Source organism: Oncorhynchus gorbuscha, linkage group LG06 (assembly GCF_021184085.1).
Source record: "Oncorhynchus gorbuscha isolate QuinsamMale2020 ecotype Even-year linkage group LG06, OgorEven_v1.0, whole genome shotgun sequence".
Classification (NCBI taxonomy): Eukaryota; Metazoa; Chordata; class Actinopteri; order Salmoniformes; family Salmonidae; genus Oncorhynchus; species Oncorhynchus gorbuscha.
This window is the reverse complement of record NC_060178.1, coordinates 99,886,057-100,030,235: the sequence shown is the minus strand read 5'-3', so window position 1 is coordinate 100,030,235 and position 144,179 is coordinate 99,886,057. Positions and strand designations below refer to the sequence as shown.

At 43.3% G+C, this 144,179-nt stretch overlaps 2 protein-coding genes, 1 long non-coding RNA gene and 1 pseudogene across 5 annotated transcripts; 2 read left to right on the top strand and 2 right to left on the bottom strand.

Moving 5' to 3' along the window:
• Positions 1-45,795: 45,795 nt before the first annotated feature.
• si:ch73-52p7.1 (uncharacterized protein LOC100321084 homolog) lies at positions 45,796-46,197 on the bottom strand (the record flags this gene model as incomplete). Its single annotated transcript, XM_046352108.1, has 1 exon — positions 45,796-46,197. A coding segment is annotated over one exon (402 nt), but the record flags the coding sequence as incomplete, so codon positions are not given.
• Positions 46,198-64,529: 18,332 nt separating this feature from the next.
• Positions 64,530-96,162, bottom strand: LOC124038621 (mitogen-activated protein kinase kinase kinase 21-like). Of its 3 annotated transcripts, none has more exons than XM_046354690.1 (10): positions 94,403-96,162; positions 81,595-81,775; positions 77,645-77,793; positions 77,156-77,331; positions 74,896-75,136; positions 73,580-73,690; positions 66,845-66,995; positions 66,665-66,762; positions 65,813-66,592; positions 64,530-65,668 (listed from the first exon to the last, which is right to left on the bottom strand). In XM_046354690.1, exons 1-10 carry the CDS (start codon positions 95,178-95,180, stop codon positions 65,271-65,273), a joined length of 3,063 nt encoding a protein of 1,020 aa, XP_046210646.1. In that variant the 5' UTR covers positions 95,181-96,162; the 3' UTR covers positions 64,530-65,270. The 3 variants fall into 3 exon arrangements, with proteins under 3 accessions (XP_046210646.1, XP_046210647.1, XP_046210648.1); XM_046354691.1 differs by having other exon boundaries at positions 65,813-66,562; positions 94,403-96,160; XM_046354692.1 differs by having other exon boundaries at positions 65,525-66,592.
• LOC124038623 lies at positions 94,409-106,032 on the top strand. Its single transcript, XR_006839383.1, has 3 exons — positions 94,409-94,536; positions 104,927-105,062; positions 105,904-106,032. It is a non-coding gene; the product is annotated as an uncharacterized LOC124038623 (long non-coding RNA).
• Positions 106,033-109,157: 3,125 nt separating this feature from the next.
• LOC124038622 lies at positions 109,158-123,465 on the top strand (annotated as a pseudogene).
• The last annotated feature ends 20,714 nt before the right edge of the window (positions 123,466-144,179 follow it).

Sequence of the window (144,179 nt, the reverse complement as noted above, 5' to 3'; positions counted from 1 at the left end):
GTTTAAGAGCAGTTGGAGGCCACGGAAGGAGTGTTGTATGGCATTGAAGCTCGATTGGAGGTTAGATAGCACAGTGTCCAATGACGGGCAGAAAGTGTATACAATGGTGTCGTCTGCATAGAGGTGGATCAGGGAATCGCCCGCAGCAAGAGCAACATCATTGATATATACAGAGAAAAGAGTCGGCCCGAGAATTGAACCCTGTGGCACCCCCATAGAGACTGCCAGAGGACCGGACAACATGCCCTCCGATTTGACACACTGAACTCTGTCTGCAAAGTAATTGGTGAACCAGGCAAGGCAGTCATCCGAAAAACCGAGGCTACTGAGTCTGCCGATAAGAATATGGTGATTGACAGAGTCGAAAGCCTTGGCAAGGTTGATGAAGACGGCTGCACAGTACTGTCTTTTATCGATGGCGGTTATGATGTCGTTTAGTACCTTGAGTGTGGCTGAGGTGCACCCGTGACCGGCTCGGAAACCGGATTGCATAGCGGAGAAGGTACGGTGGGATTCGAGATGGTCAGTCACCTGTTTGTTGACTTGGCTTTCGAAGACCTTAGATAGGCAGGGCAGGATGGATATAGGTCTGTAACAGTTTGGGTCCAGGGTGTCACCCCCTTTGAAGAGGGGGATGACTGCGGCAGCTTTCCAGTCCTTGGGGATCTCAGACGATATGAAAGAGAGGTTGAACAGGCTGGTAATAGGGGTTGCGACAATGGCGGCAGATAGTTTCAGAAATAGAGGGTCCAGATTGTCAAGCCCAGCTGATTTATACGGGTCCAGGTTTTGCAGCTCTTTCAGAACATCTGTTATCTGGATTTGGGCAAAGGAGAACCTGGAGAGGCTTGGGCGAGGAGCTGCGGGGGGGCCGGGGCTGTTGGCCGAGGTAGGAGTAGCCAGGCGGAAGGCATGGCCAGCCGTTGAGAAATGCTTGTTGAAGTTTTCGATAATCATGGATTTGTCGGTGGTGACCGTGTTCCCTAGCCTCAGTGCAGTGGGCAGCTGGGAGGAGGTGCTCTTGTTCTCCATGGACTTCACAGTGTCCCAGAACTTTTTGGAGTTGGAGCTACGGGATGCAAACTTCTGCCTGAAGAAGCTGGCCTTAGCTTTCCTGACTGACTGCGTGTATTGGTTCCTGACTTCCCTGAACAGTTGCATATCGCGGGGACTGTTCGATGCTATTGCAGTCCGCCACAGGATGTTTTTGTGCTGGTCGAGGGCAGTCAGGTCTGGAGTGAACCAAGGGCTGTATCTGTTCTTAGTTCTGCATTTTTTGAACGGAGCATGCTTATCTAAAATGTTGAGGAAGTTCCTCTTAAAGAATGACCAGGCATCCTCAACTGACGGGATGAGGTCAATGTCCTTCCAGGATACCCGGGCCAGGTCGATTAGAAAGGCCTGCTCACAGAAGTGTTTTAGGGAGCGTTTGACAGTGATGAGGGGTGGTCGTTTGACTGCGGCACCATAGCGGATACAGGCAATGAGGCAGTGGTCGCTGAGATCCTGGTTGAAGACAGCGGAGGTGTATTTGGAGGGCCAGTTGGTCAGGATGACGTCTATGAGGGTGCCCTTGCTTACAGAGTTAGGGTTGTACCTGGTGGGTTCTTTGATGATTTGTGTGAGATTGAGGGCATCTAGCTTAGATTGTAGGACTGCCGGGGTGTTAAGCATATCCCAGTTTAGGTCACCTAGCAGAACAAACTCTGAAGCTAGATGGGGGGCAATCAATTCACAAATGGTGTCCAGGGCACAGCTGGGAGCTGAGGGGGGTCGGTAGCAGGCGGCAACAGTGAGAGACTTATTTCTGGAGAGAGTGATTTTCAGAATTAGTAGTTCGAACTGTTTGGGTATGGACCTGGAAAGTATGACATTACTTTGCAGGCTATCTCTGCAGTAGACTGCAACTCCTTCCCCTTTAGCAGTTCTATCTTGACGGAAGATGTTATAGTTGGGTATGGAAATCTCTGAATTTTTGGTGGCCTTCCTGAGCCAGGATTCAGACACGGCAAGGACATCAGGGTTAGCAGAGTGTGCTAAAGCAGTGAGTAAAACAAACTTAGGGAGGAGGCTTCTGATGTTGACATGCATGAAACCAAGGCTTTTTCGATCACAGAAGTCAACAAATGAGGGTGCCTGGGGACATGCAGGGCCAGGGTTTATCTCCACATCACCCGCGGAACAGAGAAGGAGTAGTATGAGGGTGCGGCTAAGGGCTATCAAAACTGGTCGCCTAGAGCGTTGGGGACAGAGAATTAGAGGAGCAGGTTTCTGGGCATGGTAGAATATATTCAGGGCATAATGCGCAGACAGGGGTATGGTGGGGTGCGGGTATGGCGGAGGTAAGCCCAGACACTGGGTGATGATGAGAGAGGTTTTATCTCTGGACATGCTGGTGGTAATGGGTGAGGTCACCGCATATGTTGGAGGAGGGACAAAGGAGGTATCAGGGGTATGAGGAGTGGGGCTAGGGGCTCCATAGTGAACTAAAACAATGATAACTAACCTGAGCAACAGTATACAAGGCATATTGATATTTGGGAGAGACATACAGCGAGGCATACAGTAATCACATGCCACTTAACTATGCCACTTTGTTTACTTTGTCTACACACTCATCTCATATGTATATACTGTACTCGATACCATCTACTGTATGCTGCTCTGTACCATCACTCATTCATATATCCTTATGTACATGTTCCTTATCCCCTTACACTGTGTATAAGACAGTAGTTTTGGAATTGTTAGTTAGATTACTTGTTGGTTATCACTGCATTGTCAGAACTAGAAGCACAAGCATTTCGCTACACTCGCATTAACATCTGCTAACCATGTGTATGTGACAAATAAAATTTTATTTGATTTGATTTGATTTGAATTGGGAAAGCTAGCTAAAACAGTGGGTGAGACAACAGCTAATCGGCTAGCATAACAACAGCAGGTAAAATGGCATTGACTAGGCAACGGGGCCAACAGATAAAACAAACAAGCAGAATCGAGTACCGTGATTAATGGACAGTCCAGCGTGCATCAGCTATGTAGCCAAGTGATCAAAGTCCAGGGGCAGGGGGGCTGGCGAGTGTTATCCAGGTTAAGAAAACTAACAATGACTAAGTAGCTTGTAGCTAGCTAGCTGGTAGCTAAATAGCTTGTAGCTAGCTAGCTGGTAGCTAAACAGCTTGTAGCTAGCTGGTTAGCTTCTGGAGGTTCTTGGGTGTGTTCTGGGCTAAACAAGCTAGCAGTTAGCATGCCGAGTTAGCAAGCAAGGAGATAGCGAGGGCTAGAGAGTTAGCCTTTGGAGGACGTTGCAATGGGGTGAGTCTGTTTATTCCTCTTCATGTCACATCTTAGTATGTCACTATGTAAAACCACATCTTAGTATGTCATTATGTAAAACCACATCTTAGTATGTCACTATGTAAAACCACATCTTAGTATGTAACTATGTAAAACCACATCTTAGTATGTCACTATGTAAAACCCCATCTTAGTATGTCACCGTGTAAAACCCCATCTTCGTATGTCACTATGTAAAACCCCATCTTAGTATGTCACTATGTAAAACCCCATCTTAGTATGTAACTATGTAAACCACATCTTAGTATGTAACTATGTAAAACCACATCTTAGTATGTCACTATGTAAAACCACATCTTGGCATGAGACCATGTAAAACGTAAAACCACATCTTAGTTTGCCACTGTGTAAAACCACATCTTAGTTTGCCACTATGTCAAACCACATCTTAGTATGTAACTATGTAAAATCCCATCTTAGTATGTCACTATGTAAAACCACATCTTAGTATGCCACCATGTAAAACCACATCTTAGTATGTCACTATGTAAAACCCCATCTTAGTATGTCACTATGTAAAACCACATCTTAGTATGTAACTATGTAAAATCCCATCTTAGTATGTCACTATGTAAAACCACATCTTAGCATGCCACCATGTAAAACCACATCTTAGTATGTCACCATGTAAAACCACATCTTAGTATGACACCATGTAAAACCCCATCTTAGTATGTAACTATGTAAAACCACATCTTAGTATGTCACTATGTAAAACCAGATCTTAGTATGTCACCATGTAAAACCCCATCTTAGTATGTAACTATGTAAAACCCCATCTTAGTATGTCACTATGTAAAACTCCATCTTAGTATGTCACTATGTAAAACTCCATCTTAGTATGACACCATGTAAAACCACATCTTATTATGTAACTATGTAAAACCCCATCTTAGTATGTCACTATGTAAAACTCCATCTTAGTATGTCACCATGTAAAACTCCATCTTAGTATGTCACCATGTAAAACCCCATCTTCGTATGTCACCATGTAAAACCCCATCTTAGTATGACACCATGTAAAACCACATCTTAGTATGTCACTATGTAAAACCACATCTTAGTATGTCACTATGTAAAACCACATCTTAGTATGTCACTATGTAAAACCACATCTTAGTATGTAACTATGTAAAACCACATCTTAGTATGTCACTATGTAAAACCACATCTTAGTATGTAACTATGTAAAACCACATCTTAGTATGTAACTATGTAAAACCACATCTTAGTATGTCACTTTGTAAAACCACATCTTACTATGTCACTATGTAAAACCACATCTTACTATGTCACTATGTAAAACAATCATAGCTACATTTTATTAAGGGCTTTATTGCATCAGTAAGTTGGATAATTGCTTGCTGCCTGTTGGACTGTGAAAGTGTTCTGTTATTCTGTAATTGGGCTTCAGAACCTTGTCTATTATTATTTTTACCTTGTGCAAAACATTTCTAAGACAACTGAAATAGATTTCTCATAACATTCTTTGTGGGAACTTTTCTCTCCCTATTATCTGTATCTTTTAGACCATTCTTTAAAACTTCTTCTCTCAGCATCTGTAACATTCATAGAGGAATGTTCACTGCTTGAAAATGAACTGCTTAAATCTGCTATCTCTGTTAGCTTTGCCCCGGCAGACCCAGCCGGACCCCCTACGAGGTGGGAAAATCCACTTGTCCATCCGTCCATGACAGGCCCATGTTGAGCCAGACTGCCTCGGACCCCTTAGCAGCCAGAATGATTGGCACCCTTTCACTTCAAGCCTTACTCAAGGGGTGGAGCCTGCTGACTGTCACACTTGATGGGTGTTGAGCAGGACACGTTCATCCAGAGCTGAGTGTGGCCCCTCTGAACTATAGGGGACCCTCTTCCCTTAAGCCGCTGTCCTAAGCCAGAGAGACCCATACTTGTTAGCATGTTGGTATGTCCTGTCCTGACTGGAGGTACTGCTACAGTAGGTGCTGTGTGAGCCTCTGCTAGATCTCCAGATTTTGGCAGAGGGTGAAGGTGCCCACATATCCAGATGTTGGCAGAGGGTGAAGGTGCCCACAGCTCTAGATGTTGGCAGAGGGTGAAGGGGCCCACAGCTCTAGATGTTGGCAGAGGGTGAAGGTTCCCACATCTCCAGATGTTTGCAGAGGGTGAAGGTGCCCACAGCTCTAGATGTTGGCAGAGGGTGAAGGTTCCCACATCTCCAGATGTTGGCAGAGGGTGAAGGTTCCCACATCTCCAGATGTTGGCAGAGGGTGAAGGTGCCCACAGCTCCAGATGTTGGCAGACGGTGAAGGTGCCCACAGCTCTAGATGTTGGCAGAGGGTGAAGGTGCAGATCCACCATGCATGCTCGGAGAAGCACAGAGAAAAGTTATATTTTTAACATAGCTACTGGGATGGTGTAAATTAAACTGGGCTGCATTACACACACCACATCTGTCCAGGCAGAAACAGGCCATATTGTATCCCATCTGCCTAGTGTGGGCACAACTCTAACCAAGAACAGGGCCATTTAAAAAAAAAAGGTAATTCATAGGCATGAAACAGCAGGTTTTTAATGCTGCTTTGAGAATGGTGAGCGTCTCAACCTTTGGCAGCTGAGAACCAGCTTCTGTCGCTCTGGTGTCCACGCTCAACATTTGAATTTGATTTGTCTGGCAACATAGCAGTACCGAAAAATCCATGTCTCTCTTGTGTGTCGTTCCAAGTAAAATAGAGCACAGGACCAAGGGGATAGTATTAATATGAATGTCACCCCTCTCCCAATGTGACATCGGGGAAATTGACTATGTAGCCCTGCGCTGTTCTCAGCCATATGCCCATTTCATATTCCAGAAAAATGAGTTGAGGGACTCATAAAGTTTCTTAAACTCAGAGTTACACCCCGATGCAGCAAGATGAAAGGAGCCTTCTGTTGCGATGCAAGTACTTTGAAGTTGACGACATTTGTCCTTTGGAAGGGATCTAGATGTGGTGTTGTCCCATCTCATCTATTTCTCATGCCTTTATCTGCACTTGTACTGTAATTACTGTCCTTATAAACCCCAGGGAAGGAGAGACAACTTTATTTATGCTAACATTATGCTGGTATAAACTTATTAGATGTTGGGGACTATATACTGACTATATATTGACTACAGGGTCTTCCCCTCACAGTTTACTTCAGGGCAGGGTTAGAGCTATTCAATTCACCTGCTTTCCCAGGCCTGAATCCACGTTTAAAAGGCAAGAATGAAAACCAGTGTTTTGGTCCTCCAGAACCAGAGTTGAATTGTCCTGCTTTATTGTATTGATAAACATGCCATAGTATAGCCTTCTATATACAATGTACCATGGTCCACTGGAAAAGCCTTGATAATGTAACTCTCTCTCAGAATGGGTGTGACCAACCCAAGTAGAACTAAACCCTGTCTTTCCAGTCAGCCACCCAGTCCATTGTAGGGTTTGCTTTGTGAAACCAGATCCAGCGTGCAACGGTAAGACTTGGCTTGGCCACAGTTAGCGTCCAGAGAGGAATGGAACAAGCAGACACCCGACACAGCGGCCGCGGTGGCCATAACTTGGTGACATTAAGCTGTGTCATTGCTCAAACCGTTCCCTGGGCTCTCAATCAGCACGGTTACGTAAGTCGTCAGGTTTTTTAAACACGGCTCTTCAATATCATTTGTAGCAGATTATCTCTCCTCGTGCGTGTTGACAGATGCTTGGTCCAGCTGGTGGAGAAAAGGTTTATAGCCCAGTTGAAACAAGGGTCCTTACACCCTCTACAATGTTGGCCACTGTTGCCTTTTTTAATGAGTCACCAATTGCCTGTTTATCTTCTGCTTCCTGCTGTTTGGCCATTTCCCCTTCCAGAACAATCCCAGAAACACATGCTGGTACAGCAATGTGTGGACACTTTTAGAGCCAAACTATTACAAGGAACAATATTTTTTATCTTGGAAATTGAACTAAGAGAGAGATCACAAGTTCTATAATAAAACAATATTTCAGATAGCTTTCTATTTTGTGACCCCAGCAAAATAGAAAGCAGGACCCATTTGAAGCCTCAACATACACATAAATGACTCTACAATTGGTGTGCTTTGTTGTGCTGGCTCTGCCGAAATGACACTAAACACTTTGTTGTTCATGTGCTGGCTCTGCTGATACGACACTAAACACTTTGTTGTTCCTGTGCTGGCTCTGCTGATACGACACTAAACACTTTGTTGTTCCTGTGCTGGCCTCTGCTGATACGACACTAAACACTTTGTTGTTCATGTGCTGGCTCTGCTGATACGACACTAAACACTTTGTTGTTCCTGTGCTGGCTCTGCTGATACGACACTAAACACTTTGTTGTTCCTGTGCTGGCTCTGCTGATACGACACTAAACACTTTGTTGTTCCTGTGCTGGCTCTGCTGATACGACACTAAACACTTTGTTGTTCATGTGCTGGATCTACTGATACGACACTAAACAATTTGTTGTTCATGTGCTGGCTCTGCTGAAACTACACAAAACACTTTGTTGTTCATGTGCTGGCTCTGCTGAAACGACACTAAACACTGTGTTGTTCATGTGCTGGCTCTGCTGATACGACACTAAACACTTTGTTGTTCCTGAGCTGTCTCTGCTGAACCCACACTAAACACTTTGTTGTTCATGTGCTGGTTGTGCTGATACGACACTAAACACATTGTTGTTCCTGTGCTGTCTCTGCTGAAACGACACTAAACACTGTTGTTCCTGTGCTGGCTCTGCTGAAACGACACGAAACACTTTGTTGTTCCTGTGCTGTCTCTGCTGAAACTACACTAAACACTGTTGTTCCTGTGCTGGCTCTGCTGAAACGACACTAAACACTTTGTTGTTCCTGTGCTGTCTCTGCTGAAATGACACTAAACACTTTGTTGTTCCTGTGCTGGCTCTGCTGAAACTACACTAAACACTTTGTTGTTCATGTGCTGGCTCTGCTGATACGACACTAAACACTTTGTTGTTCATGTGCTGGCTCTGCTGATACGACACAAAACATGTTATTGTTCATGTGCTGGCTCTGCTGATACGACACTAAACAGTTTGTTGTTCATGTGCTGGCTCTGCTGAACCGACACTAAACACTTTGTTGTTCATGTGCTGTCTCTGCTGAAACTACACAAAACACTTTGTTGTTCATGTGCTGGCTCTGCTGAAACGACACTAAACACTTTGTTGTTCCTGTGCTGTCTCTGCTGAAACGACACTAAACACTGTTGTTCCTGTGCTGGCTCTGCTGAAACGACACTAAACACTTTGTTGTTCCTGTGCTGTCTCTGCTGAAACTACACTAAACACTGTTGTTCCTGTGCTGGCTCTGCTGAAACGACACTAAACACTTTGTTGTTCATGTGCTGGCTCTGCTGATACGACACTAAACACTTTGTTGTTCCTGTGCTGGCTCTGCTGATATGACACTAAACACTTTGTTGTTCATGTGCTGGTTGTGCTGATACGACACTAAACACTTTGTTGTTCCTGTGCTGGCTCTGCTGATACGACACTAAACAATTTGTTGTTCATGTGCTGGCTCTGTTGAAACGACACTAAGCAATTTTTTGTTCCTGTGCTGGCTCTGCTGAAACTACACTAAACACTGTTGTTCCTGTGCTGGCTCTGCCGAAACGACACTAAACACTTTGTTGTTCATGTGCTGGCTCTGCTGATAAGAGACTAAACACTTTGTTGTTCATGTGCTGGCTCTGCTGATACGACACAAAACACGTTATTGTTCATGTGCTGGCTCTGCTGATACGACACTAAACACTTTGTTGTTCATGTGCTGGCTCTGCTGATACTACACTAAACATTGTTGTTCATGTGCTGGCTCTGCTGAATCTACACGAAACACTGTTGTTCATGTGCTGTCTCTGCTGAAACTACACTAAACATTGTTGTTCATGTGCTGTCTCTGCTGAAACTACACGAAACACTTTGTTGTTCATGTGCTGGCTCTGCTGAAACGACACTAAACACTTTGTTGTTCCTGTGCTGTCTCTGCTGAAACGACACTAAACACTGTTGTTCCTGTGCTGGCTCTGCTGAAACGACACTAAACACTTTGTTGTTCCTGTGCTGTCTCTGCTGAAACTACACTAAACACTGTTGTTCCTGTGCTGTCTCTGCTGAAACGACACTAAACACTTTGTTGTTCCTGTGCTGGCTCTGCTGAAACTACACTAAACACTTTGTTGTTCATGTGCTGGCTCTGCTGATACGACACTAAACACTTTGTTGTTCATGTGCTGGCTCTGCTGAAACGACACTTAACACTTTGTTGTTCTTGTGCTGTCTCTGCTGAAACGACACAAAACACGTTATTGTTCATGTGCTGGCTCTGCTGATACGACACTAAACACTTTGTTGTTCATGTGCTGGCTCTGCTGATACTACACTAAACATTGTTGTTCATGTGCTGGCTCTGCTGAATCTACACGAAACACTGTTGTTCATGTGCTGTCTCTGCTGAAACTACACTAAACATTGTTGTTCATGTGCTGTCTCTGCTGAAACTACACGAAACACTTTGTTGTTCATGTGCTGGCTCTGCTGAAACGACACTAAACACTTTGTTGTTCCTGTGCTGTCTCTGCTGAAACGACACTAAACACTTTGTTGTTCATGTGCTGGCTCTGCTGATACGACACTAAACACTTTGTTGTTCATGTGCTGGCTCTGCTGATACGACACTAAACACTTTGTTGTTCCTGTGCTGACTCTGCTGAAACGACACTAAACACTGTTGTTCCTGTGCTGGCTCTGCTGAAACGACACGAAACACTTTGTTGTTCCTGTGCTGTCTCTGCTGAAACTACACGAAACACTGTTGTTCCTGTGCTGGCTCTGCTGAAACGACACTAAACACTTTGTTGTTCCTGTGCTGTCTCTGCTGAAACGACACTAAACACTTTGTTGTTCATGTGCTGTCTCTGCTGAAACTACACGAAACACTTTGTTCTTCCTGTGCTGTCTCTGCTGAACCGACACTAAGCACTTTGTTGTTCATGTGCTGGCTCTGCTGAAACTACACGAAACACTGTTGTTCATGTGCTGGCTCTGCTGAACCGACTCTAAACACTTTGTTGTTCATGTGCTGGCTCTGCTGAAACGACACTAAACACTTTGTTGTTCCTGTGCTGTCTCTGCTGAAACGACACTAAACACTGTTGTTCCTGTGCTGGCTCTGCTGAAACGACACGAAACACTTTGTTGTTCCTGTGCTGTCTCTGCTGAAACTACACGAAACACTGTTGTTCCTGTGCTGTCTCTGCTGAAACGACACTAAACACTTTGTTGTTCCTGTGCTGTCTCTGCTGAAACGACACTAAACACTTTGTTGTTCCTGTGCTGGCTCTGCTGAAACTACACTAAACACTTTGTTGTTCCTGTGCTGGCTCTGCTGATATGACAATAAACACTTTGTTGTTCATGTGCTGGCTCTGCTGATACGACACTAAACACTTTGTTGTTCATGTGCTGGCTCTGCTGATACGACACAAAACACGTTTTGTTCATGTGCTGGCTCTGCTGAAACTACACTAAACACTTTGTTGTTCCTGTGCTGTCTCTGCTGAAACGACACTAAACACTGTTGTTCCTGTGCTGTCTCTGCTGAAACTACACTAAACACTGTTGTTCCTGTGCTGGCTCTGCTGAAACGACACTAAACACTTTGTTGTTCCTGTGCTGTCTCTGCTGAAACGACACTAAACACTTTGTTGTTCATGTGCTGTCTCTGCTGAAACGACACTAAACACTTTGTTGTTCCTGTGCTGGCTCTGCTGAAACTACACTAAACACTGTTGTTCATGTGCTGGCTCTGCTGAAACGACACTAAACACTTTGTTGTTCCTGTGCTGTCTCTGCTGAAACTACACTAAACACTTTGTTGTTCATGTGCTGGCTCTGCTGAAACTACACTAAACACTGTTGTTCATGTGCTGGCTCTGCTGAACCGACTCTAAACACTTTGTTGTTCATGTGCTGGCTCTGCTGAAACGACACTAAACACTTTGTTGTTCCTGTGCTGTCTCTGCTGAAACGACACTAAACACTTGTTCCTGTGCTGGCTCTGCTGAAACGACACTAAACATTTTGTTGTTCCTGTGCTGTCTCTGCTGAAACTACACTAAACACTGTTGTTCATGTGCTGGCTCTGCTGAAACTACACTAAACACTTTGTTGTTCCTGTGCTGTCTCTGCTGAACCGACACTAAACACTTTGTTGTTCATGTGCTGGCTCTGCTGATAACACTAAACACTTTGTTGTTCCTGTGCTGTCTCTGCTGAAACGACACTAAACACTGTTGTTCCTGTGCTGGCTCTGCTGAAACGACACGAAACACTTTGTTGTTCCTGTGCTGTCTCTGCTGAAACTACACGAAACACTGTTGTTCCTGTGCTGTCTCTGCTGAAACGACACTAAACACTTTGTTGTTCCTGTGCTGTCTCTGCTGAAACGACACTAAACACTTTGTTGTTCCTGTGCTGGCTCTGCTGATACGACACTAAACAGTTTGTTGTTCATGTGCTGGCTCTGCTGAACCGACACTAAACACTTTGTTGTTCATGTGCTGTCTCTGCTGAAACTACACAAAACACTTTGTTGTTCATGTGCTGGCTCTGCTGAAACGACACTAAACACTTTGTTGTTCCTGTGCTGTCTCTGCTGAAACGACACTAAACACTGTTGTTCCTGTGCTGGCTCTGCTGAAACGACACTAAACACTTTGTTGTTCCTGTGCTGTCTCTGCTGAAACTACACTAAACACTGTTGTTCCTGTGCTGGCTCTGCTGAAACGACACTAAACACTTTGTTGTTCATGTGCTGGCTCTGCTGATACGACACTAAACACTTTGTTGTTCCTGTGCTGGCTCTGCTGATATGACACTAAACACTTTGTTGTTCATGTGCTGGTTGTGCTGATACGACACTAAACACTTTGTTGTTCCTGTGCTGGCTCTGCTGATACGACACTAAACAATTTGTTGTTCATGTGCTGGCTCTGTTGAAACGACACTAAGCAATTTTTTGTTCCTGTGCTGGCTCTGCTGAAACTACACTAAACACTGTTGTTCCTGTGCTGGCTCTGCCGAAACGACACTAAACACTTTGTTGTTCATGTGCTGGCTCTGCTGATAAGAGACTAAACACTTTGTTGTTCATGTGCTGGCTCTGCTGATACGACACAAAACACGTTATTGTTCATGTGCTGGCTCTGCTGATACGACACTAAACACTTTGTTGTTCATGTGCTGGCTCTGCTGATACTACACTAAACATTGTTGTTCATGTGCTGGCTCTGCTGAATCTACACGAAACACTGTTGTTCATGTGCTGTCTCTGCTGAAACTACACTAAACATTGTTGTTCATGTGCTGTCTCTGCTGAAACTACACGAAACACTTTGTTGTTCATGTGCTGGCTCTGCTGAAACGACACTAAACACTTTGTTGTTCCTGTGCTGTCTCTGCTGAAACGACACTAAACACTGTTGTTCCTGTGCTGGCTCTGCTGAAACGACACTAAACACTTTGTTGTTCCTGTGCTGTCTCTGCTGAAACTACACTAAACACTGTTGTTCCTGTGCTGTCTCTGCTGAAACGACACTAAACACTTTGTTGTTCCTGTGCTGGCTCTGCTGAAACTACACTAAACACTTTGTTGTTCATGTGCTGGCTCTGCTGATACGACACTAAACACTTTGTTGTTCATGTGCTGGCTCTGCTGAAACGACACTTAACACTTTGTTGTTCTTGTGCTGTCTCTGCTGAAACGACACTAAACACTTTGTTGTTCATGTGGTGGCTCTGCTGAAATGACACTAAACACTGTTGTTCCTGTGCTGGCTCTGCTGAAACGACACTTAAAACTTTGTTGTTCATGTGCTGGCTCTGCTGATACGACACTAAACACGTTATTGTTCATGTGCTGGCTCTGCTGATACGACACTAAACACTTTGTTGTTCATGTGCTGGCTCTGCTGATACTACACTAAACATTGTTGTTCATGTGCTGGCTCTGCTGAAACTACACGAAACACTTTGTTGTTCCTGTGCTGTCTCTGCTGAACCGACACTAAACACTTTGTTGTTCATGTGCTGGCTCTGCTGATACGACACTAAACACTTTGTTGTTCCTGTGCTGACTCTGCTGAAACGACACTAAACACTGTTGTTCCTGTGCTGGCTCTGCTGAAACGACACGAAACACTTTGTTGTTCCTGTGCTGTCTCTGCTGAAACTACACGAAACACTGTTGTTCCTGTGCTGGCTCTGCTGAAACGACACTAAACACTTTGTTGTTCCTGTGCTGTCTCTGCTGAAACGACACTAAACACTTTGTTGTTCATGTGCTGTCTCTGCTGAAACTACACGAAACACTTTGTTCTTCCTGTGCTGTCTCTGCTGAACCGACACTAAACACTTTGTTGTTCATGTGCTGGCTCTGCTGAAACTACACAAAACACTGTTGTTCATGTGCTGGCTCTGCTGAAACGACACTAAACACTTTGTTGTTCCTGTGCTGTCTCTGCTGAAACGACACTAAACACTGTTGTTCCTGTGCTGGCTCTGCTGAAACGACACGAAACACTTTGTTGTTCCTGTGCTGTCTCTGCTGAAACTACACGAAACACTGTTGTTCCTGTGCTGTCTCTGCTGAAACGACACTAAACACTGTTGTTCCTGTGCTGGCTCTGCTGAAACGACACGAAACACTTTGTTGTTCCTGTGCTGTCTCTGCTGAAACTACACGAAACACTGTTGTTCCTGTGCTGTCTCTGCTGAAACGACACTAAACACTTTGTTGTTCCTGTGCTGTCTCTGCTGAAACGACACTAAACACTTTGTTGTTCCTGTGCTGGCTCTGCTGAAACTACACTAAACACTTTGTTGTTCCTGTGCTGGCTCTGCTGATATGACAATAAACACTTTGTTGTTCATGTGCTGGCTCTGCTGATACGACACTAAACACTTTGTTGTTCATGTGCTGGCTCTGCTGATACGACACAAAACACGTTATTGTTCATGTGCTGGCTCTGCTGAAACGACACTAAACACTTTGTTGTTCCTGTGCTGTCTCTGCTGAAACGACACTAAACACTGTTGTTCCTGTGCTGTCTCTGCTGAAACTACACTAAACACTGTTGTTCCTGTGCTGGCTCTGCTGAAACGACACTAAACACTTTGTTGTTCCTGTGCTGTCTCTGCTGAAACGACACTTAACACTTTGTTGTTCATGTGCTGTCTCTGCTGAAACGACACTAAACACTTTGTTGTTCCTGTGCTGGCTCTGCTGAAACTACACTAAACACTGTTGTTCATGTGCTGGCTCTGCTGATACGACACTAAACACTTTGTTGTTCCTGTGCTGTCTCTGCTGAACCGACACTAAACACTTTGTTGTTCATGTGCTGGCTCTGCTGAAACTACACGAAACACTGTTGTTCATGTGCTGGCTCTGCTGAACCGACTCTAAACACTTTGTTGTTCATGTGCTGGCTCTGCTGAAACGACACTAAACACTTTGTTGTTCCTGTGCTGTCTCTGCTGAAACGACACTAAACACTTGTTCCTGTGCTGGCTCTGCTGAAACGACACTAAACATTTTGTTGTTCCTGTGCTGTCTCTGCTGAAACTACACTAAACACTGTTGTTCATGTGCTGGCTCTGCTGAAACTACACGAAACACTTTGTTGTTCCTGTGCTGTCTCTGCTGAACCGACACTAAACACTTTGTTGTTCATGTGCTGGCTCTGCTGATACGACACTAAACACTTTGTTGTTCCTGTGCTGTCTCTGCTGAAACGACACTAAACACTGTTGTTCCTGTGCTGGCTCTGCTGAAACGACACGAAACACTTTGTTGTTCCTGTGCTGTCTCTGCTGAAACTACACGAAACACTGTTGTTCCTGTGCTGTCTCTGCTGAAACGACACTAAACACTTTGTTGTTCCTGTGCTGTCTCTGCTGAAACGACACTAAACACTTTGTTGTTCCTGTGCTGGCTCTGCTGAAACTACACTAAACACTTTGTTGTTCCTGTGCTGGCTCTGCTGATATGACAATAAACACTTTGTTGTTCATGTGCTGGCTCTGCTGATACGACACTAAACACTTTGTTGTTCATGTGCTGGCTCTGCTGATACGACACAAAACACGTTATTGTTCATGTGCTGGCTCTGCTGAAACGACACTAAACACTTTGTTGTTCCTGTGCTGTCTCTGCTGAAACGACACTAAACACTGTTGTTCCTGTGCTGTCTCTGCTGAAACTACACTAAACACTGTTGTTCCTGTGCTGGCTCTGCTGAAACGACACTAAACACTTTGTTGTTCCTGTGCTGTCTCTGCTGAAACGACACTTAACACTTTGTTGTTCATGTGCTGTCTCTGCTGAAACGACACTAAACACTTTGTTGTTCCTGTGCTGGCTCTGCTGAAACTACACTAAACACTGTTGTTCATGTGCTGGCTCTGCTGATACGACACTAAACACTTTGTTGTTCCTGTGCTGTCTCTGCTGAAACGACACTAAACACTTTGTTGTTCATGTGCTGGCTCTGCTGAAACGACACTAAACACTTTGTTGTTCATGTGCTGGCTCTGCTGAAACTACACTAAACACTGTTGTTCCTGTGCTGGCTCTGCTGAAACGACACTAAACACTTTGTGTAACATCGTTACATTATGACAACACATGGCAAAAGAGACCAAAACTGGCAAAGTGATGAAAAGTAACAGTTGGTGTTGATGATTTTGTTTTCAATCTTAAAATTATGATTGAAAGAGTTACGGCCACTAGAGATGAAAGAAGTCTTGAGCCCAACATCAGTATTGCCGTCTGACCGAGGGAAGGGTCCGCATTGCTATTAAAGACAAGCCTGGGTTGGTATAACAAAACAAGTATCAACTAGAGCTAGCTGATACAGAAGGGGGCCTTGTAGCCGCTGCAGATTAACCAGTAGATATTCTCAAAGCCGTCCATTCCTTCACATTCATCAAACCTTTTTAATCTAAGAGGTTGAGAAACGCTCATTTAAGGAGGAACAGGTGGCAGAAACAACTGTTTTCCATTCTTGAAGACTTTTACTAAAACATTTGCAAAATAATTTACTAAAACATTTACTAAATCATTTACTAAATCATTTACTAAAACATTTACTGAAAAATTTGCAAAATCATTTACTAAATCATTTACTACAACATTTACTAAATCGTTTACTTTTTAAATGTATTTATCCATTATTTTACCAGGTAAGTTGACTGAGAACACGTTCTCATTTGCAGCAACGATCTGGGGAATAAAAGCCTTTACTAAACATTTACTAAAACATTTACTAATGTCACAAACGTGTGGAACCATTTGGCTACCCAGTCAGTTGAATGATCAGGTCCTCTTCTTTTATTGGGACAGTTTTATTTTATACATTTTGAATGGATAGTGGCTTCCATAAACACTTACATGCAATATATAGACCAGACTCCATTTATTCTTAACCGTTATGTCATTCAGCTGGTAAAAGAGGGGCAGACTTCTTCTTACAGAACCCCGCAAGTTTAAGTTCAAAACGGCAATGGTTACATCCTCTAGATTTGTAACAACTGGAGAAGCGGGAGCCGACAGACTGCAGGTCAGGCGTGGGCCGTGTGGAGACACCTGCTCAGCACGCAGGGCCGGAGAAGAAGGCACTCTGATTACGAAGGCACAAAACACGACAGAACAGGGTGATACACAATCACGGCAAATCATTTAATAAGAATAAATGGCAGACAGGAAACACTTCACAAAGGAAACGTTTCCAGGATTTTAACAATAAATGATTATGATTAGCCAGGGATGACCCAAAACATTGTTACTGGGAAGATAAGACCATCTAAGGCAAACATAGTGTTTAATAAATGACAAACATGAAACAACCCTCAGCCCCATTGTGGCACCCGAGGTCAGGAACACTGGCAAACGGAGGAAAGATCTAGATCAAACGGTCCAGCACGTCACCAGTAGCCCCCGCTCCTACTGATCATGTAGCGCCTCCGACATAGTAGTACAAAGATCTAGGACCGATGGGCTCTGGCCTCTTACTGGACATGAATTAAAAAATGTCCAGCAACTCCGCAATGGGCACAGGCTAGGGTACTCCTTCATTATGGCAGGGAAACACTTTTGGAGCAGAAGCAGAAAATCTACACTTCTTCTGCGCGGATGTGAGTCCACATCTGAAGGAACCTCCCGAGAGAGAATCTCAAAGCGCTGGCGTGGAGTCCCTCCAGAACACCGGGATGACCAGCAACTAGAGTGAGCCCACTCACTAGAACAGCAAGAGTGGAAACTCAATGGAATAATCCGGTTATGGACCGGTGTGCCAGGGCCCTAGAAGCCTGTCTTTCAAAACCCAGACGGTCAAAAACCGAATCACTCCTCTTTAAAGTTCTGAAGAATCTGTTAGAGATCAGCCCTAGCCTCCCAGATAGCTGTGCCCCATTCTCGAGCCCGGCCAGTGACTAAACAGAGGGATGAAATGGCATCAGGCTTGGTGTTCTTGCTACCCGGGTTGGAGAGAGAACACAATCTCACTGCGTGAGAAAGGAGCGGCACTCAATGCCCGGAGTAGCAAGGTGGGTTATTAACCCTGGTTCTGGATGGCTCGGCAGGCCAGGGAGTAATAGGTGGCACGAGACGTAGATCTGTCCAGAGATTCGGAAACCTAGGCTTGGCGAGCAGTTTTATCGTGTTGCCGAGCATGGCTCCATTTGAACGGCGTCTGGAAGTCGCTGGGTCCATTCCTTGTGGCTCCTTCTGTCATGCTGGTAAAGAGGACCCAAAGCGACTTAACAGAAGCACAATACTGACATGATTTGTAGAGGGAAAACAAGAACTGACAAAACACGACAGAACAGGGTGATACACAATCACGGCAAAAAACACGACAGGACAGGAATCTTGAAACGCAATCACAGCATGGTGAATACAATATAAGGAACCGACGCCAGGAACGGAACACAAAGGAATAAATAGGGACTCTAATCAGGGGAAATTGATCGGGAACAGGTGTGGGAAGACTAAATGATGATTAGGGAATAGGAACAGCTGGGAGCAGGAACGGAACGATAGAGAGAAGAGAGAGCGAGAGAGTGAGAGAGGGAGGGGGAGAGAGAGGGATAGGAGGGAAAGAACCAAATAAGACCAGCAGAGGGAAACGAATAGCATGGGGAGCACAGGGACAAGACATGATAATAAATGACAAACATGACAGGTGGTTAGATAACAGTATTCATGTGGCCAGCAGGCTGGCTATGAAGTAGATATTTATCCTATGCTCTCTCCAGTGATTTTATTAACACTGCATTGTGAAGAGGAAGTGTTTTTGTTGTAACAATCACCTTTTAAATGTCTTGAAATGCACAAAGGTTTATGATAATATTTGAATACAACAATACATATGTAGCCCAAGGGAAAAAGCAGGCCTAACCCATGATGTCCAGTATGGCCCATCTGTGTTGCAGAATGCCCCAGAGTTTTGCTATACGGTGTTGCTCTAAAGAGAGTGAATTACAATCCCTGAAGAACTGACAAAATATCCCTGGAATCTTGGCAGAGGAGAGCAGCAGCACAGCGCCGTGAAATTCTTATTCTGCAATTGTCCCTTTTGTGGGGAACGACGAGGTTAGGCTTTGCATTCTTCTCCATGTACAGGTCACTGCAGCAGAGGCAGTCAAGTAGAAAAGATCCTTGTGGGGAAACAATGGCTAAAGCCACCCCATAAATGTCTCTCCTTCAGTTTCGCCCCATTGACTCCCATGATTCCCTGCCAAGATGTCAGTGTTAGACCAGCTCTCTTTAAAACAGCTTAATTAGCTGAAAACCGAACAATGTCTGAGCATGTTTGTGCCGAAATCAAAAAGAAAGAGCCAAAAGTATCCCTCTCCCCCTTCCATTGTCCCTGTGCTCTCTGTTGACAGACATATTGGTTTCTGAGGAAAGGAAAGAAATAAAACAACATTCCTTCCTGTCATAATGATCTGCCTGACTACAGACTGCTTTATTCACTCCTCTCTCATTAGGAACTCCAACAATCCTTTATTTAATGAGAAATTGTTGGTGTTTAAAAAGTAATTTACACTGTATGATGAAATCATAAAAATATGTATTTAAAACCTTTCTTGTGTAGGGGACAGTATTTTGAAGTTTGGATGACAAACGTGCCCAAAGTAAACTCAGGCCCAGAGTAAACTCAGGCCCAGAGTAAACTCAGGCCCAGAGTAAACTCAGGCCCAGAAGCTAGGATATCTATATGCACGGTAGTATTGGACAGAAAACACTCTCAAGTTTCCAAAACTGTTAAAATAATGTCTGTGAGTATAACAGAACTGATATGGCAGGTGAAAACCAGAGGAATGTCCATCCAGGAAGTGGGATATTTTTGATGTGAGTTGTTTTCCATTGAATGCCTACTGATTATGCTATGGGTTAGGGCCTAGATTGCAGTTCCTATAGCTTCCACTAGATGTCATCAGTCTTTAGACATGCTTTCAGGCTTGTATTTTGAAAAATGACGAGTAAAAAGACCTTTTGGTCAGAGGACAGGGGAAGAATGCAGAGCTGCTTGCGCGCATGATAGTGCGCCGTTCATTCTTTTTCCTTTCTATTGAAAACGCTATTGTCTGGTTGAAATATTATTGATTATTTAGACAATAGACAACCTGAGGATGAATTATAAACACCATTTGACATTTATATATATATATAAAATAAAGAAAATCAGTCAATTTAATTGGTTAGTTAGTTCATACAGTTGATATGCCATTGAACATTAAGGGCCTGTTACACAATACCTAAATTCAGCATTAAGGGCCTGTTACACAAAACCTATAGTGAGCATTAAGGGCCTGCTACACAGTAAAATATATTGAGCATTAAAGGCCTGTTACACAGTACCTACATTGAGCATCAGGGGCCTGCTACACAGTATCTACACCGAGCACGTTGTTTTTATTGCGTACATTAGGTCTGATTATTTTTGCAATCACAACATGATTTTGATCATCTGAAATCCTGGTGTGAGTTAGACATGTAGATACTTGTTGGTGAGGCCCTGATCGACTGATACAGTGTTTTGCACTTCGTTCCTCTTCTCCTTTTAAAATCTGTCCTTGTCATTTTTTTATTCCACTTTCACTACAAAGACTCAAAACATGATTCTCATGTGATCACAACTGAAGCGAGGACCCTGGCCTCTCCGCCGGCTCTGAACCTCCAGCCGCCATGTTTACTGATGTTTGATTTCCTCCTTGCAAAGATGAACAGTGGAAATCAGAAAACAAACTCCCATTCAGCGGGTCATGTCAAAGGTGAGCCTCAGCTCAGTGTAGCCGTAGAACTAACACCACCCCTCGGTTTTTCCGGGCCCATTACCAACTGGCCCGGGTCTCTATGCTGATGTACTTGGCAGTGGTGGCTTTAAGTGTATTTTATGTATGTGGGAATGGTCCAAAGGACACTTTGTCACTATTATGAATGGGGATTGTGCCCTCTGTGGCAGCAGAGCAGAGGAAGGAAAGGTTTGAGTGACATGTCTCCTATGTCTCCAGTCTCAGCTCTCACTCAGCTCTAGAGATGAAGCACAGTCCACAACAGATATCATAGTGAATATGTGTGATTACATGTTTATAATTGGATTGTATTCTTGGACAGTACCTACTGCCAAGGTATTTTTTATGTGGAACTATTTTCAGTTAATGTTTTTTACTTCCTGAAACTGTAGAAACTGTTGCCCAAGCACAGACTCACAACAGCTTGTGGCATACTATCAGTTCAGTAGGCAGTTACTTTACAAATCCACAGACAGTTTCCACTATCATGTAATACTGCATTCTGTTGATATTGGCCTGTCTCATTCTTGATCAGGGGCTAAACCGAAGATTCAGACCGTCTGCTCCCTTCTCTTAAAATGGTAGTCATTTCAAGAATGTGAATTGATTGGATGTTTGAGGGTTATTCAAAGCCCTTAAATGGAATGTTAGTTATACCGACCAGTTAAATTATGAATCTCAACACACAAATACCGCTCTTGGCCTTTTCAGTGACGTTTAGAAAACTTTTTATGTTTATTTCCCCAACTCTTAGATGAAAAGGAATGCAGGAAATGTCAACATCATATTGATGATTACCCCTCACTTTTAGCGCTTTCTTTGATGACCAGTTTATACATTTCTTGGAAACAAGGACTTTAAGGACTTTAAGTGTTTTTTAAATTCAATGTTCAAGCAGGAAGTTCAGCCGTAGGACATGTGTTACCGCGCTAGTATTGTCAATTGTCTGTCTGATTTCTGCAGGGCATAAATCTCAGAGATCAATTGGTAAACTCTGATTTACCACCCCAAAATATCTATTTGGATGGAAACTACACGGGTAATGGCTTCACTCAATGCAATGGCACTTCCTTCAAACACCCCCAAACAGGGAAACAGATCCCAGTCAAAGGTGTTATTACGTGTTCCACTAAGGCAGTTATTTATCTTATAACTTGTCCTTGTGGTAAAAATGATGTAGGTAAAACAAAGGGCAAATTAAAAGTACGTATCTCAGAGCATTGTAGCACCATTAGGTGCGAAAACCCGACTTATCCAGTTGCGGCCCACTGTTTGGAAGCGAACCACTCGATTTAATCCCTACGTAATATTGGCATTGAACATGTCACCCTCCCTAGGAGAGGGGGTGACCTCGACAATTTATTGTTAAAACAAGAGGCTGCCTGGATCTTTAATTGAAAGACCCTTGCTCCTTTCGGTCTCAACGTAGACTTTGATCTGACACCATTCTTGTGATTATTGTGATTTTGCTATTGTAAATTGTCAGCGATTAGGTGCAGAGTTATAGCGGAGTCAGGCGCAGGACACAGGTATTGAGTAACATAACTGAGTTTACTCAAAATATCAAGTTAAATTCCAAATAGGAACATACAAAAAACACTTGCACAAAACACAACCACTAACGACATAAACAATCACGGACAGAACAGGAATGTATGCCAGAGGGTTAAATAAGGAATGTGATATGTAATAGAAACCAGGTGTGTGTGTAATGCAGACAAAACAAAACGAAACTGAAACATGGATCGATGGTGATTAGAAAGCCGGTGACGTCGACCGCCGAACACAACCCGGACAAGGAGAAGGGCCGACTTCGGCGGAAGTCGTGACAGTACCCCCCCCTTGACGCGCGGCTCCAGCAGCGCGCAGACACCGGCCTCAGGGACGACCCGGAGGACGGGATGCAGGGCAATCCGGGTGGAGACGGTGAAACTCCTGTAGCATTGAAGAATCTAGAATGTCCTGCACTGGTACCCAGCATCTCTCCTCCAGGCCGTACCCCTCCCACTCCACTAGGTACTGAAGGACCCTTGCCCGACGCCTTGAGTCCATGATGGCTCATACGGTATACGATGTCCAGAGGGGTTCCCGCACCTCAGACTGCTGGAGTGGACCAGCCACCACCGGCCTGAGGAGAGACACATGTAATGTGATAATCAGGGGGGAGTTGTAACCTATAACAAACCTCATTCAGTCTCCTCAGGACTTTAAATGGTCCCACAAATTACGGACCCAGCTTCCGGCAGGGCAGGTGAAGGGGCAGGTGAAGGGTTGAGAGCCAGAACCGATCCCCCGGTGCATACACTGGGGCCTCACTGCGGTGGCGGTCGGCACTCACCTTTTGCCTCCTGACGGCCCTTTGTAGCCGCACATGGGCAGCGTTCCATGTCTCCTCTGAGTGCCTAAACCGTTCATCCACCGCAGGAGTCTCGATCTGGCTCTGATGCCATGGTGCCAGGACCGGCTGATAACCCAGCACACACTGAAATGGTGATAGGTTGGTAGAGGAGTGGCGGAGGGAGTTTTGGGCCATCTCCGCCCAGGGGATGTAAACCGCCCACTCCCCCAGCCGGTCCTGGCGATAGGACCGCAGAAACCTACCCACATCCTGGTTGACTCTTTCCACCTGCCCGTTACTCTCGGGGTGGAAACCTGAGGAAAGGCTGACCGAGACCCCCAGACGTTCCATAAACACCCTCCAGACTCTAGACGTGAATTGGGGACCCTGATCAAAAACAATATCCTCAGGCACCCCGTAGTGCCGGAATACGTGGGTGAACAGTTTGTAGAGCCGTAGAGAGACCGGGCAAAGGAAGAAGGTGGCAGGACTTAGAAAACCAATCCACAATGACCAGGATCGTGGTGTTACCCCGCGACAGGGGAAGATCCGGCTGTCAGCTCTCTGCAGACTGGCAGATCCTGGCTGACTGGCACTTCTGGCGGATCCTGGCAGACTGGCGACGCTGGGCAGACTGGCGACGCTGGGCAGACTGGCGACGCTGGCGGCGCTGGGCAGACTGGGAGCACTGGCGGCGCTGGGCAGACTGGGAGCACTGGCGGCGCTGGGCAGACTGGGAGTGCTGGGCAGACTGGCGACGCTGGGCAGACTGGGGACTCCGGCAGCGCAGGAGAGGAGACAGGCTCTGGCTGCCCTGAACAGGCGTGGTGCTGGAACTGGTGCTACAGGATCGAGGACACGCACAGGAAGCCTGGTGCGGGGAGCTGCCACCGGAGGACTGGAGTGTGGAGGTGGGACAGGATGGGCTTGACCGTGAAGGTGTACTGGAGATCTTGAGAGCAGTGTAGGCATAGGACGTGCAAGGCTAGGGATGTGCACAGGAGGCCTGGTGCGTGAGGCTGGCACCAACTTCACCAGCCGACTAACACGCACCTCAGGTTGAGTATAGAGCGCTAACTCAGGTGCTATCAAATCCCTGACACGATCCGTCGGACGAATATCGTATCTATAGCACCAAGCTAGCAACTCCCTCATTACTCTCCACTCCACTTTCCCCATTAACTCCTTCACAGTCTCTGCTTCGCTCACCTCTAACACCGGCTCTGGTTCTGGTCTCCTCCTTGGCTCCTCACGATAAACAAGGAGAGTTGGCTCAGGTCTATCTCCTGACTCAGCCATACTCTCCCTGAGACCCCCCCCCAATACATTTTTTTGGGGTGACTTTCGGGTTTCGCTCTGCGCCGCCGTGTTCTCCTTTTCAACTCCATTCGCCTATAGCCCTCTTCGCATTGCTGCAACGAATCCCAGGCGAGCACCTGCACTCTCTCTGGGTCGGCCGCCCACCTGTCGATTTCTTCCCACGTCGTATACTCCATGCCTCTACCGTACATAACGTCCTCCTTTCGCTGCTGAAGCTGTCGCTGTCGCTGCCAGTTTACACACTGCTCGGTCCGTGAGTGGTGGGTGATTCTGTAACGGCGTTCGTCTGTTGAAGGAAGAGAGTCGGACCGAAATGCAGCGTGTTGGTTACTCATGACTTTAATGAATGAATTGCGGTACATGAAATAACGTAATAAATACAAAAACAACAAACGGTACGTGAAACCTATTACAGCCTATCTGGTGAACACTACACAGAGATAGGAACAATCACCCACAAAATACAAAGCGAAACTAAGGCTGCCTAAATACCGTTCCCAATCAGAGACAACGAGAATCACCTGACTCTGATTGAGAATCGCCTCAGGCAGCCAAGCCTATACAACACCCCTAAAAAGCCGCGATCCCAAATACTAGAAACCCCAATACGAAAAACAACATATAAACCCATGTCACACCCTGGCCAACCCAAACATATAACAAAAACACAAAATACAATGACCAAGGCGTGACAAGACCACTGATAATCTCCCTCGATCTGGGGCTCCACGCAAGATCTCACCCCGTGGGGTCAAAATGATCACAAGAACGGTGAGTAAAAATCCCAGAACCACACGGGGGGACCTAGTGAATGACCTGCAGAGAGCTGGGACCAAAGTAACAAAGCCTACCATCAGTAACACACTACACCGCCAGGGACTCAAATCCTGCAGTGCCAGACGTGTCCCCCTGCTTAAGCCAGTACATGTCCAGGCCCGTCTGAAGTTTGCTCGAGAGCATTTGGATGATCCAGAAGAAGATTGGGAGAATGTCATATGGTCAGATGAAACCAAAATATAACTTTTGGTAAAAACTCAACTCGTCATATTTGGAGGACAAAGAATGCTGAGTTGCATCCAAAGAACACCATACCTACTGTGAAGCATGGGGGTGGAAACATCATGCTTTGTGGCTGTTTTTCTGCAAAGGGACCAGGACGACTGATCTGTGTAAAGAAAATAATGAATTGGGCCATGTATCGTGAGATTTTGAGTGAAAACATCCTTCCATCAGCAAGGGCATTGAAGATGAAACGTGGCTGGGTCTTTCAGCATGACAATGATCCCAAACACACTGCCCGGGCAACGAAGGAGTGGCTTTGTATAAGAATCATTTCAAGGTCCTGGAGTGGCCTAGCCAGTCTCCAGATCTCAACCCCATAGAAAATCTTTGGAGGGAGTTGAAAGTCTGTGTTGCCCAGCAACAGCCCCAAAACATCACTGCTCTAGAGGAGATCTGCATGGAGGAATGGGCCAAAATACCAGCAACAGTGTGTGAAAACCTTGTGAAGACTTACAGGAAACGTTTGACCTCTGTCATTGCCAACAAAGGGTATATAACAAAGTATTGAGATAAACTTTTGTTATTGACCAAATACTTGTTTTCCACCATAATTTGCAAATAAATTCATTAAAAATCCTACAATGTGATTTTCTGGATTTGTTTTTCTAATTTTGTCTGTCATAGTTGAAGTGAACCTATGATGAAAATGTCAGGCCTCTCTCATCCTTTTAAATGGGAGAACTTGCACAATTGGTGGCTGACTAAATACTTTTTTGCCCCACTGTATATACTAGACGGTGTCAGAGAAAGGCCCAAAAATATTTTCTGTATTGTACTGCACTGTCCTGTACTGTGCTCTACTATACTGTATTGTACTGCATTGTCCTCTACCATACTCTGCTGTGCTGTATTGTACTGCACTGTCCTCTACCATAATCTTCTGTGCTGTATTGTACTGCACTGTCCCCTACCATACTCTTCTGTGCTGTATTGTATTGCTCTGTCCTCTACTGTGCTATTTTGTACTGCATTGTACTCTGCTGTGCTGTATTGTACTGCAATGTCCTCTACTGTGCTCTGCTGTGCTGTATTGTACTGCACTGTCCTCTACTATACTCTTCTGTGCTGTATTGTACTACACTGTCCTCTACTATACTCTGCTGTGCTGTATTGTACTACACTGTCCTCTACCATACTCTGCTGTGCTGTATTGTACTGCATTGTCCTCTACCATACTCTGCTGTGCTGTATTGTACTGCACTGTCCCCTACCATACTCTGCTGTGCTGTATTGTACTACATTGTACTCTGCTGTGCTATATTGCACTGCATCGTCCTCTACCATACTCTGATGTGCTGTATTGTACTGCACTGTCCCCTACCATACTCTGCTGTGCTGTATTGTACTACATTGTACTCTGCTGTGCTATATTGCACTGCATCGTCCTCTACCATACTCTGATGTGCTGTATTGTACTGCACTGTCCCCTACCATACTCTTCTGTGCTGTATTGTACTGCTCTGTCCTCTACCATACTCTGCTTTACTGTATTGTACTGCACTGTCCTCTACTGGGCTGTATTGTACTACACTGTCCCCTACTGTGCTCTGCTGTGCTGTATTGTACTGCAATGTCCTCTACTGTGCTCTGCTGTACTGCACTGTCCTCTACTGTGCTCTGCTGTGCTATATTGTACTGCATTGTACTCTACCATACTCTGCTGTGCTGTATTGTACTGCATAGTACTCTACCATACTCTGCTGTGCTCTATTGTACTGCATTGTACTCTACCATACTCTGATGTGCTGTGTTGTACTCTGCTGTGCTATATTGTACTGCATTGTACTCTACCATACTCTGCTGTGCTGTATTGTACTGCATAGTACTCTACCATACTCTGCTGTGCTCTATTGTACTGCATTGTACTCTACCATACTCTGATGTGCTGTATTGTACTGCATTGTACTCTGCTGTGCTATATTGTACTGCACTGTACTCTACCATACTCTGCTGTGCTGTATTGTACTGCATTGTACTCTACCATACTCTGCTGTGCTGTATTGTACTGCATTGTACTCTACCATAATCTGATGTGCTGTGTTGTACTGCATTGTACTCTACCATACTCTGCTGTGCTGTATTGTACTGCATTGTACTCTACCATACTCTGCTGTGCTGTATTGTACTGCATTGTACTCTACCATAATCTGCTGTGCTGTGTTGTACTGCATTGTACTCTACCATACTCTGCTGTGCTGTATTGTACTGCATTGTACTCTACCATACACTGCTGTGCTGTATTGTACTGCATTGTACTCTACCATACTCTGCTGTGCTGTATTGTACTGCATTGTACTCTGCTGTATTGTGCTGCACTGTTCTCTTCTGTGCTGTGCTGTGCTGCACTGTGATGTAAAACATAAGGTAAAACATAAGGAGCATGACTTTGTCGTGGAAGGATCAGAATTTATTGGTAACATTTGTAAGATGTTTAATATTCATCAAATGTGTGTAAGTTACTTCTCATAAGAATGTATTTTGTTGTACTATAGTGGTGGCCATTGGCAGTTATTTGTTCTATGTCAGGACTAAGTTGCATGGGCCACAGAGAGGGGAGAGGTCAAAGTGTCATCATGTGTAAACATATCTTTTACTCCCTACCTTTCCCATTCTGGGGAAAGAAGGGTTGCAGTGTCTGGAATCATTCTATGCTCCCTCTAATCTTGTTTCTATCTTAACCTATAGCCTAACCTTTTTCTCTCTGTGAGTTTGTCCAGGAGTTTGTATTTTGAGTGGGTTGTATCTAAATGACAATTTGATATATGCCTGTTGATATGGAGGATTTGGTTTATGGTTCTGGGGTTTGGGAAAGGAGACAAAGCTGAATGATGAATTATGTCTATGCTGTCTGACTATGTGTGTCTTTGCTATTAAAAGGAACTCAGTTGCATTGTAAGGGGACTCTCAGAGAATTCACTGGGAAATACTGGATTTATCTGAGAGTCACAGGACTGTGATAGAGCTCGTATAATTAAAGATGGACTTTTATAACTAACTCTGACGTGTGTGTGTGGTTTGCTCCCATGATTTGGTAAATAGAGGAAATTTCCACGACAACTTTCATAGGCATAATTATGCATTTCTGTGTAGTACAGATCAGGGAGCCATGATGGAATTGCGTTACCATAATTCTGTTCCCGGGTGTAATTCCACGTCACTTACTGTAGTTCAATAACCAGGTGTCATGTCATTGCTGACACCCCATTCTTTCTGCAGACATCTATGAATCTTCATTAGGATAAAATATTTAACAGAATTTGGAAAACGTGGTTGCATAAAAACCTGAGATTTTACCGTAATTCCGTTACCTAAATTTGCAACTGTACAGTTCTTCCACTAAATTTGTTTTTGTGAAATGTTCGCAAAGTAGTCCTTGTGTGTAAGTAGACTTGTATGGTTTGTTACATTTTGAAATCAATGGGATTTTTTTGGCATACATTTCAAAGTTTTAAAAAAGTCCAAGTTTAACATGTAATTGCCCATGTGCAACCTGATCAAAACCCATATCTACTCTGACATAGTAATCCACATCACTTTCATCATCCTTTGCGTTTCTCTGCCAATTAGCATTCTGTTAGCCCATTCTGTCAGTCCATTCTGTCAGCCCATTCTGTTCTGCTCTTTAATAAAGACAGGTTAAATTGAGGCCCAGTCCGCCTTTATCTTAAAAATAAAGCTGAACAATTAAAACCCATGTCTCTTTACACAGCTTTTGATCCTTCACAAAGCTTTCACTTGCTGCTTCTGGGGATGTAATGTGAAGCGCCCTGGTGGAACTCAAGTGAGGCAGTAAGAGGCATGGGACGGCTCCCTTGTTTTTGTTCAATCAGGGGCATTGTTTAAACTATCAGTATGATTTATTTGTCTACATTGACCAGCAGACACTGCTTAATTATCCTGGGATAATCTCAGGGAGCGCCTCCTGACACCCGCAGGAAGGCCAGCCACTTGGGCTCTGTGGACCAACTGTTGACCTGATGGTCAGCCTAACAGGCAGGGGTTATAGGTCCGCACTGACCACTCCACCACTGTTTCTCTGTGTTGGCCAGACCCAAAGCCCATGTAGTCAGGCCCTTATGGCTTCTGGGTAAATTATTCTCATTCCCCCTAATGAGGTGTTAAAATTGGACTATGGACAGGACAACTCCCATTAACATCAATTGATGGCACTTAACCAGTTAGTCCGGCCATCAGTGATAAATCATTGAGCAAATGTATCACTTTCTTTAGAAAACAGGGATGTTGGAGTTTCTCTTTCTTTAGAAAACCGTGACGTTGGAGTTTCACTTTCTTTAGAAAACAGTGATGTTGGAGTTTCACTTTCTTTAGAAAACAGTGATGTTGGAGTTTCTCTTTCTTTAGAAGTTCAGGTTTCATTATACGTGAGGGAAAGGAAAAGTTATTTTGCACTTTCAAATGTGAAATGTGAAAAAGGATATAGAATTGCTTGATGTGAATTAAGGCAAAGTTAATTACAAGGCGAAGTGATGAAAACAAACATTTAAAAAACACAGCTTTGTTTATTCAATTGTGTTTTCTATATGCTGTGAAACCAGGGGATAAGATTTTTACATTCATTTGACCAGTCAATGAAATTAAATGAGAAGGTATGAGAAAATCATGAGACAAAAAGTAATTTTACCAAACAAAGTGCTGCCTTGTCATTGCAGAAAACTGAAAAGCAACTTGTACCCTGTCATCACGGAGCAGCAGGTCGCCTGGTGGTTAGGAGCGTTGGGACGAAAAGGTCAAATCTGTCATTCTGCCCTTAAAGCAAGGCAATTAACCCTTATTGCTCCAAGGTCGCCGTCAGTAATGGTTGATCCCCTGGCTGTGACCCCACCCTCCGAGGGTGTGTCAGGGGGAGTGAGATAAGCAAAAAAAAGCATTTCAATTTCACACCTCACACCTGTACAGGTTTTACCCAGAGTGAAACAGAACTATATAAGCACTTCCTAATTATTATTAGATGTTTTTTATTTTCTTGATAGAATCAAAACAACATGAAATGTCTTTGATTAAATAAAAATATTAAACATTATCAGTACATTGTCTTCAAGGGTTTGACATTGCAGCTAGAGTATAACTTTGATCCCTCCTTGACAGTTCTCAACTACAGTAGTTTTCTTTCTCATTATCTATTATCAAATTTACTTTTCATATCATAACTAATCAAAGTTTTTCTGTAGATTGGTACATTTGAAAATTGGCATTTCACAAATTAAAAGTGTTAAACTTTTCCATCAAAACATCAATAAGGCAACATATGATCAAGGGAAATCAATAAGACAGCATATGATCAAGGGAAATCAATAAGACGGCATATGATCAAGGGAAATCAATAAGACAGCATATGATCAAGGGAAATCAATAAGACGGCATATGATCAAGGGAAATCAATAAGACAGCATATGATCAAGGGAAATCAATAAGACAGCATATGATCAAGGGAAATCAATAAGACGGTATATGATCAAGGGAAATTAATAAGACAGCATATGATCAAGGGAAATCAATAAGACGGCATATGATCAAGGGAAATCAATAAGACGGTATATGATCAAGGGAAATCAATAAGACGGCATATGATCAAGGGAAATCAATAAGACAGCATATGATCAAGGGAAATCAATAAGACGGCATATGATCAAGGGAAATCAATAAGACAGCATATGATCAAGGGAAATCAATAAGACAGCATATGATCAAGGGAAATCAATAAGACGGTATATGATCAAGGGAAATTAATAAGACAGCATATGATCAAGGGAAATTAATAAAACAGCATATGATCAAGGGAAATCAATAAGACAGCATATGATCAAGGGAAATCAATAAGACAGCATATGATCAAGGGAAATCAATAAGACGGCATATGATCAAGGGAAATCAATAAGACGGCATATGATCAAGGGAAATCAATAAGACGGCATATGATCAAGGGAAATCAATAAGACGGTATATGATCAAGGGAAATCAATAAGACGGCATATGATCAAGGGAAATCAATAAGACAGCATATGATCAAGGGAAATCAATAAGACGGCATATGATCAAGGGAAATCAATAAGACAGCATATGATCAAGGGAAATCAATAAGACAGCATATGATCAAGGGAAATCAATAAGACGGTATATGATCAAGGGAAATTAATAAGACAGCATATGATCAAGGGAAATTAATAAAACAGCATATGATCAAGGGAAATCAATAAGACAGCATATGATCAAGGGAAATCAATAAGACAGCATATGATCAAGGGAAATCAATAAGACGGCATATGATCAAGGGAAATCAATAAGACGGCATATGATCAAGGGAAATCAATAAGACAGCATATGATCAAGGGAAATCAATAAGACAGCATATGATCAAGGGAAATCAATAAGGCCCCTTATGTGCAAAGACAAACAAAGTTCCCTTAAAGTCGTTGCCTCGTATGTTTGACTGATGTTGGGGGTGCCTGATAAAAGTGAGGTAGCCTGATTCTTCTGGAGTGAACAAAAGCCAGTCTCAGCGGGCCCCAGCCACGCTCCCCACTGACTCCAGTTACCTGGGAGCCTGCAGCCTGGGGTCTGAGTTATGCTCCCCACACAAAGAGCATGACAGCAGAAGTGTGGAGAGAGTGAAGAGGTGCCCCACTGGCTCTGCCTCTATGCCTCTTCTCTGGCTTTCTCTTTCAGCCCCGTCCGCGCCGAAGAGCCCGGCTCCTTTCTCGTGCCGCCAATGGGGCCTGCCAGCAGCATGGCCTGAGGGGCTAATGAAAGCCTAGCTCTACTGCAAATACAACATCATCTATGATTAAAATTGAAAGGGAGTTCTTTTAAAACAAACTGTTAAACAAATCCTAAAATATTCATAGTGCTGATAGTGATGAAGTAATGCATGTTGAATTGCACATTGATTTGTAACCAAAACATAAGGAATCAACAATAATATACTGAAAGTAAAATGACTCAATGCTTATACCAAATCAAATCAGATTTGTTTGGTTCCATACGCATATTTAGCAGGTGCGGGTGTAGTGAAATGCTTGTGTTCCTAGATCGAACAGTGAAGTAATATCTAACAATACAAAACAATACACACAAATCTAAAAGTAAGAAATATAGAAATATTAGGATGAGCAATGTTGGTATCTACATACACTTCCGGTCAAAAGTTTGGACACATCTACTCATTCAAGGGTTTTTCTTTATTTTACTATTATCTACATTGAGGAATAATAGTAAAGACGTCAAAACTATGAAATAACACATAAGGAATCATGTAGTAACCAAAAAAGTGTAAAACAAATCAAAATATATTTAATATTTGAGATTTTTCAAAGGAGCCACCCTTTTGCCTTGATGACAGCTTTGCACACTCTTTGCATTCGCTCAAACAGCTTCATGAGGTAGTCACCTAGAATGCATTTCAATTAACAGGTGTGCCTTGCCAAATGTTCATTTGTGGAATTTCTTTCCTTCTTAACTAGGGTAGGGGGCAGCATTCGGAATTCTGGATGAAAAGCATGCCCAAATTAAACTGCCTGCTACTCTGGCCCAGAAGATAGGATATGCATATAATTGGTAGATTTGGATAGAAAAAAAATGAAAGTTTCCAGAACTGTTGATAAATTAGTGTCTGAGTATAACAGAACTGATTTGGCGGGCAAAACTCTGAGAAAAAACCATCCAGGAAGAAGGATTTATTTTATTGTTGTAGTTTTCTATTCAATGCCATTACAGTATCCATTGACTTAGGACTCAAATTGCAGTTCCTATGCCTTCCACTAGATGTCAACAGTCTTTAGAAATTGTTTCAGACTTGTATTCTGAAAAATGAGGGAGTAGGAGCAGTCTGAATGAGTGGACTCTGCAGTGTCACAGAACTTATTCATGCACGCGACCGAGAGAGTGCCTTTTTTGTTTACCTTTTATATTGAAGACGTTATTGTCCGGTTGAAATATTATCGATTATTTAGGCTAAAAACCTGAGGATTGAATATAAACATTGTGTGACATGTTTCTATGAACTTTACGGATACAATTTGGATTTTTTTGTCTGCCTATTGTGACTGCGTTTGAACCTGTGGATTACTGAAGAAAACGAGCAAATAAAACAGAGGTTTTTGGATATAAAGAGAGACTTTATCGAACAAAACAAACATTTATTGAGTAAATGAATGTCTTCTGAGTGCAACCATATGAAGATCATCAAAGGTAAGCGATTAATTTTCTCTATTTCTGACTTGTGTAACTCTTCTACTTGGCTGGTTACAGTATGTAATGATTTGTCTGCTGGGCGATGTTCTCAAGTAATTGTAGGGTATGCTTTTACCGTAAAGCCTTGTGGAAATCTGAGACCGTGGTTGGATTCACAAGAAGTTCATCTTTAACTTCTTGGATATAGGGGGTGCTATTTTAATTTTTGGATGAAAAACGTTCCCGTTTTAAACAAGATATTTTGTCACGAAAAGATGCTCGACGATGCATATAATTGACAGCTTTGGAAAGAATAAAACACTCTGACGTTTCCAAAACTGCAAAGATATTGTCTGTGAGTGCCACAGAACTGATGTTACAGAAAAACCCCAGATAAAAATCCAATCAGGAAGTGCCGCATTTTTTGAAACCGCCTCATGCCAATGACTCCTTATATGGCTGTGAATGGGCCATGAATGAGCTTAGGCTTTCTGTCACTTCCCCAAGGTGTTAACAGCATTGTGACGTATTTGTAGGCATATCATTGGAAGATTGACCATAAGAGACTACATCTACCAGGTGGTCGCTTGGTGTCCTCCGTCGCAATTATTGCGTAATCTCCAGCTGCAGTATTTTTCCGTTTGCTTCTGATGAGAAGCGAACTGCCACCACTGATAGATTATCGAATAGATATGTAAAAAAACACCTTGAGGATTGATTCTAAACAACGTTTTCCATGTTTCTGTCGATATTATGGAGCTAATTTGGAAAAAAGTTTGGTGTTGTAAGTGACTGCATTTTCCGATCTTTTTCTTAGCCAAACGTGATGAACAAAACAGAGCTATTTCGTCAACACAAATAATATTTTTGGAAAAAATTGAACATTTGCTATCTAACTAAGAGTCTCGTCATTGAAAACATCCGAAGTTCTTCAAAGGTAAATTATTTTATTTGAATGCTTTTCTTGTTTTTGTGAAAATGTTGCCTGCTGAATGCTAGGCTTAATGCTATGCTATCAAAACTCTTACACAAATGCTTGTGTAGCTTTGGTTAAAGCATATTTTGAACATCTGAGATGACAGTGTTGTTAACAAAAGGCTAAGCTTGTGTTTGAATATATTTATTTCATTTCATTTGCGATTTTCATGAATAGGAAACTTTGCGTTATGGTAATGAGCTTGAGGCAATGATTACGCTCCTGGATACGGGATTGCTCGTCGCTAGAGGTTAAACCTATGTAAAAAGTATGTTTTCTGAATTTTTATAATGAGTATTTCTGTATTTGAATTTGTCCCTCTGCAATTTCACTGGATGTTGGCCAGGTGGGACACCCACATACCCTAGTGAGGTTAATGTGTTTGAGCCAGTCAGTTGTGTTGTGACAAGGTAGTGGTGGTATACAGAAGATGTCCCTATTTGGTAAAAGACCAAGTCCATATTATGGAAAAAACAGCTCAAATAAGCAAAGAGAAATTACAGTCTATCATTACTTTAAGACATGAAGGTCAGTCAACACAGAAAATGTCAAGATTTTCAAAAGTTTCTTCAAGTGCAATTGTAAAAACCATCAAGCGCTATGATGAAACTGGCTCTCATGAGGACCGCCACAGAGTTAACTGCACCTCAGATTACAGCCCAAATAAATGCTTCACAAAGTTCAAGTAACAGACACATCTCAATATCAACTGTTCAAAGGAGACTGCATGAATCAGTGCTTCATGGTCAAATTGCTGCAAAGAAAGCACTACTAAAAGGACACCAATAAGAAGAAGAGACTTGCTTGGGCCAAGAAACACGAGCAAGGGACATTAGACCAATGGAGATCTGAGGAGTCCAAATTTTAGATTTTTGGATCCAACAACATTGTCATTTTGAGACGTAGAGTATGTGAACGGATGATCTCCGCATTTGTGGTTCCCTCCGAGAAGCATGGAGGAGGAGGTGTGATGGTGTGGGGGTGCTTTGCTGGTGAGAGCGTCTGTGATTTATTTAGAATTCAAGGCACTCTTAACCAGCATGCTACCACAGCAATCTGCAGTGATACGCCATCCTATCTGGTTTGCGCTTAGTGGGACTATCATTTGTTTTTCAGGACGACAATGACCCAAAACACACCTCTAGGCTGTGTAAGGGCTATTTGACCAAGAAGAGTGACGGAGTGCTGCATCAGATGACCTGGCCTCCACAATCACCCGACCTGAACCGAATTGAGATGGTTTGGGATGAGTTGGACCGCAGAGTGAAGGGAAGTAGCCAACAAGACTGTTGAAAAATCATTCCTTATGAAGTGTGAGTGTGCAAAGCTGTCATCAAGGCAAAGGGTGGCTACTTTGAAGAATGTCAAATATACAGTATTTTGATTTGTTTAAAACTTTTGGGATTACTAAATGATTTCATATGTGTTATTTCTTTGTTTAGATGTCTTCACTATTATTCTACATTGTAGAAACCCTGGAATGAGTAGTTGTGTCCAAACTTTTGACTGGTACTGTATATAAACTCAGCAAAAAAAGAACTGTCAACTACGTTTATTTTCAGCAAACTTAACATGCATAAATATTTGTATGAACATAAGATTCAACAACTCAGACATAAACTGAACAAGTTCCACAGACATGTGACTAACAGAAATGGAATAATGTGTCCCTGAACAAAGGGGGGTAAAAATTAAAAATAACAGTATCTGGTGTGGCCACCAGCTGCATTAAGTACTACAGAGCATCTCCTCCTCATGGACTGCACCAGATTTCCCGTTCTTCCTGTGAGATGTTACCCAACTCTTCCACCAAGGCACCTGCAAGTTCCCGGACAATTCTGGGGGGAATTGCCCTAGCCCTCACCCTCCGATCCAACAGGTCCCAGGCGTGCTCAATGGGATTGAAATCCGGGCTCGTCGCTGGCCATGGCAGAACAGTGACATTCCTGTCTTGCAGGAAATCACGCACAGATTGAGCAGTCTGGCTAGTGGCATTGTCCTGCTGGAGGGTCATGTCAGGATGAGCCTGCAGGAAGGGTACCACATGAGGGAGGAGGATGTCTTCCCTGTACACACAGTGTTGATTGATTGCAATGACAACATGCTCAGTCTGATGATACTGTGACACACCGCCACAGACCATAACAGACCCTCCACCTCCAAGTCGATCCCGCTCCAGAGTACAGGCCTCGGTGTAACGCTCACTCCTTCGATGATAAACGTGAATACGACCATCACCCATGGTGAGACAAAACTGTGACTTGTCTGTGAAGAGCACTTTTTGCCAGTCCTGTCTGGTCCAGCAATGGTGGGTTTGTGCCCATAGGCAACGTTGTTGCCGGTAATGTCTGGTGAGGACCGGCCTTACAACAGGCCTACAAGCCCTAAGTCCAGCCTCACTCAGCCTATTGCAGACCGTCTGAGCACTGATGGAGGGATTGTGCGTTCCTGGTGTAACTCGGGCAGTTGTTGTTGCCATCCTGTACCTGTCCCGCAGGTGTGATGTTCGGATGTACCGATCCTGTGCAGGTGTTGTAACATGTGGTCTGCCACTGCGAGGACGATCAGCTGTCCGTCCTGTCTCCCTGTAGCTCTGTTTTAGGCGTCTCACAATACAGACTTTGCAATTTATTGCCTGGCCACATCTGCAGTCCTCATGCGTCCTTACAATATGCCTAAGGCACATTCACGCAGATGAGCAGGGACACTGGGCATCTTTCTTTTGATGTTTTTCAGAGTCAGTAGAATGGCCTCCTTAGTGTCCTAAGTTTTCATAACTGTGACCTTAATTGCCTACCGTCTGTAAGCTGTTAGTGTCTTAATGACCGTTCCACAGGTGCATGTTCATTAATTGTTTATGGTTACACATATATATATACACATGTGTGATGGGATGTATAGACATTATGGACAGTATGTGAATAGAATATGTAGTATATCTGAACAATACGTAGGATACATAGAATAGTATATGTACAGCAATAATTAAATAGGATGGACTTGACTAGAATACAGTATAGACATATGAAGTGGTTAAAATAGTATGAAACATTATTTTTAAAGCCTGCAAAATCGCTGCCTAATGACTCTACTCTTTCTAATAAAATCTTATCAACCTCCCCCTCCATCTCCCTCCCTCCATCCTCCTCCCTCCATACCCCTCCCTCCCTCCCACAGCCACAATTGTCCCGCTTGTCAGAAGCTCCACAGGGCTGAAGCGTCTCTCCGGGGTGAGGCAGCCCTCTACTTGGAGCCCTATTGTCACCTGGCCCACATCCCCTGGCTTTGGGAACAAAATCACCACAGTTTGCAAGTCTGTGTGTTTCACTCAGAGCCTGCAGGTACCTTTGTCTCCAGCAGGCAGGGGAGCTGATAGGGAAGTTGGATTGTGTCATCCTAGTCTGCAGAGCAGCGACAGGGCTCCTGGTTCTCCCAGCTACCATGTCCAACAGGACATTAAGAGCACTGGCCATTGGTTAAACAGAGACTGGGAGCCAGTCCCTTTCCTGGTTTCATTGCTGTAGCAACAAACAGTAGAGAGTATGGATTTGTAAAGGCTAGAAGTACCGTTTCTAAAGGGATGTTCTTAAGCCCTTAAGTTCACGCTGAACAAGTTTTTGGTTGGTTGCGGGATATTGTACCATGGCATTAATAATGCAATAATGAGACTTCCGGCGCCGACAGAGAAGGCAGCCTCGCTTCGCATTCCTAGGAAACTATGCAGTTTTTTAATGTGTTATTTCTTACATTGGTACCCCAGGTCATCTTGGGTTTCATTACATACAGTAGAGAAGAACTACTGAACATAAGAGCAGCGTCAACTCACCATCAGTACGACCAAGAATATGACTTTCGCGAAGCGGATCCTGTGTTCTGCCTTTCATCCAGGACAACGGAATGGATCCCAGCCGGCAACCTAAAAAAACAACTTCGTAAAAGAGGGAAACGAAGCGGTCTTCTGGTCAGACTCCGGAGACGGGCACATCGTGCACCACTCCCTAGCATACTTCTCGCCAATGTCCAGTCTCTTGACAAAAAGGTTGATGAAATCCGAGCAAGGGTAGCATTCCAGAGGGACATCAGAGACTGTAACGTTCTTTGCTTCACGGAATTTGATTTTTTTATTTCACCTTTATTTAACCAGGTAGGCTAGTTGAGAACAAGTTCTCATTTGCAACTGCGACCTGGCCAAGATAAAGCATAGCAGTGTGAACAGACAACACAGCGTTACACATGGAGTAAACAATTAACAAGTCAATAACACAGTAGAAAAAAAGGGGAGTCTATATACATTGTGTGCAAAAGGCATGAGGAGGTAGGGGAATAATTACAATTTTGCAGATTTTAACACTGGAGTGATACATGATCAGATGGTCATGTACAGGTAGAGATATTGGTGTGCAAAAGAGCAGAAAAGTAAATAAATAAAAACAGTATGGGGATGAGGTAGGTAAAAATGGGTGGGCTATTTACCGATAGACTATGTACAGCTGCAGCGATCGGTTAGCTGCTCAGATAGCAGATGTTTGAAGTTGGTGAGGGAGATAAAAGTCTCCAACTTCAGCGATTTTTGCAATTCGTTCCAGTCATAGGCAGCAGAGAACTGGAACGAAAGGCGGCCAAATGAGGTGTTGGTTTTAGGGATGATCAGTGAGATACACCTGCTGGAGCGTGTGCTACGGATGGGTGTTGCCATTGTGACCAGTGAACTGGGAAACATGGCTCACTGGAGAGACGCTATCGGAGTCGGTGCAGCCAGCTGGTTTCTCCACGCATCGCGCCGACAGAAACAAACATGTTTCTGGTAAGAAGAGGGGCGGGGGCGTATGCTTCATGGTTAACGAGCTGTGGTGTGGTCACAACAACATAGAGGAACTCAAGTCCTTCTGTTCACCTGATTAAGAATTCCACACAATCAAATGTCGACCGCATTATCTACCAAGGGAATTCTCTTCGATTATAATCACAGCCGTATATATTCCCCCCCAAGCAGACACATCGATGGCTCTGAACGAACTTTATTTGACTCTTTGCAAACTGGAATCCATATATACTGAGGCTGCATTCATTGTAGCTGGGGATTTTAACAAGGCTAATCTGAAAACAAGACTCCCTAAATTGTATCAGCATATCAATTGCGCAACCAGGGCTGGAAAAACCTTGGATCATTGCTATTCTAACTTCCGCGACGCATATAAGGCCCTGCCTCACTCTCCTTTCGGAAAAGCTGACCACGACTCCATTTTGTTGCTCCCGGCGTACAGACAGAAACTAAAACAAGAAGCTCCCGCGCTGAGGTCTGTTCAACGCTGGTCCGACCAATCTGATTCCACACTCCAGACTGCTTCCATCACCTGGACTGGGATATGTTTCGAATTGCGTCAAACAACAACATTGACGAATACGCTGATTCGGTGTGCGAGTTCATTAGAACGTGTGTTGAAGATGTCGTTCCCATAGCAATGATTAAAATATTCCCAAACCAGAAACCGTGGATTGATGGCAGCATTCGCGTGAAACTGAAAGCACAAACCACTGCTTTTAATCAGGGCAAGGTGACCGGAAACATGACCGAATACAAACAGTGTAGCTATTGCCTCCGCAAGGCAATCAAACAAGCTAAGCGTCAGTATAAAGACAAAGTAGAATCTCATTTCAACGGCTCAGACACAAGAGGTATGTGGCAGGGTCTACAGTCAATCACGGATTACAAAAAGAAAACCAGCCCCGTCACGGACCAGGATGTCTTGCTCCCAGGCAGACTAAATAACTTTTTTGGCTGCTTTGAGGACAATACAGTGCCACTGACACGCTCTCCTTCACTGCAGCCGACGTGAGTAAAACATTTAAACGTGTTAACCCTCGCAAGGCTGCAGGCCCAGACGGCATCCCCAGCCACGCCCTCAGAGCATGCGCAGACAAGCTGGCTGGTGTGTTTACGGACATATTAAATCAATCCCTATCCCAGTCTGCTGTTCCCACATGATTCAAGAGGGCCACCATTGTTCCTGTTCCCAAGAAAGCTAAGGTAACTGAGCTAAACGACTACCGCCCTGTAGCACTCACTTCCGTCATCATGAAGTGCTTTGAGAGACTAGTCAAGGACCATATCACCTCCACCCTACCTAACACCCTAGATCTACTCCAATTTGCTTACCGCCCAAGTAGGTCCACAGACGATGCAATCTCAACCACACTGCACACTGCCCTAACACATCTAGACAAGAGGAATACCTATGTGAGAATGCTGTTCATCGACTACAGCTCGGCATTTAACACCATAGTACCCTTCAAGCTCGTCATCAAGTTCAAGACCCTGGGTCTCGACCCCGCCCTGTGCAACTGGGTACTGGACTTCCTGACGGGCCGCCCCCAGGTGGTGAGGGTAGGCAATAACATCTCCACCCCGCTGATCCTCAACACTGGGGCCCCACAAGGGTGTGTTCTGAGCCCTCTCCTGTACTCCCTGTTCACCCACGACTGCGTGGCCACGCACGCCTCCAACTCAATCATCAAGTTTGCGGATGACACAACAGTGGTAGGCTTGATTACCAACAACGACGAAATGGCCTACAGGAAGGAGGTGAGGGCCCTCGGAGTGTGGTGTCAGGAAAATAACCTCACACTCAACATCAACAAAACGAAGGAGATGATTGTGGACTTCTGGAAACAGCAGAGGGAACACCCCCCTATCCACATCGATGGAACAGTAGTGGAGAGGGTAGTAAGTTTTACGTTCCTCGGCGTACACATCACAGACAAACTGAATTGGTCCACCCACACAGACAGCATTGTGGTGAAGAAGGCGCAGTAGTGCCTCTTCAACCTCAGGAGGCTGAAGAAATTTGGCTTGTCACCAAAAGCACACACAAACTTCTACAGATGCACAATCGAGAGCATCCTGGCGGGCTGTAATCACCGCCTGGTACGGCAACTGCTCCGCCCACAACTGTAAGGCTCTCCAGAGGGTAGTGAGGTCTGCACAACGCATCACCGGGGACAAACTACCTGCCCTCCAGGACACCTACACCACCCGATGTCACAGGAAGGCCATTAAGATCATCAAGGACAACAACCACCCGAGCCACTGCCTGTTCACCCCGCTATCATCCAGAAGGCGAGGTCAGTACAGGTGCATCAAAGCTGGGACCGAGAGACTGAAAAACAGCTTCTATCTCAAGGCCATCAGACTGTTAAACAGCCACCACTAATATTGAGTGGCTGCTGCCAACACACTGACATTGACACTGACCCAACTCCAGCCACTTTAATAATGGGAATTGATGGGAAATGATGTAAATATATCACTAGCCACTTTAAACAATGCTACCTTATATAATGTTACTTACCCTACATTATTCATCTCATATGCATATGTATATACTGTACTCTATATCATCTACTGCATCTTTATGTAATACATGTATCACTAGCCACTTTAACTATGCCACGAGTGTTTACATACTCATCTCATATGTATATACTGTACTCGATACCATCTACTGTATCTTGCCTATGCCGCTCTGTACCATCACTCATTCATATATCTTTATGTACATATTCTTTATCCCCTTATACTTGTGTCTATAAGGTAGTCGTTTTGGAATTGTTAGCTAGATTACTTGTTGGTTATTACTGCATTGTCGGAACTAGAAGCACAAGCATTTCGCTACACTCGCATTAACATCTGCTAACCATGTGTATGTGACAAATAAATTTGATTTGATGTCCACATCTAGATCCACAACATACACTTGCTCATATTTCAGAGCAGGTGAGGGTGTGACATCTATATTTTTTATTTATTAATTGTGGATAAGTAATTGCATACTGGAAAATAATAACATTTGACAGTACAGGTTTGTACTGTTAGTAAATGGGGAGACACCATTATCAACAATTGTTGTTATTGATCTACAATGGCAATGACATCAAATATTTGGTCACATTTGCCACAATTTCTGATATGTTCACATATAATTTGTTGATATGTCAATAACATCATGGGAATACATATGAAAAGAAACTTAAGGTCACCATACAGCTAGGTCCTTTAAAAGAGGGCTGTCTCAATGACACCAGAATACTTCTAAAAGAGCAAGGCGACAGCCAGGGCAGGAGACGTAGTCAGGCAGTTAAAGCCTGACAGGAATAATTGTTTCTGCCTCGGTCTATTTCCCAGCCCCTGGTTGCCACGGTAAATGTCACAGTGACCATGGAATCAGTTCACAGCCCAGCAGGGAGGGTCAATGTAATGTTATGTGTGACATGATATTCAACAATTCCCGTCCATACCAACAACACAAGAATGCTGCTGTGCATAGCGCTCAACAAACATCTATGAAATGGCATTAATATCACAACATGTCCATGTCTTTGTGGAAGAAACCTCTTAATGAAGACGTGTCAGGATCAAAGGACTGCTGTTGGAGATGTTGGTGGGTTGTAGATACTATATGAAAGGCCTGCTGTTGGAGATGTTGGTGGGTTGTAGATGCTATATGAAAGGACTGCTGTTGGAGATGTTGGTGGGTTGTAGATGCAATATGAAAGGCCTGCTGTTGGAGATGTTGGTGGGTTGTAGATGCAATATGAAAGGCCTGCTGTTGGAGATGTTGGTGGGTTGTAGATGCTATATGAAAGGACTGCTGTTGGAGATGTTGGTGGGTTGTAGATGCAATATGAAAGGCCTGCTGTTGGAGATGTTGGTGGGTTGTAGATATTATATGAAAGGCCTGCTGTTGGAGATGTTGGTGGGTTGTAGATGCTATATGAAAGGACTGCTGTTGGAGATGTTGGTGGGTTGTAGATACTATATGAAAGGCCTGCTGTTGGAGATGTTGGTGGGTTGTAGCTGCTATATGAAAGGCTTGCTGTTGGAGATGTTGGTGGGTTGTAGATGCTATATGAAAGGCCTGCTGTTGGAGATTTTGGTGGGTTGTAGATACTATATGATAGGCCTGCTGTTGGAGATGTTGGTGGGTTGTAGATACTATATGAAAGGCCTGCTGTTGGAGATGTTGGTGGGTTGTAGATGCTATATGAAAGGACTGCTGTTGGAGATGTTGGTGGGTTGTAGATGCTATATGAAAGGATTGCTGTTGGAGATGTTGGTGGGTTGTAGATGCTATATGAAAGGCCTGCTGTTGGAGATGTTGGTGGGTTGTAGATGCTATATGCTGTTGGAGATGTTGGTGGGTTGTAGATGCTATATGAAAGGCTTGCTGTTGGAGATGTTGATGGGTTGTAGATGCTATATGAAAGGCCTGCTGTTGAAATGTTGGTGGGTTGTAGATGCTATATGAAAGGACACAATACACTGACAATAACTTGACAATAACTTGATTGGAATAAAAAAAATAGCCTAAATAGATTTTAAACCTATAATTTTACATAAATTATTGATATACCATGATATACTGTAGCATGATATAGCATGATTAAACCATGATATATCTACAGGTGTAATCGACACCGTAACACAGTAAGACCCTATTATATATTAATAAGTGATTTGCAGGTCACCAGTAATAAAAGTTTAGTAACTGTGCAAATACAAGCCATTACTAATATCCACCCCCCAAAAAGGAAATCCAATTTAACCATGTGGTGTTTGTGCAACTAAACTTAATATAAAGTGTCACATGAAATTGAAAACGTGGAAAAAACACAACCCTTATTTGAATGGTTACTCTCCAGTAGAATAACTTACAGAGGACCACAAGGAGAAACATCAAGTGGTCACTGAACCCAGTTGAGCGAACTAAAATGGATGAGACTAGAGTGGCATGCAGAGGAGTACTGGGACTTCTGCTCTCCCTGGTGGAACAGATTGCCTGTGTTCCTGACACTAAGACAGTGTCTGCCATCAGGTATTGACTGGCCACGTAGTTCAGATAAGTCTACACTGCCACCAAGTGGTGATTCTTTGCAACACCTTACTCTCTTTCAGACATTGATGGAGCACAATACTATTGAAGTTTAGGAAGTGTATCATCATTTGTATTATTTAAGCAGGGAGTCCTATTGAGACCAAGGTCTATTTTACATGGGAGCCCTGCATGTACTGTTCATATTCATTGTACACAATCAGGATGTGTTCCCTGTCATAAAGCCATATACAATCAGGATGTGTTCCCTGTCATAAAGCCGTATACAATCAGGATGTGTTCCCTGTCATAAAGCAGTACACAATCAGGATGTGTTCCCTGTCATAAAGCCGTATACAATCAGGATGTGTTCCCTGTCATAAAGCCGTATACAATCAGGATGTGTTCCCTGTCATAAAGCCGTATACAATCAGGATGTGTTCCCTGTCATAAAGCCGTATACAATCAGGATGTGTTCCCTGTCATAAAGCAGTACACAATCAGGATGTGTTCCCTGTCATAAAGCCGTACACAATCAGGATGTGTTCCCTGTCATAAAGCCGTACACAATCAGGATGTGTTCCCTGTCATAATGGCATGATTTCTATTGCTTAATTTATAGGTATTGTCATCAAACCATGTTCATATTACCCTCATATGTGCTTGCACTGTGCACTCAGCAGGCACACGTTTTTGACTGGTAGAAAAACTTAACTCGCCGAACAGAGATGCTGGCAGAAAGATGAAGTGTCAAGCAGAAAGAGACAGGAGCAGGAGCAGGCTGCATACATGTCTCCCTTTGGGGGAACAGGACCTTTGGCACCAGTGGAAAGCAGGGTCCATGTATGGCAGTGAGCCAGTGTTGGACAACTTAGTTCTCCCATCTTCAAGTCTGTTGATGTGTAGAGGAATAACGGCAGAACATACTGTCTTTAAAGTAATGGGACTATCTGTGCAGAGCAGTGGTGTAGTGGTAACAACAGGGTTCAATCCCTGTGTCCAGCCTTCCCACTGTTTCTTCCACTTGGCTGTTTTCCTGTCTGATTTCCTTATGGAGTGGGTTTGATTTGCACGGCACAATGTCTCACATGGTGCTATTACTTCTTGTTATGGAAATTGTGAAAATACACTATATGCAATGATTGAATCGTGACCTTATCATATTGAAATGACCAAAAGGAGAAACATTCTATTTGGTCAACAGTGATTATGAAGATTGCCACTACCTATGTCTGCAACTGTGTGAAATGTTAGGTACATTGGCAATGTTAGCAAAGAAAAAGTAATCTGCATTAGTATATAAAAGTTACAAATATACAGGAAGTCTCTGGTAGCTTGACTTTAGAGATCTGGGGAAGGGAGGACTCATTGCTGTCTATATTGGTTTGAATGGTATAGGCCTTCACATTGGATTCTCCCAGCAGCACTGAGCTGTGGATGATCCCAAGCCTGGCCTCTTTGTAGTAAGGTGCACCCACGTCCCTCCCCATTATGATGTCATGTGTCTGGCCAGACAGCCACAAGGTGTATGACACAGACAGCATCTGCAGATGCTGTACTCTGAAATAGTCCAAGAAGGCTGGCTTGTCTCCTACAGATTTGCACTTGATCCGTGTGAGATGCCACACCTCTGCGTTGTTCAGCAGGAGGGCCACGTTGAGCGGGCACGTGTACCAGACGGTCAAGAGTCTTATTTGCACAATCAAATCAAATGTTATTAGTCACATGCACATGGTCAGCAAATGGTATTGCGAGTGTAGCGAAATGCTTGTAATAACACTTAAGATTAATACATAATATATAATACATAAAAAACAAAATACTGCAAAGTTTCCTAAGGACTAGAAGCGAGACAGCCCTCTCTGTCAGCGCCATCTTGAGTCTGCGCCAATGGCCATTAGTGCCATCTAAACTGGAGCTGACTGCCCGGTGCAGCACAGAGAACAGGTGGTTCCTACAGGTACACTCTCTGGGTTTGATAACACCACAGGCCACCGGCTCATGGACACAAGCACAGTATAACAGGCTGTGGTCAGTCACATATGTCAGTTAAACTCTGGCCCGAGGAGGCCGGACACCACCATCCATATCAAGCAGGACAACAGAGCTTCACTAAGGTGCCTGAGGTTTGACATCTCCATCTCCAACGGATGAAGGCACACCTCATTGAAGTCAGGCCAAGATTGTGCCTCTGATCCCTTTAGGAAATGGATCCTGTTCCCCAGCCAGAGACTGAGGGAATCTTAGGACCTAACTAAGCAGTTTTTGGCTGATGAAGAGAGAATGTCCAATCACAGACTGTCTTTGTTATGTTCATAGCTCCGTCCAGACTGAGCTGCTCAATTGGCTGTTTGAGGCTGTCCTGACCAGATGGAAGGGAGGATATTGGCTCCGGAGCCTTGTTAGCACAGGGTCACATCTGTCAACAACAGAATGAGCACTAAATACAAACAGTTCATCCTGGAACTCAAAGATGACTCCCACAGTACATCTATCAAGTAATTTATCTATATATTTGTAGCATTCCTGTGTTTCTCCACATAGGCTTGTTTTTTCAGGCCACCTGGTGACATATTGGCAGATATTAGCCTCATACCTGCTGTAATTACCTGATTTTCTGGAGGTGTTGCTTTGAGGGATGACAGAATATTCATTCTGCAAAATAACTGAAAACCACAAGAGGGCCTCGGATTGAAAGACAGACTAAGCCGAGAATTTATGGAGTTAGAGTTAGGAGTTTATGGAGGTAGAGTTAGAAATTTGGCTGTCAGGAGTATTACAATGTAAATTCACTTTTAATCCATCTGTCTGCATATTCGAAGACGTCATATGAGGGTGCAGTGAGATACCCGATAGGTTGGACGATACTATTCTCGGCAATTATCTTGAAAAAAACGTATACTTAAAAACTGTAAATCGACCAATCCTCCATCGTTAAGACAATGGAAAGATCATATACTTCATTATCTAAATATGGAAAAAGCATAGGTGACAGAGAGGAATAAAATGGTGCAATTTGAAGACATAGTGGAGAGTGGTGCAGACATGGAGATAAGGGTGAGAGTAGGTGGGTCTGAGCAGGAGTGATGCTGTTGATGTTTCTTTGTATGTTGTCTTTTGTATGTGTATGTTTTGTATTGTTCACTGAACAAAAATATAAACGCAACATGTTGGTCCCATTTTTATTTTATTTATTTTTATTTCACCATTATTTAACCAGGTAGGCTAGTTGAGAACAAGTTTTCATTTACAACTGCGACCTGGCCAAGATAAAGCATATGTCACGCCTTGGTCTTAGTATTTTGTGTGTTAGAGGTGAGCGAAGAAGAGACTGTGAAGGAGCTAATGGGAAAAGTGGAGGAGAGAGTAATGAGGGAGTTGCTCGTATGGTGCTATAGGTACGATATTCGTCCGACGGAGCGTGTCTGGGATTTAATGGCACCTGGGTCAGCGCTCCATACTCGTCCTGAGGTGCGTGTTAGTCGGCTGGTGAAAATTGTGCCAGCCTCACGCAATAGGCCTCCTGTGTACCTACCTAGCCTTGCACGTCCTGTGCCAGTCCTGCTCTCAGGCTCTCCAGTACACCTTCACGGTCCAGTCCCTCCTGTGCCACCTTCACATACCAGTCCTCCGGTAGCAGCTCCCCGCACCAGGCTTCCTGTGCGTGTCCTCGGCCCAGTACCACCAGTGCCAGCACCACGTATCAGGCCTACAGTGCGCCTCGCCTCTCCTGCGCTGTCGGAGTCTCCGGCCTGTTCAGCGCTTTCAGAGCCTTCCTCCTCTACAGCGCTGCTGGAGTCTCCTGTCTGTTCAGCGCTATCAGAGCCTTCCTTCCCTCCTGCGATGTCGGAGTCTCCCGCCTGTTCAGCGCTTCTAGAACCTTCCTCCTCCACAGCGCTGCCGGAGCCTCCTGCCTGTTCGGAGCAGCCTGAGCTGTCAGTCTGCATGAACCAGCCAGAGCTGTCAGTCTGCATGAAGCAGCCAGAGCTGTCAGTCTGCATGAAGCAGCCAGAGCTGTCAGTCTGCATGAAGCAGCCAGAGCTGTCAGTCTGCAGGGTGCTGTCAGTCTGCATGAAGCAGCCAGAGCTGTCAGTCTGCATGAAGCAGCCAGAGCTGTCAGTCTGTATGAAGCAGCCAGAGATGTCAGTCTGCATGAAGCAGCCAGAGCTGTCAGTCTGCAAGGAGCTGCCAGTCTGCAAGGAGCTGTCAGTCTGCAAGGAGCTGTCAGTCTGCATGGAGCAGCCAGAGCTGTCAGTCTGCAAGGAGCTGCCAGTCTGCAAGGAGCTGCCAGTCTGCAAGGAGCTGTCAGTCTGCAAGGAACTGCCAGTCTGCAAGGAGCTGCCAGTCTGCAAGGTGCTGCCAGCCTGCATGGAGCAGCCAGAGCAGATTCTTCCAGATCTGCCAGTCAACCAGTCTCTTCCAGATCTGCTAGTGAACCAGAATCTTCCAGATCCGCCAGCCAGCCAGGATCTACCGGAGCCTACTACCTGCCTGAGTTTCATCTCAGTACTGGGCTTCCTCTCAGTACTGGGCTTCCTCTCAGTGCTGGGCTTTCTCTCAGTACTGGGCTTCCCCTCAGTCCCGGGCTGCCCCTCAGTTCCGGGCTGCCACTCAGTCCCGAGCTGCCCCTCAGTCCCGAGCTGCCCCTCAGTCCCGAGCTGCCCCTCAGTCCTAAGCTGTCCGGTGTCAGGTGATTCTTGTTGTCTCTGATGGGCTACCGTATTTAGGTAGCCGGGGTTTCACTGTGTATTTCGTGGGTGATTGTTCCTGTCTCTGTGTAGTGTTCACCAGATAGGCTGTAATTAGTTTTCTCATTCCGTTTGTTGTTTTGTATTTGTATAAGTTATTTCATGTATCGCGATCCATTCATTAAAGAACATGAGTAACAACCACGCTGCATTTCGGTCCGACTCTCTTTCGACAAACGAAGAACGCCGTTACAGCATAGCAGTGTGGACAGACAACAACACTGAGTTATACATGGAGTAAACAATAACACAGTATTAAAAAAAAGAAAGAGAAAAAAATTGTCTATATACATTGTGTGCAAAAGGCATGAGGAGGTAGGCGAATAATTACAATTTAGCAGATTAACGAGTGATAAATGATCAGATGGTCATGTGCAAGTAGAGATACTGGTGTGCAAAAGAGCAGAAAAGTTAATAAATTTACATTTACATTTACATTTAAGTCATTTAGCAGACGCTCTTATCCAGAGCGACTTACAAATTGGTGCATTCACCTTATGACATCCAGTGGAACAGTCACTTTACAATAGTGCATCTAAATCTTAAAGGGGGGGGGGGTGAGAGGGATTACTTATCCTATCCTAGGTATTCCTTAAAGAGGTGGGGTTTCAGGTGTCAAATAAAAGCAGTATAGGGGTGAGGTAGGTAAATTGGGTGGGCTATTTACCGATGGACTATGTACAGCTGCAGCTGTTAGCTGCTCAGATAGCAAATGTTTAAAGTTGGTGAGGGAGATAAAAGTCTCCAACTTCAACAATTTTTGCAATTCGTTCCAGTCACAGGCAGCAGAGAACTGGATGGAAAGGCAGCCAAATGAGGTGTTGGCTTTAGAGATGATCAGTGAGATACACCTGCTGGAGCGCGTGCTACGGGTGGGTGTTGCCATCGTGACCAGTGAACTGAGATAAGGCGGAGATTTACCTAGCATGGACTTGTAGATGACCTGGAGCCAGTGGGTCTGGCGACGAATATGTAGCAAGGGCCAGTCGACTAGAGCATATGGGTCGCAGTGGTATAATGTGCTTTAGTCAGGTCTGGAATGAACCAGGGGCTATATCTGTTCTTAGTTCTGTATTTTTTTGTACGGAGCATGCTTATCTAAGATGGTGAGGAAGTTACTTTTAAAGAAAGACCAGGCATCCTCAACTGACGGGATGAGGTCAATATCCTTCCAGGACACCCGGGCCAGGTTGATTTGAAAGGCCTGCTCGCAGAAGTGTTTTAGGGAGCGTTTGACAGTGATGAGGGGTGGTCGTTTGACTGCGGACCCGTAGCGGATACAGGCAATGAGGCAGTGATCGCTGAGATCCTGATTGAAGACAGCGGAGGTGTATTTGGAGGGCCAGTTAGTCAGGATAATGTCTATGAGGGTGCCCATGTTGACAGATTTAGGGTTATACCTGGTGGGTTCCTTGATGATTTGTGTGAGATTGAGAGCATCTATCTTAGATTGTAGGACTGCCGGGGTGTTAAGCATATCCCAGTTTAGGTCACCTAACAGAACAAACTCTGAAGCTAGATGGGGGGGCGATCAATTCACAAATGGTGTCCAGGGCACAGCTGGGAGCTGAGGGGGGGGGGGGGGGGACGGTAGCAGGCGGCAAAAGTGAGAGACTTATTTCTGAGATTCATTTTTAAAATTAGAAGTTCGAACTGTTTGGGTACGGACCTGGGAAGTAAGCCTGCAAAGTAATGTCAAACTCTGCAGTAGACTGCAACTCCCCCCCCCCCCCCCCTTTGGCAGTTCTATCTTGATGGAAAATGTTATAGTTGGGTATGGAAATCTCAGAATTTTTGGTGGCCTTCCTAAGCCAGAATTCACACACAGCAAGGACATCAGGTTTGGCAGAGTGTACTAAAGCAGTCAGTAAAACAAACTTAGGGAAGAAGCTTCTGATGTTGACATGCATGAAACCAAGGCTTTTTCGATCACAGAAGTCAACAAATGAGGGTGCCTGGGGACACGCAGGGCCTGGGTTTACCTCCACATCACCCGCGGAACAGAGGAGGAGTAGGATGAGGGTGCGGCTAAAGGCTATCAAAACTAGTCGCCTAGAGCGTTGGGGACAAAGAATAAAAGGAGCAGATTTCTGGGCGTGGTAAGCTCAGGCACTGGGTGATGATAAGAGAGGTTGTATCTCTGGACATGCTGGTTGTAATGGGTGAGGTCACCGCATGTGTGGGAGGTGGGACAAAGGAGGTATCAGAGGTATGAAGAGTGGAACTAGGGGCTCCATTGTAAACTAAAACAATAATAACTAACCTGAACAACAGTATACAAGGAATATTGGCAGCTGGGGCCGACAGATAAAATAAATAAACAGAATGGAGTACCGTGATTAATGGACAGTCCAGCAGGCATCAGCTATGTAGCCAAGTGATCATAGTGTCCAGGGGGCAGCAGTAGATGGAACAGGTAAGCCGCCACTATGCTAGCACGCGGGCGACACAGCGTTTAAAGTTAGTAGCCCTGGGCTAGTAGGAGCGTCTGCTCCGATGGAGGCCGGATGAAGGCACAGCGGATGGAGTATTCGTCGGCAGACCAGTCATGGTGGTGAGGCGGGGCGCCATGTCAACAGAGAATCAAAGACAGATGGCGAAAGAGGTATTGTGGAATTTAGTTTGCTAGCCGGGAGATGTGCCTGGCTCATGGCTAACTGGTGCTAGCTTCGTGGCGTGGCGTTAGCCACTATATCCAATCGGTAGCAGCGGTGATCCGGTGCCAAGGTCCAGAGTTTACAGCAAGGATCTGGTGGAGCTCTAGCCTTGTATGGGTGGGGTTCGGGTGAACAGCTGAGTAGGCCGGGAGGTGGGCCTCAGGGATAGCTTCGGTACTGGGTGCCACAGTGAGCTAGCTAGCTGCAAGCTGTGAGCTAGCTATCTGCAAGCTAGATGTGAAGATCAGAAGTATGGTCCAGGGATTACGGCAGGAATCCGGCATTGTTGTGGAGAGACAGTCAGATACTGGTAGACTAGCGAGTATTATCCAGACTAAAAACAGGGCTGGTATCTGTGCAGCAGGTAAAAGCCGCTAGCAGTAGCTAACAATTACTAAATAGCTTATAGCTAATTAGCTGGTTAGCTTCTGGAGGTTCTTGAATGTGTTCTAAAATTGAAAATAATAGCGATTCCGTATCACATTGGGTGAGGCAGGTTACCGGAAGGTATAATCAAATTAAAAATCGAAAAGAGATTGAATATAAATTGAAATATATACAAAAAAATATGAAAAATACAAAAGTACACGAGAGGACAAACACACGTCTTCACTGCTACGCCATCTTGGTATGTTTCTTGAGTTGAAATAAAATATCCCAGATATTTTCCATGTGCACAAAAAGCTTATTTCTCTCAAATTCTGTGCACAATTTTTTTCACATCCCTGTTAGTGAGTGTTTCTCACAGTTTTGTCACACAACCCAATGCCACAGATGTCCCAAATTTTGAGGGAGCATGCAATTGGCATACTGACTGCAGGAATGCCCACCAGTGCTTTTGCCAGATTATTTAATGTTCCTTTCTCTACCATAAGCCGCCTACGAAGTCGTTTTAGAAAATTTGGCAGTACGTCCAACCGGCCTCACAACCTGAACCTGAATTAATTTCAATTGACTGATTTCCTCATATTAACAACAGGTGATTCCGTCTCTCACAGTTGAAGTGGACCTATGATTAAAAAAATACAGACCTCTACATGCTTTGTAAGTAGGAAAAACTGCAAAATCGACAGTGTATCAAATACTTGTTCTCCCCACTGTATGAGATGAGTAATGTATGGTATTAAGTGCCATTGTCTAAAGTGGCTAGTGATACATTTATTACATCAATTTCTCTATTATTAAAGTGGCTAGAGTTGAGTCAGTATGTTGGCAGCAGCCACTCAATGTTAGTGATGGCTGTTTAACAGTCTGATGGCCTTGAGATAGAAGCTGTTTTTCAGTCTCTCGCTACCTCACAAAGTACCTCACAACTTCTAAATAAGGAAGAAATGCCGGATGTCTGTTTGCTTCGGTTTACAATTTAAGCAAGCACTACCTGTTTTCTCTAAATGGGATGGCCTAACTGTGCATCAGGAGAAGAGGCCGCTAGAATAGCTTCCAGTAAGAGGAGCCAATTCCACTGCCTTTAATTCCTACCAGTGAAAAAGTAAATCAGATATTCCCATTGTTCTAGCTCTGAGAATCAATGTGAAGTGGGCCGCTACGAAAGCTTGGCTCTCAGGGGAAGCAGGAGTAGAAAGGACGGCCGCCGTGAAACCGTGGTGGGACAGAACAGCTGGGGACGCTCCAAAATGGCTCCAAGGCAACCAGGTCAAAGGTTGTCAGGATTCTTCAACAAAAGTATTCTTCTTAACTTAACAATCTTTGATTATTCCTGAAAACCTTCGGAATCACCATCGTTTTCACACAAGGATATTCATAATATAGAACAGAATGGGATATTATATACTTATTATATACTCATAAAACTAATCATAGCACATCTTATATAGAATCATTGGTATTTTTATGATAATGCAAAAGGTAGTACGTTTTGATCAACTGCAAAGTCTCCTTTGACTCTGAAGGTCATTGGGGTTAATTCATTTATACTTTGTCACAGGTATGGACAAATTGCCATAAATGGTAATTACTACAAAGTTGAAGTGTGGAGTGAGGAAGTATGGTAAAGGTCAGCTTTTCATCTGTTCCAGGCCGTGCTCAAGCCATGAGCATTAGTGAGGTCGGGCACTGATGTTGGGTGATTAGGCCCGGCTCGATTAGGCCTGGTTGCCACAAAGTTGGAAGCAGCCAGAGTTGGAAACAGTCTAGAATGTCATTTTATGCTGTAGTGTAAAAAATCCCTTCACTGGAACTAAGGGCCCTTTCCCAAACCATGATAAACAGCCTCAGACCATTATTCCTCCTCCACCAAACTTTACAGTTGGCACTATGCATTCGGGCAGGTATCATTCTCCTGGCATCTGCCAAACCAAGATTTGTCGGACAGCCAGATGGCGAAGTATGATTCATCACTCCAGAGAATGCGTTTCCATTGCTCCAGAGTCCCCTGGCGGTGAGATTTACACCACTCCAGCTTGGCATTGCACATGCTGATTTTAGGCTGTGTGCGGCTGCTCGGCCATGGAAACCCATTTCATGAAGCTCCTGACGAACAGTTCTTGTGCTGACGTTGATTCCAGAAGCAGCACTTACAGTTGGCCGGGGCAGCTACAGCAGGGCAGAAATGTGGCGAACTGACTTGTTGGAAAGGTGGCATCCTATGACGGTGCCATGTTGAAAGTCACTGAGCTCTTCAGTACGTGCCATTCTACTGCCAATATTTGTCTATGGAGAATGCATGGCTGTGTGCTCGATTTTATACACCTGTCTGCAAAGGGCGTGGCTTAAAAATCTGAGTCCACTCATTTGAAGGGGATATAGTATTCAGTATATACATATGACAGTGCAGTAGCAATGCGTATATACATATGACAGTGCAGTAGCAATGAGTATATGCATATGACTGTGCAGTAGCATTGAGTATATACATATGACAGTGCAGTAGCAATGACTATATGCATATGACAGTGCAGTAGCATTGAGTATATACATATGACTGTGCAGTAGCATTGAGTATATATATATGACAGTGCAGTAGCAATGAGTATATGCATATGACTGTGCAGTAGCATTGAGTATATACATATGACAGTGCAGTAGCATTGAGTATATACATATGATAGTGCAGTAGGGGTTACATACATTCATATTGCTTATGTATATTATCACAAAGTTCCTTCTCTATCTTCATAAGTGGGACGATTTATTGTAAATATGAACTACAAAATCAATATCAGTTTCTTGCCAGGCACAGAGCTATCAGGTACAGTGCTGAGCCAGGTCTGTATGTCAGGTACAGTGCTGAGCCAGGTCTGTATGTCAGGTACAGTGCTGAGCCAGGTCTGTATGTCAGACACAGTGCTGAGCCAGGTCTGTATGTCAGACACAGTGCTGAGCCAGGCACAGAGCTGTCAGGTACAGTGCTGAGCCAGGTCTGTATGTCAGGTACAGTGCTGAGCCAGGTCTGTATGTCAGGTACAGTGCTGAGCCAGGTCTGTATGTATGTCAGGTACAGTGCTGAGCCAGGTCTGTATGTCAAGGCACAGAGCTGAGCCAGGTCTGTATGTCAAGTACAGTGCTGAGTCAGGTCTGTATGGCAGACACAGTGCTGAGCCAGGTCTGTATGTCAGGTACAGTGCTGAGCCAGGTCTGTATGTCAGACAGTGCTGAGCCAGGTCTGTATGTCAGACACAGTGCTGAGCCAGGCACAGAGCTGTCAGGTACAGTGCTGAGCCAGGGCTGTATGTCAGACACAGTGCTGAGCCAGGCACAGAGCTGTCAGGTACAGTGCTGAGCCAGGTCTGTATGTCAGGTACAGTGCTGAGCCAGGTCTGTATGTCAGGTACAGTGCTGAGCCAGGTCTGTATGTATGTCAGGTACAGTGCTGAGCCAGGTCTGTATGTCAGGCACAGTGCTGAGCCAGGTCTGTATGTCAAGTACAGTGCTGAGTCAGGTCTGTATGGCAGACACAGTGCTGAGCCAGGTCTGTATGTCAGGTACAGTGCTGAGCCAGGTCTGTATGTCAGACAGTGCTGAGCCAGGTCTGTATGTCAGACACAGTGCTGAGCCAGGCACAGAGCTGTCAGGTACAGTGCTGAGCCAGGTCTGTATGTCAGACACAGTGCTGAGCCAGGCACAGAGCTTTCAGGTACAGTGCTGAGCCAGGTCTGTATGTCAGGTACAGTCCTGAGCCAGGTCTGTATGTCAGACACAGTGCTGAGCCAGGTCTGTATGTCAGGTACAGTGCTGAGCCAGGTCTGTATGTCAGGTACAGTGCTGAGCCAGGTCTGTATGTCAGACACAGTGCTGAGCCAGGTCTGTATGTCAGGTACAGTGCTGAGCCAGGTCTGTATGTCAGGTACAGTGCTGAGCCAGGTCTGTATGTCAGGTACAGTGCTGAGCCAGGTCTGTATGTCAGACACAGTGCTGAGCCAGGCACAGAGCTGTCAGGTACAGTGCTGAGCCAGGTCTGTATGTCAGACACAGTGCTGAGCCAGGCACAGAGCTGTCAGGTACAGTGCTGAGCCAGGTCTGTATGTCAGGTACAGTGCTGAGCCAGGTCTGTATGTATGTCAGGTACAGTGCTGAGCCAGGTCTGTATGTCAGGCACAGTGCTGAGCCAGGTCTGTATGTCAGGCACAGTGCTGAGCCAGGTCTGTATGTCAGGTACAGTGCTGAGCCAGGTCTGTATGTCAGGTACAGTGCTGAGCCAGGTCTGTATGTCAAGTACAGTGCTGAGCCAGGTCTGTATGTCAGGTACAGTGCTGAGCCAGGTCTGTATGTCAGGCACAGTGCTGAGCCAGGTCTGTATGTCAGGCACAGTGCTGAGCCAGGTCTGTATGTCAGGCACAGAGCTGAGCCAGGTCTGTATGTCAGGTACAGTGCTGAGCCAGGTCTGTATGTCAAGGCACAGAGCTGAGCCAGGTCTGTATGTCAGGCACAGTGCTGAGCCAGGTCTGTATGTCAGGCACAGAGCTGAGCCAGGTCTGTATGTCAGGTACAGTGCTGAGCCAGGTCTGTATGTCAAGGCACAGAGCTGAGCCAGGTCTGTATGTCAAGGCACAGAGCTGAGCCAGGTCCGTATGTCAAGTACAGTGCTGAGTCAGGTCTGTATGTCAGACACAGTGCTGAGCCAGGTCTGTATGTCAGGCACAGTGCTGAGCCAGGTCTGTATGTCAGACACAGTGCTGAGCCAGGTCTGTATGTCAAGTACAGTGCTGAGCCAGGTCCGTATGTCAAGTACAGTGCTGAGTCAGGTCTGTATGTCAGACACAGTGCTGAGCCAGGTCTGTATGTCAGGTACAGTGCTGAGCCAGGTCTGTATGTCAAGGCACAGTGCTGAGCCAGGTCTGTATGTCAAGGCACAGTGCTGAGCCAGGTCTGTATGTCAAGGCACAGAGCTAAGCCAGGTCTGTATGTCAAGGCACAGAGCTGAGCCAGGTCTGTATGTCAGGCACAGAGCTGAGCCAGGTCTGTATGTCAGGCACAGAGCTGAGCCAGGTCTGTATGTCAAGGCACCGAGCTGAGCCAGGTCTGTATGTCAAGGCACAGAGCTGAGCCAGGTCTGTATGTCAGGCACAGTGCTGAGCCAGGTCTGTATGTCAAGGCACAGAGCTGAGCCAGGTCTGTATGTCAGGCACAGTGCTGAGCCAGGTCTGTATGTCAAGTACAGTGCTGAGCCAGGTCTGTATGTCAAGTACAGTGCTGAGCCAGGTCCATATGTCAAGTACAGTGCTGAGCCAGGTCCGTATGTCAGGTACAGTGCTGAGCCAGGTCCGTATGTCAGGTACAGTGCTGAGCCAGGTCCGTATGTCAAGTACAGTGCTGAGCCAGGTCTGTATGTTAGACACAGTGCTGAGCCAGGTCTGTATGTCAGGTACAGTGCTGAGCCAGGTCCGTATGTCAAGTACAGTGCTGAGCCAGGTCTGTATGTCAGACACAGTGCTGAGCCAGGTCTGTATGTCAGGTACAGTGCTGAGTCAGGTCTGTATGTCAGACACAGTACGGGACGTATAAACGTCTATATATATCTATATATATAATCTAATAATAATCTATAATCTAATAGCCTAAAGGTCTTGTGTAGTTGGAGTGGTGTTGCACTCAACAAGCTACACAGGAAGATACACGGGTAGTTCTGCTGTTGATCTGCAGTCTCTGTGTTGAAGGACATAACATCCTACAGTCTCCCATAGAATTAAATAGAATACCAGTAAATTACAGTAATTTAATGAGATTCATGTGCAGTCTCCTGTGTTCCGATTACATTGATATGTAATCAATGAATGTAATTCAAATTTATCAATCAATATTTTTCTTGCACTTGTCTTACTACCTTTCATAGCTGCTGTACTGAATTGTTTTTACTTGAAATGACTGATGGTTGTTTTACCTACCTTAGTTGACTGATATGTGGTTGTTTTACCTACCTTAGTTGACTGATATGTGGTTGTTTTACCTACCTTAGTTGACTGATATGTGGTTGTTTTACCTACCTTAGTTGACTGATATGTGGTTGTTTTACCTACCTTAGTTGATTGATGTGGTTGTTTTACCTACCTTAGTTGACTGATATGTGGTTGTTTTACCTACCTTAGTTGATTGATGTGGTTGTTTTACCTACCTTAGTTGATTGATGTGGTTGTTTTACCTACCTTAGTTGATTGATGTGGTTGTTTTACCTACCTTAGTTGATTGATGTGGTTGTTTTACCTACCTTAGTTGATTGATGTGGTTGTTTTACCTACCTTAGTTGACTGATATGTGGTTGTTTTACCTACCTTAGTTGATTGATGTGGTTGTTTTACCTACCTTAGTTGACTGATATGTGGTTGTTTTATCTACCTTAGTTGACTGATATGTGGTTGTTTTACCTACCTTAGTTGACTGATATGTGGTTGTTTTACCTACCTTAGTTGACTGATATGTGGTTGTTTTACCTACCTTAGTTGATTGATGTGGTTGTTTTACCTACCTTAGTTGATTGATGTGGTTGTTTTACCTACCTTAGTTGACTGATATGTGGTTGTTTTACCTACCTTAGTTGATTGATGTGGTTGTTTTACCTACCTTAGTTGACTGATATGTGGTTGTTTTACCTACCTTAGTTGATTGATGTGGTTGTTTTACCTACCTTAGTTGATTGATGTGGTTGTTTTACCTACCTTAGTTGATTGATGTGGTTGTTTTACCTACCTTAGTTGATTGATGTGGTTGTTTTACCTACCTTAGTTGAATGCACTAAGTCACTTTGGATAAGTGTCTGCTAAATGTCCAAAATGTAAAAAATAAAATGTAAATGACTAATTCTGTATTCAAATAGTCTACTCATTTTGCATTGATCAACATATCCTTGAGGAGATCTTTATTTACACAAGGGACATGTGTCAAGAAAAACTATTCAAATCTACAATTCCTAAATTTAAACATTAGATCTTACAATAAATAATTTTGTGTAAGATGGAGAATTTGATCTCTTTACATTCTACCTCATACTGTATCTTAAACATCACTATACCATCTTAGAACAGAAGGTTCTGGATAGAACCAAAAGGGGTTCTATGCTTGCTTCATATGGCACCCCTAAAGGTTCTATATAGAACCCAAGAGTTCTATATGGTACCAATTGTGGTTCAGTGAAGAACCCCTAGGGTTCTGACCAAAGAACCCTACAAGAGGGTTCTATATAGAACCTTTAGGGGTGCCACATATGAAGCAAGCATAGAATCCTTTATGCGTCTATCCAGAACATTTTTTTCCAAGAGTGTAGACTTGGTTCCGTTTTCACCAACCTATATGGATCATGACATGGGATAGACTTAAACAATATATTTTATTATTTAGTGTCACACATGCAACATCAGTAGTTTTAACCCCACACAATTTAGGGAAATTAAACTCTCAGACTTAGTTTTGAATTGATTTGTAACAGAATGCCAATGTTCTCAGACCATGGTTTTTTCTAACCATATAACCATAAAATAAAGGGAAAGGGGGATACCTAGTCAGTTGTACAACTGAATGCATTCAACTGAAATGTGTCTTCCGCATTTACCCAACCCCTCTGAATCAGAGAGGTGCGGGGGGCTGCCATGTGTATTATACATGTATAATATATGTTTTTGTTTTAAAAATCATACATTTTCTTTACTGATTTAACCTCGTCTAAGTAGTAGGAGAAAAATCTATTAATCCCGAAGCAACTCCTGAGGGGTAAACATTGTTTCTTAAAACACCATACAGGTGATTTATTCTGAGACCATAAAACTAGAATACTTGTACATACACTAGGCCCCAAATAAAAGTATGTATATGGGTACTATGTAACAAAAACGTATTTAAAAATAAAATAAAAGACATTTGTCAATTTGACTTAAATAATTTCAAACCAAATGGCTGGTTAAAAATACAGTATAAAAAATCTGTCTCATGAACTTTGAGCTTCGGTGAAAGTTTTGGGAACAGGAGACTTTACATGATTTTGTCCCTCAACAGAGAGACTGTCTGCAGATCAACAGCAGAGCTCCTTCCCCTGTATCTTGCAGCTTGTTGAGTGCAACACCACTCCAACTACACAAGCACTTAGTGTACGGGAAGTCTGAATGATTATGCTTTGTCAATCGCCCTGCTAGCCTAGTCTCATACTATATGTGCTGTAGCAAACCATGAGCCATACTGTATAAGACTAAACTATTGGCTTACATGGTCCTCCAGAGGCTGGATATCATCATCACCTAGTCATCCTACTACAGGTTATTACGCTCAGAGAAGAGTCCGAAAAGTGGTCACGTCACCAGAGTTTCTTTGACCTTGTCCTCATAACATCTACACAGCACTATTACAGCTGTTGGTCCATGCAGGTTATTGAGAAGACATGTCATACTGCATGTCTGCAAAATAATATTTGCCTCCCAGTGAGACTACTTGCAGCATAATTAATTAATTGATTTGAGACCCAACATGAAATATTTCAGAGAATACTATTTCATTATAATTACTGCATTGCAGACCATTTTCATTCCAAGATACTAAGACAACAAAAATAGGCATTTTGGTCTTGATTTCCAGGTATTGACACTACACAAGGTAAAGAGGGTATGGATTCACATTTGTTCGGTATGATCTTGAGTTGATTTACATTTCCAGAAAGAACGTGGAGGGTTTGAGGATTCACACTGGTTCAAAGACCTATCATTCTAATCAGACGGCCATTCTTGAAGTGGTTTAAGTATAAAAGTACGAAGGTTGAGGTCAACTGACCTATTAATATGGGGATACAGGAAGATAAAACAACGCTGGGATTCTGTGGTGCGAACAAAAACACTGATAAACAGGTTTGATCAGTATGTACTGTATGTTGTCGTCTCAATCACTTGAACCAGTTTCCTCACACACAGAGCTATAACACAATGCTAATAAAAAAGGAAGATAAGGCAACAAAAAAACTTCAGTTGTCGTTCAATTAATGGAATGCTTAACATGTCAGGATATAGCAAGGACTCCAGCTTAGACAGTGATGAGATTTGATCTCAAAGGCAGTGTTAAAAAAAGGTATTCTTCCAGTTGTACTGACTTCAACAGCTGTCTGGGATGTACTGTTAGGAATGTCGATTTAAATAAAGAGAAAGTGCTCACGATTTAAACAGAACTACAAAAACAGAGATTTAACATTTGGTATTCTTTGTAAACGGGGACGAACAACAATCCATTGGATATTTATGGACAGTTTTACTTGTTGCTCGGTACTAATGACTTGCATGGTACTTAAATGGGGTCAGAATATTCAGATGATAAAAATGTGTGTAGTCTAGTGGCATCAGAGACAGTTCCTGTCAGCTTTTTATGTTAATATGAAAACGATTGCTAAGGAATACAGCATTTAACTGTTACTCAAACAAGTATTGAAATATACAGTGCCTTGCGAAAGTATTCGGCCCCCTTGAACTTTGCGACCTTTTGCCACATTTCAGGCTTCAAACAAAGATATAAAACTGTATTTTTGTGTGAAGAATCAACAACAAGTGGGACACAATCATGAAGTGGAACGACATTTATTGGATATTTAAAACTTTTTTAACAAATCAAAAACTGAAAAATTGGGCGTGCAAAATTATTCAGCCCCTTTACTTTCAGTGCAGCAAACTCTCTCCAGAAGTTCAGTGAGGATCTCTGAATGATCCAATGTTGACCTAAATGACTAATGATGATAAATACAATCCACCTGTGTGTAATCAAGTCTCCGTATAAATGCACCTGCACTGTGATAGTCTCAGAGGTCCGTTAAAAGCGCAGAGAGCATCATGAAGAACAAGGAACACACCAGGCAGGTCCGAGATACTGTTGTGAAGACGTTTAAAGCCGGATTTGGATACAAAAAGATTTCCCAAGCTTTAAACATCCCAAGGAGCACTGTGCAAGCGATAATATTGAAATGGAAGGAGTATCAGAGCACTGCAAATCTACCAAGACCTGGCTGTCCCTCTAAACTTTCAGCTCATACAAGGAGAAGACTGATCAGTGATGCAGCCAAGAGCCCCATGATCACTCTGGATGAACTGCAGAGATCTACAGCTGAGGTGGGAGACTCTGTCCATAGGACAACAATCAGTCGTATATTGCACAAATCTGGCCTTTATGGAAGAGTGGCAAGAAGAAAGACATTTCTCAAAGATATCCATAAAAAGTGTTGTTTAAAGTTTGCCACAAGCCACCTGGGAGACACACCAAACATGTGGAAGAAGGTGCTCTGGTCAGATGAAACCAAAATTGAACTTTTTGGCAACAATGCAAAACGTTATGTTTGGCGTAAAAGCAACACAGCTCATCACCCTGAACACACCATCCCCACTGTCAAACATGGTGGTGGCAGCATCATGGTTTGGGCCTGCTTTTCTTCAGCAGGGACAGGGAAGATGGTTAAAATTGATGGGAAGATGGATGGAGCCAAATACAGGACCATTCTGGAAGAAAACCTGATGGAGTCTGCAAAAGACCTGAGACTGGGACGGAGATTTGTCTTCCAACAAGACAATGATCCAAAACATAAAGCAAAATCTACAATGGAATGGTTCAAAAATAAACATATCCAGGTGTTAGAATGGCCAAGTCAAAGGAATGTGAAAAAATTTCAGTCTCTCGATGTGCAAAACTGATAGAGACATACCCCAAGCGACTTACAGCTGTAATCGCAGCAAAAGGTGGCGCTACAAAGTATTAACTTAAGGGGGCTGAATCATTTTGCACACCCAATTTTTCAGTTTTTGATTTGTTAAAAAAGTTTGAAATATCCAATAAATGTCGTTCCACTTCATGATTTTGTCCCACTTGTTGTTGATTCTTCACACAAAAATACAGTTTTATATCTTTATGTTTGAAACCTGAAATGTGGCAAAAGGTCGCAAAGTTCAAGGGGGCCGAATACTTTCGCAAGGCACTGTATTTAATTCCCATCTCTTTGTTCTTCAAAATAGTGTTTTCACAGGAACCTAGGTAGACCCCCATGTGAACTGATTTCGAGCCAAATGGTCATATTCCACATAAACCATAGCAGCAGGTTAATGCAGAATAGTCTTTATGTACAGTACTGGTACTGGTCCAGCTGCTGGTAAGGCTTGTCGTATAGTGGTAAAGTAAAAGCTGACCAGGCCTGGTTTAGTGTTGAGACTAGAGGTCGACCGATTAATCGGAATGGCCGATTAATTGGGGGCGATTTCAGGTTTTCATAACAATCGGAAGTTGGTATTTTTGAGCCCCGATTTGCCGATAAAAATAAATAAATATACCTTTATTTAACTAGGCAAGTCAGTTAAGAACACATTCTTATTTTCAATGATGGCCTAGGAACGGTGGGTTAACTGCGTTGTTCAGAGGCAGAACGACAGACTTTCACCTTGTCAGCTCGGGGGATTCAATCTTGCAACCTTACAGTTAACTAGTCCAACGCAATAACAACCTGCCTCTATCTCGTTGCACTCCACAAGGAGACTGCCTGTTTAAACGAATGCAGTAAACCTAGGTAAATTGCTAGCTAGCATTAAAAAACAATCAATCATAATCACTAGTTAACTACACATGGTTGATGAGACTGAGCATAAAAGCATCTGACTGAGCGGTGGTAGGCAGAAGCAGGCGCGTAAACATTCATTCAAACAGCACTTTTGTGCGTTCTGCCAGCAGCTCTTTGTTGTGCGTCAAGCATTGCGCTGTTAATGACTTCAAGCCTATCAACTCCCGAGATGAGGCTGGTGTAACCAAAGTGAAATGGCTAGCTTGTTAGCGCACGCTAACTAGAGGGACGGAATCTATACTGTTTCACTGGCAATACTAAAGTGCCAATAAGAACATCAAATAGTCAAAGGTTAATGAAATACAAATGGTATAGAGGGAAATAGTTCTATAATTCCTATAATAACTACAACCTAAAACGTCTTACCTGGGAATATTAAAGACTCATGTTAAAAGGAACCACCAGCTTTCATATGTTCTCATGTTCTGAGCAAGGAACTGAAACGTTAGCTCTCTTACATAGCACATATTGCACTTTTACTTTCTTCTCCAACACTTTGTTTTTACATTATTTAAACCAAATTGAACATGTTTCCTAATTTACTTGAGGCTAAATTTATTTTAATGATGTATTATATTAATTTAAAATAAGTTTTCATTCAGTATTGTTGTAATTGTCATTATTACAAATAAAATGTGTAAAAAAAACATCAGCCGATTAATCGGTAGCGCCTTTTTTGGTCCTCCAATAATCGGTATCGGTATTGAAAAATCATAATCGGTCAACCTCTAGTTGAGACTAGGTTTTCCAGTGTTGTTTGTTGCACTGTTACAGATGTAGGATCTTAATTTGATCACCCTGTTGCAGAAGAACTGTCCTTGCTGCAGGATTATTTTCCTGCTGTAGCAAACTGGCTCAAGTTAAGATCCTACATTTGTAAATCTGTCAGTTGCCACATGTTGACTTCAATATTACCTCTCAGACATTAGACAGAACTCATCCTAAAATAAACACGGTTGTATCCGTCAATATAAAAACAAAATCAATACAAAATAATTACCAGCATTAAATCAAAACGGAGGATAAAAGATCCACAGACAAAAGCAAATTAACATAAGCATCATTTTGTAACTTAAGATGCCATGGTCCTAACCAGTATGTGCGCACAAAAAAATTAAATGTGTTCCTTCGTTGTTCAATCAACCTGATGCTATTGAAACACGTTTTTCCAATATTAAATTACCTATCAAAATATGACAGAATAAATAAACTGTTCAGCAGCAGTGGCCTACATTCAGGTAAAAACCACAGGAGGGCAGTGGAATGCCCTGGAATGTCAAATAAGACTTGTTGATCCAACTCATAAACGTTACTTAGAGATTGGATCCTGGTAATAAGGCAGCTTATTTCTGCTATGACAATAATTTTTTCTCTAGTTCGAAGACGGAGGAGCGACTGGGGCCGCTCTGAATTCGGCAGAGGGGCACGGTGCAGTCACGTTTCTGCCCCTCCGTGTCCATGTCAAGCAGAGAGCAGTCCATCTTGACCTCGGCGGAGGAGAGGACGATGTTGAGGCTCCTGGCGCTCTTCTCTCCAGAATAGTGGCCCAGGGAGTAGCTTTTGTTGCGGCCCCTCAGGAGACCCCAGGAGTGGGGTTTGCCCCGGAGGGACAAAGGCCGGGACCTGGAGGTGACAGTCTCCCCACGGGCTGCTCTCTTAGGGGTGTCCTCCCTGTCAGACTTCTTCTTCTGAGAGGTTGTGGTGGAAGACAGTCCCGATGAAGTTGTGAGAGAGCCAGATGTACCGTTAGCTGGGGACAGAAAGGAGAAACAGAGACTGTTTCATTGTTCACGGATCATTTGTACAGTGGTGTCACCTCACAATCAAACACTACTGCATTAAATATATACAGTCTCTCTGTGTCACCCATGGTCCTGATGTCACGTTCACTCACTGTCCTGAACGATGGCCGACTTCTTCCTCCGGAGGTGAGAGGCCATGCTTTGACTGTGAGTCTTCTCTGGGGCTGCAGGCTGGGGGAGGGGGGAGGCCGGAGTCCTGCGGCCGGGCGCCTCTGGAATCTGGGTCTGGGAGCCACTTCTGGACTGTGGCGTGGGGTGCGACAGGCTGATAGGGGCCACTTCCTTCACAGGGCTGGGCTCTGGCCCCTCCGAGGCTGACCGCAGGAGGCTCTTGGTGGAGTTATACTCTGAGATGGAAGACATGGAGATGAGGTTGATGGGGCCTTGGGAGGCTGCCTCCTCCTTATGGGAAGAACGTCCACCAGGGAAGCGTGTGGCGCGCTGGAACAGACCCTCTTTCTTTTTCTTCTCCATACTGGGCTGAGGCTCAGGGTCATCTGCCGGTGGGGCATTGAGCACGTTACGCAGGTCAAAGCCCAATGCTACCGAGGCCAGCATAGAGGCACAGCCGTAGAGTACAGTGTCTGTCCGGCGGCGAGCGGAGGTCCTCTTCAGGCTGTTGGTGGGGGTGTGCTGGGGGGTGGTGCTGGTGGAGCTGGCTGAGGTGGTACTGGAATCCTCCAGGCTTTCCCCAGGGCAGCTTCCTGCCGTCCCCTCGCCCCCCTGCTGTTTCTCATCTTTCCACAGAGGTAAATCGATGTACACCTGATTGGGGAACTTCAGTTGCTTTGGTTTGGTGTTGTCCGATCCATCTGGCGAGCACATCTCTTCTTTACTGGTCCCTGAACATGAAGGACGAGGACAGAGACAGGCTGTTGACAGGGACTAAGAAATGGTCTTGTTGTGTTCCATCTGATTATATTAGAAGACACATTTTCCCTCACCTTGCTGCTCTGCAAACAACGCAGCCAACGGAACGGACTTCTGGGACTTCCCCAGACTGGTGGACCAGGGGTTGTTTCCATCAGACAGTGGCCTCACTCTGCCAGGACAAGTCAGTTTCATCAAACAACCCACACCAGAAATACTGAACGGAGATGGAAAGAAACACTAATGTCCTGTACCTTTCAGCCCAGTTTCCCCGCTCCTTGGTCTGAACGGAGCTCGGTCCCCACGTTCGCCCCTTCTTCTTAATCCCCTTCTTGACGTCATCAAACTCCTCCGGCTTGTAGATGGTGCTTCGTCCCCATGTCCTGTTGCTCTCGTCCAGAGTCACTGTGATGAAGGAGCGAACATCAGTCAACAACTGGCAGAGTACTCCAATACACCAGTGACAAATCTGAGTGTCCAGGTCAAAAGCAGATACAGTTGCAGCCAAATATATTGGCACCTTTGCACTTTCTTAAATAATTCCCTATTTCTCCTAGAATAAGTGGAAAATCCAATAACAAGGTGTGGTGACAAATACTTTTAAAATGATTATTTTAGAAGAAATAGGGAATTATTTAAGAAAAGTACAAGGCTGCCAATATATTTTAGTCTTCACCCACTTGAGTAGAATTTAGTGGACTGGATTATTTGAGAAGATAACCTCCACCATCAACCACAAACCGCAATGGGAAATATTCATATAATCACTGCAGCTGAACACTGGTTAGGAAATCAAAAATACTCTGTATATAGATCTGTGAACATTTCAAGAACACGTTGGGTTGCAAATGAAGAGAACACCTGTGATCAGGTGATAAACATTACAGGTTACAAATGACCTCGGATGCATCCCAACGTGTCCTTCATTTCAAAGCAAACCTATATTATTATTAGTAGTAGTAAAAACCCTGAAACATCCTGGGCTTTTCAGAGGATAAACCCAAGTACATTTTCTGAAATCAGAGATGATGATAGTCCATCAAATTGTCTTAGTAGCCAGAAGCACAGGCAACCGTTAGAACCCTAGCCGTTGAGAAACACGTTAACCAGTGCACCCACAGCAGACAGAACGGCCCCATTCCAACAATGCCAGTTGCTTGCCTTTCTTCCTAACCCCAGTATAGGGCTGGCACTCGCTGGTGATATCCACATCTTGGTGATACACATACATACTGTCCCTTCGGATACTGTCAATTCGGGCGCACACTAGGGGGAGAAAACATTCATGCAGAACCAGAACAGAGGTTAGAGAGGGGAAGCTTACCCAGTCATAACAGCTACAGTGCCTTCAGAATGTATTCACACCCCTTGAATTTGATAACAGTCTGAATATAACATGTATTACATTAAGATTGTGTCACTGGCCTACACACAATACACAATAATCCGAAAGTGGAATTATGCTTTTCGAAATGTTTACAAACTAATAAAAAAAATTAAGCTGAAATGTCTTGAGTAAAGCAAGTATTCAACCTCTTTGTTATGGCAAGCCTAAATAAGGTCATGAGTAAAAATGCGCTTAAAGTCACAAAATAAGTTTCTTGGGCTCATTCTGTGTGCAATAATAGCGTTTAACCTGATTTTTGAATGACTACCTCATCTCTGTACCCCACACACAAAATTTGTAAGGTCACTCAGTCGAGCAGTGAATTTCAAACACAGATTCGACCAGGGAGGTTTTCCAATGCCTCGCAAAGGGCACCTATTGGTAGATTGGTACAAATAAAAAAAACAGACATTGAATATTCCTTTGAGCATGGTGAAGTTATTAACTACACTTAGGATAACGTATCAATATACCCAGTCACTACAAAAATACAGGCGTCCTTCCTTACTCAGTTGCCGGAGAGGAAGGAAACCGCTCAGCGATTTCACCATAAGGTCAATGGTGATAAAACAGTTACAGATTTAAATGGCCATGACATGAGAAAACCGAGGATGGATCAACAACATTGTAGTTACTCCACAATACTAACCTTAATGACAGAGTGAAAAGAAGAAAGCCTGTAAATAATACAAATATTCCAAAACATGCATCCCGTTTGCAATAAAGCGCTAAAGTAAAACTGCTACATGTGCTTTATTTGACAAAGAATTTATCTTCATGTCCTAAATACAAAGTGTTATGTTTGGGGCAAATCCAACACATCACTGAGTACCACTCTCCATATGTTCAATCATGGTGGTGGCTGCATCATGTTATGGGTAAAAATAATAATACTTATTTTATGTAGTGTATGTAAGTATGTGGACACCTGCTCGATGAACATCTCATTCCAAAATCATTGGCATTAATATGGAGTTGGTCCTCCCTTTGCCGCTATAACAGCCTCTACTCTTCTGGGAAGGCTTTACACTTGAACATTGCTGCGGGGACTTGCTTCCATTCAGCCAGAAGAGCATTACTGAGGTCGGGCACTGATGTTGGGTGATTAGGCCTGGCTCACAGTTGGCGTTCCAATTCATCCCAAAGGTATTCAATGGGGTTGAGGTCAGGGCCCTGTGCAGGCCAGTCAAGTTCTTCCACACAGATCTCTACAAACAATTTCTGTATGGACGTTGCTTTGTACACAGGGGCAATGTCATGCTGAAACAGGAAAAGGCCTTCCCCAAACTGTTGCCACAAAGTTGGAAGCACAGAATCGTCTAGAATGTCAATGCATGCTGTGACGTTAAGATTTCCCTTCACTGGAACTAAGGGGCCTAGCCCGAACCATGAAAAACATCCCCAGATCATTATTCCTCCTCCACCAAACTTTATGGTTGACACTATGCATTGGGGCAGGTAGGGTTTTCCTGGCATCCGCCAAACCCAGAATCATCCGTCGGACTGCTAAATGGTGAAACGGGATTAATTCATTCCTCCAGAGAACACATTTCCTCTGCTCCAGAGTCCAATAGCGGTGAGCTTTACACCACTCCAATCGATGCTTGGGCAAGGTGATCTTAGGCTGTGTGCGGCTGCTCGGCCATTTCATGAAGCTCCCGACTAACAGTTTTTGTGCTGACGCAGTTAGGAACTCGGTAGTGAGGGTTGCAACCAAGGACAGACAATGTTTATGCGCTTCAGGGGTCCCATTCTGTCAGCTTGTGTGGCCTAACACTTCGCGGCTGAGCAGTTGCTGCTCCTAGACGTTTCTACTTCACAATAACAGCACTTACAGTTGACCGGGGCAGCTCTAGCCGGGCAGAAATTTGACAAACTGACTTGGAAAGGTGGTATCCTATGACGGTGCCATGTTGAAAGTCACTGAGCTCTTCAGTAAGGCCATTCTATTGTCAATGTTTGTCTATGCAGATTGCATAGCTGTGTGCTCGATTTGATACACCGTCAGCAACGTGTGTGGCTGAAATAGCCAAATCCACTAATTTGAAGGGGTGGCACATACTTTGTATATTTAATGTAGTACTTTTCGTTTTTTTATATTTTTGTAAAGATTTTACCCCGTTTTCTCCCCAATTTTCGTGGTATCCAATTGTTTAGTAGCTACTTTCTTGTCTCATCGCTACAACTCCCGTACGGGCTCGGGAGAGACGAAGGTTGAAAGTCATGCGTCCTCCGATATACAACCCAACCATCCGCATACTTCTTAACCCGGATGCCAGCCGCACCAATGTGTCGGAGGAAACACCGTGCACCTGGCAACCTTGGTTAGCGGGCACCACGACCGGCCCGACACAGGAGTCGCTGGTGCGCAATGAGACAAGGATATCCCTACCGGTCAACCGCTCCCTAACACAGACGACGCTAGGCCAATTGTGCGTCGCCCCACGGACCTCCCAGGCGCGCCCGGTTACAACAGAGCCTGGGCGGGAACCCAGTCTCTGGTGGCACAGCAGGCGTTGCAGTACAGCGCCCTTAACCACTGTGCCACCCGGGAGGCCTTAATGTAGTACTTTTCAAAGAATATCTAAGTGTTTCAAATCACAAAAAAAGATAACCAATTTATAAAAACAACACCACAACATCATGACAGTCATTAGAAAGTTAATGGCTTCTGTGGTCATCGGAGGGAGGTAGGCAGGTAGTGCGCTGTCTTCAAGATGTCTGGTTTTTCTGTAGTAGAACTGAGATTAAGTTTGGTCTCCATAGTAGATAGCGAGTTAGCTACTCGTTCACTACAACCAAAATGAAGCACCCACTTGGATGCTGCTACGGCAGTTACGTGGCCCCAGAAAGCACACCACCTTTCAATAATAAATCAATATTATATTATATTTTCAAAATACAGGGTATGGCTTTTATTTGACTTTATCATTCATTTGAATTGTATTTTTATTTTTCAAATGTATTATTATTTTTTGACTTTTTATTTTTTTAAGGCCTGTCAGATCTGTGAATGTGGAATGTGTTTTGTTGGTTGATTGAAAAACAAGAAAACTTAATAAAACTTTAAATTTAAAAAAAAATACAGGGTATGCTTTTTTTAAATAAAAATTAAAATAATCGAGCTAAGCACAGAGAAAATCCTAGAGGAAACCTGGTTCAGTCTGCTTTCCAACTAAGGTTGACCCCAATTAGTCGAATGGTTGATTGTTTGGTTGTTAGGCTGCAACAATGCCGAGGGCTCTTTATAACTCCGCATGATTGCTTGACGGTAGGCGGGGGCAGTACATCCTGTATAAACACAAACTCACTTCCCTGACAACAGCTCTGCACTGCTCCGTGAAGCGCAAGAAGTATGAATGCCCTGACTTCTGCTGAGGTCGTATCACTGTAAATGCTGCATGGCCAATGGATTTACATTTTACATTTAAGACGTCGGATTGACCATGCGACCAGATGCACAATGCACTTCTCTCTCCAGAATGCGCTCTCTCCTGCCGATTTGTGCACATTCAGTTTCATAACTTCTTTGTGTGAATTGTTCGCATTTGATTGTTAGTGTATATCAATTCCCCATTACATAAATCACCAGCATTACATTTACAGTTAATTCCTATAATTTCTAATCTACAATGTTTGTTACTTTGGTTAAGGTCATTTATTTGAATGCATTCAATATTATTATTCCAGTCTTCCTGTTCTCATTGTTTGAGTGGACACATTGAAGCTATGCTACACTTGTGAGTAACATGTTTTTGGTTTGTTTTGTCAATTTAGTCATTGTCTTTTGTTTGGAGCACTCCTGTCAATGTTGAGTAACGACGCACACAAGTAGGCCTATAGGCTACCTGACAAATCTTTCCAGCTCTCTCGCTTTCGATAACCACTCAGCATGAAAGCGGAAAATGCCAGTGGAAACGTCATGAAATAGGCCTACGTGATTACTTCTTAACAGTGCTCGACTTGGACTGAAATAGGTTCCAGTACTCATTTTGGGTGCTGGTACTGTTTCTATTTAGGTGCAGGATTTAATATTCTATAAAGAGGAACAGGAGCTAAAGGAGTAGAGGTGCTGGTACTCAGCTCCGGTGAGCTCCTGCCCAAGTCAAGCCCTGTTTCTTTTCCCTTGCGGAAATAGCCTACAGCTGTGTCTGTCCCAAGCTCACTGGCCTGGGGAAACTCTTAGGGCCCAGAATATTTTATACAATGTTGCAAATTAGCTAGTGCAAGCTTCAGGGCTGGATCCAATTTAATAGTTGATAGAATTATTCAAGTTCGTTGCAGACAGGCCATGTGTATCCAAAGTGATTTATAGGATATTTATTTTTATCAGGATATTTTCTACCTGCACTCTGCAATGTTTTTATTTGTTGGCTTTATATAGGCTACTTTTACATAGTTTGCATTGGCAATATAAGTTACTTTTTAAGTTTGTATCATGTTAATTTAAATTTGCATAGAATCTTGATTAACCACATGACAATGATTTTGAAATATGAAGACGTTATTATAAATTAAAATTAAACTTTCACGAAAATGTGCATATGAAAACCATAACTGGTATGCATATCGGTAGAAATGGTGAGATAAATTCAACATTCAACATGAGAAAGGTTGCCGACTCCTCGTGCAGCCTATTACCAGCAACTTCAGGAGAGTAAATGGCAGAATCTGTGAAAGCAAGCAGGAACGGTTGGAGAATAGTTGGGTCAAGTTAATTATTTTTCTTCTGGTTATCTAGCTGCCTGGCGCCCTCGTGAGGCCTCAAAATATAAGCTTAAAGCATCAGACAAACTCGATGCTTATAGTTGATTTTAATAAAACACATAGGGTGTGTCTATATATGGAAAAATACACGTATAAAAATGTAAACCAATCAATTGGTTGAAAGAACAGACAACATTTGGTCAACCAATATTTTTGGGGGACGTGGACAGCCCTATATCTAACAGACACTGGAAGACATGTTCACCTTTCACCTTTTTTAACCTAAAACACAACGCCAAAATACACACTGGAGTTGCTTACTAAGATGACATTGAATGTTCCTGAGTGGCCTAGATAGAGTTTTGACTTAAAATCGTCTTGAAAATCTATGGCAAGATTTGATGGTGGCTGTCTAGCTATGATCAACAACCAACTTTTGAAAATAATAATGTGCAAATATTGTACAATCCAGGTGTACAAAAGCTCTTAGAAACTTACCCAGAAAGACTCACAGCTCTAATTGCAGCCACAGGTGATTCTAACATGTATTGACTCAAGGGTGTGCATACTTATGTAAATTATATATTTCTGTATTTAATTTAATACATTTGCAAACATTTAAAAAAACATGTTTTTACTTTGTCATGAAGGGGTATCGTGTGTAGATGGGAAAAATAATATATTTAATTAATTTTTGAATTCAGGCTGTAACAAAACAAAAAGCGGAATAAATCAAGGGGTATGAATACTTTCTGAAGGCACAAGATGCCATGATAAATCACACGTACAAAGCTTTGTTTCACAGCACACTTGGGCACACACTTGATTTGATACTTATGTATCTGACCCATGTCTGTTGTGTTGCAGTATGTTGGATTGTCTGAGGTGTACTTACACTGGATGGCCCGGAGGCGGGGTATGAGTGTGGGGCTGCTGGGGGGGCTGGTGTTCAGACTCCTACTGTCCATGGAGGGTGACGCCTGCACCGTGATCTTGTGCTGGAAATCTAGAAAACAGAGACACAGGTAAGGGTGGTTGGTCATTATATATTATTATTATTTATTATTATATCTCATTGACAGACTACGTAACATAAAAAGGAATTGTAACGTCTGTCAAAAGACTGGGATGCAACGACCAATGTGCGAAAGTAGTTCCGCTTTGACTAGTCTTAGTCAAAGCTAGTATGCTGTCTAGTTAATATGCTGTTCTACATGATGTCTTGTTAGTATGCGGTCCTCCATGATGTCTTGTTAGTATGCGGTCCTCCATGATGTCTTGTTAGTATGCTGTCCTCCATTATGTCTTGTCAGTATGCTGTCTTCGATTATGTCTTGTTAGTATGCTGTCCTCCATTATGTCTTGTTAGTATGCTGTCTTCCATTATGTCTTGTCAATATGCTGTCCTCCATTATGTCTTGTTAGTATGCTGTCCTCCATGATGTCTTGTTAGTATGCTGTCCCACATGATGTCTTGTTAGTATGCTGTCTTCCATTATGTCTTGTTAGTATGCTGTCCTCCATGATGTCTTGTTAGTATGCTGTCCTCCATGATGTCTTGTTAGTATGCTGTCCTCCATGTCTTGTTAGTATGCTGTCCTCCATGATGTCTTGTTAGTATGCTGTCCTCCATGTCTTGTTAGTGTGCTGTCTTCCATGATGTCTTGTTAGTATACTGTCCTACATGATGTCTTGTTAGTATGCTGTCCTCCATGATGTCTTGTTAGTATGCTGTCCTCCATGTCTTGTTAGTATGCTGTCCTCCATGATGTCTTGTTAGTATACTGTCCTCCATGATGTCTAGTTAGTATACTGTCATCCATGATATCAATTAGTATGCTGTCCTACATGATGTCTTGTTAGTATGCTGTCCTCCATGATGTCTTGTTAGTATGCTGTCCTCCATGTCTTGTTGGTATGCGGTCCTACATTATGTCTTGTCAGTATGCTGTCCCACATGATGTCTTGTTAGTATGCTGTCCTCCATTATGTCTTGTTAGTATGCTGTCCTCCATGATGTCTTGTTAGTATGCTGTCATACGTCTATGATTCTAACAGAGCTTCTAAACAAATAAAGATTGGTGTAAATCTATTGAACTTTTTGTCAACTCGAAGGTAACACTGACTTTGACAAAGAGAAAGACAGACTATCAACCAACCCGACAAGACAGAAAGAGAGTCAGAAACAGACAGATGGTCAGAAACACCCACCTGAGGGCAGGCTGATGCGGTTGCCGTCCTTGAGTTTGAGGCGGCTGCGTTTGAACTTGCCCTTCCTCTTCTTGACGTTGGGCTTGTCCTTGTTGAGCTGAAAGATGAGGATGTTGAGTTCCCTCTCCAACACATTGATCTCCCGCTCCGCCAGCTGCTGCTCCCTCCTCTTCAGCAGCTCCTCGTGAGACTTCTGCTGCAGCGCCGCACGCGTCAGCTCCTCCTCCCGTGAACGCAGCTCCTACAGGAACACATGGAGGGTCAGACAACTCTGTATGATAATGGCCACATTCCTCTGCCCAGGCGTTGCTGACACATGCCAGATCTTACAACGCCTCGATAGGTATTTTACCTATCAGGCAGGTGTGCCCGCCCCTGCCATACAATAGTAGGGGAAACACTACCATAATGATCCACACACAGGTTCTAGGCAGTGCATTATTTCCTTAGCCCTTCTGTCATTTCTACTAAAAATAACTTGCATACCTTCATTGTTCACATATTTTATCAGATTGAACTCTTTGTAAATGATAAGAAACAAAGTTCTCTGCAAACACAGCAGTGATCAGTGCTCTTCCCCCCCAACCTTCACAATCAGTGAACTTACTCTGGGTGGTAGAAAAACAAAGCATTAGCTTTAGGCTAGAGTGGCCTGTGACCCCTAGCCACTCAGTCCACAGAGCTGTCCCAGGCCCTCTGTCTGCAGTAACAGCAAGGTGGGCCCATTGTAGTGCTGCATGGCCCTGAAGCATAGACCTTACTGTAGGAAAGCATCTTTAAGAGAGGCTGGCCAGCACTCACAAGTTGTAAATCTCAACTGGCTTTATGGAGCTTTGCAGAAATGTTGTGGTGCTCGGGGAGAGGATGACTAAGCCAAAGATCACAAGCTAAAGGGGGCTTCCATCGCTTGATCATCAACTAGGATGTGAATGAGTAGGGTTGACAAAATCACTTGAACTATTTCGTAGAGCAGCATTTGAATTATGTTTTGGTTCCTCTCAGAAAACATAATAATCCTTAAATGAATGACTTCTGCAAAGCAGCTTTACAAACCCACTGGAGTGAAATTAGATATTTTGTGTAACAACTTTGCAACTTGTGAGGTAGAAAAAATATACAATCATTTCAGTGTTAAAAAGAACACAAAAACAATAACCCTATATCTGGACTCAAAACTTCACTTTGTAGTTACAGAAGAAAAAGGTTTTGCAAAATGGCGCATGAAGCTAGCTGAACCGCACTTTACCTACAGACCTAGGGTCAGACTTAAAGCCCCTCAAAAATATATATGGATAAGTGTTTCAGATCATATGCAACCCCTAACACTGAAATGTAGAAACTCACTCAGTAGGAACAGTGTGTGGCTATCTGTGCTTCCGTTATATCGTTATCCTTTTAGAGGTAATTAAATGAACCAGTGTCATATGGGGAAACAACATGAAGAATTAACATACTAGACAATCCCTGGGAGAGCTTTGGTATAATGCACCATTTGCCAAGTTTGATGCTTAATGATTCAGCTGAAGTTGCAGGAAAGGGCATTCTCAATACAGCAATTACAAATCCCATTTGATTTAACGAGGAGGAACCAAGGAAAGCAGCTTATCGCATTACCAAGGGGAAATAACCATCTACGCTAATAGCTTGTTTTAAAAAAAGATATGATTAGCTCGCCTACAGAAAGTAACCAATTAAAATAAAAGCCGATCAAAGCACTCCCTTAACTACAGGTTTATTGCACCGCTGCCTTCCACGCGCTTCTAACCTTGTACTTTACACAGTGGAAAGGTCTTGTTCCCACATATTGGAGGTTTACCAATACAACATATCTACTTAATGAGTCACAAAGGATGAGTCTAAGGTATGAACAGGACAAATGTACTTAAGCAAAATAAAAAATACATTGCACAATTTCTCTCAATGTGTCCAGAGTACTGAAAATGCCATATGAATGGTGAGAGGCGTGTTTGGGAATACATCCCCCTGCGCTGATCAACTGAACGAAGACATACAGGGAGAGAGGTGACATTTGCAACAACAAGATTTGAACGTTTAGTCCATAATGTTCTTTGATCGGTGGTTAGGCTATTAGCTGGCCAAAAGTAGGTTACATGAAAAGTGCAATACTGTAAATATAACTGTGTGTTAGTGTGGATTTTCAGTGAATTTATGTAGATCACGAAACTCATCTGTATTTTCTGCGGTGTAGTAAAGTTCTCAGCAACAAACGAGTGATCAAATTAAGATCCTACATCTGTACCTTCTCTTTTGTTCTGAGCTCATCAAACATCTCCTGGATCTCCACCCTCCAGTTCTCCTGCATGGAGTGGAAGGAGTCCTGGGGCATGGTGGCCATCACTGCTTCCTCTATGGCTGTTAGCTGCTCCAGGATGGAGGCAAACGACGGCCGGATGTGGGGGTCCTGATCCCAGCACTCTGAGATACACAACAAGGTGGAACCAAGACAGATCAATGTTCTGAAACTTTGACAAGTAAATTAACACCATTATCTAGTTGTGTGACACTGACACACACACACACACACACACACACACACACACACACACACACACACACACACACACACACACACACACACACACACACACACACACACATTCTTGAACAACAATATATCATCCAATGAATGCAGCTACTTCAGGCAACATTAATTGTTCTTGAAAAGTGGGTTGAGGAATGGCAACAGCAGATGGATGGTCTGACTTGCAGATGGATGGTCTGACTGCACCTTCCATGAGCTTGGAGAAGGGTTCTGGGCAGGTGGATGGAATAGGGAGGGTTAACTTGTTGACAGCCACACCATAGGCCACAGCCAGCCCATCAATCCCACGGTAAGGCACCTCTCCTGTCAGCAGCTCCCATAAAAGAACACCATAACTAGAAGAGAACACAGATATAGTGAGTACACTGTCCTAACAACAGTGTTATTACAGCACTATTATAGTGATGGGGGAAAAAACTATAGATACATATCGGGAAATTATGTTTGACAAAAAATGTGATAGTTTTGACAATGTCATTTTTTGCACTAGTTGGCTGTACCTGCACCAAAACTCCAGTATTTTCCTTCATAGCTTATTCTCCATCTATTTTTAAATAGTGAGCCAATTTGTTTTCAGCACTTTCATTTCCATGTTAATAAAAACTCATTTTGAAAAATCTAATTACAATAAAATCACAGTATCGAATCGCAATACATATATAATTGTGAGAATTGCAATACATATCGTATCGGCACCTAGGTATGGTGATAGTATTTTGGTGAGGTCCTTAAGTATGGTGATAGTATGGTGAGGTCCTTAAGTATGGTGATAGTATAGTATGGTGATAGTATTGAATGGTGAAAGTATTGAATGGTGATAGTATAGCATGGTGATAGTATAGCATGGTGATAGTATAGCATGGTGGTAGTATAGCATGGTGGTAGTATAGCATGGTGATAGTATTGAATGGTGAAAGTATTGAATGGTGATAGTATAGCATGGTGATAGTATAGCATGGTGATAGTATAGCATGGTGAGGTCCTTAAGTATGGTGATAGTATAGTATGGTGAACTCCTTAAGTATGGTGATAGTATAGTATGGTGAGGTCCTTAAGTATGGTGATAGTATAGTATGGTGAGGTCCTTAAGTATGGTGATAGTATAGTATGGTGAACTCCTTAAGTATGGTGATAGTATAGTATGGTGAGGTCCTTAAGTATGGTGATAGTATTGAATGGTGACAGTATTGAATGGTGAAAGTATAGTATGGTGGTAGTATAGCATGGTGACAGTATAGCATGGTGACAGTATAGCATGGTGATAGTATAGCATGGTGATAGTATAGCATGGTGATAGTATAGCATGGTGGTAGTATAGCATGGTGGTAGTATAGCATGGTGACAGTATAGCATGGTGATAGTATAGCATGGTGATAGTATAGCATGGTGGTAGTATAGCATGGTGGTAGTATAGCATGGTGACAGTATAGCATGGTGATAGTATAGCATGGTGATAGTATAGCATGGTGGTAGTATAGCATGGTGGTAGTATAGCATGGTGACAGTATAGCATGGTGATAGTATAGCATGGTGATAGTATAGCATGGTGATAGTATAGCATGGTGGTAGTATAGCATGGTGGTAGTATAACATGGTGATAGTATAGCATGGTGGTAGTATAACATGATGATAGTATAGCATGGTGACAGTATAGCATGGTGACAGTATAGGATGGTGATAGTATAGCATGGTGACAGTATAGCATGGTGATAGTATAGCATGGTGACAGTATAGCATGGTGACAGTATAGCATGGTGATAGTATAGCATGGTGGTAGTATAGCATGGTGATAGTATAGCATGGTGACAGTATAGCATGGTGACAGTATAGCATGGTGACAGTATAGCATGGTGACAGTATAGGATGGTGACAGTATAGCATGGTGACAGTATAGGATGGTGATAGTAGGCCTCCCGAGAGATGCAGTGGTCTAAGACACTGCATCTCAGTAGTAACTGCACCACTAGAGATTCTGGGTTCGAATCCAGGCTTTGTCGCAGCCGACCATGACCGGGAGACCCATGGGGCTCCGCACAATTGGCCCAGCGTCGTCCGGGTTAGGGGAGGGTTTGGCTGGCAGGGATGTCCTTGTCCCATCGCGCACTAGCAACTCCTGTGGTGGGCCGAGCACGGTTGCCAGGTGTACAGTGTTTCCGGGTTAAGTGGGCACTGTGTCAAGAAGCATTGCGGCTTGGTTGGGTTGTGTTTCGGAGGACAGACGGCTCTCTACCTTTGCCTCTCCAGAGTCGGTACGGGAGTTGCAGCGATGAGACAAGACTGTAACTAGCAATTGGATACCACGAAATTGGGGATAAAAAGGGGTAAAAATATATATATATTTATACAGTTGAAGTCAGAAGTTTAGCCAAATACATTTAAACTCAAGTTTTTCACAATTCATGACATTTAATTTTCGTAAAAAAATCCCTTCAATTTATCCACACAATTGTTCTTCCTGATGATGCCACCAATTTTGTGAAGTGCACCAGTCCCTCCTTCAGCAAAAAATCCACACAACAAGATGCTGCCACCCCTGTGCTTCACGGTTGGGATGGTGTTCTTTGGCTTCAAGGTCTTCTTTTTTCCTCCAAACAAAAATTATGGTCATTATTTTTGTTTCATCAAACCAGAGGACATTTCTCCAAAAAGTGCGATCTTTGTCTCCATGTGCAGTTGCAAACCGTAATCTGGCTTTTTTATGGCGGTTTTGGAGCAGTGGCTTCTTCCTTGCTGAGCGGCCTTTCAGGTTATGTCGATATATCCACATATATTTTACTGTGGATATAGATACATTTGAACATGTTTACTCCAGCATCTTAACAAGGTCCTTTGCTGTTCTTCTGGGATTGATTAGCACTTTTTGCTATACTTTTTCCACCACTGCAATTGATTGCAGAAAATGCAGAAATGATAAAAGTGCTGAAATTTGTTCTGGTTGAAGTGAACAGTATAAAACAATCAGAATAGAGAAAGACTCATTGAAATCACTAAGAATGTATGTGTTGAAACCCTAGGATCACTCACAACTCATAAAGCAAACGTAGAACTTTGATTATTCAAAAACTAAAAATACCTTCATTTAATTATTATATATATTTTTTAATATTATATAATATTTTGGCCATATCGCCCAGGCCTAGATAGTACAGCATGGTGATAGTACACCATTGTGATAGTACAGCGATAGTATACATTCCCACTATTATAAGACATGATAACACTCAAATTCACATTGCCTAAACCTTTGTTGTGCCTAGGACTGCCATTTAGAAGACCTTGGTCTTGAATAATGGACGTGTTGAATGCTAAATAATGTCAGTAAAATGTTGTTTACCAGTACAGTGCAAACAATGATCCTGTTTTGATTAAGCACCAAGCCTACAGTCATCATGTATCATGTAATTAATGTAAGCTCTGAATGCAGCAGATTGTAGTTACCAGTGGAGGGTGTTCAGGGCTACTGTAGGCTATATTGCACATCCTAGTAGCACAGAATGTACCGACAGTTGTGATCTGATAAAAACAGTTGTGGTTTGAACAAAATAACAACGAAAGCACTTATTATCAGAAATAGGTCAGGACAAATGTTTCTAAATGTCTGAAATAAAAGGAGTATCATGGTGCCACCTTTCCAAATCCTCATCTCCTAAAAGCCTATTGATTCCAGTCTGACATGAGCCTGTTTGGAACAGAGAGTAAGTAGAGGAAGAGCAATCCATGGTAACATAATTACGCAGAGACTCGATTTTTCACTTTATAATGTATGCCAAACAAAAACCATTGATTTCAAAAGTTTAACAAACCATACAACTCTATGCACAATGAATACTTTTAACAATTTACACAGTAACACAAAAAAAAGCAATTACTGGAAAAATTGTGCAGATGCAAAGTTTGGTAACAAAATACCAGTAAAATTAACCTCAGTTTTATTCTGTAACCAAACTTTGCATCTGCACAGCTCTTCCTGGAAATGTGTTTTTGTAAATTGTTCAAAGTAGTTATTGTGCATAGAATTCTATGGTTAGTTAAACTTTGAAATTAATGGTTTTGGTTTGACATACATTTTAAAGTGAATAAGTCTCAGCGTAATTCCGTTACCATGGAATTCCCCAGGAGTGTGCTGTTAGTTTTACCTCCAGACATCGCTGCCTTTGGAGAAGAGAGAGGACTTGATGACTTCAGGGGCCATCCATGAGTACGTGCCAGCAGCACTCATCTTGGTGGTGTTGTGCCACTCTCTGGCCAGGCCAAAGTCTGTGATCTTCAAGGTCTTCCTTCCAATGTCATCGTTCTCAATTTTTTCAAGTAATAAAACTAGAAGGAGAGGAGTGGGTTGGTTAGGTATTTGGTGAACCACAATGGAATATCTTCAAAGTATAGAAAACAAAATAAAAATTCATATTATTCATGATGATCAAATGGGGAAAATGACAGCATTATAATAGATCTGTCCCCAGGTCTTAAACATGCTGTATACCTACAGAGCTTTCAGAAAGTATTCACCCCCCCTGACACATCAACATTCTAGCAATATTAAAATGATACAAACCTAAAAAGTTACTTCTGTTGCCATTGCCAATTATGTCAAAATAGCTAATACATCCAACAAATAAAACATTACATCCTGCAATGTTCATTAAATAGTACCCGCAAAACACCAGTCTCAACGTCAACAGTGAAGAGGCAACTCCGGGATGCTGGCCTTCTAGGCAGAGTTGCAAAGAAAAAGTCATGGATTTTTAGGCAAAGTTCCTTTGTCCAGTGTCTGTGTTATTTTGCTCATCTTAATATTTTATTTTTATTGGCCAGTCTGAGATATGGCTTTTTCTCTGCCTAGAAGGCCAGCATGCCGGAGTCGCCTCTTCACTGTTGACGTTGAGACTGGCAACTTTAGGAGAGTAACGGCTCTTCACTGTTGACGTTGAGACTGGCAACTTTAGGAGAGTAACGTCAGAATCTGCAAAAGCCAGTAGGAGTGGAAGGAAAATGGTCGGGTCAGAGATCTCTGGCTCCCTCTGGAATCATTTGAGTCTTATTTCATCTAACAGTGAGCTTAAAGCATCAGACAAGCTCAATGCATATAGTTAATTTTATTAAAACACACAGGGTGTGTCTACATAAGGAAAAATATACTTTTAAAATTAAAATTTAAAAAAATTAAAACTTTTGGTCGGGGTCAGCCCTAGAATAACAACATTGTAGTTACTCCACAATTAACCAAAATGACAGAGTGAAAAGGAGGCCTGTACAGAATAAAAATATTCCAAAACATGCATCCTGTTTGCAATAAGTCACTAAAGTAAAACTGCAAAAAATGTGTCAAAGAAATGTACCTTATGTCCTGAATAAAAAGTGCTATATTTGGGGCAAATATAACACTTAACTGAGTACCATTTCATGTTTTCAAGCATATCATGGGTATGTCATCGGCAAGGACAATTGGGTTTAGGATAAAAAGAAACGGAATAGGAAGTACAGGCAAAATCCTATAGGAAAACCTGGTTCAGACTGCTTTCCAACAGTCACTGGGAGAAATTTCACCTTTCAGCAGGACAATAACTTAATACACAAGGCCAAATATATACTGGAATTGCTTACCAAGACGACATTGAATGTTCTTGAGTGGTCTAGTTACAGTTTTGAATTAAATGGCAAGACTGGAAAACGTATGTTTAGCAATGATCAACAACCAACTTCACAGAGCTTGAATTTATAGATTGTGCAAATCAAATCAAACTTTATTTGCCACATGCGCCGAATACAAGTGTAGACATAACCGTGAAATGCTTACTTAAAAGCCCTTAACCAACAGTGCAGTTCAAGAATAAGAAAATATTTACCAAGTAGGCTAAAATAAAAAGTAACAATTAAAAGTAACACAATAACGAGGCTATATACAAGGGGCACCGGTACCGAGTCAGTGTGCAGGGGAAGAGGCTAGTTGAGGTAATCTGTACATGTAAACTCAGCAAAGAAAGAAACATCCTTTCACTGTCAACTGTGTAAATATTTGCATGAAAATAACTAGATTCAACAACTGAGACATAAACTGAACAAGGTCCACAGACATGTGACTAACAGAAATTGAATAATAATTCCCTGACGAAATGGGGGCGGTCTAAATCAAAAGTAACAGTCAGTATCTGGTGTGGCCCCCAGCTGCATTAAGTACTGCAGTCCATCTCCTCCTCATGGACTGCACCAGACTTGCCCGTTCTTGCTGTGAGATGTTACCCCACTCTTCCACCAAGGCACCTGCAAGTTCCCAGATATTTCTGGGGGGGAATGGCCCTAGCCCTCACCCGCCGATCCAACAGGTCCCAGATGTGATCAACAGGATTGAGATCCGGGCTCTTCACTGGCCATGGCAGAACAATGACATTCCTGTCTTGCAGGAAATCAAGCACATAACGAGCAGTATGGCTGGTGGCATTGTCATGCTGGAGGGTTTGGTCAGGATGAGCCTGCAGGAAGGGTACCACATGAGGGAAGAGGATGTCTTCAGAAAATTGGTTATGTTACAAACGTCAGCTCGTCGGATGTTGTAACGTTAACGTTAGCTGTCTGACTTTATTAGCCTGCTAATTTTCACACCATGAACTCAATTATTTGATCAATTAAGTTGGCTAATGTTGCTCAACATTTCCCTGGCTAGCTAACGGAGAATTCAATACGGCTAGCAAGATACTTAACAATGCTAACAATTAGGGAAGCACAATATATCGGTGGACATGTTGGAATCGTCCGTTATTAGCTAAAGATTCCAACATCGGTATCGGAACCGATGTTTAGTTTAATGCCGATGTGCAAAACCAATGTCAAAGCTGACGTGCATACCTATACTTTATTCGACGTCTGGATGAGAAGTAATCTGCCTGTTACTCAGGCCCAGATGCTAAGATATGCATATAACTGATAGAAAACACTCTCAAGTTTCCAAAACTGTTAAAATAATGTCTGAGTATATCAAAACTGATATGGCAGGCGAAAACCTGAGGAAAATACATCTAGGAAGTGGGATGTTTTTGATGTGGGTAGTTTTCAATTGAATGCCTATAGAATATCTATGTGTTAGGACCCAGATTGCAGTTCCTATGGCTTCCACTAGATGTCAATAGTCTTTAGACATTGCTTCAGGCTTGTTTTCTGAAAAATGAAGAAGAATGAGACCTTTCTGTCAGTGGACTGTAAAATCATGCAGTGCTGGTTTGCGCGAGTGAGCGCCCTTCGTTGTTTTTCCTTTCCATTGAATACGCTATTGTCCGGTTCAAATATGATCAATTATTTAGACAATTGACAACCTGAGGATTAATTATAAACATCGTTTGACATGTTTAGACGAACTTTACCTGTACTACTAGGACGTATTCGTCTGCGTGTTTTGTCCGCCTTTGAGCCACTGGATTACTGAACAAAACGCGCCAACAAAACTGAGTTTTTGGGATATAAAGAGGGACTTTATCGAACAAAACAAACATTTATTTATAGATATTCAAAGGTAAGTGATTAATTTTATCGCTATTTCTGACTTTTTAATTCCTTTACTGAAGGTGTAAAATGTTTGTAAGCAGTGCGCTGTCCTCAGATAATCACATGGTATGCTTTCGCCGTAAAGCCTTTTTGAAATCTGACAAAGCGGCTGGATTAACAAGAAGTTCATCTTTAAGCCGATGTGTAACACTCCTATTTCTATATTTTGAATTTGGCACTCTGCAATTTCACCGGAGGTTGTCAAGGTGGGTCGTTAGCGGAACGCCTGCGCCAGAAAGGTTTTAAGAACTAATTCTTATTTGCAATGACGGCCTACACTGGCCACTGGGCCAATTGTGCGCCGCAATATGGGACTCCCAATCACGGCCGGTTGTGATACAGCCTGGATTCAAACCAGGGTGTCTGTAGTGACGTCTCATGTGCTGAGATGCAATGCCTTAGACCACCATATAACATAGGTACATGACATGATGACGCCACGTAATATTTTGCGCGAAACTTGCAACACATCATTCCTAACCTAGTCCACAATGTCGGCTGTGTGGACCGAGCAGTCAACATTTCGAGCAGTCACTTGAAAGATTAAGAACATTTCAGCGAGACAACTCAAAGGCGAAATCCATTAATGCCAAGATAATGGAATTCATTGCCCTTGACTTTCAACCGTTCTCTGTTGTGGGTGATGCTGGCTTTCGCCGACTGGTCGAGCACCGGTACACATGTTGTCCTACCGGAGTTACACAGTAACAGCGTCTCTGCTATTAGCTTCACAACATACTATGGAATGTCAAAAAAGATACATGTGAAATAACACTATTTGATGACTCAAATAACACTATTTGACATGTTAGTTAAGCTTTTAATTTGACACGTCAAATAACACAGTTCTATTATAGAATGTTGTGTGTTCTGAATTTGCACGTGCAAGCCAAACTCCACCACTACGATCAGTATCACTGTCAAAGCTGAACAAAAAAGTCTGCAAAGAAGCGAACACCGGCCACGAACGATGTGTTTACAATACCGAGTTGGTAATATAGCATTATTTTTTCGACCGCAACTTCTGGAGTAGCTAGCTTTAGCTTGGTACCTAGCTAGCACCAATACAACCAGCCTGAAAACAATGACCAGCAGAAACTGCAGTCATTTTCATTATTCTTAGCAAAGATGTAGGAATCTTTGTGAGTAAGTATTAGCTAGGAAATTGAACTTCAGTTCATAGAAATAAATAGCTAGCCAGCTAATTAACCCTGTTGCCCAAAGCTAATGTTATGAGCAGCCAGCTAGCTTCATCTGGCTAGTGAGGCTCGACCAGACTGGGTAATGTGTTGTGAAGCTAGCCACAATAAGGATTAGGCACAATAGTGGAATTTGCGGTTTGCCTTTAAAATAAAAGTACCTCTTTGAAAGTGATGCAGAAGGTTTCAATTGGTGGAATCAAGCCATATTTCGACTAGATAATGAGTTTGAGTTTATTTTATTTTTACAGGGACAGTGCACATTAATCAACGTTTCAGTAAAAGTGCTGGTTTTAGCCAGCCGGCTAATTTTCAACCGCAGTCCCTGGGCAGGTTATTAAAAATAATTACAATATAGACAATCATTGAGCAGTGAGCACACGCAGAGCAACATAGGACAAGCAAGACATAGCATACAGACAGAGCAACATAGGACAAGCAAGACGTAGCATACAGACAGAGCAACATTCATAAACAGACAAAATTCATAAAAGCAACAAAGTGTTTCCACACCTCACAAGCTACAGACAACAGACAACATGGAAAGTGGCAATACACAGCTAGGGATTATGATCACAAATATGATTTACCTTTAGCCATGTATTGATACGCTTTGTGAAATTGTGATATGTGGTGCAGTTATGTGTGTCTGATGGCAGTGTATTCCAGACATGGGAAGCTCTCACAGAAAAAGCGGATTTACTAAAGGTGCTTATCCTTAAGGGAACTATACAGTCACTTCTCATGGCAGACCTTGCGGATCTACTGCCAGATGTTTGGGTTTTCTGTTTAACAAAAATACTGAGGGGGAGCCAGGCCATTCAGGATCTTGAATACAAGACATGCGTCGGTGTATTGCACAAGAGTTTCCCAACTCAGGAGCTCATGCTTTCTGAGGATTTAACAGTGATGATGGCTATTGGGCTTCCTATCAAGCAATTTGAGAGCCTGTTTGGAGACAGACTGAATAGGTTTTAATGTTGTACAGCAAGCTTGGGCCCAACTAGTCAAGCAGTATGTTAAGTGGGGGAGTATCATAGATTTGAAGTACAGTTTTGCTACCTCTGTACTCAATTTCGTATAAATCGGAAATTATCTAGGTTGAATATGGTTATCTGAATCACCTTTTTCACGTGCTTTTTAAAAGAGAGGTTGGAATCAAGTATGATGCCAAGGTACTTAAAATCAGATACCACCTGGAGCTTCTCCCCTGACACATAGACATCTGGCTCAGTAGCATCTGTTGCCCTCTTTGTGAAGAACATGCAAATAGTTTTTTTTCCCACATTAAGATGCAAACTGAGAAGACTGATACCCCATGTCATTGATCCACAATCCATACAGTGGCTTGCAAAAGTATTCACCCTCTTTGCATTTTTCCTATTATGTTGCCTTACAACCTGGAATTCAATTTGATTTTTGGGGGTTGTGTATCATTGATTTACACAACATGCCTACCACTTTGAAGATGACAAATATTTTTTTATTTTAAAATGAACAAGAAACAAGACAATAAAACAGAACTTGAGCGTGCATATCTATTTCACCCCCCAAAGTCAATACTTTGTAGAGCCACCTTTTGCAGCAATTACAGCTGCAAGTCTCTTGGGGTATGTCTCTATAAGCTTGGCACATCTAGCCACTGGGATTTTTGGCCATTCTTCAAGGCGAGGCTGCCCCAGCTCCTTCAAGTTGGATGGGTTCCCGCTTGTGTACAGCAATCTTTAAGTCATACTACAGATTCTCAATTGGATTGAGGTCTGGGCTTTGACTAGGCCATTCCAAGATATTTAAATGTTTTTCCTTAAACCACACAAGTGTTGCTTTAGCAGTATGCTTAGGGTCATTGTCCTGCTGGAGGGTGAACCTCTGTCCCAGTCTCAAATCTCTGGAAGACTGAAACAGGTTTCCAGTCTAGAATTTACCTGTATTTAGCACCATCCACCATTCCTTCAATTCTGACCAGTTTCTCAGTCCCTTTTTCTTTTTTACTCTCCCGTAAAGCCCAGCTCTGTGGAACGTATGGCTTAAAGTGGTTCTATGGACAAATACACCAATCTTCGCTGTGGAGCTTTGCAGCTCCTTCAGGTTTATCTTTGGTCTCTTTGATTAATGCCCTCCTTGCCTGGTCCGAATTTTGGTGGGCAGCCCTCTCTTGGCAGGTTTGTTGTGGTGCCATATTAGTTGCATTTTTAATAATGGATTTAAACGGTGCTCCGTGGGATGTTCAAAGTTTCAGATATTTTTTTATAACCCAACCTTGATCCGTACTTCTCCACAACTTTGTCCCTGACCTGTTTGGAGATCTACTTGGTTTTCATGGTGCCCCTTGCTTAGTGGTGTTGCAAACTCTGGGGCCTTTCAGAACAGGTGTATGTATATATTATGAGATTATGTGACAGATCATGTGACACTTAACTAAAGTTCACCTGTGTGCAATCTAACTAATTATGTGACTTCTGAAGGTAATTTTTGCCAGATCTTATTTAGAGGCTTCATAGCAAAGGGGATGAATAATTATGCATGCACCACTTTTCCATTTATTTGAATATTTTGAAACAAGTTTTTAATTTTTATTTCACTTCACCAATTTGGACTATTTTGTGTATGCCCATTACATCAAATCCAAATAAAAATCAATTTCAATTACAGGTTGTAATGCAACAAAAGGAAAAACACCAAGGGGGATTAATAATTTTGCAAGGCACTGTAAGAAAGCCCCCAGTGCAATTCTAAAGTAAAATACATCCAGTGTGATTAACAGATTTGTCAAATTAACAAATTATTGTATTTTGTTGATTTTATATAACAACATTCCAACCTCGTTTAGCATGATCTATTCAATTATCGCACAATTCTACTATGTGTATTCATTTGTATCACTGTCAATGACATTATTTTATTTTAAAGGCTAACCGCAAAGTCCACTATTGTGGCTAATCCTTATTGTGGCTAGCTTCACAGATGGATCCGACCACCATTAATCAAATAAGAAAGTTGAGTTATTTTAGATGACACGTAACTATATAGTTAGCTAACTATAGCTACTGAAACAGATGTCGTTTTGCTATGTTTTTGTGGAAGAACATCATTTGCAACGATGAGCTAGCTAGCTATTTTTGATGACCACCACGGTATGTGAGCGAGACAACTTTACCAGTTCATAGCATATGTATCGATTAATCATTGTGACATATGAAATACGAGTGAAAGTGTAATCAATGTGTAATAACTACGTAAAAAATGTATGAACGCGTTCAATTATTATGTGATGCACAGTCATATTCAGGTCCTGATTGGCCAACAAGCTTATTTGACACGTCAAATAGTGTTATTTGACACGCAAAGACCCAAACCGTGTCCCATAGTATGAGAAATCCTGGTTGAGAATGAAACAACCAAACAAATGAAAAACAAAACAGCACAGCATGTAAGTGAAAGAAATAGGTTTTGATTATGTTTTACTGGTAATGGGGACATACGTAAATGCCAACAAAATAACTTCTTGGTCAGTGTGGTGTGTGTGTATAACCTTTAATTAACTAGGCAAGTCAGCGAAGAACAAATTCTTATTTAAAATTACAGCCAAAACCGGAAGACCCTGCGCCTATTGAGCGCTGCCCTATGGTCCTCCCAATCTAGGCCGGATGTGATACAGCCTGGATTCGAACCAGGGACTGTAGTGACACCTCTTGCACTGAGATGCAGTGCCTTTGACCGCTGCATCCATGTGTGTGTTACCTATTTAACTGTAAAAGGCCAATAAAAAAATTGTATGTCGCTTATTGGTATATTTTTTTGGGCAAGGAAAATATCGGATATCGGACAAAAATGTAATATTGGTGCATCACTACTCCATATCAACACCATAGCCAAATTGGACAAAGTAACAAAAAGCCATTATCCAAAGACTAAAAACACATATTTCATTTTTACAGGGGAGCCCTTAAACGTTCCCATGTCTTTAGTGTTGATATTTAATAATAATCTACTCCAGAATAGAGCCTACAGTAGATACGGTCTTGTGGGCAGGCTTGACTCTACTGCCAGGTCACAGTCACGAACTTGCCAAATGGGAGGGTGACAATTAAACTCAAACAGGCTACATCTGGTGGAGGGTAATGTAGCAAACGGGCTATATCCGGTGGGGGTAATGTAGCAAATGGGTTACATCTGTGGGGAAGGGCAATGTAGCAAACAGGTTATTTCTGTGGGAAGGGTAATGTAGAAAAAAGGCTACATCTGGTGGAGGGTAATATAACAAATATGCTACATCTGGTGGAGGGTAGTGTAGCAAATAGGTTACATCTGGTGGAGGGTAATGTAACAAATAGGCTACATCTGGAGGAGGGTAATGTAACAGAATCACTAGAGCAGAACAGAACAGCAACAATATTGTGGAGAGCTATGGCAGTGTGTCGTCTGTTGTTATTTGTAGTAGATAAACATTATACTATAACAGACATAGCATCTACCTTCACTTAGATTAAAACAAATACGCCCCAGTGGTGCAATATCCAAAACAAGCTTCTAGGAAGAAACAAGGCCTATTCCATTTCAAACATGTTTCACTGGTTTAATGAGCCTATAAAATACAGCAGTTTAAGCGCATCTCCATTTCCCTTCACTTAATCTTGTGTTTCTACCACACTATATACAAAAGGTTAGCCGTAAAAGTACCAGCTCAAGGTGATAATGCCTCATTTGTAGACAGAATACTGGGTTGAGTCAGTCAGGTTTTCACCAACTGTTGGGCTATGCAAGGTGCCTGACAATAGGCAGTTCCTAAAGTGGCCATAATAAAACTAATATTCAAAGCATTTCCAGTTCTCCTTTCAGAATACGCCTGTAGTAGGCTAACTACGCATTAATGTGGTTCATTTCAATGAAGGGACAAAAAAAGTTGCCTTGCAATCTATGGTTATGCCCTCCTCTGAATGGGCCTATATATTTTCAGTACCCATTTTATCGGTTGGGGTGTAAACGTGAGACCATGACTTGGATCCACAGGATAGCACTGTGACTTCCAACAGGACACTATGGTTCCCTGGTTTCATTTCAAGTGCATGCCTTCTGGAGCGAGAATCTTGAAATTCTTTAACCTTCACATCTCTGTAGCCGAAACTACAAAATGAAAGTGTTAGGGGGGCTGGCAAGAGGCCACGTCTCAATGTGCTGTGCCCTGTCTGTCAAATGAACATTGCTTCCACCTACAGTACCTCCCTACTCTACAGCTCCAATCAGCAGGAAGGAACAAGCTATTGTGTTAAAATAAAAATAGAGAGTTGCAGCTGTTGTGGAGATTAAATATAATCAAAATAAGCCTTTCAGACCCAGGAGTCTGGGCATTCTTGTGGCTGCCGTCACCTAGCAACTAGTGCTTGACCACTCCATTGTGCAAACTTATGTTAAGCTTTTGCCCCTCATTAGCAGCATTCCTCCTTCGACCGCAAGGTATTAAAAGATTAGGGAACACAAAGACACAATTTCACTGACTTTTTGATATTCCCTTAAGATAATCATTGACCAAATCAGTGTGTGTTATACTACACTAAGTCAATGGTGGGTTGATCACTTCTGAAGGTATAATAGGTAGTCCGTCAGTTGTGAAAGTTTGTGCACTGCATTAGCCCTCCTCTCACAATGCATGCTCCAGAGACACCTTCACAATGATATCCCACAGATGAATTGCCCTTTAGGCTGCCTTATTTGTGGCTGGTGTCCTGAGTAACTGGTTTAAAAGTATGAAACAAGAGAAAGTGTATAGTTCCCGGTGGGTGGGGGAGGTCAGTGAATTCAGTGCGCACCTAAAAAAAAAAAAGTTATTTATATTTTCCAATTAAAGTCAGCTACAAGTGTTATTTGACACAATAATGTGGAAAAATAAAACACACTACATTGTGTTAGCAGTGCAGTTACTCTAATTATGTTACCGGATATAAATCCACTTCACCTACTGTAGTTCAATAACCAAAAAACATCATTTCTAACTCAAGGTGTCAGGTCATAGCTGACACCCCATTCTTTCTGCAGACATCTTTCAATCTTAATATTTAACTGTTTTTGGAACGAGTGGTCGCATAAAAAAAACAGAGGGAGATTTGACCATAATTCTGTTACCACACATTGCACCTCCACAGTTCTACCAGTAAATGTGTTTTTGAGAAATATTCTGTGTGAATTGTTCAAAGTAGTCCTTGTACATAGAGTTGCATGGTTTGTTAAACTTTGAAATTAATGGTTTTATTTGGCATACATTATATAGTGAGGAGGGGGGGAAACTTACCATGGAATTACCCTGTTCAATAAAAATATGCTGGGTTTGTTTGGTTAGCCCACACCCCCATCTGACAGTGATTATGTAGACATGTGAACGATTCCCTGGTGAAAAATAAAATGCAGCCAGATGGATTGTCGAACAAGGTTCACCTTCGGTGAAAGCAGAGCCTGATGAGACACACCAGATAACAGACAGTCGCCAAAATCATGTTTCACACAACACAGAGGTCACATTTTGAAGTATGTAGCCACAGTCATTGTCCACTCTGAAACCTTCTCATGCATTATTCAGAGGGACGACTCCAAGGCAGTATCAAAAAGTAAACAACGCCACATAAAAATTTGAGTCCGGAAATCTTATCACCTATTGAAACAGACCTAAAGGTTAACTGTAGCATGTTTCAGTTCTAATATCGTCAGGATTTTTTCCAGTGGCCCATTCGGTTGGTTCTTGCAACACCGGCATTGTGGGTTTGATTTCCACATGGGCCATATAGGCCTAATATGAGATGCTTTGGGAAATTTAGGAACACATAGCCTACACTGATGACATGGTTTGAAGTTGAGTGTTTAGTAAAGTAAGGGCTATATTTGAGGCAACATTTCAGGGTGGTGGGGGTTAGGGAACCCAGCTGAGCAAACATAGACCTTATTTCACATCCTTTCGAGGGTCCCCCCTGCATACACAGATCCTTCTCTAGGGTCCTGCCTGGTTTTCACATGCCCTGAAGGGGATCTGTGTTTGTGGGGATCAGCCACATGCCAAACAGACCGACAAACAGATGGAGGAGAGAGCTCAGTCTCAGCTGCTTGTACAGGCCTCTGGAGTCTATACGGGTGACCGAAAAACAACAGAATTGAAAGAGGGAATGTTGTCTGTGCTGAATGACTGTGGAAAGGAACGGAATGCAGATGGTGCAATTTCATCGCAGTCACAATGAATCTGCACTTCTCAAAATTGAATCTGCACTTCCCAAAATGTCAAACATTACTGCTTTGCAAACTTTAACTTAAATGTACTGTCACGCAAACAGGCAAGATGGGACAGATATGTCAACCATACCTAGGCAGCAAGTAGCCTAGTGGTTAGAGCGTTGGACTACTAACCGAAATTTGCAAGATCGAATCCCAGAGCTGACAAGGGATAAGATTTCCGGACAAAAAAGTTGTTCTGCCCCTGAACAAGGTAGTTAACCCACTGTTCCTAGGCCATCATTGAAAATAAGAATTTGTTCTTAACTGACTTGCCTAGTTAAATGAAGTAGTTCTCTTTCAACATACCACTGGGCCAGGTGACTGATGAATATGATCATAATTGTGATTTAGCATATCACTAATGTGAGGCTAGCCCAAGAGGGTTTCAGTGATAGTTTAAACAGGGAAATTCATGGCAGAGAAGCCCTCGCTCTTAATCATTCCTTCAAATGCCAACCTCACTCAGTTGCTAGTGGGCCTATCAACAACATGCAATGTCATATAATAGATGCCATTTAGTAGACGCTTCCGTTGAAAGCAACTTAGTCATAGGTGCATACGTTTTATATATGGGTAGTCCCGGGAATTGAACCCACTATCCTGCACTAGATTTCTAGGCTAATATATGGCAGCTTACCCAATGTGCAGAACACATTACTTAGTGATGGATGTTTCAGTTGTGTAGAATATCAACTGTATCCTCATGCATTAGTTTAGTAATAGTAAAAGTGTATTCATAAGCTTTAGGATTATTTTTTAGTTGGTAGAGGACATTGTGGACCATTCCAGATCCGGCATCCTTCACACTGTTTCAAGAGGGGTGTGCTCAAAGGTAATAAGTGCATGCACAGGTGCATTTTTGGAAACAAGTGCACCTATGGCCATGCTCTGTTTTAATCTGTTCTAAAAGTGATGCAAGGTTATTTTTAGCAGATGGTAATATTAATATGTTTCTTACTGTTGCAGGATTTCAGGTCGCGGTGAATAATAGGCACAACAGCCTCCTCGTGTAGGTAGTGCATGCCCCTGGCGATTTGAACAGCCCAGTTGACAAGAATGTGTGGGGGTATCCTCCGACCAGTCAAAGCCCGGGTAAGAGTCCCTCCACGAGCATATTCCATCACCAAGCACAGGTTTGGCTCCTCAAGACAAACACCTTCGAGTTTTATTATATTGGGATGTTGTAGCATAGAGAAGAGCTTGGCCTCTTGCTTAACACCATCCGAAGTTGCAGTGATGTCTTCGTCAGGATCCTGTCGCGCTGCCTTCACAGCGACTTCTTGGTCTTTCCATGTCCCTCGGTAAACTTTACCAAATCCCCCGACACCGATTATTTCCTCTAAAACGAGTTCGTTAAAATCTATTTGGATGGGAGTACTCGGACGCTCCCTCACCCCTACCGTGCTACCGCCTGGAAGTCTGTAAATGGCAGGTTGATAGGTAACATAATTTGCAGGGAAAATCCCGAGTCGCTGGTTAATTTTACCCGTCCACCATCCTTCATCTCCCGAGATGGCAGCATCCTTCGAGAGGACCTCAACAACGTCCCCCCGCCGCAGACTAAGTTCGTCTTCTCCAGTACTTCCATAGTCAAACACTGCCGTCCACAGCGAACGGGACAGGGGAGCGGAATGAGCCCAAGCTCTTGCAGTGGGGGAATCTGTCCAGGCATGCTCTCCCGTGTCTTTCGGTTGCCCCTCACCGTTTGGGAAACCGCCGCCCTTGGAAACATCCATTTCTCGGTGGCTGTAGCCGTACCATATAGGGTGCAAACTGTTGACGAAAAAGCAAACGATCAAAGGACCTCTAACTGGAATGATCGTGAATCGTTCAGAACGATATCACAAATGGGCAAGACGGTTCCAGCATTGTATTCCAAAGTCCTGGTAAAACGCGTTTGCTACTTTCATCTCTCCGCGTTGCCACAGGGAGTTTCTTTGTGGGTCAACTTTTGATAAAGTTACGCTAGTTGGAAAAAACAATGCATATTTATGTAGCTAACGAGCTACTTATCAGAAAGTGTACATGAATGTTTACCCAGTCCCAACACGGACAGAGTGAAAAATAAGCCCATTACATCTACTTAACTTAATAGCTAGCAAAAAGTGCATAACTAAATGTGCTAACGTTAGCAGCTACCTAATTTAATAGCTAGCAAAAAAGGGCATAGCTGAACGTGCAAACGTTAGCTCCTGAATTTTCAGGCTGACGTTTATCAAGTGCCAAAACAGTACCTGCAGTCACATTATCGAAATAAACTTGGGTTAAACACCAGAAACATACACGAACATCAGGATTAGCTATATTATTGTTGGTAACTATGCTATTGCCAAACTAAGTTTTCAGTTAGCTTTTAGCTGGCAAGTTTAGCTAACGTTAGTTGAATCGCTCTCTAAAACCTTTAGCTGGCTGGCTAACCCATTCGCTATACTACTATAGTAGCTAGCTAACGTTAGATCAGCCCATTGACTGCACTGACACTTGAACATTTGGAGCATACATTCTGCTAATGTCTTGTCGTGTAACAAACAATGGAACGTTTTGTTGCGTTGAAATGATTCGCTAGGATCCGAAAGATATCAAACGTTTCAGCAACTTCCCTCAAAACAACCCGTACGGCACCGCCATCGCTCCAACTAGACTCATTCGAACTGTCTTGACACACTATTCAGCGTCTGGCTGGTCCTGGGAAGTTTGCGAACGCTGCTAGAGCTGTTCTGTTCTACACGCAGATTGGTGAATTTAGCCTGACGTGACATGCCTGTCCCTATAGGAAAACGAGGAGGAGCAGTTGGGAGAGTAGCCTCCGTGTGCAGAAGAGGGCGCGCTGTGATGGAAAATTATGCAATATTATCGATGATAGCAATAGTAGGCTAATAATGAATTACAGTGCAGTCATGCGTAAACTCATTATTTTGACAAGCACCAACACGACAATCACATCATAAACCAACGAGTAATAACTGTTTATTAATGATTCATAAACTAGCCTACATTAATTGGCCTATAATTTAGGTCAGTAATTAACTGTCTAGGCCCATTTATTAACCCTTTTAGACCATATTTTTCAACAATTGCATGTACTTTTTAGGCCCAGTACGACTTTTTTAGTGGGTTTTAAAGAATATGGCTAAGACTTGAAATAGCTTAGTTGGTTATAATAGCCTTATAAAAAAAAATAGTTGAATGTCAAGTAGTTATATATTAGTGTTTTATAACCACCAAAAATGACCAAAGCTAACACAGGCCTGTGGCACACATTTGCTGACAACACTGCGGTGGTAGGACTGATCACCGACGGCGATGAGGCAGTGTGGTGCCAGGACAACCTCTCCCTCAACATCAGCAAAACAAAGGACCTGATCGTTGACAACAGGAAATGGAGGGGAGAGCACGTCCCCATCCACGTCGATGGGGCTGTAGTGGAGCGGATTGAGAGCTTCAAGTTCCTCGGTGTCAACATCACTAAGGAATTTACATGGTCCGCATACACTGTACACCCACACAGTTGTGAAGAGGGCACGTCAGTTCCTCTTCCCCGAAAATATTTGCCATGGGCCCTCAGATATTCTATAAATTCTATAGCTGCACCATTGAGAGCATCTTGACTGGCTGCATCACCGCTTGGTGCGGCAACTGCAAGGCACCTATCCACAAGGCGCCACAGAGGGTGGTGAGTACGGCCCAGTACATTTTTATTTTACCTTCATTTAACGAGGCAAGTCAGGCAAGTCAGTTAAGAACGAGGCAAGTCAGTTAAGAACAAATTCTTATTTTCAATGACGGCCTAGGAACAGTGGGTTAACTGCCTGTTCAGGGGCAGAAGACAGATTTGTACCTTGTCAGCTCGGGGATAAGAACTTGCAACCTTTACTAGGCCAACGCTCTAACCATTAGGCTACCCTGCCGCCCCATCACTGGGGCCAAGCTCCCTGCCATCCAAGACCTCTACACCAGATGATGTCAGAGGAAGGCCCAAAGTGTCAAATGTCAAAGACTCCAGCCACCCTAGCCATAGACTATTTCCCATAGACTGTTCTCTCCACTACTGCACAGCAAAGACTATTTCCCATAGACTGTTCTCTCCACTACTGCACAGCAAGCATTACCAGTGCACCAAGTCTGGAACCAACCGGACCCTGAACAGCTTCTACCCCCAAGCCATAAGACTACTAAACAAGATTGCTAAATAGCTAATCAAATGGATACCCGGACTACCTGCATTGAACTTTTTTGCACTCTCTCTCTTGTACTGCCTCTATTAACACACACTGGACTCTACCCACACACTCACACATAGTTACACTGACACCCCAACATACACTACATATGCCCACACGTGCATAGCATGTGCAGACATGCATACTGACGCCATACTCACGCACACGCACACACTCACAGACACATTCCCACTCATCACATATGCTACTGCTACTCTCTATTATCTATTATTAGCCATTTTACCTCTACCCATACGTTTCCGGTTCCGGTTGGAGCGAGTGGTCGCATCTGCACGTCGCTCCAACGGGTAGTATAACTTTTTCATTATATTTCATTATATCACAACGGTTTGATTTGTCTTATCTTAGCAATTTCTTCTCAGCTAGCTACATAGCCGTCTTTGTATCAAAGATAATTGCGTAATTATCGTATTTCGCCGTCCTAACGTAGTCTTCACTAGCCAGCTAGCTAACGTCCACTGATTAGCTGCACTGAGAAACTTTTACACTCAACTGAACGACTTGATTAGTTTAGTGTTAGCTACCTACATAGCTGTCTTTGCTGTCTTCGTATCATCGTATCATCGTATCCAAGATAATTGTGTTGTTTAGGTTTAGAGTGTGTAGTCTTAGAGTGATTATCTTAATTTACCGAGGTTAGCTAGCCAGCTATTTGTCGTCCTTAACGTAGGTGACTCTGCTAGCTAGCCAACAGCTAGCCAACGCTAGCCAACGTCTTCTGTATAGAACTCAACTACCCGGTCGCATTCACAGGTTGTATCACATTTTCACTTCATTTCATTACAATACAACGGTTTGATTTGTTTGATCGTAGCTAGCTACTTAGCTAGCTACATAGCCGTCTTTGTATCAAAGATAATTGTGTAGTCTAGAGCGATTTTCTAGGTTCGCTAGCCATCTATTGTCGTTCTTTTAACGCAACGTAACGTAAACAACACTGCTAGCTAGCCTGCTAGCCCCCGAATAGCAACACTGCAGAAACTATTACACTCAACGGAATGACTTGATTAGTGTAGTGTCAACAACGCACCCACTGCCAGCTGGCCTACTTCAGCAGTACTGTATCATTTTAATCATTTTAGTCAATAAGATTCTTGCTACGTAGCTTAACTTTCTGAACATTCGAGACGTGTAGTCCACTTGTCATTCCAATCTCCTTTGCATTAGCGTAGCCTCTTCTGTAGCCTGTCAACTATGTGTCTGTTTATCCCTGTTCTCTCCTCTCTGCACAGACCATACAAACGCTCCTCACCGCGTGGCCGCGGCCACCCTACTCTGGTGGTCCCAGCGCGCACGACCCACGTGGAGTTCCAGGTCTCCGGTAGCCTCTGGAACTGCCAATCTGCGGTCAACAAGGCAGAGTTCATCTCAGCCTATGCCTCCCTCCAGTCCCTCGACTTCTTGGCACTGACGGAAACATGGATCACCACAGACAACACTGCTACTCCTACTGCTCTCTCTTCGTCCGCCCACGTGTTCTCGCACACCCCGAGAGCATCTGGTCAGCGGGGTGGTGGCACCGGGATCCTCATCTCTCCCAAGTGGTCATTCTCTCTTTCTCCCCTTACCCATCTGTCTATCGCCTCCTTTGAATTCCATGCTGTCACAGTTACTAGCCCTTTCAAGCTTAACATCCTTATCATTTATCGCCCTCCAGGTTCCCTCGGAGAGTTCATCAATGAGCTTGATGCCTTGATAAGCTCCTTTCCTGAGGACGGCTCACCTCTCACAGTTCTGGGCGACTTTAACCTCCCCACGTCTACCTTTGACTCTTTCCTCTCTGCCTCCTTCTTTCCACTCCTCTCCTCTTTTGACCTCACCCTCTCACCTTCCCCCCTACTCACAAGGCAGGCAATACGCTCGACCTCATCTTTACTAGATGCTGTTCTTCCACTAACCTCACTGCAACTCCCCTCCAAGTCTCCGACCACTGCCTTGTATCCTTTTCCCTCTCGCTCTCATCCAACACCTCCCACACTGCCCCTACTCGGATGGTATCGCGCCGTCCCAACCTTCGCTCTCTCTCCCCCGCTACTCTCTCCTCTTCCATCCTATCATCTCTTCCCTCCGCTCAAACCTTCTCCCACCTATCTCCTGATTCTGCCTCCTCAACCCTCCTCTCCTCCCTCTCTGCATCCCTTGACTCTCTATGTCCCCTATCCTCCAGGCCGGCTCGGTCCTCCCCTCCCGCTCCGTGGCTCGATGACTCATTGCGAGCTCACAGAACAGGGCTCCGGGCAGCCGAGCGGAAATGGAGGAAAACTCGCCTCCCTGCGGACCTGGCATCCTTTCACTCCCTCCTCTCTACATTTTCCTCCTCTGTCTCTGCTGCTAAAGCCACTTTCTACCACGCTAAATTCCAAGCATCTGCCTCTAACCCTAGGAAGCTCTTTGCCACCTTCTCCTCCCTCCTGAATCCTCCGCCCCCTCCCCCCTCCTCCCTCTCTGCAGATGACTTCGTCAACCATTTTGAAAAGAAGGTCGACGACATCCGATCCTCGTTTGCTAAGTCAAACGACACCGCTGGTTCTGCTCACACTGCCCTACCCTGTGCTCTGACCTCTTTCTCCCCTCTCTCTCCAGATGAAATCTCGCGTCTTGTGACGGCCGGCCGCCCAACAACCTGCCCGCTTGACCCTATCCCCTCCTCTCTTCTCCAGACCATTTCCGGAGACCTTCTCCCTTACCTCACCTCGCTCATCAACTCATCCCTGACCGTTGGCTACGTCCCTTCCGTCTTCAAGAGAGCGAGAGTTGCACCCCTTCTGAAAAAACCTACACTCGATCCCTCCGATGTCAACAATTACAGACCAGTATCCCTTCTTTCTTTTCTCTCCAAAACTCTTGAACGTGCCGTCCTTGGCCAGCTCTCCCGCTATCTCTCTCTGAATGACCTTCTTGATCCAAATCAGTCAGGTTTCAAGACTAGTCATTCAACTGAGACTGCTCTCCTCTGTATCACGGAGGCGCTCCGCACTGCTAAAGCTAACTCTCTCTCCTCTGCTCTCATCCTTCTAGATCTATCGGCTGCCTTCGATACTGTGAACCATCAGATCCTCCTCTCCACCCTCTCCGAGTTGGGCATCTCCGGCGCGGCCCACGCTTGGATTGCGTCCTACCTGACAGGTCGCTCCTACCAGGTGGCGTGGCGAGAATCTGTCTCCTCACCACGCGCTCTCACCACTGGTGTCCCCCAGGGCTCTGTTCTTGGCCCTCTCCTATTCTCGCTATACACCAAGTCACTTGGCTCTGTCATAACCTCACATGGTCTCTCTTATCATTGCTATGCAGACGACACACAATTAATCTTCTCCTTTCCCCCTTCTGATGACCAGGTGGCGAATCGCATCTCTGCATGTCTGGCAGACATATCAGTGTGGATGACGGATCACCACCTCAAGCTGAACCTCGGCAAGACGGAGCTGCTCTTCCTCCCGGGGAAGGACTGCCCGTTCCATGATCTCGCCATCACGGTCGACAACTCCATTGTGTCCTCCTCCCAGAGCGCCAAGAACCTTGGCGTGATCCTGGACAACACCCTGTCGTTCTCAACTAACATCAAGGCGGTGGCCCGTTCCTGTAGGTTCATGCTCTACAACATCCGCAGAGTACGACCCTGCCTCACACAGGAAGCGGCGCAGGTCCTAATCCAGGCACTTGTCATCTCCCGTCTGGATTACTGCAACTCGCTGTTGGCTGGGCTCCCTGCCTGTGCCATTAAACCCCTTCAACTCATCCAGAACGCCGCAGCCCGTCTGGTGTTCAACCTTCCCAAGTTCTCTCACGTCACCCCGCTCCTCCGTTCTCTCCACTGGCTTCCAGTTGAAGCTCGCATCCGCTACAAGACCATGGTGCTTGCCTACGGAGCTGTGAGGGGAACGGCACCTCAGTACCTCCAGGCTCTGATCAGGCCCTACACCCAAACAAGGGCACTGCGTTCATCCACCTCTGGCCTGCTCGCCTCCCTACCACTGAGGAAGTACAGCTCCCGCTCAGCCCAGTCAAAACTGTTCGCTGCCCTGGCCCCCCAATGGTGGAACAAACTCCCTCACGACGCCAGGACAGCGGAGTCAATCACCACCTTCCGGAGACACCTGAAACCCCACCTCTTTAAGGAATACCTAGGATAGGTTAAGTAATCCCTCTCACCCCACCCCCCTAAGTTTTAGATGCACTATTGTTAAGTGACTGTCCCACTGGATGTCATAAGGTGAATGCACCAATTTGTAAGTCGCTCTGGATAAGAGCGTCTGCTAAATGACTTAAATGTATGTAAATGTACATAGCTACCTCAATTATTCATTATTCACTGTGTATTTATTCCTCGTGCACATTTCTATTTTATATCTTTATCTTAACCATGCATTGTTGGGGGCCTCCCGAGTGACACAGTGGTCCAAGATACTGCATCGCAGTGCTTAAAGACGTCACTACAGACCCGGGTTTGATCCCAGGCTGTGTCACAACCGGACGTTTCCAGAGACACATAAGGGGGCGAAATTTCCTTGTCCCTCTAGCGACTCCTTGTGACTGGTCGGGTGCCTGCAAGCTGATTTCGGTTGCCAGCTGGAAGGTGTTTCCACCGACACATTGGTGCGGCTGGCTTCTGGGTTAAGTGAGCAGTGTGTCAAGAAGCACTGCGGTGTAACGGCGTTCGTCTGTTGAAAGAAGAGAGTCGGACAGAAATGCAGTGTGTTGGTTACTCATGACTTTAATGAAAGAATCGCGGTACATGAAATAACTGAAAGACGAAAACAACAAACGGAACGTGAAACTAATTACAGCCTATCTGGTGAATAATACACAAAGACAGGAACAATCACCCACGAAATACAAAGCGAAACTCAGGCTGCCTAAATACGGTTCCCAATCAGAGACAACGAGAATCACCTGACTGATTGAGAATCGCCTCAGGCAGCCAAGCCTATACAACACCCCTAATCAGCCGCGATCCCAAATACTACAAACCCCAATATGAAAAACAACATATAAACCCATGTCACACCCTGGCCAACCCAAACATATAACAAAAACACAAAATACAATGACCAAGGCATGACATGCGGTCGTGTTTCGAAGGACGATTGGTTCTCGACCTTCGCCTTTCCCAAGTCCGTAGGGGAGTTGCAGCGATGGGACAAGACCCTAACTACCAATTGGAGAGAAAAAAAGTGGTAAAAGTACAAAATAAAATAAAAATGCATTATTGGAAAAGGACCCATAAGTAAGCATTTCACTAGTCTACAACTGTTGTTTATGAAGCATGTGACAGATACAATTTTATTTGACATACTGTACCTGGAGTTGAACCCAGTCATTCATACATACAAATGGCTTCAAAACGGCATACGTACAATTATATATTGTAGGCATATCTCATGGGATTTGGGTGACTTGTCAAAGACTCCAGTCACCCAAGTCATAGAGTGTTCTCTCGGGTACCGCACAGCAAGCGGTACCGTCAAGGCCCAAAAGGCTCCTGTCATAGTCGTGTGTATAGGTGGCAGGGATGTCAGGCGCAGGAGAATCAAACTGAGTGAAATGGAGTATTTAATAACAAATAAAAGAAACATACTCCAAACACTAAATGTAACAATAAATAAAGTGGGTACGAGGACCCGTCGCAGACCAATACAAAAACCAACACAACACTGAATAACAAACAATCTCTGACAAAGACATGAGGGGAAACAGAGGGTTAAATACACAACAGGTAATGCATGGGATTTAAACCAGGTGTGTAGGAAGACAAGACAAAACCAATGGAAAATGAAAAATGGATCAATGAAGACCGGTGACGTCGACCGCCGAGCACCCCCCGAACAAGGATAGGCTTCGACTTCGGTAGAAGTCATGATAGCTCCTTAACAGCTTCTACCCCCAAGCCACAAGACTGCTGAACAATTAATCAAATGGACTATTTACATTGACACCCCCTCTCCCTTAGGTTTTACACTGCTGCTACTCACTGTTTATTATCTATGCATAGTCACTTTACCCCTACCTACATGTACATATTACCTGGACTAACCTGGACCTGTACCACATTGACTCGGTACCTGTACCCCCCCTGTATCTAGCTTTGGTATTGTTATTTTATTATCTTACTTTTTATTTTATTTTTACTTTAGGATATTTAGTAAATATTTTCTTCACTCTATTTCTTGAACTGCATTGTTGGTTAAGGGCTTGTAAGTAAGCATTTAATGGTAAAGTCTACACCTGTTATATTCGACGCATGTGACAACATTTTATTTTATTATTTTACTTTGTATATATATTACCAGTGAAAAGTTTGGAGACACCTACTCATTCAAGGGTTTTTCTTTATTTTTACTATTTTCTACATTGTAGAATAATAGTGAGACATCAAAACTATGAAATAACACATTTGGAATCATGTAGCAACCAAACAAGTGATTCACAAATTAAAATATATTTTAGATTTTAGATTCTTCAAAGTAGCCACCCTTTGCCTTGATGAAGGCTTTGCACACTCTTGGCATTCTCTCAACCAGCTTCATGAGGTAGTCACCTGAAATGCTTTTCCAACTGTATTGAAGGAGTTCCCACAAGTGCTGAGCACTTGTTAGCTGATTTTCCTTCACTCTGCGGTCCAACTCATCCCAATCCATCTCAATTGGGTTGAGGTCGGGTGAGGCCAAGTCATCTGATGCAGCACTCCATCACTTTCCTCTGTCAAATAGCCCTTACACAGCCTGGAGGTTTGATTTTGGTCATTGTTCTGTTGAAAAACAAATGATAGGCCCACTAAGTGCAAACCAGATGGGATGGTGTATTGCTGCAGAGTGCTGTAGCCATTCTGGTTAAGTGCCTTCAATTCTAAATAAATCAGAGATGGTGTCACCATCAAAACACCCCCACATCATCACACCACCTTCTCAATACTTTCCACCAGTCTAATGTCCATTGCTCGTGTTTCTTGGCCCAAGCAAGTCTCTTCTTATTATTGTTGTCCTTTAGTACTCATTTCTATACAGCAATTCGACCATGAAGGCCTGATTCATGCGGTCTCCTCTGAACAGTTGATTTTGAGATGTGTTTGTTACTTGAACTCTGCGAAACATTTATTTTTGTACTGCAACACGAGGTGCAGTTAACTGTAATGAACTTATCCTCTGCAGCAGAGGTAACTCTGGGTCTTCCTTTCCTGTTCTTGCCATAATATGGACTTTTAAAACTTCATTTGCCTTTACATGTCGTCCTTGTCGTGTACCCAGTGATCTCCTGTCCACTTCCTCCAACTCGGAGTACCAGGACGAGCTGGCGGGCCCACACACAGACTGCCCCTTCCAGCGCTGCATCATCCCTGCACACAGGCTCCAGCCTCGGAGAACGCACCCCGAAATCTTTCAGGTGACCACACCCCTTTCTCCCCCTCCCTTCTTCCCCTCCACCCATTCCTCCTCCCCTTCCCCCTTACACAATTTTCCAAGTGACGTTACCCATCCTCCAACCCTTCACTCCCCCCCCTCTCCCCACTCCACCCATAAACCACTATTCGTCCCAGACAGTGGGTGCAGACAGCCAAGGCCAAGCAGTGGTCTGACTCAGCACTGCAAATCAGAGTGCTGGCCATTCATCACACTATAGCTGGGATTCAGCCACGGGCTGATTGTTTCTTGAGCAGATGGTCAGCACGCCACAACATAATTACAAATAATTTATAGACTGCAAATTGACCGCAAGAAGCCCAAACAGATCTAATATTTTACTAAAACAATAATCATTTCAAATTGCTTGAAACCCGCGTGCCTCCAGTTGGGGTATCCTACACTATAGTGACTCTGTGAGCAGAACACGATCTGTCTGCCTGGCTCAGACATCACATAGCTCACCGTCCCTCTCAGCAGCTAATTCACAGTATATGATTCACAGAACATGCAAACGCGTTTGAGTTATCGGATGGCCGTTAAGGGATATAATGCCAGCTGCACATTGCTGAAAGTTGATTGATAGACAGGAAATACATTGGGTGAAATGCACTGATGATTATTACTGAAATGTTGTAGCTGTATGAGAACTGATCTAAACATGATCTGTGCCTTGACAGTGTGTAGTCAGTTGTCATAAGCTGAAACAAACAGTCATGACAGTTTAATCTATGTCAATGTTATGTAACCCTTATGACTAAAGATTACATTAAAGTGTTATTGAGATCTCTTTTACACTGCAACCTGAACTGCACCTCTGACAGGAGGAGGACTCGATCGGTGAGTCGTCAGAGACCTCCACACAGGAAAAGCCCTCTCCTAAGCTGTACTACAAGCTTAAGCTTTTTCCTGGGAAGTGGGTGAACATCTTGTATGACCGGCTGACCTTGTTGGCGCTATTGGACAGGTAAGAGTAAAGGCCCCTATTCTATCTTTCCTTTTCCGTGTCTCAGCGATTGATCAACTTGTTGACGGAGACTTTACTTAGATTTTTGCCTTGAGGAACCAAGATGTGGTGGAGAACATAGTGGCTGTGTTCTTGGCCTTCCTGGTGGCCTTCCTGGGGTTTATCCTGCTCAACCACGGTTGCTTCAAAGACATCTGGGTTTTCCAGTTCTGCGTGGTCATCGCTAGCTGCCAGTACTCGTTGTTAAAGGTAAGGAAGGTATCTATTTTTGTAACAAGGGATAAGGCCTAATCAATTGTAATTATTGTTTATCTGTGTTGACAGAATTCAGATCGGTGATAGGGTGTGAGAAGACCATGCCATTGTCACTGCCCTACCACATACTTTCAAATCAAAATCAAATCAAATCAAATTGTATTTGTCACATACACATGGTTAGCAGATGTTAATGCGAGTGTAGCGAAATGCTTGTGCTTCTAGTTCCGACAATGCAATAATAACCAACAAGTAATCATCTAACAATTCCAAAACTACTGTCTTATACACAGTGTAAGGGGATAAAGAATATGTACATAAAGATATATGAATGAGTGATGGTACAGAGCAGCATAGGCAAGATACAGTAGATGGTATCGAGTACAGTATATACATATGAGATGAGTATGTAAACAAAGTGGCATAGTTAAAGTGGCTAGTGATACATGTATTACATAAGGATGCAGTCGATGATATAGAGTACAGTATATACATATGCATATGAGATGAATAATGTAGGGTATGTAACATTATATAAGGTAGCATTGTTTAAAGTGGCTAGTGATATATTTACATCATTTCCCATCAATTCCCATTATTAAAGTGGCTGGAGTTGAGTCCGTGTCAGTGTCAGTGTGTTGGCAGCAGCCACTCAATGTTAGTGGTGGCTGTTTAACAGTCTGATGGCCTTGAGATAGAAGCTGTTTTTCAGTCTCTCGGTCCCAGCTTTGATGCACCTGTACTGACCTCGCCATCTGGATGATAGCGGGGTGAACAGGCAGTGGCTCGGGTGGTTGATGTCCTTGATGATGTTTATGGCCTTCCTGTAACATCGGGTGGTGTAGGTGTCCTGGAGGGCAGGTAGTTTGCCCCCGGTGATGCGTTGTGCAGACCTCACTACCCTCTGGAGAGCCTTACGGTTGTGGGTGGAGCAGTTGCCGTACCAGGCCGTGATACAACCCGCCAGGATGCTCTCGATTGTGCATCTGTAGAAGTTTGTGAGTGCTTTTGGTGACAAGCCAAATTTCTTCAGCCTCCTGAGGTTGAAGAGGCGCTGCTGCGCCTTCTTCACGATGCTGTCTGTGTGAGTGGACCAATTCAGTTTGTCTGTGAAGTGTATGCCGAGGAACTTAAAACTTGCTACCCTCTCAACTACTGTTCCATCGATGTGGATAGGGGGGTGTTCCCTCTGCTGTTTCCTGAAGTCCACAATCATCTCCTTAGTTTTGTTGACGCTGAGTGTGAGGTTATTTTCCTGACACCACACTCCAAGGGCCATCACCTCCTCCCTGTAGGCCGTCTCGTCGTTGTTGGTAATCAAGCCTACCACTGTTGTGTCGTCCGCAAACTTGATGATTGAGTTGGAGGCGTGCGTGGCCATGCAGTCGTGGGTGAACAGGGAGTACAGGAGAGGGCTCAGAACGCACCCTTGTGGGGCCCCAGTGTTGAGGATCACCCCGCTGATCCAGTGTTGAGGATCAGCGGGGTGGAGATGTTGTTGCCTACCCTTACCACCTGGGGGCGGCCCGTCAGGAAGTCCAGTACCCAGTTGCACAGGGCGGGGTCGAGACCCAGGGTCTCGCTGCCCAGGCTTCACTGCCCTGCCCATTTCACTGCCCTGCCCATTTCACTGCCCCGCCCATTTCACTGCCCCGTCCATTTAACTGCCCCGCCCATTTCACTTTAGCTAAGTACTTCTTATCTGACACATTACTGATGGAAACATTTCTCTGTCAGTCATCGACTGTATCAGTTAGTCACATTAATAACGCTTGAAACAAATTGTTTGTATTACAGTGTGCAACCTGATGCAGCCTCGCCAACACATGTGAGTCTAAGTGGAACATACTGTGTTCTAAAAGTGTGAAGATACATTTTCGCTGGTTGTTTAGTATCCACGTTTTTTCCAAGTAGACGATTCGAGGTTTCTCTGCTTAATTTCTGTCCCCTCTTGATGTTTTCCAGGGACACAATCAGATTGTTGTCTACAGCCGGGCAGCTTATTTCTGTATCTTCTGTGGCCTTATTTGGATTCTGGAACAGATGTTAAGAAGGAAGGACCTGCCTGTGTCCACTGTATATGGCATCACCATAGTATCAGCAGATGCTCTCACATTCCCGAGAGACATTTTAGTGGGTTAGTCACATACAGTAAATCATTTCTATGACCATTTCCAGTCACCTCAAGGAAATTATTTTAGATGAGGTGGGGGCTTTTTTTCATGATAAAATCTGAATTGTAAAGTCCTGTCTGTTTCATGTTTCACAGGCCTCACCTTCTGCTTTCCTATCACATTTCTCCTTGGCCTGTTCCCACAAATCAACACCTTTATGATTTACCTGATAGAACAAATAGACATTCATTTCTTTGGTGGAACAGGTGAGTGGCACTCTCTTCTCTGTTAACGTTGATCTTCATAATATCATGAACTAACGCATACTGTACCACCAAAGTCTTACGCCTCAACCTGATGCCTGTGTATCCACTTCCTGTGTCAGCTGCAACTGGACTCCACTCAGCAGTGTACAGCATATTCCGTAGTCTGACGGCATTATCTTTGCTGTACGTGTACGGGTTCTGTTTTGGAGCTCTGAAGGTAGGGTTGAATTCATTGTTGAGAAGCGTGTGTATGATTACTTGGAGGATATGCTTTGCACTGCGACAGAACAGTTTCTTGCTGCAGAGGCCGCTAAGTCAAGCATGCGAAATCAAATAGCTTTTGGGGTAGCAGCTCTCTCTTCCTCCAGACTAGTGAAAGCGCTGTTCTGCTTGGGTGATTATTTAGTATTCCAAACTGCTGGTAAGACGGGTTTAAGTCAAACATTGTAAATAGACTTAAGAAGGCTCTCTGATGGGAAAAGGTATGCCACTATGCCTGCAGGAAAGCAAAGTGTCCATACAAATATTAGGCCTGAATGAGGCAACCATTTACAGTTCTCTGTTTTTATAGAGGATGGTTGGCCGTCAACATTTTAAAATAGATGTTCTGCCTAGGTGCCATTATCAATATTTCTATTGGATTCTATTCTATTCTGAAGAAGCCCTGGGATGAACAGCACATCCCAGCCTTGTTCTCTGGGTTCTGTGGCTTGCTGGTGGCTCTCTCCTACCATCTGAGTGGGCAGAACAGTGACCCGACTGTACTGATGTAAGCTGCCTAATCCTCCTCCTAATGTAATGCCTGCTAACATGCTGACTTTATGAGAGGTGGTAGTGCAAAGACATTCTCCTTTGTTGACCACGACAGGTCTCTGATGCCCACTCTTGTGGACAGTGAGGAAGAGGGGGAAGACTCAGAAGACATCAAGGACCCTCTTCCCGAGAAGCTCATGAATTCAGTGGTAAGTCAAGAGACTTGCATTGTCTCCTATACTTCTAAATGGATTTGTTCCACTCAAACGCTGTCCCCCGTTTTAGTTTGACTTTAACACACTATTACATCCTGTTGTGATATTGGATTATTTGCTTTTGCAGAAGGAGATTCTTCTTTCGGATCTTGTGGTCTGCTCCATTGCCTACATTTTAACCTTTGCTATTACTTCAAGCACGGTCTTCCTGTCCCTAAAGGTGGGTTTCCTACCGCTAAACACCATCCCTAAACTATGTATCATAAATGTCTTGCGTCATAAAACAATGTTGTTTCATCAGGAAATAATTACTGTGGTGTCGTAAATAAAGTGTTTTGGCATCGGTTTGGTATTCAGTCAACCACCCTGGCGCTCTCTCTCTCTTTCTCTCTTTCTCTCTTTCTTTCTCTTTCTCTCTCTCTTTCTCTGTCTTTCTCTCTCTCTTTCTCTCTCTTTCTCTCTCTCTTTCTCTCTCTCTTTCTCTTTCTCTCTCTCTCTTTCTCTGTCTTTCTCTCTCTCTCTCTCTCTCTCTCTCTCTCTCTCTCTCTCTCTCTCTCTCTCTCTCTCTCTCTCTCTCTCTCTCTCTCTCTCTCTCTCTCTCTCTCTCTCTCTCTACTCTCTCTTTCTCTTTCTCTCTCTCTTTCTCTGTCTTTCTCTCTCTCTTTCTCTCTCTTTCTCTCTCTCTTTCTCTCTCTTTCTCTCTCTCTTTCTCTTTCTCTCTCTCTCTCTACTCTCTCTCTCTCTCTCTCTTTCTCTTTTTCTCTCTCTCTTTCTTTCTCTCTTCTCTCTCTCTTTCTCTTTCTTTCTCTCTTCTCTCTCTCTCTTTCTCTCTCTCTTTCTCTCTCTCTCTCTCTCTCTCTCTCTCTCTCTCTCTCTCTCTCTCTCTCTCTCTCTCTCTCTCTCTCTCTCTCTCTCTCTCCCTTTCTCTCCCTCCCCCTCTCCACCTCCCTCTCCCTCCCTCTCCACCTCACTCTCCCCCTTTCTCTCCACCTCTCTCTCTTTCTCTATCTCTCCCTCTCTCTCCCTTTTGCTTCCTCTCTCTTTCTCGCCCACTTTCTCTCTCTTTCTCTCTCTCTCTCCGCCTCTCTCTCCACCCTTTCTCTCTCCCCTCTCTTCTCTCATTCCCCCTCTCTCACCCCCTCTTTCTCCTTCTCTCCATATCTCCCTTTCTCTCCACAGCCCTTTGTGACCATAGTACTGTATGCTCTGGCAGGGACTGTGGGCTTTGTCACCCACTATCTCATACCTCAGTTACGGAAGCACCACCCTTGGCTCTGGATCTCTCACCCAGTACTAAAGAGCAATGAGTACTCCCAGTATGAGCCCAGAGGTTAGTCCTGGCTTATGTATTGGATGTTTGAAATGTTTTCTGACACAATGTGTTCTTTCCTACAGTAGGCCCTTTGTGTCTATACCATATTTTATTGAACATTTGATGAAACACTACATTTAAAAGCCTACAGTTCTATACACATATGTGGGCCCAGTTATTTGGGGCACCGCCTCTCTGTGCCTTCATCTTTGTCTGAAGTTGCTTTTAGGTTATTTCCCATTTATATCAGTTTTCATTCCCCCTCTTAAAATCCAAAACCAATGCATGCATTGATCCATATTCATATGCAAAGAAGGACTATAAATATGTGTCAAATGCTTCAAATATAATGAACAGCTCTTGCGTTTTGTGATTAAAGTTGATTTCATTTTCCAGACAATGCTCAGTTGATGTGGTTTGAGCGTCTGTACGTTGGCCTGCTGTGTTTTGAGAAATACGTTGTTTACCCAGCCATCATTCTGAGTGCGCTCACCAATGATGGCTTCTCACTCAGTCACCGAAAGAAGCTAGGCATCCAGTGAGTTCCTTTTCTCCTTTCTGTCTCTGACACCAAGACCCAGACCTGGGTCAAATTCAACACATACTCCTGACACCAAGGTCCAGACCTGGGTAAAATTCAACACATACTCCTGACACCAAGACCCAGACCTGGGTCAAATTCAACACATACTCCTGACACCAAGGTCCAGACCTGGGTCAAATTGAAAGTAAAACTAATCCAAATCAACATTTATTGGTCACATACATAGTTTGGCAGATGTTACAGAGGGTTTATTGGTCACATACACAGTTTGGCAGATGTTACAGAGGGTTTATTGGTCACATACACAGTTTGGCAGATGTTACAGAGGGTTTATTGGTCACATACACAGTTTGGCAGATGTTACAGAGGGTTTATTGGTCACATACACAGTTTGGCAGATGTTACAGAGGGTTTATTGGTCACATACACAGTTTGGCAGATGTTACAGAGGGTTTATTGGTCACATACACAGTTTGGCAGATGTTACAGAGGGTTTATTGGTCACATACATAGTTTGGCAGATGTTACAGAGGGTTTATTGGTCACATACACAGTTTGGCAGATGTTACAGAGGGTTTATTGGTCACATACACAGTTTGGCAGATGTTACAGAGGGTTTATTGGTCACATACATAGTTTGGCAGATGTTACAGAGGGTTTATTGGTCACATACACAGTTTGGCAGATGTTACAGAGGGTTTATTGGTCACATACACAGTTTGGCAGATGTTACAGAGGGTTTATTGGTCACATACATAGTTTGGCAGATGTTACAGAGGGTTTATTGGTCACATACACAGTTTGGCAGATGTTACAGAGGGTTTATTGGTCACATACACAGTTTGGCAGATGTTACAGAGGGTTTATTGGTCACATACACAGTTTGGCAGATGTTACAGAGGGTTTATTGGTCACATACACAGTTTGACATATGAGGGTGCAGCGAAATAATTGTGTTACTAGCTCCAACAGTGCATAACAAATGTCAAACATATACTATAATAATCAAACACTAGAAACAATAAATCACGAATGTCAGAACAAATCCCGTTTGAGGTGCTCTGGGTTTAGCTTGGGGTTTCCACTTTTGGAACTATTCCAGGGGTTCCATTGTATCGAGACTAAATCAAGTATTTGACTCAGGTCTTCTAAGAACCATTTTCAGTTTAAAACCAGTTTGTTTAGATAATCTGTCTAACATTCTGTTTAGAATGTAGAGTTAATATTTTTCCAGGTAGACAGTGTGAAATACTTTAAACTTGCCTCTGTCCCACTTATTCGATTAGCTTAAAATGCCAATCTTCATGTACTGTAGCACCTGGGGAAACCATTGTCCAGAATCACACAGTTCTTCACAGGTTTATACTATATAGTCTTCACCAAGGTTATTTTGTTTTGATATTATTTAGTGTTTAGTTTTAGTGTTTAGAAAGTGGAAGATTTCTTCCCTAACTTTTGATAGCTAGTGATAGTGATGCTAGGCCTATTTGAAACATCGACACCTACTGGCAGCTTTTACCTGCCAGATTCAGAGGCTTAAAACCCCCATTAGAAAAAAGCTTGAAAAACCTATTTGATTTTTGCCCAAAGTTTTAAAAAATACATAGAAAAGGACATAATTCATGATGGTTTTATTTCATTTGAGTCAAAGATAATAGTTTCAGTATCATTTTAGTTTTTCAAACAGGTTTGTTAATGATTTTATTTCCGATTACAAAATCGTTTTTTCATGATTCTTTTTCATTTCAGTGTCAGTTTTTGATTACTATAATAACCTTGGTCTCCACCACTCTCCTCCCCTCCACCACTCCCCTCTGTGCATGTTGGAGGTGAAGCAAAACCCTGAGTACCTTCATCAATCAAAGAAAAATCACTTTGTCAGTCACTATGCATGACCTTTGCTAGGGAAGAATGTGTGTTGTATATACAATATTAGCTAGTATTGGTGCATTTGTCTCCCCTGCCTCCCTCTCCCTCCATGTCACCCCTTTGCTTTGCTCCGCTGTGTCCCGTCTGTGCGCCTGAGTTGCTCAGGTCTCTGTGTCTCGCTCCAGCTGTGATGTCTTGTTGATGACAATTGCTGGGATGAAGCTCCTCCGCGCCTCCTTCTGCAATCCCAGCTTCCAGTTCGTCACTCATCTTCACTATCGTCTTCTTCGAGTTTGACTGCAGCAGAGCCTCTGAAACCTTTCTGCTGGACTTTTTTTATTATGTCCATTGTCTTCCACAAGGTCAGTCTGTGACGTGACCAGAGACTGGTACACACTCTCCCAATAAAGACCTCTGAATATCATAAAATAGGGAAATTAATGCAACTCACTATGGCTGCGGTTCCCAAACTTCCTACAATTGATTTAAAAAATGTACAATAGTATTATTCGGGGTCTGTGAAGCAGCAGACACAGCTGCTCTGTATGTAGAGTGGCCTTTCTTTTGATTATCTTGGATTTATTTTTAGGATCTAAAAAAGAACTCTCTTTGTTGTCTGTCAGTGACTCACAGCAGGTATTTGTTCCTCTACAGCTCAGCGATCTGCTTCACAAGCTCAACTTCATCATGGTTTACATGGCACTGTGGCAGATCGCATGGGTCAGTGCCTTCCACGCGTTCGCTCAGCCCTTCGCTGTGCCTCGTATCCTTTGGTTTTGACGTGTGTATGAACTACACATGCTTCCACATGTTTTGACGTTGCTCTGACTGAAACTGTGACAGCGAATTTGACAGCAGGTATGTGAGTATGGTAAACCTGTTGGTTGTACCTTGGTTGTGGGGGTTCTCCTTCATGATGCAGCACAGACTCAGCTATGTTGCTGCTGCAGACGTTCATCACAACTCTGTTCTACTCTCCTCTCAGCCCCTTCCTGGGCAGCGCCATCTTCATCACCTCCTACCCGCGGCCCGTCAAGTTCTGGGAGAGGAACTACAAGTAATGACCTTTCATCGCCCACAGCATGAGATAAAGCACAATTAAGCCCTTTAAAACATTTACCTTAAAGGGATACTGCAAGATTAACTACTTCCCCAGAGTCCGATGAACCTGTGGATACCATTTTAATGTTTCTGCATGCAGTATGAAGGAAGTTAGAGGTAGTTTAACTAGAAAATGCTAACTAGTGTTAGAGCAATGACTGAAAGTCTACAGGTACTGTAGCATATGAGTTCATCTGACACTGGGTAAGTAGAAAAACGGCTTATTGTCTGAATCTGGCAATATGCCCTTAAACGACCACAGTGTGTCGATGGCCCCCCATCTATCCAGCCTCAGAGATGGGACAAGATGAGGGACGTCCAAATCAGTTTGAGTCTATGACCAAACCATTGAGTGAGGTCACTGTCAATAATCAATTGTTAGTCTGTTTCTAATATACTCAGAAAATATGCAAGTGGCCTCCTAGAGCCCCTGTTGACATCCATATAAGGACATTTCCGTGTCAGAGATGATGTCATACACTCAGCTATCAGCGAAGTGGTCTCGGCGTAGACACATAGTCTAGCACCTCTACTCCAGTCACTGAGTTATTGTTGAGGATTTATATAACTATTTTAACTATAACTAACAAAGGTCCTAAGAAGAAACCAGAATGCTCTCTATTGTATGTTAGACTTGTTTGTTGTATGTGAATTAATGTACTGTCTCCCTAATCTTGGTTTGGTACCATTTTGCAGCACCAAACGTATTGACAACGCCAATAGCAGACTGGTATCTCAGGTTGATAAAGAGACAGGTAAAATATTACATTTATTTAATAAACATGATCATGTTATCCTCCCTAATTAACATTAACCGGAGAAGCTGATTTCTAATTTCTCAACTCGACAATGATTTTCTCATGGTTAATACATGTTGTTTTGTTGGTCATGTCAATCAGTGTATTTTACATAAACTTGTATTCCTCCAGGATATGATGACAACAACCTGAACTCCATCTTCTATGAGTATCTGACATGCTCTCTGCAGCACTCTCTGTGTGGTGACCTGATGCTGGGCCGTTGGGGGAACTACAGCTCTGGAGACTGCTTCATCCTGGCCTCTGACTACCTTAACGCCTTCGTTCACCTCATCGAGATTGGCAACGGCCTGGTCACCTTCCAGCTCCGAGGCTTGGAGTTCAGAGGTCAGATACTGACTAATACACAATGAGGAGCACTATACCACACCCAGTGCTATATACACCTACACTGCCTTCGGAAAGTATTCAGACCCCTTGAGTGTTACACATTTTGTTACAAAATGGATTTAAATTTTTTTATAATCCTCAGCTCAGCAATCTACACATAGTACCCCATAATGACGAAGTGCAAACAGGTTTTTCTAAATTTTTGCAAATGTATAATTTATTATTTACATAAGTATTCAGACCCTTTGCTATGAGCTCAGGTACATCCTGTTTCCATTGATCATCCTTGAGATGTTTCTACAACTTGATTGGATCAATTCAATTGATTGGACATGATTTAGAAAGGCACACACCTATCTATATAAGGTCCCACAGTTGACAGTGCATGTCAGAGCATAAACTAAGCCATGAGGTCAAAGGAATTGTCCATAGAGCTCCAAGACAGGTTTGTGCTGACAACAGATCTGGGGAAGGGTACCAAGACTTTGGAACCACCAAGACTTTTGGCTGGCTGCCCGGGCCAAACTGAGCAATCGGGGAGGGCATTGGTCAGTGAGGTGACCAAGAACCCGATGGTCATTCTGACATAGCTCTAGAGTTCCTTTGTGGAGATGGGAGAACCTTCCAGAAGGACAACAGTCTCTGCATCACTCCACCAATCAGGCCTTTATGGTAGAGTGGCCAGAAGGCAAATGACAGCTTGCTTTGAGTTTGCCAAAAGGCACCTAAAGTTTGGAGTTTGCCAAAATGCACCTCTTTGGCCTGAATGCCAAGCGTCAAGTCCGGAGGGAAATTAGCACCATCCTTATTGTGTAGAATGTTGGTAGCGACATCATGCTGTGGGGATGTTTTTTAGCTGCAAGGACTGGGAGACTTTTCAGGATCGAGGGAATGATGAACGGAGCAATGTACAACGACCATAAGCACACAACCAAGACAATAAAGGAGTGGTTTTAGGACAAGTCTCTAAATGCCCTTGAGTGGCCCAGCCAGAGCTCGAACATCTGTGGAGTGACCTGAAAATAGCTGTGCAGCAACGCTCCCAACCTGACAGCGCTTGAGAGGATCTGGATAGAAGATTGGGAGAAACCAATTACAGGTGTGCCAAGCTTGTAGCGTTGTACCCAAGAAAACTTGAGGTTGTAATCGCTGCCGAAGATGCTTCAACAAAGTACTGAGTAAAGGGTCTGAATACTTATGTAAATGTTATATTTCAGTTTTTTAAAATAAATTAGCAAAAATGTCTCAACTTTTTTGGCTTAGTTATTATGGATTATTGTGTGTAGATTAATGAGGGGAAAAACAATTTCATAAATTTTAGAACCTAACAAAATGTGGAAAAAGTCAAGGGGTCTGAATATTTTCCTATTTTCCTGTTGCACTCTATATACCTGTAAGTACTCTGTGGCTATGATCAATCTACTGATATGGGAAATATCTTGACTGTGTTGAATGTTACAAGTTTCTTAAATGTATTACATTTTCTTTGAAATTGTTTTCTAATAATCATAAGCCCAACATCTCGACCACTGACATACAATCACCATTAACATGATGGTCTGTGGTCCTTCTCCTTCTGATTCAGAGGGGTTGGGTTAAATGCGGAAAACACATTTTGGTTTATTGTATTCAGTTGTGCTACTGACAAGGTATCTCCTTTCCCCTTCTCCTCCTCCCCAGGTACATACTGCCAGCAGAGGGAGGTAGAGACCATCACTGAGGGGGTGGAGGAGGACGATTCCTGTTGCTGCTGTGAGCCGGGCTACCTGCCAAACGTCCTGTCCTGCAACGCTGCCTTCAACCTGCGATGGCTGGCCTGGGAGGTCACCACCACCAAGTACCTGCTGGAGGGCTACAGCATCAGCGAGAACAACGCTGCCACCATGCTGCAGGTGTACGACCTGTGCAAACTGCTCGTCAGCTACTATCTGAAGGTTGTAGACCTTTTGACGTCTTATGGAAATGTAACAGACAATAAAGACTTGAATTTGAATTTAACCTATGATCTAAGCAGTTTAATATTCATTTATTTTTATACTTTCAACATCTTTGTAATTCATTACTGCTTTTATTTCAAACGCAATTAAGTCTGAGCTTAACTGCTGAGCTTCAAAACCTTTGCAAGCGAGGAGTAGGCAATAAAAATATATATTTCATCATCAATACTTATTCCCTATTGTTTCACCACTAGAGCATAATCTACTACCTGATCCAGTCCCTGAAACTACAGACGTGGATCAAGGATCCCTCTATCACGAAGGCTCTGGTGTCCTACACCAAGTGGCACCACATAGAGAGAGACCCGGCCGTGTTCAGCATTAAGATAGACGAGGACTACGTCCACTGCCTCCAGGGCATCACCAGGGCCAGCTTCTGTAACATCTATCTGGAGTGGATCCAGTACTGTGCCAACAAACTGGAGGAGGTGAGTGGAGATGTGAGATTGCAATGCACAGTACAATAATGCATGTGGTAAGGAAAACTCCAGGCCCTTGTCTAGTTCATTTTTCATGGTCAAGAAAACTCTAGGAACTAGTTCATGCTTCCTGATAAGGTCATGTGGTCAGGGGAAAAGACAGGGCCCATCAAGACCTGCAGTCTTGATGACCCCATGTTGTACCTTTGGTTTCCTTGCTGCTGGTCATTTCAGAGGATGTGAACACTGATGGCCTTTGACCCTTGTGTTTTGCCAGCCTGTGGACTGTGACGAGGACTCCCCTCTGGTCACTCTGTGCTATGCCTTGTCTGTGCTGGGCAGGAGATCCTTGTGGACAGCATCTCACAACATGTCCAACAGGTGAACCTTCCATAACTGTCAAATATGAATTCCTTTCATGTTTTGGGGATTTACTACCCTCCAGGGATGTTGTGTTGTTTTATATATGGGGTTTTACTACCCTCCAGGGATGTTGTGTTGTGTATGGGGTTTTATTACCCTCCAGGGATTGTCAGGACCCGGTTACGAACCCGGGTCTCCGGAGTGAGAAACAGTCACTTAACCAACTGAGCCACGAATAGTCGGCAGAACCCAGAAGCTGAGGCAGACACAGCAGTACTTGAGACGGTGTATTTAATGAAGTAAAAAGTGAAGTTCTTCAGGAAAACATGTAACTCCACGACCTCAAAAGGAATCCTACAAGAACAAAGGTAATCCTCCAAGACAAAAAAGGTAAATCCACAAGGTGGAAGGTAAAGCACAAAAAGCCTCAAAAGATACTCAAAAAAAAAAAAAAACAAGAACAAAAAAACAGAATTCCACAAGAGAGTCCACCGGGATCAACAAGAGTTCTCAGAGTACTAGGGCTGGGTGCTAACATACAAACACAGAGCAAAGAACAGAGGAAAACAAAGGGTTTAAATACAATCAGGGGAAACGAGGCACAGGTGCAAATAATAATGGGGATCAAGGGAAAACAAAAGGTCAAAAGGCACAATGGGGGCATCTAGTGACCAAAAAACGGAACAACCCTGGCCAAATCCTGACAGGGATGTTGTGTTGTGTATGGGGTTTTACTACCCTCCAGGGATGTTGTGTTGTGTATGGGGTTTAACTACCCTCCAGGGATGTTGTGTTGTGTATGGGGTTTTACTACCCTCCAGGGATGTTGTGTTACATATGGGGTTTTATTACCTTCCAGGGATGTTGTGTTATATATGGGGTTTTATTACCCTCCAGGGATGTTGTGTTATATATTGGGTTTTATTACCCTCCAGGGATGTTGTGTTATATATGGGGTTTTATTACCCTCCAGGGATGTTGTGTTATATATGGGGTTTTATTACCCTCCAGGGATGTTGTGTTATATATGGGGTTTTATTACCCTCCAGGGATGTTGTGTTATATATGGGGTTTTACTACCCTCCAGGGATGTTGTGTTATATATGGGGTTTTATTACCTTCCAGGGATGTTGTGTTATATATGGGGTTTTATTACCTTCCAGGGATGTTGTGTTACATATGGGGTTTTATTACCTTCCAGGGATGTTGTGTTATATATGGGGTTTTACTACCCTCCAGGGATGTTGTGTTACATATGGGGTTTTATTACCCTCCAGGGATGTTGTGTTGTGTTATAAATGGGGTTTTATTACCCTCCAGGGATGTTGTGTTATATATGGGGTTTTATTACCTTCCAGGGATGTTGTGTTGTGTTATATATGGGGTTTTATTACCTTCCAGGGATGTTGTGTTACATATGGGGTTTTATTACCTTCCAGGGATGTTGTGTTATATATGGGGTTTTACTACCCTCCAGGGATGTTGTGTTACATATGGGGTTTTATTACCCTCCAGGGATGTTGTGTTGTGTTATAAATGGGGTTTTATTACCTTCCAGGGATGTTGTGTTATATATGGGGTTTTATTACCCTCCAGGGATGTTGTGTTACATATGGGGTTTTATTACCTTCCAGGGATGTTGTGTTATATATGGGGTTTTATTACCTTCCAGGGATGTTGTGTTATATATGGGGTTTTATTACCCTCCAGGGATGTTGTGTTATATATGGGGTTTTATTACCTTCCAGGGATGTTGTGTTATATATGGGGTTTTATTACCCTCCAGGGATGTTGTGTTATATATGGGATGTTACTACCCTCCAGGGATGTTGTGTTACATATGGGGTTTTATTACCCTCCAGGGATGTTGTGTTATATATGGGGTTTTATTACCTTCCAGGGATGTTGTGTTATATATGGGGTTTTATTACCTTCCAGGGATGTTGTGTTATATATGGGGTTTTACTACCCTCCAGGGATGTTGTGTTATATATGGGGTTTTATTACCTTCCAGGGATGTTGTGTTATATATGGGGTTTTATTACCTTCCAGGGATGTTGTGTTATATATGGGGTTTTATTACCCTCCAGGGATGTTGTGTTATATATGGGGTTTTATTACCCTCTAGGAATGTTGTGTTATATATGGGGTTTTATTACCCTCCAGGGATGTTGTGTTATATATGGGGTTTTATTACCCTGTAGGAATGAAATAACACATCAATCCACAGAGCTGTAGTTTCATTGATATTCCATAAGGGGGCAGCTATGGCTCTCTGTTGTATCACAGTGATACGTGATGTGAGTCTCCAAATTCTACCCCTCTGTTGCTGTAATGTGTTAATAAAAAGCTTGACAATGCTCCCTTTCTCTGTGTCTCTAATTCAGTTTGGAGTCGTTCTTGTATGGGTTCAACACTCTGTTCAAAGGAGACTTCCGTATCGCTACTAAAGATGAGTGGGTGTTCACAGACATGGATCTGCTGCAGAAAGTGGTGGTCCCAGGCGTGAGGATGAGTCTCAAGCTCCATCAGGTATTCACAATATTCCTCCTTGAAGACAATAGCATTTGCTCACTTTCTCCCTTATTGAAGTAGAATATGTAGGTAACTGTACATTTAACCTTGCGCTCTTCCTGTGCTTTCTCAGTGGACTGCATGTGTACCTTGATGTACAGTGGAGCTGCAAATATAAGCCAGGTGGCAATCAAAGGCACATTGTGGATAAGTGCACTGCACTTGACTTTAAAAGGTAATTTACCCTTGAGCTGCTTTTATTATGAATACAATTCCCGCAAATATCTGGAAAAATTGCCTTTAGAAGGTGCAATTCACTGTAAACCACAGGAGGCTAGTGAGGGGTGGACTGATTATATTTATGGCTGTAATGGAATGAATGGAGCACATGGAAACTGTGTTTGATACTGTTCAATTTATGCCATTCCAGACATTATTCTATTCCGGTCCTCTCATTATTAAGGCGCCACCTGTGCTGTAAACGCTGCGGATATAGGCTCAAGCATAAATGATGTTTTAAAGGTCAAGAATTTGTGGACAGTGCTCCGACACAGTGAATCCTGTCTTTAAAGTGGTTCAGTTAATCCCTGTTGTAAAGCTTTTACTCAGGGTGATATATTTACTGCTCTTGTTCCTTGGTTGCTCTCAGGACCACTTTACATGTCTGGAGGAGACAGAGGAGCCAGCCATCTAGTACAAGGCCATTAGTAACTACAAGATTAGTCTGGTGATCTGCCATGAGAGTGACCCAGCCTGGAGGAAGGCAGTTTTGTCCAGCCGGGACACTCTTCTCACACTGAGACACATGGTGGACGACGGCACGGACGAGTACAAGATCATCATGCTCTACAAACGCCACCTCAGCTTCAAGGTCATCAAGGTGTGTGTGAGATGACTGATGTAGGGTGATGTTGCCCCTAGACACTGATCTTGGGTCAGTTTTGCATTTACCCCCACCAATGTTTAAGGTTAGGATTGGGGAAGGGGAACCTGATCCTAGACCTGTACAGTTGTGCTGAATACATGCTGAATTCCAAGCCCCTACTCCATAGCCACTTCTGTAGATCTGAGAGGATTGGATAAATATGGCGTTATTACATCTATCCGGAAGTTATTACCATATTTCTTGCATCTATCCAGTCATCTCAGATCTACAGAAGGGGCTATGTTACTATAGGTCAAACAGGAATTATTCAGCATTGTTGTCTGTTCAAGCTGTCTGGAACATGAGATGAAGTTACTCTGATCAACTCTACATATTGATACGAGTTTAGCGTGTGGGGTGGATGAGTTGTTGGTTTGATTAATACATAAAGAAACTTGATCCAAATGGTTCTGCCATATCCAGTTGATTAAAATGGTGATTTAATCAGAGTAAAGAAATGTGGAGTTGGACGGTGTGTAATGTGTATTCAGATGTCAGTAATACTACCCTCTTCTCTTCTGTCTTCTAGATCAATAAGGAGTGTGTAAGGGGCCTGTGGGCCGGCCTGCAGCAGGAGCTGGTGTTCTTACGCAACCGCAACCGCAACCCAGAGCGCGGCAGCATCCAGAACTCCAAGCAGGCCCTCCGAAACATGATCAACTCGTCGTGCGACCAGCCGCTGGTCTACCCCATGTACGTGTCCCCCCTCACCACCTCCTACATGGGCACCCACAAGCAGCTGAGGAGCATCTGGGGCGGCCCTATCAGCCTGGACGGCATCAAGACCTGGCTCTTGTCCAAGTGGCTGCGGTGAGTTCTGGCTGCTAGAGGCAGACCAACGGGGAACAGAGGGTCTTCTTTATCAGTCAGTCTGCCTGTGTTCTGCTCCCCTATGGATGGAATCCAATCAGGGCCTTTCCTGCTGTGACAGCACCACTCTTCACAAACCATATAGGGCTAAAGTGCTGCGACATGTTCAGCTGCATCCAGCGCATTTGAATAACTGCCATCTACTGTTAGGCTTATGGGCCTTTTTATGTTTAGTGTGAGGCGTGGCCTGCACTGTAAACCACTTATAGGGACATGTTTTCATTTGAGATCAGATTTAGATTTTTTTATCCAGATTCATTGCCCTTCAGTTATAGTTAAATGTTTTAACTCCATTTTAATAAAGCTGTCAATGTGTTTAGAAAGGTAACATAGGCCTACTGGGTGTTTGTGTTGTAAGGTGCGGAAGGATAACCTGACCGGCTGTAACAGTGGTGTGAACATGGAGGATGTGGACTGTGCAGGGGGCTCCTCTTCTCTGAGCCACAACCCAAACTCCATCACCTCCCAGAGCCTGAGTCTGTACCAGGCCAGGCCCAACAGGACCTCTCAGGCCAATAGGCAGCACACTGCAGGTTTGGTCCTCTACAGGAGAGGCACACATGATACATTTAAAGGAATAGTTCACCCAAGTTACAACATTAAATTAGTTTCCTTACCAGAAAAGCATTACACGTCTAAGTAGAGCCTTCCGCAGCTATGTTCATGGTTCTCCCATGTTGGTTCTGACAGCTATGTTCACGGTTCTGTCATGTTAGGTTCTGACAGACTGGGTCATTTTATCTGTATGTGCATCCATCCAGGGAGGACAGAGTACCGGAGCCGCTCAGTGCAGCCCCAGAGCCAGCGGCCTCCAGTCACCAGCCAGTCAGGGCCCATCCTGGACAGCGAGGAGGTGTCAGTTTCGGCCAATGGCCTGGTGCAGCGCCTGTCCAACAGCCAGCTGTCCTGCAACACCTCCATCGCCTCTGTCTTCTCCCAGGTTCCACGACTCTCCACGGCCGGGGGCCAGCTGAGCTCCCAGCTCCAGGCTGCAGCCCACCACCTCTCAAGCCAGGTGTCCTCCTCCAGCTCCACCCTTAGTCTGCCGTCTCTGAATATATTTAGTAGCATTTATTAAGCTTAATTCTTGAAATTATATTACCATTTAATAATGTTATGGTTATCTATGTAGGCATTTAATGTCAACAGTTGAGGACAACCTCTACAAAAATGTGCTTTTTAGCTGGTATAATGTATCAGATTTCAGATTGTATTAATACATTATTTTCAATGTTTTTCCAGTGGACATCAGAGCCCTACGAGAGTGTAGATGCAACCTACTCCAACACTCCCAATGGCGTGAAAGACAACACACCGTCAAAAGATAAAGGCTGCACACAGGGCACGGATAAGAGCCAGGAGGACACAACAGCCTCTGCAACCCATAAACTTCCAGAGCAAATGACTATCTGAGAGCACCAGCACATGCCTCACTCCGCTGCATGTTTAGCCCCAGTGTTCTGAATGTAAACAACAATGTCCTTTGCTCCAGTGACAAAATAAATAATTTTTATGAAAAACACATTGTTCATTATCCTACGCCAGGGAGGGTTGTCCAAACGGTTATGAATTATGTGTTAATAGTGTTCTAAAATCTCCAACACAACAGATTAATTACATGTGGTGGAAAAAGTACCCGACTGCCATACTTGAGTAAAAGTAAAGATACCTTTAATAGAAAATTACTCAAGAAAAAGTGAAGGTCACCCAGTAAAATACTATTTGAGTAAAAGTCTAAAAGTATTTGATTTTAAATATACTTGATTTTAAAATATACTTAAGTATTGAAAGTAAAAATAATGTCAAATTCCTTATATTAGGCAAAGCAGACAGCACAATTTTTTTTTTTACGGATAGTCGGGCACACTCCAACACTGGAGTGAAGCATTTGGGTTTAGTGAATCCGCCAGATCAGAGACAATACAGATGACCAGGGATGTTCTCTTGACAAGTGTGTGAATTGTACCATTTTCCTGCCCTGTTAAGCATTCAATATGTAATGAGGACTTTTGGGTGTCAGGGAAAATGTATGGAGTAAAAAGTACATTATTTTATTTAGGAATATAGTGAAGTAAAAGTTGTCAAAAATATAAATAGTAAAGTACAGATACCCCAAAAACTACTTAAGAAGTATTCTAAATATTTTTTTACTTAAGTACCTTACACCACTGTTAAACACATTCAAAGATTGAGTCATGTTCACGGTGTCGTTGTATCACTGGATTCATTCCACACTGGAGTGTGGACAATAATCACTTCTGCTATTTGCACCACAAACAGATCACTTCAAGGATATCTGGTGCATGAGATATGGACTGATGTTCATTTCACAACACACCCAGCATACCAATAAAACAAATTCCAACAAATAGGTGCTTGAAACAACGTTTGTAGGGTTAATAAATTGGAGAATGTTTGGTCATTTTCTAAAGGTTGCACCTCTGGAGTAGAGATGGAAGAATGCAGACTTTGGGAAAGTAAAACACGTAGGCCTTTTCTCAATTGGCAAAAGTACCTCCTCTCCTCGATTCCTCTGTCCTCTCCTCCATGACACAGAAACATATTTGGTCACCATATGTAGGAGTGTCAATTTTGGTAATAGGTGAAAAGGAGTTTCCTCCTCTCCTTGATTGCCTACTCCAGCAGAGGATGCTCAGGTGTATCCTATCGTGGGAAAGTTTTTAAATCAGCCACACACCCTTAGAAACAGCTGTTTATTTCTCAAAGGAGAAAAGCATGAACACATTTTAAAATCTGGTCGGAGGAGCTATAGAAGGACGGGCTCATTGTAATGGCTGGAATAGAATAAATGGAACGGAGTCGAACATGGTGTTTGACTAAATGAAACGTGGTGTTTGACACCGTTCAATAATTCCATTCCAGCCATTACAATGAGCCCGTCCTACAGCTCCTCCCACCAGCTTTCTCTGTTATATATAGAATGTCTAGCACAACTAGCTTCATTTCTTTTTGCCGCATTATTGAACTGGATGGCCGTCTGCGCTCTTTAAAGGCCCTTTATATCAAATAGTGTCTGTTATAGGTGTGTAGGTTACAGAATAAGAATACTAATAATAAGAATCCTAAACTGAAGCTTAAATAAAAATATAGAGCTGATTTATTGGGACATCATAATGAAAGAACAAAACACAAACCTTTTCGGCATCAAGCCATTGGCTTAGATTCAATCAGGACCGCAGAAGATTCATATTATAGCGCAATTTACATTTAAATGTCATTTCCAATTGAGTAGACATTTCCAATTGAGTTGACAAGCGAGCAGTGTGTCAAGAAGAAATGCATCTTGGCAGGATCGTGCTTTGGAAGACACATGACTCTCGACCTTCACCTCTCCCGAGTCCGTACAGTAGTTGCAGCGATGGGACAAGACTGTAACTACCAATTTGAGGAAAAGGGGTAAAAAACTACCAATTTTTTTTGTATCTAGCACATCAGTGTAAATGGTAGACACCAGATTCTAGTTCAGGTTAACTGTATGTGTCACATGATCTAGTTAGAATATACAGATAATCTATTAATTTAGATTATGTTTATTTAATCTAGTTCTGGCAGTGTTGATGCTTTCGGAGTTGAGGACAGGGAGGCATAAGCCTAAAAAACCCACCCCTCATTCTTCCCAAATTGCCCACGGTCTGTCGATGGCGTAGTTGGGTTTCTGGTGTTGTGTCTTCATGGCTACCACTGTGAGCAGCCTTCATTGGGTTCAGCTGTCAGTCTCACAACGCCTTACTCGAGTGTGTGTATGGGCACAGTCAGGTACCCCCTGGGTAGTCATTAGCAGGCCTGCCCTGCCCTCACCAAACTAACAAGTCTGGGAGCATCGCATTAAAACAACACCTGCTTTGTACAGGGGACAGAAAAGACAAGCTGTGTGTATAACACTCAACCTAGCTTCCACAGTCAGACCCAGGGTCATGCAGTATACTGTAGGGCAATGTTCAGTAGAAGCAGTGACAGAGATGATATTGTCCTCAAATATTGAGTCAAGTAAATTTCAAATTTCCAGATGTAGTGCAGTAAGTGGAACTCTAAATCAGATTTTTTCATTAGAATAAAATGATTCTTAGGTGGCCTCCAACCAAACTGTCTGTACCTTCTTTCTCACATATCCTGAGGTGAATTGTTCACACAGTGAAGAACACTGAGACCCACCGTCCTTCCTGTCTGCCTCTGCAGAGTTATCATCTGCAGAGTTATCAGTTGCAGGAGTGTAACATACAGGCTCCATCTCATATATATATATATATATATATATATTTTAAACTTTATTTAACTAGGCAAGTTGGTTAAGAACAAATTCTTATTTTCAATGACGGCCTAGGAACAGTGGGTTAACTGCCTTGCTCCGATACACAACCCAGCCAGCCGTACTGCTTCTTAACACAGCGCGCATCCAACCCGGAAGCCAGCCACACCAATGTGTCGGAGGCTATACCGTGCACCTGGCAACCTTGGTCGCACAGGGGTCGCTGGTGCGCAACCTTTTGATTACTAGTCTCACCACTAGGCTACCTGCCGCCCATTAAATCATTGTCTCACGAGAAGTCCCAGATTTCCCTACTCTTCTTTCTGCCCTCTCAGGACCAGTGAGCATGCTCCCTGGCCATCTAGAACACATGTTAGTGCAGACACAGAGGGGGACGATTTGCTAACATGTTATCAGTTTACAAGGGGCAAGTGATCGAGTTACTGGGCAAACGGGCCAGACAAGCATTTTCAGGGGGAAATGGTAATCGCAGGCGGTGTTGTTTTCGTGGTAATAGGTGAGCAGATGGCCATCTGAGTAACAACAACAAGTCTCTGGATGTTTCCTAGTAATACTATACCTCCCTTCCTCCTTGTCCAACCTGACCTCAGGGCATTTTGTATAATTTGAGATGTTTTTTTGTATCCCTCCATTTAGTATGATATGTTACATAATGTTACCAATGGAATAGCAGTCTTACAATATCATACGAATTTGAGGACGTTTAGTAACGTAGATCTTGTGATGTACAGTATGATACATCTTGCTCTGATGCCTCTCTAGGAGCATTCACGTGCCCCATAGAGGTATCCAAAGGATCCCACCCTGTTCACCAATGTAGTGGAATGCGATCTTACGATCCTGCGGTCCAGAGATGAGAACTTCCCCATCTACAGCAAAAGCCCAGGCTCCTGAATGGAATGAAACATTTAAAAAAAAGAGAGGCAAGGAAAGCAAAAAATCAAAAAGAGAGGCAAGGAATGGAAGAAACAAGGACGGAAGGCAAGGATTTGATATCTAGTTCAGACACTCACAAGATACCAACAGGGCTCAAATATATTCCAGGGTTAATTCCTGCTCATTAGTGCCATCTAGTAGAATGTATCAGGCTACAACACCGATGAAAGGGGAAACCCAGATGGGTCACATGGGGTTCCGGTTGGTACTTCCACTCACCACCATATATGGTGATGAGAGGATGTCTCGTTGCAGACATAGATGGAGCAAGATGAAATAGACGCTCATATACGAAACATCCAATCTCAATACATTTTTCGGTTCCCTAAACTAAAATCTGTTACTTCTACAAAGTTGTGTCTACCTGACCCTTTGCCAAATGTTCTAAACATTGTGTTGCAAGACATTAGGCCAGGGGTTTGCAAACGTTTTTCCACCCGTGACCACATTTTGAAAAAAATAATTGATGTAATCAACAGCCAATGTTGGGCGGCTATGACAGTACTTTTGACAGTTTGTCAATCTGAAGACAGTATGGTTTGAACTGACTGAAATGCATCAAAAAGGTATTGGGAATTTCAGAAGATTAGCATCCAATAATTGTGCATTATCTTCTGTGAAGGAAAGAACACCATTATTGCTTTCAATGATGATATTCATTTCCCCCGTCTGATTTGATGCCTAGTCCTGTACACTCTGTTCTAACGAGTCCCGAGAGTCTTGACTTTCAGGAACAGGGTCATAATAGCTTATAACTCCAACCTTTCAAAAGTTAGACACATTTGTTGGAAGAAAACAGCTGTTTGTCACAACCGCATTCAGCGGATATCGGAGGTTACTTACATAACCACGGTTTTATGAACCAGTTTCACTCGCGACCCCATTTTTGGGAAACGCTGCAGATGTGGTTCCCAAACAGAAATATGCAAAAACCTGTGAATAGGAACTCGCTAGCTTGTGCTTGGCTCCGCCCACCTCCTTGTTTGTTCTGCACACCACAGGAGGTTGGTGACATCTTAATTGGGGAGGACAGGATCTTGGTAACGGCTTGAGCTGAATAGGTGGAATGGTATCAAACACATGGTTTCTATGCGCTTGATGCCATTCCATTTGCTGCGTTCCAGCCATTATTATGAGCCGTCCTCCCCTCAGTGCATCTTTGGCTCCCATCATAAACGACGCCGATGTGTTCATCCTCTTTTGACACACGCGCATGCTCTTTAGACAACAGTTCGCTGATAAAGTGGAGAAGGGTAGGTTACATAATGAGAAACTGCTGATGCACAACCAAATTTCTAAATTGCACCTTGTGTATTCTACTATTTCTAACTATCAACAGTAAGTTGAGACCATGACGGAGCTCCTAAACAAATATATATATAAAAATGTAAAATTGGTCAGGGGCTCCCTAGCAGGCCTGGGGCCCTAAGTGGCTCGGCAGACTCCTTTCACAGGTTTAGTGTTTATTGGATTGAAGAGAGGAAAGTAGATAGGAGAGATAGTGGTAGAGCAGTGGGTCAGATTCAAACTCCTGCTCGCAGCATTCACAGCACGTCACGGCCCAAATGATCACAGCACGTCACGCCCGAATGATCACAGCACATTTTACATTACATTTAAGTCATTTAGCAGTCGCTCTTATCCAGAGCGACTTACAAATTGGTGCATTCACCTTATGACATCCAGCGGAACAGTCACTTTACAATAGTGCATCTAAATCTTAAAGGGGGGGGGTGAGAGGGATTACTTATCCTATCCTAGGTATTCCTTAAAGAGGTGGGGTTTCAGGTGTCTCCGGAAGGTGGTGATTGACTCCGCTGTCCTGGCGTCGTGAGGGAGTTTGTTCCATCATTGGGGGGCCAGAGCAGCGAACAGTTTTGACTGGGCTGAGCGGGAGCTGTACTTCCTCAGTGGTAGGGAGGCGAGCAGGCCACGCCCGAATGATCACAGCACGTCACGGCCCAAATGATCACAGCACGTCACGGCCCAAATGATCACAGCACGTCACGGCCCAAATGATCACAGCACGTCACGGCCCAAATGATCACAGCACATCACGGCCCAAATGATCACAGCACATCACGGCCCAAATGATCACAGCTCAAATCCATTAAATTAAAATAGACAAAAAAATAAACACACAAAACAGATACATAGACAGTGAGACAGATAGATTTAGTAAATGTGGAATATGCCTACTTTACAGTTCTTCTGGTACTGATTAGTCCACTAGCATGTCACACATACAGTGGGATACTACTCAGTCCTAAGTGATACAATATACATTATATTAATGCTAGTGTACTACTCGGTCCTACTAAGTGATACATTATATTAATGCTAGTGTACTACTCGGTCCTACTAAGTGATACATTATATTAATGCTAGTGTACTACTCGGTCCTACTAAGTGATACGTTATATTAATGCTAGTGTACTACTCGGTCCTACTAAGTGATACATTATATTAATGCTAGTGTACTACTCGGTCCTACTAAGTGATACGTTATATTAATGCTAGTGTACTACTCGGTCCTACTAAGTGATACGTTATATTAATGCTAGTGTACTACTCGGTCCTACTAAGTGATACATTATATTAATGCTAGTGTACTACTCGGTCCTACTAAGTGATATCTTATATTAATGCTAGTGTACTACTCGGTCCTACTAAGTGATACAATATGGAGGGAAAACGTAGTACTAAATAACTCATCACGTTTTGGGAAAAGTCTAAAAAGTATTTATTGTAAGATGTTACATTTAGAATGTCTCTCTAGCAGCACTATTTAAATGACACAGCTATTCAAGGGAAGTTACAATAGATTGGACTTTGTTTCTTATGCAAGATGTTTGTAAACAAAGAAAAAGACAGAACATTACATCAATATGCTGACCACAGTTTCACAATTTCTAACAAAGGTGTTCCATATTTTAAAAAACAAGTTCAGCATTAATAAACACTGTATTGAGTTAAAAAAAAACTGAAATATAGAAAAAAAATGATGAAATATAGACCAGTTAAAATGAATTAAACAGAAAATGTAAACTGGATTACAAACTTTACAATTTCAACATTACCTGATATACCACATACTCTTTCAAAATTATATTTTTCAATTCTGTTTAGGGTGAGAGCACAGGTTCTCTGAAATATTACAAAATGTTGACCTTTGTTGACAACAATTCAAACATTATGTTCTTCTAATATGTATAACTTTAATGTTTTATCTCAAATGACAAATGGAAATGTCAAGGTTTAGCATGAAAATGAATTTTGAGGAGGAAAAGTGACATACATTTTCTGCATTTTTCACATGGCCCTACAACATTATTATTATTTTTTTTACACCTTTATTTAACTAGGCAAGTCAGTTAGGAACAAATTCTTATTTTCAATGACGGCCTAGGAACGGTTGGTTAACTGCCTGTTCAGGGGCAAAACGACAGATTTGTACCTTGTCAGCTCAGGGGTTTGAACTTGCAACCTTCTGGTTGCCAACACTCTAACCACTAGGCTACCCTGCCGCCCCAGTTAAGTGAATAGGGAGGGTTTCTAACAGGCTATTCTGTGTTTGTTAACAACATTAGTGCAAGGACCAACACCATCCAACTCCAACAACGTTACTCTTTCTCTGCATGTCTAGAAATGGAGGGAGAGGGACATTTAAGCCTCCTGTAAATGTTGTGGCACATTCTAGCAGAGAAAGCAACTACAGGCAACAGGAGACGTTTGGCAACTTCACATGCACTCCATAGAATAAGATGAGATTTTCATGACCAAATTATATCAGGTAAAAATGTTAGCCTATAAACAACCACATAGAATCAAGTGTTAATTTAAACCAATAGCCTGGTGTGATTTTTTCAAATTGTCATAATAGTGACCGACAAAATGCTTGAGTCCATTCATGGTTTCCTAAACACAACCACTCTAATTATAGTAGGCTATGCACCTTTTGAAGAAGATATCTGTCACTGAAAGGGAGCAGCTACAATAGCACAGATCATATCAAACTTCAGGCTCACTAAATGGTGTATACTACTTACTGGATCCAATTTGTAGTTTGAATGTTGGTCAAGCTCTTTCTTGAATATGTGACGCATCTAAATATTTACATTACTCAGGTCATATATTTGCTTTTATTACTAATCCATAGCGAGATCTTTCAACAGCTCAGACAAAAGAAAGTCACACAACAGCTTGATAAGTTGTTACATGGAAATACAGCAAATGTGACTTGTAGAAATCATTATTGACTTTCCCTGGCAACAAGTGATAGCGTTCACAATCATCAACGATATCGCACAACAATCCCTCTTGATCCACTCGAAAGTTCATTTGAATGTTCCCAAACACGTGGTAAATGGCTTTTAGATAGGAGTCATACAACTGAAGTGTCAAATCATCTGAAGTGACCGACTGTTATGATATGGGGGCTAGTTAGTGGCCTAATGTTATGATATGGGGGCTAGTTAGTGGCCTAATGTTATGATATGGGGGCTAGTTAGTGACCTAATGTTATGATATGGGGGCTAGTTAGTGACCTAATGTTATGATATGGGGGCTAGTTAGTGACCTAATGTTATGATATGGGGGCTAGTTAGTGATCTAATGTTATGATATGGGAGCTAGTTAGTGACTTAATGTTATGATATGGGGGCTGATATGGGGGCTAGTTAGTGATCTAATGTTATGATATGGGGTGACCTAATGTTATATGATTAGTGACTAATGTTATGTTATGATAATGTTATGGAGCTAGTTAGTGACCTAATGTTATGATATGGGGGGACTAGTTAGTGACCTAATGTTATGATATGGGGGCTAGTTAGTGACCTAATGTTATGATATGGGGGCTAGTTAGTGACCTAATGTTATGATATGGGGGCTAGTTAGTGACCTAATGTTATAATATAATATATATAATATATGCCATTTAGCAGACGCTTTTATCCAAAGTTACAGTCATGACATTCTAATGTGGTCCCGGGGATGAACCCACTACCCTGGGGGCGCCATGCTCTACCAACTGAGCTACAGAAGGACCACATATGATATGGGAGCTAGTTAGTGACCTAATGTTATGATATGGGGGCTAGTTAGTGACCTAATGTTATAATATGGGAGCTAGTTAGTGACCTAATGTTATGATATGGGCGCTAGTTAGTGACCTAATGTTATGATATGGGGGCTAGTTAGTGACCTACTGTTATGATATGGGGGCTAGTTAGTGACCTACTGTTATGATATGGGGGCTAGTTAGTGATCTAATGTTATGATATGGGGGCTAGTTAGTGACCTACTGGGGGCTAGTTAGTGACCTACTGTTATGATATGGGGCCTAGTTAGTGACCTACTGTTATGATATGGGGGCTAGTTAGTGACCTACTGTTATGATCCTTCTGTCAGTTGGTAGCATGGCGCTTGTAACGTGACCTAATGTTATATATTATTATTATTATATTATATTATTATTATGATATGGGGGATAGTTAGTGACCTACTGTTATGATATGGGAGCTAGTTAGTGATCTAATGTTATGATATGGGAGCTAGTTTATGGTTACAGCACACTACCATTTCCACTCCCTATCTCCATGTGGCAGCAGCAACTCGGCCAGGTGCTGTGCCAAGCCTTGATAAGCACACAAGTGCGAGCAATCAGGGATCGACAATTAGTGAGAGAGAAGTGGACAGGAGCTTCTTGGCCGGCCAGTGTTTAGTGTCCTTAGTTTTGGACAGGCCTTTTTGTAAATATTTATTTTTAGCACCATAAACTGAACAACAATCTGTCTGGGCTGAACAACCAAGAAGTCAAGATGGAGCTGGCCCTGGACCCCAGGTAAGGTTGATGTCATATACAACATGGTCCACATACTCTGACTAGTGTTACAAAACCAGCTAGCTAGCCTAATGCTATTGTTACACTCGCTAAGTCTTAAATGAACACATTAAATCAGGTTACAGACCATATTGTTAGGCCTAGGACCCCTAGACTTAGCGAGTGTAGTAATCAGTAGGCTAGCTAGCTGGCTTCGTAACTCTACCATAACCTAATTTCATGAATACTGTATGGAGGGGATTTAAAGTAACTGTCCAGTGTTTCCAGATTTCTATTAAATATGACTTATAATTAACTACAATATGATTTAAATAATTTTCCTTCCAAAAGATTGGTAATTAAGTATGTAAAAAAACAGCTTTTCTGTGTTAGAATGGTGTGGGCATATACCGGTCATAAAACAACTATTAATGAGTAGACCGCTGATTTACCAGCTCATCCTCTGAGGAAATAACAAGCTTTTTTTTTTTTTTACTGTCTGAGACACAAGTTTGAGGTGTTTAAAAAATAAAAAAAATACAAATTTTCCAATGTATGCTTTGGCCACAAATACGAGTCAACAACGTGGGTGGATAAGTCAACAACGTGGGTGGATGAGTCATCAACATTATTTGGGTATGAGTTAATAGTATATGAATTTATAAAAGTTAGATTTACACTGGGCAGTTACTTTAGGTCAGTCATTCAGGCAATTAATGAGAAAACACTAAGAAAAGACAGATTTAGATTGTCAATATTAGTAAAATATACTCTAAGTAAAATAGTTGATCCCTCTGGCATTACTAATTGTTTGCATATTACAATACTTTCATATATACTCAAACATTATTGTTAATGGTAAATAACAATTATGCTGAATATAAAATATTACTTTTAATTCCTAGAGTGACCTTTAAAATAGTTGTTTTAACTCTAGATCATTGATAATATAATAATAATATATGCCATTTAGCAGACGCTTTTATCCAAAGCGACTTACAGTCATGTGTGCATACATTCTACGTATGGGTGGTCCCGGGGATCGAACCCACTACCCTGGCGTTACAAGCGCCATGCTCTACCAACTGAGCTACAGAAGGACCATGGTATCTACAAAAGCATTGTCAAAAGAAGGCTCTCGCATTCTAAATCAATACATTGAACATAAATTATATAAATATCTGTACAAAGTCATCCCTATCACCCCAAAGCATGACACAATTGTCATGAATGCCTCTGAGGTAAAATGTGTGTGTGAGGGTCCTCCTTCCTACTCTTTTGCTAACTATCTGTAGTGAGAGACCGGTTCATATCTATGCCGTTCTATATCAATGACGGTTTCTCTGTCTGGTCACAGCCAGTTCCATAAAGTGAGGTAAGAAATGTATGGAAGATGTAGAAGAGCAAGACAAAAAGGGCAAATAGAATAGGTAACCAGTCCCAACACTCTGTATAAACATACAAAAATAAGGCAAAATTACTAGACCCATTTTTAACATGGCAGTGTGGGATCCATCTTACAGCAATTGTCTGGCTTGTATATGTGACAGGCGACGATCTGTTTTAATTAACTATCCAGCATTGCAAACATCTGTTTATAACAGGAGGAGGAAGCAAGAAAAGTTGACTGAAAAAGACTATTGGCTGAAACTGTGTTAAAATGCTGTACAGTAAGTGTAATCTTTGGTATTTGTAAAATAATTTCTCAATGATATGAAAGTAAAGTTCCAAATGTTTCCAAAACCACATCACAAGCAGGGATAATTCATGTTTAGACAGAGCGTTAGTACTGGTTACTTTCCCCATTTAGACAGAGCATCAGGACTGGTTACCTTCCCCATTTAGACAGAGCATCAGGACTGGTTACCATCCCCATTTAGACAGAGCATCGGGACTGGTTACCTTCCCCATTTAGACAGAGTATCAGGACTGTTTACCTTCCCCATTTAGACAGAGTATCAGGACTGTTTACCTTCCCCATTTAGACAGAGTATCAGGACTGTTTACCTTCCCCATTTAGACAGAGTATCAGGACTGGTTAATTTCCCCATTTAGACAGAGCATCAGGACTGATTACCTTCCCCATTTAGACAGAGCATTAGGACTGGTTACTTTCCCCATTTAGACAGAGTATCAGGACTGGTTACTTTCCCCATTTAGACAGAGTATCAGGACTGTTTACCTTCCCCATTTAGACAGAGTATCAGGACTGTTTACATTCCCCATTTAGACAGAGCATCAGGACTGTTTACATTCCCCATTTAGACAGAGCATCAGGACTGGTTACTTTCCCCATTTAGACAGAGCATCAGGACTGATTATATTCCTCATTTAGACAGAGCGTCAGGACTGTTTACATTCCCCATTTAGACAGAGCATTAGGACTGGTTACATTCCCCATTTAGACAGAGCATCAGGACTGGTTACTTTCCCCATTTAGACAGAGCATCAGGATTGATTACCTTCCGCATTTAGACAGAGCGTCAGGACTGGTTACATGAGCATCAGGACTGGTTACTTTCCCCATTTAGACAGAGCATCAGGACTGATTACCTTCCCCATTTAGACAGAGCGTCAGGACTGATTACATGAGTATCAGGACTGGTTACTTTCCCCATTTAGACAGAGCGTCAGGACTGGTTACATGAGCATCAGGACTGGTTACTTTCCCCATTTAGACAGAGCATCAGGACTGGTTACTTTCCCCATTTAGACAGAGTATCAGGACTGGTTACATTCCCCATTTAGACAGAGCATCAGGACTGGTTACCTTCCCCATTTAGACAGAGTATCAGGACTGGTTACTTTCCCCATTTAGACAGAGTATCAGGACTGGTTACTTTCCCCATTTAGACAGAGTATCAGGACTGGTTACTTTCCCCATTTAGACAGAGCATCAGGACTGATTACCTTCCCCATTTAGACAGAGCGTCAGGACTGGTTACATGAGCATCAGGACTGGTTACTTTCCCCATTTAGACAGAGCGTCAGGACTGGTTACCTTCCCCATTTAGACAGAGTATCAGGACTGGTTACATGAGCATCAGGACTGGTTACTTTCCCCATTTAGACAGAGTATCAGGACTGGTTACCTTCCCCATTTAGACAGAGCATCAGGACTGATTACCTTCCCCATTTAGACAGAGCGTCAGGACTGGTTACCTTCCCCATTTAGACAGAGCGTCAGGACTGGTTACATGAGCATCAGGACTGGTTACTTTCCCCATTTAGACAGAGTATCAGGACTGGTTACCTTCCCCATTTAGACAGAGCATCAGGACTGGTTACCTTCCCCATTTAGACAGAGCATCAGGACTGATTACCTTCCCCATTTAGACAGAGCGTCAGGACTGGTTACATGAGCATTAGGACTGGTTACTTTCCCCATTTAGACAGAGCATCAGGACTGTTTACATTCCCCATTTAGACAGAGCATTAGGACTGGTTACCTTCCCCATTTAGACAGAGCATCAGGACTGTTTACCTTCCCCATTTAGACAGAGTATCAGGACTGTTTACCTTCCCCATTTAGACAGAGTATCAGGACTGTTTACCTTCCCCATTTAGACAGAGTATCAGGACTGTTTACCTTCCCCATTTAGACAGAGCATCAGGACTGTTTACCTTCCCCATTTAGACAGAGTAACAGGACTGGTTAATTTCCCAATTTAGACAGAGCATCAGGACTGATTACCTTCCCCATTTAGACAGAGCATTAGGACTGGTTACTTTCCCCATTTAGACAGAGTATCAGGACTGGTTACTTTCCCCATTTAGACAGAGTATCAGGACTGGTTACTTTCCCCATTTAGACAGAGTATCAGGACTGTTTACCTTCCCCATTTAGACAGAGTATCAGGACTGTTTACATTCCCCATTTAGACAGAGTATCAGGACTGTTTACCTTCCCCATTTAGACAGAGTATCAGGACTGTTTACTTTCCCCATTTAGACAGAGCGTCAGGACTGATTATATTCCTCATTTAGACAGAGCGTCAGGACTGTTTACATTCCCCATTTAGACAGAGCATTAGGACTGGTTACATTACCCATTTAGACAGAGCATCAGGACTGGTTACTTTCCCCATTTAGACAGAGCATCAGGATTGATTACCTTCCGCATTTAGACAGAGCGTCAGGACTGGTTACATGAGCATCAGGACTGGTTACTTTCCCCATTTAGACAGAGTATCAGGACTGTTTACCTTCCCCATTTAGACAGAGCATCAGGACTGATTACCTTCCCCATTTAGACAGAGCGTCAGGACTGATTACATGAGTATCAGGACTGGTTACTTTCCCCATTTAGACAGAGCGTCAGGACTGGTTACATGAGTATCAGGACTGGTTACTTTCCCCATTTAGACAGAGCATCAGGACTGATTACCTTCCCCATTTAGACAGAGCATCAGGACTGGTTACCTTCCCCATTTAGACAGAGCGTCAGGACTGGTTACATGAGCATCAGGACTGGTTACTTTCCCCATTTAGACAGAGTATCAGGACTGGTTACTTTCCCCATTTAGACAGAGTATCAGGACTGGTTACATTCCCCATTTAGACAGAGCATCAGGACTGGTTACCTTCCCCATTTAGACAGAGTATCAGGACTGGTTACTTTCCCCATTTAGACAGAGTATCAGGACTGGTTACTTTCCCCATTTAGACAGAGTATCAGGACTGGTTACTTTCCCCATTTAGACAGAGCATCAGGACTGATTACCTTCCCCATTTAGACAGAGCGTCAGGACTGGTTACATGAGCATCAGGACTGGTTACTTTCCCCATTTAGACAGAGCGTCAGGACTGGTTACCTTCCCCATTTAGACAGAGTATCAGGACTGGTTACATGAGCATCAGGACTGGTTACTTTCCCCATTTAGACAGAGTATCAGGACTGGTTACCTTCCCCATTTAGACAGAGCATCAGGACTGATTACCTTCCCCATTTAGACAGAGCGTCAGGACTGGTTACCTTCCCCATTTAGACAGAGCGTCAGGACTGGTTACATGAGCATCAGGACTGGTTACTTTCCCCATTTAGACAGAGTATCAGGACTGGTTACCTTCCCCATTTAGACAGAGCATCAGGACTGGTTACCTTCCCCATTTAGACAGAGCATCAGGACTGATTACCTTCCCCATTTAGACAGAGCGTCAGGACTGGTTACATGAGCATCAGGACTGGTTACTTTCCCCATTTAGACAGAGCATCAGGACTGTTTACATTCCCCATTTAGACAGAGCATTAGGACTGGTTACCTTCCCCATTTAGACAGAGCATCAGGACTGTTTACCTTCCCCATTTAGACAGAGTATCAGGACTGTTTACCTTCCCCATTTAGACAGAGTATCAGGACTGTTTACCTTCCCCATTTAGACAGAGTATCAGGACTGTTTACCTTCCCCATTTAGACAGAGCGTCAGGACTGGTTAAATGAGCATCAGGACTGGTTACTTTCCCCATTTAGACAGAGTATCAGGACTGGTTACTTTCCCCATTTAGACAGAGTATCAGGACTGGTTACATTCCCCATTTAGACAGAGCATCAGGACTGGTTACCTTCCCCATTTAGACAGAGTATCAGGACTGGTTACTTTCCCCATTTAGACAGAGTATCAGGACTGGTTACTTTCCCCATTTAGACAGAGTATCAGGACTGGTTACTTTCCCCATTTAGACAGAGCATCAGGACTGATTACCTTCCCCATTTAGACAGAGTATCAGGACTGGTTACTTTCCCCATTTAGACAGAGCATCAGGACTGATTACCTTCCCCATTTAGACAGAGCGTCAGGACTGGTTACATGAGCATCAGGACTGGTTACTTTCCCCATTTAGACAGAGCGTCAGGACTGGTTACCTTCCCCATTTAGACAGAGTATCAGGACTGGTTACATGAGCATCAGGACTGGTTACTTTCCCCATTTAGACAGAGTATCAGGACTGGTTACCTTCCCCATTTAGACAGAGCATCAGGACTGATTACCTTCCCCATTTAGACAGAGCGTCAGGACTGGTTACCTTCCCCATTTAGACAGAGCGTCAGGACTGGTTACATGAGCATCAGGACTGGTTACTTTCCCCATTTAGACAGAGTATCAGGACTGGTTACCTTCCCCATTTAGACAGAGCATCAGGACTGGTTACCTTCCCCATTTAGACAGAGCATCAGGACTGATTACCTTCCCCATTTAGACAGAGCGTCAGGACTGGTTACATGAGCATCAGGACTGGTTACTTTCCCCATTTAGACAGAGCATCAGGACTGTTTACATTCCCCATTTAGACAGAGCATTAGGACTGGTTACCTTCCCCATTTAGACAGAGCATCAGGACTGTTTACCTTCCCCATTTGTTTAGACAGAGTATCAGGACTGTTTACCTTCCCCATTTAGACAGAGCAGGACTGTTTACCTTCCCCATTTAGACAGACTGGGACTGGTACATGAGCATCAGGACTGGTTACTTTCCCCATTTAGACAGAGTATCAGGACTGGTTACTTTCCCCATTTAGACAGAGTATCAGGACTGGTTACATTCCCCATTTAGACAGAGCATCAGGACTGGTTACCTTCCCCATTTAGACAGAGTATCAGGACTGGTTACTTTCCCCATTTAGACAGAGTATCAGGACTGGTTACTTTCCCCATTTAGACAGAGTATCAGGACTGGTTACTTTCCCCATTTAGACAGAGCATCAGGACTGATTACCTTCCCCATTTAGACAGAGCGTCAGGACTGGTTACATGAGCATCAGGACTGGTTACTTTCCCCATTTAGACAGAGCGTCAGGACTGGTTACCTTCCCCATTTAGACAGAGTATCAGGACTGGTTACATGAGCATCAGGACTGGTTACTTTCCCCATTTAGACAGAGTATCAGGACTGGTTACCTTCCCCATTTAGACAGAGCATCAGGACTGATTACCTTCCCCATTTAGACAGAGCGTCAGGACTGGTTACCTTCCCCATTTAGACAGAGCGTCAGGACTGGTTACATGAGCATCAGGACTGGTTACTTTCCCCATTTAGACAGAGTATCAGGACTGGTTACCTTCCCCATTTAGACAGAGCATCAGGACTGGTTACCTTCCCCATTTAGACAGAGCATCAGGACTGATTACCTTCCCCATTTAGACAGAGCGTCAGGACTGGTTACATGAGCATCAGGACTGGTTACTTTCCCCATTTAGACAGAGCATCAGGACTGTTTACATTCCCCATTTAGACAGAGCATTAGGACTGGTTACCTTCCCCATTTAGACAGAGCATCAGGACTGTTTACCTTCCCCATTTAGACAGAGTATCAGGACTGTTTACCTTCCCCATTTAGACAGAGTATCAGGACTGTTTACCTTCCCCATTTAGACAGAGTATCAGGACTGTTTACCTTCCCCATTTAGACAGAGCGTCAGGACTGGTTACATGAGCATCAGGACTGGTTACTTTCCCCATTTAGACAGAGTATCAGGACTGGTTACTTTCCCCATTTAGACAGAGTATCAGGACTGGTTACATTCCCCATTTAGACAGAGCATCAGGACTGGTTACCTTCCCCATTTAGACAGAGTATCAGGACTGGTTACTTTCCCCATTTAGACAGAGTATCAGGACTGGTTACTTTCCCCATTTAGACAGAGTATCAGGACTGGTTACTTTCCCCATTTAGACAGAGCATCAGGACTGATTACCTTCCCCATTTAGACAGAGCGTCAGGACTGGTTACATGAGCATCAGGACTGGTTACTTTCCCCATTTAGACAGAGCGTCAGGACTGGTTACCTTCCCCATTTAGACAGAGTATCAGGACTGGTTACATGAGCATCAGGACTGGTTACTTTCCCCATTTAGACAGAGTATCAGGACTGGTTACCTTCCCCATTTAGACAGAGCATCAGGACTGATTACCTTCCCCATTTAGACAGAGCGTCAGGACTGGTTACCTTCCCCATTTAGACAGAGCGTCAGGACTGGTTACATGAGCATCAGGACTGGTTACTTTCCCCATTTAGACAGAGTATCAGGACTGGTTACCTTCCCCATTTAGACAGAGCATCAGGACTGGTTACCTTCCCCATTTAGACAGAGCATCAGGACTGATTACCTTCCCCATTTAGACAGAGCGTCAGGACTGGTTACATGAGCATCAGGACTGGTTACTTTCCCCATTTAGACAGAGCATCAGGACTGTTTACATTCCCCATTTAGACAGAGCATTAGGACTGGTTACCTTCCCCATTTAGACAGAGCATCAGGACTGTTTACCTTCCCCATTTAGACAGAGTATCAGGACTGTTTACCTTCCCCATTTAGACAGAGTATCAGGACTGTTTACCTTCCCCATTTAGACAGAGTATCAGGACTGTTTACCTTCCCCATTTAGACAGAGCGTCAGGACTGGTTACATGAGCATCAGGACTGGTTACTTTCCCCATTTAGACAGAGTATCAGGACTGGTTACTTTCCCCATTTAGACAGAGTATCAGGACTGGTTACATTCCCCATTTAGACAGAGCATCAGGACTGGTTACCTTCCCCATTTAGACAGAGTATCAGGACTGGTTACTTTCCCCATTTAGACAGAGTATCAGGACTGGTTACTTTCCCCATTTAGACAGAGTATCAGGACTGGTTACTTTCCCCATTTAGACAGAGCATCAGGACTGATTACCTTCCCCATTTAGACAGAGCGTCAGGACTGGTTACATGAGCATCAGGACTGGTTACTTTCCCCATTTAGACAGAGCGTCAGGACTGGTTACCTTCCCCATTTAGACAGAGTATCAGGACTGGTTACATGAGCATCAGGACTGGTTACTTTCCCCATTTAGACAGAGTATCAGGACTGGTTACCTTCCCCATTTAGACAGAGCATCAGGACTGATTACCTTCCCCATTTAGACAGAGCGTCAGGACTGGTTACCTTCCCCATTTAGACAGAGCGTCAGGACTGGTTACATGAGCATCAGGACTGGTTACTTTCCCCATTTAGACAGAGTATCAGGACTGGTTACCTTCCCCATTTAGACAGAGCATCAGGACTGGTTACCTTCCCCATTTAGACAGAGCATCAGGACTGATTACCTTCCCCATTTAGACAGAGCGTCAGGACTGGTTACATGAGCATCAGGACTGGTTACTTTCCCCATTTAGACAGAGCATCAGGACTGTTTACATTCCCCATTTAGACAGAGCATCAGGACTGTTTACCTTCCCCATTTAGACAGAGTATCAGGACTGTTTACCTTCCCCATTTAGACAGAGTATCAGGACTGTTTACCTTCCCCATTTAGACAGAGTATCAGGACTGTTTACCTTCCCCATTTAGACAGAGCATCAGGACTGTTTACCTTCCCCATTTAGACAGAGTAACAGGACTGGTTAATTTCCCAATTTAGACAGAGCATCAGGACTGATTACCTTCCCCATTTAGACAGAGCATTAGGACTGGTTACTTTCCCCATTTAGACAGAGTATCAGGACTGGTTACTTTCCCCATTTAGACAGAGTATCAGGACTGGTTACTTTCCCCATTTAGACAGACCATCAGGACTGATTACCTTCCCCATTTAGACAGAGCGTCAGGACTGGTTACATGAGCATCAGGACTGGTTACTTTCCCCATTTAGACAGAGCGTCAGGACTGGTTACCTTCCCCATTTAGACAGAGTATCAGGACTGGTTACATGAGCATCAGGACTGGTTACTTTCCCCATTTAGACAGAGTATCAGGACTGGTTACCTTCCCCATTTAGACAGAGCATCAGGACTGATTACCTTCCCCATTTAGACAGAGCGTCAGGACTGGTTACCTTCCCCATTTAGACAGAGCGTCAGGACTGGTTACATGAGCATCAGGACTGGTTACTTTCCCCATTTAGACAGAGTATCAGGACTGGTTACCTTCCCCATTTAGACAGAGCATCAGGACTGGTTACCTTCCCCATTTAGACAGAGCATCAGGACTGATTACCTTCCCCATTTAGACAGAGCGTCAGGACTGGTTACATGAGCATCAGGACTGGTTACTTTCCCCATTTAGACAGAGCATCAGGACTGTTTACATTCCCCATTTAGACAGAGCATCAGGACTGTTTACCTTCCCCATTTAGACAGAGTATCAGGACTGTTTACCTTCCCCCATTTAGACAGAGTATCAGGACTGGTTACCTTCCCCATTTAGACAGAGCATCAGGACTGATTACCTTCCCCATTTAGACAGAGCGTCAGGACTGGTTAACTTCCCCATTTAGACAGAGCGTCAGGACTGGTTACATGAGCATCAGGACTGGTTACTTTCCCCATTTAGACAGAGTATCAGGACTGGTTACCTTCCCCATTTAGACAGAGCATCAGGACTGGTTACCTTCCCCATTTAGACAGAGCATCAGGACTGATTACCTTCCCCATTTAGAC

Coding starts and splice junctions, on each gene's coding strand:
- LOC124038621 (XM_046354690.1), bottom strand. CDS start 95,180: ATGGATGTTTCCAAGGGCGGCGGTTTCCCAAACGGTGAGGGGCAACCG. Junction 77,794..81,594: donor AAAGGCAGCGATGTCTGGAG/GTAAAACTAACA, acceptor GTTCTCTTCTAG/TTATGGTGTTCTTTTATGGG. Junction 75,137..77,155: donor AGCTCAGAACAAAAGAGAAG/GTACAGATGTAG, acceptor GTGTTCCTGTAG/GAGCTGCGTTCACGGGAGGA.